The sequence below is a fragment of the Harpia harpyja genome, chromosome Z (genome assembly GCF_026419915.1).
Source record: "Harpia harpyja isolate bHarHar1 chromosome Z, bHarHar1 primary haplotype, whole genome shotgun sequence".
NCBI classification, from domain to species: domain Eukaryota; kingdom Metazoa; phylum Chordata; class Aves; order Accipitriformes; family Accipitridae; genus Harpia; species Harpia harpyja.
The window spans coordinates 6,936,985-7,058,880 of record NC_068969.1 but is presented as its reverse complement, the minus strand read 5'-3'; the positions used below and the strand labels follow the sequence as shown (position 1 = coordinate 7,058,880).

General features: G+C 41.8%; 1 protein-coding gene across 1 annotated transcript; it reads right to left on the bottom strand.

Moving 5' to 3' along the window:
• Nucleotides 1-652: 652 nt before the first annotated feature.
• On the bottom strand, nt 653-81,064 carry SFMBT1 (Scm like with four mbt domains 1). The gene is made up of 21 exons (XM_052777431.1): nt 80,972-81,064; nt 37,132-37,299; nt 29,544-29,638; nt 24,406-24,646; nt 23,873-23,961; nt 22,705-22,951; nt 21,090-21,187; nt 19,895-19,996; nt 17,393-17,543; nt 15,467-15,549; nt 13,411-13,537; nt 12,596-12,709; nt 11,139-11,181; nt 9,816-9,880; nt 8,207-8,346; nt 6,224-6,333; nt 4,293-4,468; nt 3,351-3,529; nt 2,925-3,170; nt 2,277-2,405; nt 653-1,380 (listed from the first exon to the last, which is right to left on the bottom strand). The coding sequence occupies exons 2-21, from the start codon at nt 37,157-37,159 to the stop codon at nt 1,240-1,242; spliced, it is 2,604 nt and encodes an 867-aa protein (XP_052633391.1). The 5' UTR covers nt 37,160-37,299; nt 80,972-81,064; the 3' UTR covers nt 653-1,239.
• Nucleotides 81,065-121,896: the final 40,832 nt, after the last annotated feature.

Genomic DNA, 121,896 nt, shown 5'->3' with positions numbered 1-121,896 from the left:
AAAAGCACACAACCCCCTTCCCAACCCCCCACATTTTCATCAAGTCTGATCCTGAGCAGCTGGAATAGTTAAAAATACAAAGTCATGCTCGTAAGATAGTTTCCAGTATGCAAACACTGGCAGAGCTAAGTTGCAGTCCTCTATTGATCGCAGTTTCCTTAGTGTATTCTCTATAAAAGATGTTCAGGTAGCAAAGCAAAAGTCTGCTGACAGGCTCTGTGTACATGGCCCAACTGTTTGCTATAAGAAAAAGGAAATAACGTCACACAATTAAAAAAAAAAGTTATCTGACAATGAAAATATAGAAAATGCAGAGGCACTTTCTCTTTCCTTCCTTTTTTCCTACAGCCCGTCTGTAAGAGAAGTGCAAAATAATTAAGTTTTCTGACATCTGGGAAAAAGGTAACATCCAGGTAAAGCCTACACAGGTTTCAGCTAAAGCTTTGGAAGAGAAGCTCTGTATGCTGATCTTGGTTTGTACTCCTGACATGCCTACAGAAGAGAGACTGCTGTGCAGCTACAGACAATTTGTCCAGAAGTAGTTCCCTCCCTTTTTAGTTCATCACTTCTACTGTTCAGGCTACAGAGGTAGTAAAAACAAAACAAAAACCCAACAATGAAACAAAACCCCAAAATAAACAACCCCCCCGCCCCCCAAAGGAACCACACTCTTGCTATACTGTACATTCAGAACCCTGTGGCCATGTTGTTGTCCTAACAATGAACAAATTCATTAAAAAACTCAACATTAACACATGAATGTGCAAAGAGCACATTCCAAAGCCAGTGCTGTGGTAAAGCAAGTGTTCGTCCACAGGGAGGGAAGGGGATTCTGTGAATCATCAGGAACAGAGAAAGGTTATTTCTGGCAGCCTACATGCTAACGTAAACAGGATCTGTTTCTCCTTTTAAAGTTCCGTGCCAACAGAACTATTGAAATGTCATTTCCCACCAGAGGAGACTTTTCTGTAGTCATTAAAAAATACATTAAAAAAAGGGAACCATAGAGCAAGAGACTATTGTGTTCCCGAGCTGGCAGCTGGTAGAGTAGCCCCTATGTTTGCATTGGCATTTTGTTCCAGATGTTGTCTTCCTTTTGTCAAAGTGAAAAACTGAGGCTGACAGATGCTCTTAGGTCACCAGGGCCTCAGTTTAACTTCATTTGGCTTTCCTTGCTAGAGAGAAAGGAGCATGTTTTTGTAGTTGTGCTTCAAAGGTCCGCTTCAACTTGGCTGCTCCTCAGTTAGCAAACTGCTGGTAGAAGGCAAGTTTGACCCTCTCAATGTGATGGCAAAGTTTAATAGCTGGCCCAAGCTTCAAGTCCATACACTCCTGAACAGTGGGCAGGGTCAGCAGCAGCAGCGCCTGGCCATCGATTTCCTGTCAGAAGACAAAAACTCCATAGTGACTTTGCATTTTTATTTTCCCTGCTCCTTCAGCTTTGGCTTGCTGTAATTGCAGATTCATGACCATTTGTGAACTAGATGTTTCTTTCATACTATTCCAGGCAGCTTAAAAATCTCTCTTTCTCACAACAAATTAACTCCTTTCTTAAAATGTCAGCTCAAATTCACTGGCTAAGGGACAGAATCTCATGAGAAGCTATTGTAAAAAATCAACCTAACAATAGAAACCAAGGAAATTTAATGCAGAAAGTCATTTTACCTAACCTCTGCATCTTTCTATAGAAACAGAGGTTCTACAGGGAAAAGTACATTTTCTGGAACATCTACCACAAACCATACTCATCATTAGTTCTAGTATTACAGTTTTGATAGACAATGTTTCTATGGGGGTTTTTTATGGAAAATTTTAACCAAGATGCATGTACGATGTTAACTTGACTCATGTTTGTACTTTAGTTGTCATACTTTAACACAAAAACATTCACTTGTTGTACAGCTGTACAACACTGTGATACCTGCAGTTAGTCTGCAAAATGGAAAATACTTATCATTTGGAAAATGCAACACAAGTTGCAAAAATCTGACTCCTAGAAAACAGGCTCCTGCCTTCATGGTGCTTGGTTGTAGGCATTCTCTATAGTTTAGGGATTTGGATGCCCCACAGACCAAAACGTCCTCCGCCGAGTACTAAGAAACTTGAAAAATTCTGGTCATTCCCTTAACTCTCCTCTCCCAAACTGCAGAAGGTTACATGTGCATTTGTTTTCTCACAACCCTATTATAAAATTTAAACTAGCTTCTTTTTGTGATTCATTAGAGGATAAGAAGAAAAGTGACAGATTCAACATTTTAACAGACAGAAAATGATACCTGATCAAGGAAAATTCTCGCCAGTGGTGCACAGTCAGTGGATTTGAGGAATCGTACAACGTCAGCCACACTCCATTCCAGAGGGTTACTGTCCAGCTGCAGCTTTTCAGCAACTTCCATCTTTATGTCCTAGACAAGCCACCCAGCACAAAAAGAATTCTCAAAATTTTACATATGCAATGGACCTACACCCCCCTCTACTCCCCCACACTCAAATATTCAGCTGCTAAATACAGCTCTAATGAGAGCTCAAATTGTAGAGGTTTCTTGGTTAGCAGAGATGTGCAGAACAGCATTGTGCTGAGGGTGGAGGCTATAACACCGTTAGAGCCAGTAAGTAGGGATCTAAAACCAGGATTTGGTCGACACCACATCACTGCTCCTGTTGAACCAAGAGGAGTGCTAACAGCTGGGAAATGGAAAGCTCACCATTCTACCTAGAGCTTTCTGTTTAGCCTTTATTACAGTCCTGTAATATGACTGTAAGAAAAATAATGATTTTTAATCATGATGTATTGTCTTCACAATGCTCTTTATGGGTTAATAGAGTATTTTATGAGAACACATTTATGATGATTAATGCTCCCAAGATATTCATGCTTGCCCAACACTGAGCAAGCTAGAACAGAAATCTACATTCGAAGTTACCTTTGGTGAAGGAGGTTTATTTTCATCATCAGAAAAGGAAAAGGTCCTAAGCTTCCTCTTCCGCTTGTCTCGGTCCTGAGCCAGGGAATGAGACAGTTCACTCTGTGTAGGAGAGGATGATAGTGATTTCTTCTCCGATACCTCTGATTCTTCAAGCAATTCGTCTTGGTGCTCTGAGGTACTATCCTCAGTCAGAGATTCTTCATCTACCTCATCCTGGTCATCCTCCTCTTCTCCTCCACTGCCCTGTAGAGGTGGGGGGGGAAGTGATGAAATAAGAAAATGGTAGTTTAGGACAAAAGCTACAATTGCCACCCATTTGTCAGCTGTAACCTGAGGTTACAAGGAACAAACACTTTGTTGTTTCAAATGAAGCTGGTCAAAGATCACATACCGCATCTATTAAAGTTGTTGCCAGTCTCATACCTGGGGAGATCCAGCTGGAGTGTTATCCACTGAAGCAGAAGAACGTTTTTTCTTATGAACAAAAAAATGTTTTCGTCTCTTCCGTCTTTTATTTGGTTTCTTCATGGCTACTTCCAGGTTACTGTGGCCACCCGGAGGCCTACCTATCCGCTTGTTTTTCCGCTTTCCATAATAGTGTGCTACCAGGACAGAAGAAAGGAGCATCATGTTGAAATGCACCTTCAATGTCACTAGTTATGTTTGTCCATCGTCAGGACTGGAAAAATCAGTAGAAGGACATTTCCCAATAGAAATCCCAATTCTGCAAAACTTCAAAATGAGTATGACTGTATCTTCCTCTTCAATTTGGTTCAAGGAAGAAGAGTTACTAATCAATTTTATTTGCCCTATAAAGATTTACTTCCTTTATCTTTGAGAAGCCCCAAATTATCAGATTTTATACAAAAATCATCAGCCACAGACTTGGTCCAATTTAATGGCGCTTTTTGTGATGTTTTGTAGTTTTTAAACATGGCCTCAATGCACTTTGTTCTCACAGTGTCAAATGGTTAAAGTTAGTTTAAAAAAAACCTAAAAAAACTAAAAGCTAAGAAAAGAGCTTGAAGGTGTTTTGTTCCACAATGAATGGGTAAAAGCAATTACAATGCCACTTAAATTACAATACTGGAGTCAGTTCTTGTCCCAAAAGTTGTCTTAAAAAGATAGAGCTTTAAGCACACAACAAAAAGTTAAGCCATGGTTCTACCACTTAATATAGAATTAATTTTTTCTCCCCTACACCCTGGCACATGGGTATTTTGTAGGCCTCTCTATGTAGTGCTTGAGCTGCTCCTTATGTAAGCAAAGCAATGTATTTTGGATTCCTTCTGAAGCCAAAGCCAGAAGAAACCAAAATATAACACCCCAAGTCCCACCTCAGTTTGATATCAGCGACCTACTCACTGTATTTAGTCTTTGTCAGGACAGAGCAGTTCTCTGAACACTTATCCAGCACCATCTGAGGGCCGAAGAGGTTTGGACAACATTCCAGCTTGATGCATGTTTTTCTACAGAAATCTGCCACCCGATCTGCCGTCCTCACAACTTCCACAGTTGCACGGTAGCTCTTCCCTTTGTACCTAGCATTGAAAATATGGTCGTAATTCAGGAATGCTCTAATTACCAGGATAAAAGTACTTCATCGAGAGGTGTACAAGAATACTGCTTTGAGATCAAACCGAGGGAAAATCTGAGCAATGAGGAACTTCATGGACTGACAAGTCCAGGAAACCGGTAGTCCCATCTCTTATGACGGTACCCCAAGCAAAGAAAAAAAGCCAGCACCAGAGAGATTCCTGCAGTACCAAACACAGCAACACTGCCCTGCCAGCAACTATAAAGTATCATCTAAGAGGAATATCCCAGAGTTTACATGTTTTGTTTTCTTTGTTCACAGATGGTTTGTTCTTTCTTTGTTTTTATGGGACTGCAGAAGTGTCCACTGTGATGTGGACAGCTGGTCCCTAAAACCAAGAGCTGGTTCCCAAAACCAAGACACAGTGCACTAGTTCAGCTAATAAAGGTAACAGCAGACAGCTTTTAGTGAGCCATTCCATGCATATACTATGGCAAACAAATGAACTACTGTCACATTTCCCATCAGCTTTCATCTAACTGCTGCACAATTCGTCAGGACAGTCACTTGCCATGACTCCACATATTGGTCCTGTTTGATGTAAATTAAGAAAAGATTTCTTTTTGTTTGTCAGCCTTGCCATAACACTGACAGAGCCGCACTATGAAGTATCTGCCAGAGTCATTCATCATTTCTGCTTTGTTCTTCCAGCACAGCTACTGGCACATGCTGATATCTATTAGGGATGTCTCAGGCCTGCAAGTATCTAGTCAATGCATTGGAAAAAAGAGCTATATCATCATAGTCCAGATATCCCTAGTGTCACTACTGTGACAAAAGAAAGCAAACAGCAACTTCAGTGAAACCAAAACAATTTTTTTTTCCTCTATTCTTCAGCTACATCTTCTATTTACATTAACCTTTCATATGATCTTCCTATTGTTCAAACCCAAAGCAATCCTCCAATACATGGAAAGATGTCTTTTTACACATGAAACTGATCCAACAAAAGAATTACTGACATGTTCAGAACTATGTAGGAAAGTGTGCTATGGCACAGTGGGAAAAATCTAATCTCTAGTATGCAAACACAGTGACCTAATTACAAGACCATCGCTAGACTATAAAGGAATATCTGGATTTATCAAATATATGCAAATATGATCACTGCTTTTTTTCCTAGCCACAGAATAATCTTGCAAAGAAGCTACAACCCAAAAAGCTCAGCAGGAAAACTAGGGAGTGCTTTAGGTTAGGCTGTTGTAGAAAGACTTCCATGCCAGGCCATTTCAGAGCACTGCTATAACTTAATTTCAGAGGAATCTTCTTCCACTGAGAAGTTTGTGTGGAAATGCCATGGAATTCTGACAAGCTTCCTAAGCAGTATGTGCTTCTGCTTTAAAATACTGACAATTATCTTCAGGTGAATTAAATTATCTTAAACTTCACCTGCAGGTGTGCCACTGTATATGCTATGTTGTGCCAGTATCACACCATTCTTACTTGACCACTAGCTGCTTACATGCCAGTAGCACCGGTAGCAGAGCACTCCTGGAATATTAAGGAGCATTAAAATCAGATGCACTTCACCAGAAATTCATAAAGAAATTTATAAAGGTGTGGAATTTTAATGGCTGTCAGCATCTTGATATGCTATAAGCAATTTTTCCTTCTCTGAAATGTGAGAAGTTAAAGCATAGAATGCAGAGAACATTGCTATTGGGATCAACTAAGAGGGGAGAACAGGACAAGAATTTACTTGGCTTTTAGGGTCTCTCCATGCCCATGCCATGCAGCCTCTTCATCCAACTGCAGTTCTCGCAGGACACGGCTAGGTTTGTATGCTGCATTGATCAATAAAGTGAGAACCTACAGTGAGGGACGGAAGAGGAGAGAACATGTGTAAGTTACTTGTACAATAGATCTGTTTTAAAGTGCCAGGGTAGAATAGGAAATTACTTCTATTAGTCCAAATTATCTAGCATCAAAGCATTCATTCACAGCAGGATTACAGATACCTCCTGATACTGCCAAAATGAAAACTGAGAGCAGTCGACACTTTGGGCCTTGCCAAACCTTCAGAATTTGTCTGTAGAGTCACGAGTGTATTTAGCAATTTCCAAGTCATTGCCCTTGAATTACACATCACTAAATCAAACCCTGGGGCTGAATACCACAAAACTTGTATAACCTTGGGTAAATCTAAGTGATTATCTTAGAGACTGTTTGACATGTGAAGATGTGCCAAAAAATACTGCAGGATTTTGCTGCCTGCCAACCCACTACTTGCTACAAAATCATACTGCAGAATCTTAAGCTCTCCTCTGTTTTGCTTTCATGATAAGGCCTGTAGTATAATAAAATGAGAATTTCTCTGGTGCTGTAAAATAACTCAATGTTGTGAATAACCTGAAATTAGTGGGGGATAGCACAAAATGTGCATTCAAATTGTATTTCTTATTTTCAGTATGTGCTTATTCCAAATCATTCCCAAATTGGGTGCATCAGAACCTTGACATAACCAAACTTGCAGCTTCATTCCTACTAATGCAGCAGTCCAGAAGTCCACAGTTCAAAAGAGGAGTATTAAACATAATGCAAGTACCAAACTCACTCTAGGATTCATACATTAAGCAAGAGTCATAATTGAAATGAATGCAACCAAGCATATTGGTTGAACTTTTAGCAACACTCAGCATCTGTACATCAGCAGGATTTGTGCAGACTTTCTGCTTTCAGGCAGTGAAGGAGGTTAAACGAAGCTGCCACAGAATCTCACACTTGCTCTTTTGGAGTGCTTACATCAGAGTACTGAAACTTGCAGAAAGGATGGAGTACTTTTCTGTATGCAAACCCAGAACTTTTTCAATAATCAGCTTGACTCTTGTCCACCGGACTCTTCTTTTACAGCATGTCTGCTGGAAAGTCTTTTTTAAGGTCTCTCCCAGTTATGTTATGTGATAGGGAAGGTAAAAATTCCAGAGATGTTGAGTCAATTCCTGCGTTTAAAGTGATTGTTTCATGAGAGCTCAAGTATGCACACATAGTTATGCCTTGGGAAACTTTCACCCTCTCAGGTCAGATGACAACCATCCCATGACCTTTTTGGAGATTTCAGAAAAATAATTATTGCATTAAAGTATCTGTAAATTTGCTGTGAAACACCTTCTGGAAAAGAGGCTCTTTGGCATTAAAGAATGGCCTTTTTCTCCTTCTTCCCCTCCCTCAGTTATGTTAGAAAGCAAAACCACAACTTCATCTGATCTTTGTGAATCATATCCAACTTATAAAACACAGAATTTTTTTAATTCTCCAATTACCGAAAATAGTTTGCCATTTCTACTAAGAAAATCTGTATTTCCTCTGTTTTAACATAAACAGTGCAAACTGTAAAGGAATTTTGGGATTATCTGAACCTAAATTCTGTTAATTAAAATTGAAGCATTTATTACAGCTATAAAAAGATACTAACTCCCTTGATTGTGGTAATTACAGGTTACTCTGTTTTAACCTAAAATAAAGTTTAGCAGTAGAAGGCTGATGGTAACTCAGATAAATGAGAGGCTTTTACTCTTTCCAGCCATTCATAAAACAGTCCATGATTTATACTTGATTTTATGCAAAACCCCCTCTTTACTCATTATCAGCTTAAATTTATTAATTACCCATCTATAACTAGAGAGACACTCTAGCATTTATGATACACTGCTATATGCAAGTCCACTATGTATGACCACCTCACCTCTTTCAGAACAAGAACACAGTTCCCAGGTCCCACAGACTGAGGAAGCTCTGCAATCCTGCCTTTGTTAAGGTAAGGCCCTGAGAAGCACCGGTGGTTGAAGTAGATCTTTGGGCAGCAGTACTTTCCATTAATTACCACTGAGAAAGGAGAAAGCAAAGATTTAAATCACATGCTACAACCTCCCCAGCAGAGTGACATCTTGCAATACGTAATATTTTGTTTGCTGTGAAAAAGGAGAGTAAAAACTCTTGAATGACATGAATTTGGGGTAGCTTCAGTGTCACATTTACAATGACACCATTAGCTATTTGATGTTGCCAAAATATTTTTCGTAGTTCATATACATGCTTGCAAATTGTCAAACTACAGGAAATAAAGTTGGTCATTTATCAGAAAAGAAACAATTCTTCCTGGCTAGTCTGATGCTTCATGGTATTACACCAGTGCAAACAGGCAAGATGATGACAACCACAACCTTTTGGTAGCAGAAGGACTTCCTACAGAGCAACTCCTGATAAATTTCACAGTCAAGTAATTATGTCTCCCCCAAACTTCTGCCACCAGAGAAGCTGGCAAAGTTATTCTCCACTGTTTATCCTAAACTGCAGTATCACACTGCTTTGCATTTTCAGACTCTTTTCCCTCTATCAGCAAACAAAAGATGCAGCAACTGATGAAGTGACCTTTGATGAGTGACATCAAGTTTTCTAAGCCTATTAAACAATTCAACGCTGCTCAAAATTAAAGTTATGTATAATATGTATTGCAAGATACTTACGTATAAATACAAAATTGTTTTACCCTAGCAGTGTTGTAGTTTTTCGTAATTGAGCAACACTAACACTTAAAGATCTTAAATTCAGTAGTTGGTAACTGGTAGATAAATAAATGAAGTCAAATTTACATTGACTCTATTAAAAGCCAATTAAAATGCTAAACAAGCATGAATCGTTTCTATGAAGCTTGCATTTGGTGCAGCTTCAGATGTGCATTTCACTGTACAGAAAACAGCGGAAGAGGCATTTTGTTGCCAAACAGATAGATCTGTATGACTGCTTCACCAGCAGATGTACTTATTCATCATATTCGTTCTTGCAACAGTTTAGACAATTATTAGATTTCGCCATCTGGCATACAAAGCAGTTTACTGTTTGAATTGCTTTTGTTTATCATGATGAAGTTATCATAAAAACCAGACAAACCTGCTTCCCAAAGCTAGAATCTAACAACTCAAAAGCACAGATGCAGTGCGCCTGTTACGCTTCTCCCAACATTATTAAACATAACAGGTGACAATAAAAAAATCATCTGCATAGGTCACGCTACACATTTCGCTCCACATATCCTCTGCTGGGGGTGGGGGGGGGCATTCTGGTGTGAAAATCTAATTTCCAGGTTTAATGCACATAACAATTGCAGGACACAAGTAATTGTATGGGTTTTTTTGTTTCATTCTTTTTTGAAGTTCAACAAATCATCAAGGGATGAAAATCTTCAAACACTTTCCTCCTCTTCCCTAAGAGAAGAGTGTTGAGCAGCTGAACAATGAGGCAGCTGAACTGTTACAGGATTTTGTCTTTGTTAGCCTGCCCTCTCTGATCAATACCTGAGTCAGACGAGTTCAGTTCCTGGTTCTTTAGTCCATCATGAACTGTCCTTGAAGACAAAATTCTGAAATGAAAAGAGTAAGATTGGGAAAAGGGACAGATGGTAAGCATAGTCACCTCTCAGTTACTAAAACCCAACCATTAAAATTCTTTTTTTTCTCCAGGTCCAGCCTTATTAATCTGCTTTTTATACCTCCCCTGTTTCACAACAATAACATACGAAGACTATCAAATTCAGTTTGGAAAGGACTACTGTACTCCTACAGCTAGCAGCAATCCTTCCTTGCTTGAAGTATATGGGCTACCATGGTGATAAACACACCACACAAAGCTACTGACAATAGTTGACATCTTCTGCCTCCTTTTAAATTCATTTCACATTTCATGGCACAAGGCAGTGCACAGTCTTATCTGAGGCATTTTGAAAAAGATGGATTTTAAATAAAATACAACCAAAATGATTCAAGTACTCTGGTAAGAATTCCAATTACAAAACAAGGAAGAACAGTCTGCTCAGTATTTTAGGAGCAATGAAAACATTGGCAGGACTACTGACAGATCTGGTGTTTGTAAAGCTGGAAGAGTCAAAACCAACTGTCAGGCATTCTACTGAGCATTTTTGAGCAGGCTCACACAAAGGAATTTCATGTGCATGACACAAAGTTTATAGACAAATTGTAGGTATTAGTAGAACTCTCTTTTTTGACTAGTCTGGGCCAAATTTAATCTGGGAAGGAACTGTTAGAAGTTCATCTACTAAATGACTCGCAGTAAAGCCAAATTTTCTGATCAGCTGTGCAAAATCACAGCTACATTTTAAGGCAGCCACATTTTCTAAGCATGTTTACAGTACAGAAACTGTATTATTTGAGAAGGGAATACAACCAAAAGGGAATCCAGTAATTTTCCCTATTCATCACCATTAAAAAAAAGGCTCAAGCACAAACTTACAAACACAGGCTTAAGATCAGGCTAGTTTTTCTTAAATGCACTCCAATACTCACAGATAATGCAATCTTTTAAAAATGAAAGATCAACAATTTCAACCCCAGAACGTCAATGACTTGACCTATTCAATAATTCAGCTGAGTTGCACTAGCACTGTTAAAAAACAAATTCCATGATTTCTATCTCCCACTAAAGCAGTGCAAGAAGTCTTTTTCAACATCAACAGGAACTACCAGCATTAAGACAAATGGATTGTGGAATCTCTCAGCCTTCAGTATAGCACTTCTGTAAAGTTAAATCTCCCCTAAGAAAACATGATTTACCAAATAGAAAAAAAATCAACAAAAAATAAAAGCAAAAAACCTGTTACTTACTGTTTCTCTGGTTGAACTACTGCAATTTTTTTCTGCTTGTTTACTGAAAGGAAGAAGAAAATATAAACAGCAAAGTATGGGAGGCATACAAATGAAGCTTCTAGTACAATATATATACTAGACTCATTTCTTCTAAGTTATACACCAAAAAGAATCTATGTTCAAAGTCAGCACAATGTTAGATAGCTGACCTGTCTGCACTAGAGACATGCTGGCCCATGTAATTTGATGGAACCCAAAAGGTTTACTTCAACTTTCACTAAAAATTCATTAAATCAGGCATGCATATCCCCAGTCTTCTAGGAAATCTCACCTTTTGTGCATCTTTCTTTGCATCATAGGCCCTAAACTGCCTGTAACACCAGCCAAAAAGGAATGATATGCTTTCCTTTTCAGCACCCAAAGGTGCTGAAACCTAACCAAAGGTTAGGTTCATAGGCCTAACTCTCCACTTTACTGGCCCAAGAAACTTCAACACTGTTTAACTTTGAAATGGAATGAAATTAGCTGGTTAGAAACATATACGACTCAAGCCAATTGCTGTGGAGGAAAACACTGTTGCAACTAAGAAAGTCAACTAGGTGATAGGTCCACCTGCTAATTCTGGCTTTCACAATCAGGTAATGATATTAAATAAGGCAATGCAACACGTGCCTCTTCAGCAATTTCAGGCTTTGTCCCCAATAAATTTCTGGATTTTTTTTTAAAGCGTCTTTTCTCTAATTAGGTTGCCCCCACTTCCTCCTCTGTCATTGGCAGTGCAGACATGTCTCAGGTAAGTTTCTCCTGCTTTGACTTCCAGTACATGACAGCTCATCCCAATCTTACTTAATAAACATTCAGAAAGTTCTTCAGTTTCTCCAACTCCCATTAAACTTTAATAAACAGAGCTCACTAACCAGTTGAGAGAAGACACTATCTTATGTTACTTACTAGTGTAGTTAAAACAGGTAGGATTTACTTTTCAACATTTTGTCATTAAGGGATCATAACCATCTGGCCCATTTAGAAAGCCAGTCCCCTTTATTTCAACTCCAAAATGTATACACACTCAACACTGTTTTGTTATGGCATTAATTTTACTTGCACAAGTGCAAGTGTAAAATCAGTATCAGGTTCAGATACATGGCAAGAACAACTCAGACAAAAGTATATGCATAGCACGGGTGTGTGTGCATACACACAGATATGATTTCTTTATTGTGACTAATGGATCGTTTCCACATGCTCGTACAGCATGCAAGGGTCTCAAGCCAACACTGCCTGTTTTGGAGTTGTATGGATTCCAACTGGACCTAACAGCCAGGGGAACAGTTGCACAAGGCATGGATTCTCTGTACATGGTGAACGTTTCCAAAATCAGTGATGCCAGCAATAATTCTGCAGTAGCCTACTCTTGAAGGTCTTGCCATCTCTGTCAACCCAGCTAACCACTGCAAATAGAACAGAACTGATACCTATTGCTTTGCGAGGAGGTCTGAGCTGATATCCATTCGTCTCACACCAACCCACTGGAAATATATTCATGGATTCCACGCTCACTATACAGTCAGGGACGGGCTTCTTGGAGCCTGTTCAGTTTAGAGAAGCAAAAATTGAAGCAACTCATAAAAATAAAAAAACCTCATTTGGTTAATGCTTCCTCTATGTTTGCCAGTGAAGCTGCTTTTACTTATGGTGTATCTGGAACACAATATCAATTGTTTATTCATCCCCTTTTATTGATCAGATTCTTTCCTGACCTCCTTTGCTTCCTCCTAAAGGCTGGAGATAGGAATTTGACATCCACAGTTTAGCAGAGACACACAGTGCATAGTAAGTGCATGCTGATGTTACTTCCAATCAAGAAATGGGATTATAATGGAGAACGGCTGACATAGGCCTATTCTATCTTAATGAATAACCTCTTTAAATGTTTTCTTCCTAGGTCCAAAGCTTGCTCAGAACGCAAGTCGCTCATTTGTAAAAATGGTACAAGGCCCTCGCTTTCTAAAAGACACTGATCAGCACTTCACACAGTGCACTAGCCTAGCATGGACACACTGCAAGGCACAAATGCCATTTTTGCCTAGCTTAAAAAAGCACTGCCATGCAAAGCTAATTGGGAAACAGACAATGCAAATGGTTTTTTGCTGTGTTTTCATTGAGGAAATGGTGATTTGCTGCCCATATTCAGCAAGCAGTGAGTTTGCTCCAGATGCTCTTCAGGTTTGATGATGGTACTACAGAAAATCAATGCAAGTGCTACTCTCCTCTTCCACATCAGGCTTACCCTCCAGCTGAAGCCAGAGGTAGGAATCTTTCAACTTGGTGACTGTAGCAATGCAAACTTCTTCAGGATCAACTGGGTTCACAGCCTCAAGTTTCATGTTCTCTTTAAATCCGTGGTCAGAAGTTAACTAGGAAAAAAGAGAGAATACTTCAGTAAAATACCACCTCTATATCCAGTAGATGATATGAATAGCCATGAACAGGAGCGACACACAAAAGTCTCAGTGTTTGAGTAACATAGAAAGATAGTCACGCATTCAGAGAAGATTTCAGATAATTAGCACATTGAATACAAGTAAGATATATTACGAACTGCACAGAATTTAAGTTAAAAAAGGCTCTATACACAGACCTAGAAAAGAACATGCTTGTACTCAAAAAGATGCTGAGACTTACTGAAAGGATTGAGTGCATTCTAAGCAACCAGGAATTCTCCGCTGCTTGCTACCTAAGTGATAAGTCTGACAAATAGTCTGACCAGGCTCTCTGTTCTATTATGTTAGCTTGGAAATCCACTTTATGTATGCAAATAACATTCCTGCCTCATCCAAATGAGTTCTGGCAGACAGCAAAGGAAGCTTTCTTTTAATTTTACATTTTTTGGATAAGTAGGATTTTACTTTATTCACCAATTTAGTCCACATTTATAAAAAAATTCCTAAAACGTAAGAATGGATATTTATCCAGCTCTGAAGCTCCTGAATTAAAGATAAGAAGTAACAGCCAGACAGAGGACTCTTCCTCCCAGAACCACTCTGCAACGTAAGTACAGGATCAATACATTATGAATTCTGGAACTAGCCTATAGTGATTAACTCTTCTCAGAAAAGGGATAATAAATTCAATGACCTGTTCTAAGATGCCACAGCTTACAAGACAGAACAAGGGCAACAAGAATTCATAGCCAGCAACACCCTCTTCAAAAAATGGTAATTATTCATTTTAATTTCTTCCCCTAAGCACTGCAATAGCCCAAGTATTGTAAATGGAATTGGAAGGCAGGTGTTAATAGTACCCTTTTCTGCTTGACAAGGTATTGTGCTTTGGGAGACAGCAATACTGTCACTGAACCAACAAAAGCCCAAAATCTAGCAAGTACTTCAGGCACTGATTAATGTAAAATGATTATTTGGTACTAATTTAAGATGACTTGGTATTGATTAATACAATGGAATGAATTTTTCAAGCTGAAAAGGAAGGAAGATTGAAAGAGTACACTAAGTAAATGAAAATAAGGTCTATTAAAAGGCCCTGTTTCCACAATTACAGGAGTGCCAAGGATTGATGCTGTTTTATGACTATTCCACAGACTCTCACACATCTCAATTTCACAAAACAATCATTTATTTTCCACCTGCTTTATCACAACTGAAGCATTTGGTCCACCACTTCCTTATCTAGGAAACTGGCATACGCCTACTTCAGTTCACATACATTTGTACTCTCTTAACTCTTTTGTTTCCTCAGTTATCACAGGTAAGGTGTTAAGGTACTCACACGCATCCAGAGGAGGGCAACAAAGCTGTTGAAGTGGCTGGAAGGAATGTGCTATGAGGAGCAGCTAAGGACTTTGGTTTTACCTAGTTTGGAGAAAAGGAGGCTGAGGGGCGACCTTATTGCTCTCTACAGCTTCCTGAGGAGGGGAAGTGGAGAGAGAGGTGCTGATCTCTTCTCCCTGGTGTCCAGTGATAGGAATGGTGGGAATGGTTCAAAGCTGTGCCAGGGGAGGTTTAGACTGGACATTAGGAAGCATTTCTTTACTGAGAGGGTGGTCAAACACTGGAACAGGCTTCCTAGAGAGCTGGTCGATGCCCCATCCCTGTCAGTGTTTAAGAGGCATTTGGACAAAGGCCTTAATAATATGCTTTAACTTTTGGTAAGCCCTGAAGAGGTCAGGCAGTTGGACTAGGTAATCGTTGTAGGTCCCTTCCAACTGAACTATTCTATTCTACTTGAAAAGGTAATTTAAGTAAAAAACATGCAAAAGGTTCTTCTCCCTGGAATCAAGAGTGTCATTCACATAACAGAAGAGAGATTTTTCTGCAAGAGAACCTTACCAACGGGAAGCAGCTCTGGGGAGCCGCCTCGGCACCACATTGTTTGAGGTAGTCTGCCCAATCGAAGTCCTGCCCAGGATAACCTAGGTGAAGAAAAAGCAAACGGGTTGGTTTAACAGCATGAGACTCATTTCAAACTGACATGACATACAGATCACTGAAATCTGTTTGGGTCACTCAAGTTTGTCGGCTGACTAGGGCTTCACTGAGCCATCTGAGGTCAGCCCGCAGCATGGTTCTCACATATTTGAGATACCCTCTTTATTTTCATTGCAGAAGGGCTTTGGGCACTGCCACACCTTGACTCCCATTTTTGACTTGAAATGGCGTCAAACTAAATGTGACTTCACGGAGAGCAACCTGAAGTGTGAATAAAGTACACCTGCTAAGCAGACAAGGGCAGCAATCGAGACATGGGGAAGCGTTTGCACCCTTTTCACAGGGCACAGATGTAATTCAGGAGAAGTTTCTGCAAGATTACTTCACTGATGTCATGTCAGCTCTGACAATTTTTTTTTTAAATGGAGCACTCAAAAAGTGCACAATACCAACATATTACTCTCACAAAAACACGTTAAATACTAAGTCATTAAAGAGAGCAGTTAGATGTCCTAAGAGGCTCATCAAGTTGCTAACAGCTGTAAATCTGCATACATGTTTGAAGGGAAGAGTCTTAACATGGAGTCCATCAGGAGACAGAGCAAATTTCCAAAGAAAAGACAAATTAAATTCTTCTTGGAGGAAATACTTCACTTCCCTGTGTTCTAATAAAAAGCAAGTAACTGGAGGGAACTGGGTGCAGAAGTGTGCTGCCATGATAGTTTGAGGCTGGTAGTATATTAGCAAGGAGACAACTGCAGCAGTTATTCCAGTACTAAGTTGGAAGCACTCCCCTGCAAGGGACGCCTGTGACAAGGGTTTAAGAAATCAAACACAATTTTAAACCTAGACTAAGAATGTAGTATTGACGTGACAATCAAAAAAACATTTAGTTCAACTACCACTCAGACGGGGCCTAACCACAGAAGGACCTATTTATTTTTCTCAGTTTTATCAGTGCCAGTAGGGCTCTTGGGACCTCACACAATTCAGAATGCCCACCATTTCCAGGGGGACTATGAGGAGAGAAGCTTAAAATCTTTGTCAGCTCCAGTCACATGCCTAGAAAGTGAGATTTTATCTTACACCTGCAAAATTCTAGGTAATGCTAGGTCAAGCAAAGCCACTTTTTGTACCTCACCCAAGGAAAGGCAAGAGACAAACATCCAATGGTTTTTGCTCCTCTGATGTCACGAGCAGCTAAAACAAAACATTCAGAATTCTGTGGTGGTGAATAAGAGTACTGTGTTCCTGGTTTTACAATACCGTTGACATTTCCATTTTGAGAAAATGAATAAATATTTCAGTAGCTGAGGATCACTCCCCTATTCCCTTATGTCCCGAAGCAACGTTTCAGCAATCTGCTACCTTGCCTGATAGGTCCTTGGAAAAAAAAAACTTCATTAACTTGTAAGTTATATAAGATATTCTAAAAATATTATAAAATGTTGGATAACAATGTTCCATTCTGACCAGAAGCAAAAATCCAATGCAAAGGCTATAGGCTTCTGATATCATGTTAATTAATGCTGAAATCACCATTGCCGTCAGCCCTGGAACACATACTCCATTCGTTCAAGTGTGCAGGATTTGATGCATGACCAGCATCCCCAGCCACTGTCATCTTCTCAAATCCAGGCACGTACCCAGGAAATTTCAGTTTCACTAACTCAAAGCTCCTGTTTCTCAGAATTTGATCTTTCTTGTTCTTTGCTTGTGTTACTACATGTAATTCTTTTGCAAAAGCGTTGTCCTAAACATAGCGCTCTGGGGATTGGCCATCTACTTCCTTCAAAGAGCGAGCATGACAAGCTTGCACAAACATACCTGGTGGGGGACTGAGATGCAAGCCGTTCTTCAGACTCCACTGCACAGGGAAAATACCAGCACTGTTGACGTGACAAATATAAGACTGGCTGGTTGTACTGTCTGGTCTCAAGTCATCAATTTGTATCATGAAATATTTTTCATTGTATACCTGTAGTTAGCCAAGAGAGAACCATGTGGTCTTGTAAGTAGCACATACTGATCTACTGCTCCCTCTCCCCCATTTTGATAACTCTATTAAACAGCAACACTGCATGATGAAAACCCTTTACCTTGAAATACTGTGAGGGTTAAAAAAAAAAAAAAATTAAAAGAGAATTTATGGATTCATAAACCAGCAGACTCCTCTGCATTATCTGGAAATTTAACAAAAATTAATAATAATAATAAAAGGTAATGTATGAACACTTCAAAAATAAGTTGATCAAGTGCTATATGAAATTTTCTTATGAAAAAAATGCAGAGAAATTAGAGTTTGTGGTCTTACTACCATTCTGTAATAACTGCTTATTTCAACAAGGCTGAACTGTGTCCGAGGATGGACTGTCACAAGCAAAACCTGAAGTAACTAGGAGCAGTACACGAAAATGTCAAGAAAAGTAAATGATTTTGCTTTGATTGGAACTGGTTGCACCTTTTAGTAATAAGCGAGCATCTTATTTGAAGAAACTCTATGTGTATTGGGTTTGTGTGGCAAGGTTTTAGTAGCATGGGGGCGTTACATGGGTGGCTTCTGTGAGAAGCTGCTGGAAGCTTCCCCAATGACCGACAGAGCCCATACCAGCCGGCTCTAAGACGGACCTGCCACCGGCCAAGGCCAAGCCCATCAGCAATAGTGGTAGCGCCTCTGGGATAACATATTTAAGAAGGAAAAAAAGTTGCAGGGCGCACAGAAACGGCAGCTGGAGAGAGGAGTGAGAACATGTGAGAGAAACAACCCTGCAGACCCCCAGGTCAGTGAAGAAGGAGGGGGAGGAGATGTTCCAGGCGCCGGAGCAGAGATTCCCCTGCAGCCCGTGGGGAAGACCACGGTGAGGCAGGCTGTCCCCCTGCAGCCCAGGGAGGTCCACAGTGGAGCAGATATCCACCTGCAGCCCGGGGAGGACCCCACGCCGGAGCAGGTGGGTGCCCGAAGGAGGCTGTGACCCCGTGGGAAGCCCGCACTGGAGCAGGCTCCTGGCAGGACCTGTGGATCTGTAGAGAGAGGAGCCCACGTTGGAGCAGGTTTTCTGGCAGGACTTGTGACACCGTGGGGGACCCACGCTGGAGCAGTGTGCTCCTGAAGGACTGCACACCGTGGAAGGGACCAATGCTGGAGCAGTTCGTGAGGAACTGCAGCCCGTGGGAAGGACCCACGTTGGAGAAGTTTGTGGAGGACTGCCTCCCGCAGGAGGGACCCCATGCTGGAGCAGGGGAAGAGTGTGAGGAGTCCTGCCCCTGAAGAGGATGAAGTGGCAAAGACAACGTGTGATGAACTGACTGTAACCCCCATTCCCCGTCCTCCTGTGCCACTGCGGGGATAGGTAGAGAATTTGGGAGCGAAGCTGTGCCCAGGAAGAAGGGAGGGGTGGGGGGAAGGTGTTTTGAGATTCGGTTTTATTTCTCATTACCCTACTCTGGTTGATTGGTAATAAATTAAGTTCATTTTCCCCAAGTTGAGTCTGTTTTGCCCGTGACGGTAATTGGTGAGTGATCTCTCCCTGTCCTTATCTTGACCCACAAGCACTTTGTTATATTTTCTCTCCCCTGTCCAGGTGAGGTGGGGGGAGTGATAGAAAGGCTTTGGTGGGCACCTGGCGTCCAGTCAGGGTTAATCCACCACAGTATGTTAAGAGTTTAAAAGAGAGACCACCAAAATGTAAGATACTATATTGAGAGCCTATCTGTCCTAAAGAAAAAGCAACAGTTCCTGGAAAATACACAAAAAAAGATTTTAAAGTACGTCCTGGTTTTATGTTGTACAGCAAGACTTTGGTTTACTACATCAAAGCAGGTCTCTTGAGAACCTTTCACCTGCTTACTAACTCCAGAAGACAGAAGTTGCTCAAAACCTGATTATGTTGGAGAGTTTTCATTTCAACTTTTAAACCCATGTGTGGGCCCTTGTTTGAAAAACAGGCCACCTAAACGTCAGAGCTTGTACATAATAATGACATAACCTTTGCAAAAAAAACCCCAAATCTATCTTCAGGTGGATACTCAGATTATAAGCTATTATATCTAATTTTAAAAATCTGGGTTTGACAATTTTAGCCATTTGACCTTTTGAGCTTCTATCTTCATGGAACTTTTCCCCTCCATTCAAATCTAATGGCTTCACCATAAGCAGTTAAGATTCTTTTTCACAGCAACCTGTCCCCTAAGAGAGACATACAAAATACTTAATGTGAAAACTAGTTCAAGGTTTTAAGATAATCTGTTAACAAGAATTTCCTGAGCATTTAAGAATAGAAGTAGCAATAGAATTGAATCTTAGCAGGACGAGTTAAAGAACGCTGGTACCTTGAGAACTGTAGCAGGAGAGATTACAAAAGGAGCCATTGGGTCCACAGCTTCTAACTTCATGCCTTCAGAGAACGAATGCACTCCAATCACAGGTTTATCCTGAAAAATATGTATCAGTGTGATTACCTGCCTTTCTCCATCAAAAAAAGATGTACCTTACATAATTCAACTGAAGAGGATAACTTGAGTTTTTATTGGTTCATTCTAAGAAATGAACATGTCAGAGTCCCAGCAACCTCTCTATAATGAAGAGAAAAGGCCAACTATGCTGTCTGAGACTGACAGTTTTCTATGAGTTTTAAGAAATTGAGTCCCCAAGACTTCCTCCTCTGATATTCTCCACATAGAAGCAAGATTTCACACTACAGGGTGGTCTGGTAAGTCAATAGAAATGTTTTTTTTTCCCCTAACCTTTAGCAGTCATCATGAGCTACAATAAAAGAGAACTACAGAAGTCTCCATTTTCAGCCTAACAAAAACCTGCAAAACAGGGCTCCTGCTCCAGAATTATATATATCCTGCTCTGTATATGACCCAACACATTCAAGAGCAACAGCACCTCCTCTTCTATTCTGCTTATGGGTCCAAACGAAGCTGAGAAAAATAAACTAAGAACTTGAAGGACTAAAGTTACTTCTCAAAACGTGTCAAGATTTTTTTTTATTTCAATTCATATATATTTAAATTCAGACGCATTAGTAACTTTTACTAACACTCAGGATATAACAGGACATCTTACATACCGTGTGTAACTATATCAGGTTACAGATTAGATGTTACACACATTAAGCTTTTCAATGTACTCACACAATTATAGAGACTGTAGTAACCCTGAACTCCTCTAGAAGGACAGTAATCCGCAAGACCAGCTGGTGAACAACCAGAGATGCCATTATAAAGCATCAGAACCAGGGATTTTTCCCAGTATGACAACTAATGGCTCACATACTTGTGATGGGTGCGTTGTCTAACTTAGAAGAATTGTATAATAGTATGATTGTTTTTTGTTATTCTTACTTTTTTAAACTAGAGGGAGAAGGAAAAAAATTTAAAAAAACCCCCAAAACCAAAGAAAACAAAACAGGGAAAGGATTTTGAGCAACAATGACTGACTTCCCTGAATCACTTCTTAGGAATATAGCATTTTCATGACATCATCCACAGCATTAAACTACACATATTGTGCCTTTACTTTAAAGAGATCTGTAGGAACTGATGACTCCTCTTCCTCCACTTTCACCTTCTTGAGGATCTCTTGCCAATCTGCTTCACTCTTCAAGGACCTAATGGCTTGAGTTAAAAAGAAAGGAAAACAGCGAATGAAGTCATCCTTCCTTCTTCTTTTCCTTCAGAACACATAGCAATAAAGCCAAATGTTTGATTTGTGCTCCTCCAACCGCTAAATTCATATCTGTTCAGAATCTGTGCAAATACTTTCCTTCTTAAAAACTGTTTTCTTCAACATTTGGATGTGTTACAAAAAGTGACTTCAGTCAAGCAACACTGTATCACCCATATGCTGCCTAGTCTAGTTTTTCCTGAGAAAACAGATCACATCAACACGGAGGAAAACTTCTGGAGAAACGTATGACCAGAAAACAAATCCCCAGCTGGATAATGCTAGCTTGTTTTATGCTTAAGCAAGCAGAAAGTTCAAGAAATGTTCCACAACTCTGTCCCAGCTGCTAAGTTACTCTTTTAGCATCTGTAATTGCAGATCACACACCTCTGATAGAAGAGGAACTACTTGTACTAGTGCCATCGCGCACAAAGGATCCCTGTGAGTATATCAAAGGTCTTATGTAGACATAAAAAGGAAAGAAATCCAGTAGCTGACTAATATTTTTAAAGATGTTATTCACCTAAATAGTGCTGTGGAATCTACCCATCTAGTTTCTGTAAGCAATTTGGTGTCTCCCTTTTCACAACTGTGATTTCAGCAGAGATTGGTCAAGCACTAGAAAAGGCAGTATGCTCAGTCATTTCAACAGAAATTGGTTTGGTTTCCTCGGCACAATTTCTTGTTGCCATAAGGGGAAAACATTAAAAAAAAAAACACAACAAAAACAACTGTTCTAAACAAACTGCACTTCTGCAACTAATAGCACAGACTGTGCCAGAACCTTAGATGTACACCTGCCTTTGTAGAAAGGCTTTAGCGTAAATGCTCAACATTTTCCAGTTTTATCCCAAGGCTTCCCCTCATCAGGAAACATGTTACATCACTGCTCAGCTCATAAGCAACCCATTTGTCTTTCAGCCATTTTATGGCCCACTTCTTTGATGACCCACCCTGACATACTCATGCCTGGAAAACATGGTCATCTGTCCCACCCCCCGCCTCCGCTTCCATGCACTTGTTCCCTGAGCACCCATTTTTAAGGACATTTTCATATCCACATAATACCTCTTCAGACAGTGCCTTAATTAGCCCAGTGGTCTTGGAGTCACAACGGCAAAAGCTCCTGTTGAGCAGTACTTCAAAACCAGATGACTTTATCCCCACCAGGAATACAAACCTACCAAAAATAACTATGAAGGCAATCCCTTCCTCAGTTCCTCCCTTTCCACAAACAGGTGGAAAGTTTTGACAGGCAAAACCATTTTAGCAACTTATTTGAATGAGTGAAAAGTCTTGTAGGACTATTTACTGGTGTTTTCACTTACATTTTATTAGGTACTATTTGTCAGATCACACACTGATTATGTGACCACCATATGCATCCAGAAGGCAGTTTTAGAACACTAAAGCAGCAGCAGTATTCTCTAGCCTCTGACCACCATATAAGATATATGTTTTGAAGTACCTAAAGGTGGTTGCAGGCTATATCCATGTTGAGCTGCCCACCCCACTTGATGAAGGAAAGGATCCAAGTAGAATAGCCATTGGTCAAATTTGTCAGAATCCTCCAGCCCTTCATATCGCAATTTAAGTCTCCCACCAACATTTTCTACCACGTTGACTATCCACGCTTCCAGGGAATCCCGGATGTTTTGCAGTTCTAATCGGGACCCTGGTGCAATGAGATCCAATGGATTTTTCCCTCTGTGAAGCTACAAAAAGAACACAAATTATTCTGTACAACAGAACAAAACAAATCCTGTAATTCCACTTCTTTATAAACATTCTTTTTGCATAAATAAAGTATGAATACAGAAGTAAAGAAATACAGGTCCCTTACTAACACAAAACAACAGAAATGACAATGTTTAGAATTGCTGGTGCTGCGCTGGTGAGCTTCTGCACTGCCTGTAGATACAGTCACAAATTTCACTTAAGTCCTCATCATCATTTTCAGAAGCATTATGACTTATATACTCAAGGTTTGAAGGAAACACGAATAATCTCTTTCTAAAACTGAGTCATCTAGCATACAAAGATGACTAGACGGAAAACATACAAAGATAAAAATGTTAGTTGTCAAGAAGATGTTGGCAGCATTTTCCAAAAAAATTATGTTCTGCACTTTACAACCAGACACTGATACAAGGTGTAAATACTGTCTTAAGTGCAGAGGAGGGGATACAAATTTGGTTCTTCACTAGCAAAGATGCAAGTGAAACAATAACCTGCCCATTAGTAAAAAAAAAGAAAAAGTGAAAGAAGGAGTCAACTCAGAAAGGAGACAACATGAAAGCTAGATAAATAAAGGATTATTCTCTTAGAGCTGTATGAAGGAGGAGCAGAATAGGAGGAAGACTGAAACCTAAGGGAGTTTGAAAAAGGTCTTTCTTTTGATAGAATTAATGAACAGCCCAAACCTGCAGTGACAGTTATGTTTCAGGACAACACTATCAAAATTAAATACTGTAAACAGGAAACACTAGAGAGGGGAACTTTAAGGTCAGCAGCATATTACAATGCTCCCTAAACTTAAAAGAGGGAATTGAACTGACAATCTGAATAGGGAATTCCTTAATGACAAAGGGTAAAATCAAGACAAAACCCAAGATGCAGCACATTGCAGCACTTACCCCCTCCAGCAGGTTAGCAGGAGCACTGCATGCTCCTTTCAGCACCCGCTGAAGGAATTCCTCCTGGTCAGGTATCTTGTCCTTGATACCTAAGTGAAAAGTGAAGAAAGACTGTGATTCTTCCTGCCAGTTAAATATTATTCAGATGACAAGACATTACTACGCTCTTGTGCTGCCTAATTGACAAGAATCTGCCACATACTCACCAGTAACACCTTAAAAGAAGAAAAAACCCAACAAAATCTTTAAAGGAAATGACAAACCAGTAGAATTTGGTGGGCGATGATTAAGATAACCACAAGTCTCTGTAAAAATAGTCTAGTTCTGAAATTAAGCTAACTCCTCTCTGGTGAAAAAGCAATCTCCTACTGTAAGTCATGGCATTTCAGAAAAACATGGCAGACAACCTCAACTTGTCATCACAGCAACACCACCTGCGCATAACAGCAATTATGAAGACTACCTGCCAGGCTTACAAAGGACAAAAGCATACTTCTGTATGTACTCCCCACTTCTGCATATAGAGCCAATACCTTCAGGCACTTTGAGAATCTTCTTGTTCTGCTCACACCAGCCAATTGGGTGTAAATCAGCTGTCATGATATCACACCAAAAGTCAGCCTTGCGGTCTTCCCCGTAACCATCGTAGCGCAACAGGAGCAGCTGCCCACAGGTAGTAATGATGGTGGCTACCCAGTAGGTGTTTTGGTCAGACTTGACAGCAACTTCTAGCTTCATACCAGGGGCAAAACCATTCTGCAAACTTGTATCCACCTGAAGAGGAAGAAGATCATCACATTTGAGCACCTCCCAGATACCTCGTGGAACCACAGAGGTAGCAATTTCAACATGTTCATTAGCAAAAAACCTCAAGCCAAATGCCATCCAGTCTCTTCAGCGAAACAACTTCATCACGTTATGTGAACCAGATCGGAGTGTACGTGGAATCATCACTAATGAAATCTCCTTTGCATTTCATAGTATCTTTTCAACCTTAAATCAATATCTTGCAATTCATCTTCCTGCCCTGCACAATACCTCACCCATCACTGAAAAGCTTTCCAACTCAAGCTGGGCTGCCAAGCTAGGCAAAATTAAAGGTCAAACTCAGCAACACAACTCAGACTTTTTGTGTTAAACTATGTCTTTCAACCTCTTTGGACAAAGAGCCTGTTTAAAGTACATACACATGCTTTAGGTAACAGTATCAGTGTCTCTTCCGCCATGCTCACTTAAGAAGTCACAAATCTGCACAAATTGCAGAATAAGGATTTTTAATGTCTCTACGCAAGAACCCAAATAATTCTGTATGTAGCATTGTTACATAAATTGCATAGAACATAAACACTATGTGTTCTTCAGTGAACTCAGGCTTTGACAACAATAAAGCACCAAATACTGTGTGTGTGTGCGCGCGCGTGCGCACACAGGTCAGGAATCTCACTGCACAGTATTCAGATACTGAAACATGAACTTAAAAAGAGAAGGCAAAACATTAAGTTTCTTGTATCCCAAACTTCCCCCAGCTCAAACATTCCTGAAAGAGCAGAAGGACCCTGTTCTGCTCTCACTACAGTATGTTTCTGAGCTACACTTAATTCCATGGCCTCAGTCTTAAAAATCTAACATGTCAATCCCCTGTTCTCAGCTGAATGTAACCAGTGTTTTCTTTCTTAAGTGGTCCCAAGTTCCATTTCCTCTTTGACTCAACTGCAAAAAAAGGCTTTCAGTATGATGCAGATGCAGTAGATATTTTCTGGGTTATTTATTACCAGTTCTGCGCTGACGGTTCAGTAACTGGCATAGCTATTATAGTCTCATCAGCCAGCACATACTGGTTTGCTAAAAATAAAACTAAGAGAACCACACTAGAAAGAAAAGCATATGCCTCTGTTAACTGTTCACATCCTTTAGGTTAATACCCTTCACTTAGAGAAACCCGTTCTTAAAAACAAAATCAGCAGGACCCAATACCTGCAGGAATTCTGAAGTGGTATTACAGAGGTCACCTCTTCAAAAAGATAGTTGTCTTGCTGAAGAGATATTAAGAAAGACTTCATATTCTGATTCCTGAAAGAAAAGCCATGAGCTCGACACAAAGTCTGAGGAACTGGGAAATCTGCGCAGCTGATTTCTGATACCTGAACTTTCAGCAAAGCCTCACGGCAGAGAGAGCTGCATTCAACAAAACCAACAGCAACAGATGGAGCTTACCCTGAAGTCAGGTGCATTTTTCTAACACTGTCATTTATGTTTGCCGGTGGGTACAGCAGAGACCAAGAAGTTAGCCCCCTCTCCTGGCAGCCGGGCAAGACGACACCACTAAGTGGTTTAAAGCACAAAACTTTTGTTTCTTTAGGCTGGCTCACTGAGCACACTGGCTAGCAGAAGATGCTGTGGAAGCTCCGGGAGTATTTTCTTTGGAGCAGTGGGTCTGAGAGCAGCAGCTTCCTGCTGCACATATGGCAAGCTGAGATGGCCACGAGAGGTTCGTGCCAGCACTGCTTAGGCAGCTCCCACTCCCAGGCCCTCCTTCCCATCGAGCACTATCCCCCCGCTTTGTGCCAGGTCACAGGTCAGACCCGGGGATCCGATTCAGCTCAGAAGGAGATAATGATAACGAACAGGCAAAAGGCATTAGGAGCATGCAAGAACACACAGCAAATACATGTGTTCAGATGATGCTGAACACTAACTTATTTTTAATATGTATTTACACACACATAAGTTGCAGAAAGGAATTAAAAAAGAGCATTCAACATTTCTAGGGAACATGTATTTAAACGTGGGGGGGGATGACAACATTGGCATCCAGTGCAACTCCAGGTTTTTGGTAAGCTCTTTTTCCTGCTAGATTGTAGGCAGAACAGTCACTTTGATCTCAATATTGTTTAATTTTTAAAATGCAAACAAATTAAACACTAGAACACGCTTAATTTGAAGAAGTAGCTTACATTTTCCAATGCATCTTGCTCATAGCAAGAGCAAAACTTTCAGAATTCCTAAAAGCATACAAATATGAAAAAGTCCTCTCTCCCACCAGCAAGTCTAGTTCTTTGCTAACACAGGCTGTGTAATCATGCATTACATTTTCTTAACCTGATCTTGTACTCTCCTACAACATGGGTTAGGTATTTCTCCCCCACCACTCATAATGGGAGCCTGGTCACAGTCTCACCACTCCAATATTTAAAAAGAACCAAACAAAAACATTAAGCTTCCATCTAAAATTTATTTATATTAATTTATTTATTTATACATGTCCATTTGCTCTTGTGCCAATATTATTCTTCAGCCTAGTTTTGTCCCCTCTGTTTTTCTGAGAGTACAAAGGTAGTTCCCTCTTAGCTCTCCTGATGGTAGACTATAAAAATAAGTCATTCTTCAAGTCAAGCAACTAGCACTGCACAGATTCCAGCTGGAGGGACCACCAGTCGCTAGCACAGAGACATCAGTGCCTGTAGGCTCTCTCACCTGATGTATCTTGGAATCGCACTAACATTTTTTTAGTGCTTCGTAACACAGACAGGCTGTCACAGAGACACTGAGGTTCTCCTCCTCTACCTTTTCCAAACCATTACCTTCTAACAGACAGCAGAAATCCTGAGCATGTGACCTTGCACTACTGAATTTCTATTAACAGCAAGATCTAGGTGATGTGACGCTGCTGTAATGTGCTCCTCTGCTTGCCTATTCAGCGTCAGCATTAACTTTCCAAAATTTTATGCCAAGCTTATTACAGAGAACATCAAAATCGGCCTCCAGACAGACTCTAAGGGAACTCTGCTAGCAAATGCCTGGCGGCTCCCCTTCTGAACACGCAGGCATCTATTTTCACGCTCATTCATGACCCCCTGTGCAGCGCTCCCGGCACCCTGAGCGCCCGGGCCGGGTGCGGAGCGTGGCCAGCCAAGCTCACCCAGCGCAGCTCCTCCACGGAGCTGCCCACAAGAGGGCACCCGATGCAGCAGAAAAGGACTGGGCGACACGGCCAGGCTTTGCCCACGCCTGCTCACTAAAGCACTCTCCACGACAATGTCACTTGCACCAGCAAAACCGCACCGTGTTCTACACACGCGGGGAATAATAACAATACAGACCATGGATTTTTGGTTTAAAACTAATTGCATTTTTACTGACCACGGCCACAGCGATCAGACCTCTTGTTTGACACAGCTGAGCTGGCCAAGAGTTCAGTGCAGGAGTAACAAAGTCATTCAAAGTGTGTCTCCTGCTGATTAACAAAATATAGCTGCAGTGTTAATTCACTTGGCCACCACTGTAAGGCTGGCATTACAAATAGTTTGTATAATGTCCAAGCTATGATAGCAAGTTTCTTTAACAGAGATCAAGTAAGGTAAACCACACCAGAGGACCAGACAGACCACTCCTCGCACTACTGCAAAATGCCACTGCTCCAATTCCATGCTTCTCCCTCAATGTGGGCTGCATAGAGGCCACTGCTCGGAGTAAGCTTGCTCTTGCTAAAGCCTTAGTACACTGAGCAAAACCAAAGCAAGCATAGGCCTCTCCCCTTCTGAAATGAGATACCTGAATGCTTATTTTGAATAAAAAGCTTACAATTACATCCCAGTGTATGGAAGAGCCTCTGCGAAGTCCACATTTACTGTGCATCTTTACTGCTAACACAACTGCCACATTTTAATAGATCTTCAATGTTTTGCACTTCTGCAGGTTAGCTTTGGACTCAAAATGCTTTCTGATCCTTCACGAACAGACCTCCGTTTGTTTTCCTTCTGATTTAAGTCTCCTGTACTGAAAGTGGTGATACCAGACCCAAAAACCTGAGCACCACGGAGTGCTTTCCAAGCAATGTGCCACACACAAGTCACTACCCTCACTGCCATGGTAAAAGTCCCACAGCCAGTCTTTGAAAGACTGTAAAACAGTAACTTTAATAGAGCTGGATAAGAATACAGGCTGGCAGTCCGGAAGGTGTTTCAATTGTTGGAAGAGATCCAAGAGGTTTGGAAACCAGCTCTATGCTGTTCACCTTCACTGACAACCCAGTACAAGAAGGCAGACTTCACATTCAGATCTCACCCAACAGGACAGTGCATGATTTTACCAACAAACATTTGATTAAAGATATCCAAGGGCAAAGACAAGGGCTTATCAAGACTTCATACTATCCATTAAGCCCGTGATCGAAAATTATCCTAATCAGTTTTCTAACTACACCAGTCAAGTGTTTGGCAGAGCTATTATTTTCTCCTTGGCCTCCTTGAAAGCCACCATTAAAACCTTCTTTGAGAGCACATCTGATTTCTGCTGTTCAAGAACTATGCCACCAACTTTCTAAAGCTAGCTCTTCCATAGCAGTTATCCAGTAGCAATCACCAAAAGAAGAAAGAGACTGGCCAGTTTGGCCTTCATGAGAAAAATTAAGCTTATCTTCTGGTGCAGAAAAGACTAGGAGCCCCTTAACTTTCAGCACTTGTGGATGGGATTACCCTGTGCTTCAGACAGTGAGGAAGACAAGAAACAGTAATAAAAAGGTGAAATTCCTCATTTCTCTTTAAGAAAGATGATTCTAGTTAAGTCTTCCAGATCTGAGAGCATCAACTCATTCAAAGAAACCCTAAACATTCAGTATATCAAAAAAAACTTATGTAGGAGATGGTAAGTAAACACACACTCCCTTACTCACATGTTTAAAAGATCCATGGGGGGCAGCAGTTGCTCCTGTGTCTTCTAGATACTCATCCCAATTGAATTCCACTTCTTCCACACTGGAACCAGCATCTGGAAGAGAAGCCAAACTCCTCCTATTTAGCAACCTGTTGGCTTAAGTTTCAGGCTACTAAGAACTACAGCAAAACCCACTTCAATTCCAAGTGACTGAGTACACAAGTGCGCAGTGAACTTCAGTTACACATTTCAATACACAGACTTTAAGTTGTATCTCGTCTGAAAAATAGTGAGATCCTGAGGATTTTGCTTAAGCAGAAATTGTTTACAATTGGTGAGAGGAGAATATAGGCAGAAGAGTTCTGTATTTGTATCAACAAATATAAGAGACTCAAAACTCTGGACATACTGGACCTTCGGTGTATTAAATTAAAAGTCATCCAGGAAACAGCAATACCAATAGTAAGAGGTTTGAAAAGAAAGACTAGGAAAAAAAAAAGAAATATGACTCTCCTCTTTTTAAAGTTAGATAGTATTTATTTAGATGTTATAAAACACCAAAAGCACAGAGGAGGAGTCAGGCTAGTCCTAAAGAAAACAGCTCAAGACACAACTGAAATCAAGAACACTCAAATTAGTCACTTAAAAAAACCCCAGCTCATAAGGTGTAACAGCTTCTTTAGACCAAGAAAATCTCATTTCTGGATGCTTTTAAAACAAAAAATGTGCTAAAACCACTAAAGCCACAGTTCAAAACTCACTTAGGCTGTTAGAGAAGCAAGCAGCTGTAGTGAGCCACACTACAAATTAGTCAGATTTTCTGTTATTGTCAAGCCTGTCCCACAGCTCCGGTCTCCCCTGCAGTTCTTGGCTCACTTCCCTACCCCTTTCCTATTCCCATTTTCTCCAACGTGTAACCCGCTCTGCTGAAAAGACACCACAACCAACACAGGTTGGATTTCAGGTCCCCTATTTAGTTCAGCGTGCAGCAACATTATGTTTTTCCTGCAGGCACAGTGCGGGATGACCAGGGAAGGTCCCACCTCAGGTAAGCGGCATTTTTAACCTCAACACACAAACTACAGCTTCAGGTTCACCAGCAAAATGGGATGGCAGTGACATGACATAAAAGTAAAGCTTTTCATTTTCACTTTTAGACCAATTCTACCAATCTGCATAATAGTTGTCTTTATGAATGAACACGAGAGATTTCCTTCTCTCGGTACAAGGAAACCTGATACCTTGTTTGTATTTGAAAATGGAGAAATCTCTGTGTATCACAACCACGGGGAGAGCGCACCAAAGATTATAGGACACCAACATTTCCTACACACTCCAACTTTCTTAGGACAGGTGGTAACTGTTCTTTCAAGGAGTAGTAGCTTGAGTAGGAAACATTACATGTCCAAAAAAAAAAAAAAGAATGAAGTACTACTACATGCCCATATCAGACCCATAGACATGCTGACAACCTGCTAAGTATGCTTCACAGCAGTTCTTAGTACTTGAATAGAGAGGGGCAAATATTTGCCCAAAAGTCTGAGCTACATTCAATTGTCTAAAAACCCTACAAGTCTTGAGTGTAAAGTAGGTTCATTTTATCTTCAAACTGATTGTTAAGCTTATCTTTGACTTTTCATTGTACTTCTAGGAATTATAATTTCCCAAAATTTAGAAACGTATATTCAATTAGCTTTTGTTTGCTGATGACAGTATCTGTTTTAAAGGCAGCTCTTATCTCTCCCAAACCCAATTTCACTTTGCTATTTTAAAACAACCATAGTTGGTTATATTGGCCTTTCATAAGCCTCAGAGCTCAAAAAATTCAGAGCTTGAATGTCACCATCACTTTTAGGGGATAATTTTTAACTTACTGAAGAAATAGACCTGGAGAAGGCAGAAGCAAGTAATTTTATTTTTAAAAAATTTTGAGGGAGTAAAGAGGTTAAGGAACACACCACAGCTGTTTGCAAATTAGGGTGGAGTTGATCAAAGCTTTGGCTGCAAGTCATTCTAAGAAAAACATAATTTCATTGCAAAATGTTGTTAAAACAGATTGAGATTTCTTAACTCATTAAAACAGCACTTTAATATAACCATAAAAATACTTAAGTCTACAGCTGCAGAACCAAAGTGGGAAGAAACATCAGCTTGAACACATCCATAATCAGTCGAAACCAAGAGCAAACTTCGTCTGATTTTTCTCCTGCCTAGAGAAAGCCAGCTCACCCTTTCCCAAAGAAAAGCACCCAGCTGCTAAACAGCAGCAACAACCCCACTTTCATCCAACTCCAAAAGCACTTTGTATGTAAAAAGCACTGCTTGCAATGTCTAATGCATTCCTGCTTGAAGGGAAACATAAAGCAACGTGACTGCTCTGTGCTTTTTAGCAAGTTTGAAAGCCAAGTAGCTCGACCTGGGAATACTACACGGATCTTGAGGCTTTCCAGCCGTGCTCTTTACCAAGCCGCTTGCAGCACCAAGTCTTCAATAACATGTTATCATCAGATAACTGTCTAAGGGGCAGTTAAGCTCCTTAAATGAGGCACAGGTCACTTAACACACTGAAAGGGTCAATTAGTAACTTATGTTGCCACTTAATTGCTGCAAGGAGCTCCTGAGAAAGCCAGTTTGCATGCTGCTCCAGCTACTCTTTCGCCTCTAACGACAGTTAAAACCAGTTCCCAACTGGATCAGAGTTACCACAGGTCCTTTGTCACTCCACTCATCCATGGTCTCTGCAGCCTGGATGTTTTCATATCCAAAAGAGCTGTTTCCTTCCAGGTCTGCACTGCGGTGAGAAGGGCTCAGATTGCTTTGTACTGTACAGTCCCCAAAACTCACCAGCACACCCAGACGCTCTCTTGCAACTCATTTTTCACAGAAAAAAAAATAATCACAAATTCCTGTCTAACACTCATTGCAAATTTAATACTCCTCCTGCTTTATTTTAGGGAGTTTTGTTGAGTCAGAGGGATTTTTTAAAAAACTTTTTAAAAAAGCACCCAGAACTTTTGCTGTTCCATTCATTCATAAGAGTTCAACTCAGCTTGCATTTACACTTTACTAAGGTTTTACAATTAAATGAGACTAGGTGATTAGCCTCCGAGCATGCAGAGCTGGGGAGTTCAGGTGCTTTCCTTCCTTTAGGAGGCTGGCACAGCTGAGGGCCATGCTTAGCTATAGGATTTAACAGATCTATCTGCTGCTTCTCATACACGGCCCTGCCACAGCATTCCAGGTTATTTAGCGCAGCGCTTACTTAACTGAATCAATGTGGAACATGAAAAGTTCGTTGAATAAAGCTCCAAGCAAAAATGCTGTATGAGGTTTCATAGTGAGAGCAGTAAATTAGTTTTTTTAATTGTGGCATGTGGTAGGACTACATAAACCATGAAAAATCTCAGAAATCAAGTATCTATTTTTCAACATCTGAATGCAGAAACACTCCAAGAGTATGGTGAAGGACCATCTCTCTGGTAAGGCTCATGCTAGCTGGAAATCTTTGAGAGTCGGAACGCAATCGCTTTTCTGGTTTTATTGTCAGGACAGTTGCAGCAGAGCAGGCCGTTTAAATCAAGCCTTTGATCTAGTCTGTTGGTATTTTTTGCAAGACCCTATTGCAAGACCCTCGCAGGTTAGCAGATCCCAGGATATACAGAGGACCAGTTTAATGAAGCTACATTCCTGAGGGGCCATATGTCTGTATTAAATGTCCTGATCAGTCTGAGTTCAAACTGCTCAATAAAACCTCAGATATTTACACCAGAAACTCTCACTACTGTGACCAAACTTGCAAATTTGTATGACAGATAACAAGAAGCAAAATCATATTTAATCCATTTAATCCTACAGCACAATTTATTAATCTAATAAAATGGGTGTACATATATGTATGTTTCTCTCTTTCTCCCCATATTCTTAATTGCTATAAGTCCTAAATTAATTCAGCTTTCTACTACACTGAGACATATTTTCCTATATATGGTGGGCTGACCCTGGCTGGACACCAGATGCCCACCAAAGGTACTCTATCACTTCCCCCCTCAGCTAGACAGGGGAGAGAAAATACAACAAAAGGCTCGTGGGTCGAGATAAGGACAGGGAGAGATCACTCAACCAATTACTGTCATGGGCAAAACAGACTTGACTCAGGGAAAATTAACTTAATTTATTGCCAATCAACCCAGAGTAGGGTAATGAGAAATAAAACCAAATCCTAAAATATCTTCGCCCCACCACTCCCTCCTTCCCGGGCACAACTTCACTCCCGGATTCTCTACCTATCCCCCCAGCAGCACAGGGGGACAGGGAATGGGGGTTACGGTCGGTTCATCACACGTTGTCTCTGCCGCTCCTTCCTCTTCAGGGGCAGGACTCCTCACACTCTTCCCTTGCTCCAGCGTGGGTCCCTTCCACAGGGTGCAGTCCTTCAGGCACAGACTGCTCCAGAGTGGGTCCCCCGTGGTGTCACAAGTCCTGCCAGAAAACTTGCTCCAACGTGGGCTCCTCTCTCCACGGGTCCGCAGGTCCTGCCAGGAGCCTGGTCCAGTGCGGGCTTCCCACAGGGTCACAGCCTCCTTCAGGAACCCACCTGCTCCGGTGTGGGGTCCTCCCCGGGCTGCAGGTGGATATCTGCTCCACCGTGGACCTCCCTGGGCTGCAGGGGGACAGCCTGCCTCACCGTGGTCTTCCCCACGGGCTGCAGGGGAATCTCTGCTCCGGCGCCTGGAGCATCTCCTCCCCCTCCTTCTGCACTGACCTGGGGGTCTGCAGGGTTGTTTCTCTTACATGTTCTCACTCCTCCCTCCGGCTGCAGTTTCTGTGCCCCAGCAACTTTTTTTCCCTTCTTAAATATGTTATCACAGAGGCACTGCCGCCGTTGCTGATGGGTTCGGCCTTGGCCAGCGGTGGGTCTGTCTTGGAGCCAGCTGGCATTGGCTCTATCGGACATAGGGGAAGCTTCTAGCAGCTTCTCACAGAAGCCACCCCTGTAGCCCCCATGCTACCAAAACCTTGCCATGCAGACCCAATACGCTATATTAGACAGGATGACTGAGCCACACGTTAGCTCAGTGGCAAAGAACAACTTTGGCAAAGGTGGGGAAAGAAACCAGATGTGAGTCTCATCTCTGTGGCCTCACCATACAACTAGCTTCTGTCAGTAAAGCTTTCAAATTAAGCTAACATTTTCTCAGGTAAAATCTGAGAAGTGTCTTACAGAGGTTCTGTGGATAACTCTTATCCACTCTGGAGGTGAGAAAATTGTCTGTAAGAATACTAGAAGCTTCCTAGGTAGGGATATCGCTTCCCAAGTAGGGATATCGCTTCCCATTTATCATTATTTCTACTAGCATCATTTTGAACACTACCTCTTCCTTTCTGAATTTTACCATGAATTATGTCCTGCTGCTCTGTGATGCATACAGGAAGAGAAAGAATACTGAATTGTACCATTTGGACGCAAGAAGGTAGTGAAATATTAAGGACATTAGCCCTCAAAAATACCTGCAATGGAAACAGCCTACACCAGACTGTTTCAATCTTTGGATTTGAGTTAAATTCTCGCTGCAAATAGTTTTCATGCATCTTTAATGTGATTTAGTTGAAGACTGTCATATTGGACATTTAAGTACATCACACTGAAGTCTGCAAGACCTTCAATTAAGTCTAACCTAAAGGTTTCTCACCCTGAAACTTAGATATATTTCAATCTGATTTTAATAACAGTTAATCTTTTCCATCTATACTGGCTGCAAGGCCTTGAATAAATAAAGAGAGGATGGAATTTCAGCAGCTGAGGAAGACTGTGACAAGAATGAAAGTCATCTTATCCCCTCGTAGTGCAGGAGAGCATCACAATCAACAACCTTGACCACTGTCTGGGTTCTTGTAGGCAGAGAGCCTGCATGTAACAACCAAAAAGAGAGAGTGGAATCTCCAAAACTGCTAAAAATCATCAGGTGGAAAAAATGACACCAGTCAAAGAATATGAAGGGAATGTTCCAGTAGTGGTTGGGACTGGTCTAACTCAAAGCACTTCAGGAAACAATATTAGAGGGCACAACAAAACCAATGTGCTTATGCTTACATCTGTAGCATTTGCTGGAAACTAGCTTTGAACTCAGCAAGTAAAGCTCTCTTCAGCTATTGTTTGCTTTTCACAGCCACCTGTACTCAAACCAGGCACAAATATGATGCTCAGGAAAATAGCTGTTGAGTAATTTCAATGCAGCATCAAGCCCTTCCTAGCTATTCCAAAAGCACAGAGAGGACTGTGTGACCTCTGATGCCTTTTGAGGAAGATGGAAAAATGTCAATAAAGGTTCTACTACGGCAGGATGTGCCTGTGAACATCCCATCGCTGACCACGTATACATGTCCTTAGTGTTCTTCTCAGCTGCTCAAAGCCTTTTCTCTTTCTTACACTACAAGACAGAAGTTAGCAGTTTCCGCTAGCAGAGGAAACAGTGTTTGCATATGCCTGGAGACATTCTGCATACTTGAGCATGCTGCTTTTTCTTGCTTATTTGAGGATATAATGTTGACAACAACTTGACTGATTGGCTATAATTAATAATCAAAAAGCATACTTCAGCATCATAAAGCAGATGATAGCATTCTGCTAAAAGCACTGTAGATTAAAATCATGTTTAACATTTCTTCAGTAACACTGACAGCAATTAGACTTTCATAAAGTAAAGGTACAAAACCTACCAATTGTCCTATGAGAAGAGCTGCTTGTTGGACAAATACCAAAGGAAAGTAATACTCAGATAAAATCCTAATGCAATTGTTTACACTGGTAACTACAAATTCAAATTTACTTTATATTAACTGTACCAACACTATAGGTAGGGACCTCCTCAAATAAAGGGAACAAACCATGGCAGCCAAGTTAGAAAAATGGATGGTCCCTACCCCCATAAGAGTGTACAATTCCAGAAGTGTTTCAGAAAGCTGTTAGTATCCCCAGCCACCCCAGACAATCACTTTTCCCAGCCTAGTGTTTCAAGGTGAACCAAAACCTGAGCTAATTTATCATAATATACCACTCTGCAGCAGGTTAGGAGTTGATATCCCAAGCCTATCAAAGCAGGCACACAAAAGCACATCAGAAAAACAGGACAGATTACAATGGCAGCAAACAACTTCAGTTATCTGACTTTTTAAACCAGCAGCACAACCTTGTCAAAATATTAAGAACAAGATGAACACAAGGACAGAACAAGATAACATTAACCACTTTGACAGACAAATGCCTTAAAATAGTAGCGTTAAAGCCACTGAGCTTTTCATAAGCCCATCTCATAGTGGTATCACAAAGAGGAAAGACACAGCTTCTTAAAACGCAATTACTAAGGTGGGTTAGATTTTGTCCTCCTTTAAGCCAATGATACACCCTGCTTTTGAAATAGAGCAATAACAAACATAAGCCCCATAGCCAGAATCTAACCCACAGTCATTGAAATTTGAGTTTCTCCCTGTATACAGTACACAGCATCAGACACATGCACTATGAAACATTCACTGCCCTCATCTTTGTTCCATCTCACTTGCCAAGTTTTTTGAGAATTTTTAGCCAGGGAGCTCAGCTGTACTATTACCTGCATCATACTGCTGTTCTCCATTCATCTCCACAGTAGCCCAGTGGTTATTTTGAGCAGCCAGAAGCAGGGGAATCCAAGGCTGTCACAGTTTGGTGGTCATGAGTTGCCTCCCGCCTTCAATTCTACTGGCAGCCAGGACATTCAAGAAGGGATCCTGAAAAAAACCTGAAAAGAACAACTGATAAGAAAATGTTTATTGGATTTTAACTACTTTTAAGATACATTAAGAACATTACTCCAGCAATAAGCCAAAAACTTTAAAGCAAACAAGGGCATCTCACTGCATTTATGTTGTTTAGCTATTCCACATCCCTCATCTGCAGACCAAACTGATTCTAGAAAAAACATATTTCCTAAATCAGTCAATTATAAAGCCGACTTTCAACATCTCTTTAGCCCCCCAACAAATCCACCCCTCTCAAAAGCTCCTTCAACCCTTCACAAGGCTAAAGAAGCAGGGAACTAACCAAGTCATGTCTTAGGAGCAGGACAAAACAAGAATCCAGCTCCTTTGTCACCTGGACCAACAAAAATGCCTAAAGGCAAGAAAGCCAAACTGATACTAGCAAAGAAAGAGTATAATAAGGCTTACAAAATGTCTGCTCAGGCTGTGTGTTTCTAATACTTTAGCCATTTGCTGTCCACAAGCCTTCAGGCAATTTGCAACTCTGGTCTTGAATGGCTGTAAGACAAGTTTAAATATATGTACACATTTTAAACTTAATAGATTCTTAACAGTTCAACCGAGGAGCCATCACTTCATCCCTTTAACAGGACTTGAAGACACCAGTGAAACTGTTATGCTTTGACACAGTAGCTCATTTATTATCAAAATGTTGTCTCTTATATAAGTGGAAAAAACAATTAATACTCTGTACACCAAGAGATGTACTTTCTTTTAATTTCATTTTCTTTTACCAGTCTTAACATTTTCTTTGGATTTTATGGCAGTTCATTTAACTGTATATTAGCTGGTAAAACATATTTTAAGATATTCAATACAGGTAACAGTCGCCTCTCATACTGTATACTTAAAAGATGTCTGTACTGACTTCTGCCATGCCAATGGTTCTTCAAGGAGAAGCAGCCCTGTACAACTGCAGAGGACTGCTCCTAACTACATTACATTAAAATTATGATCCTGTGGTATGAGAAAAAACAAACAAGTGATACAACTCCAGCCTACCCGTAACTCATAATCCTTCCACTCACCAAATTTCTTAAGCATCACCTTCATCGCCAAGGGACACAGCCCCTCTGCCACCAGACTCCCAAATTGTTTGTAGACAGCATGACAAGAAAATTTTGCAGTCTGTTTTGACAAACCCATGCTACAAATACAGAGGCTGTACAAATGTAGATGGCTGAACCATTTAACGTCTTATCCTGTTACCCCAAACCAGAAACTACTGCCCTGCAGAACATCTGAGGACGGTACATGTAAAAAAAAAATGCCCTGAAACTGGCTGTTTTTCACACCTTCGTTTTACTACACACATGCGTGTGCACGCACAGAGTGTTTTATAGTTGTGCAGGCTGAAGGTATTCCTGCCCCGATGTGTATCAGGGGAAAATAACCTAAATATATAATAAAATATATAAATATATATATAATAAAGGAGCAGAACTACACTCCTAAACATTTTGTGATAAATAGCCATAACTTTCAAACCTATTCCTATGAGCAGTGAAATCATTATTTCATTATTAGTGGTAGAAACCAAGGAAGGACACATCTAAAGCAAGCCCACTAGTTCACTGCACTGGCAATGCACTGCGAGTATTTTTCCCTTACAAAATTCTCCGCTAAAGCAAAGTTGTATAGTAAATAAAAGCCTAGGTTACGTGTTTCTTTATTAATATCACACTTTGACTGACAAGTTTCTATAAGTCAATGAGATGGGGCATGAGGCGGCCTCAAAACCAAGATTATTGGCTTAAAAATTCTTGTAAAAAAAAGATAATCTTCAAATATCCTTTGTATTCTTGTTGAAAGTCTGGGAAGCACGTGTTTTTTCTTTTTAAGCAAGATACCAAAAATATTATAGAGGACTAAAAATCAGGTTTTAAAAAACACAGGCTGCACTTCTCACCTAAACACATTTTGAATAACTACATTTTAAAAAGGGGAAGGCCTACACATTTGAAACGTCTTAAATTTTTTTGAGTTTTGCATACCTATAGTGTCTGTGCAGACTACCCAATAATCCTTACAGAGGTTTTGTGGGAGGGTTCTTTTTATTTTTTTTTTTTTTTAAGGTTAAAGAAACCAACTATTTTAAGTGGGCTTTTTTTTCTGCTACAGCATGGACTAATCTGTAAGTAATGCAAGCTGCCTAGCAGATGGAAACACAAAAATCTTACTTCAAAATGAGTATCACAACTAAGAGATTTTCCAATACGATACTGCTTCTAAAGGTGCAACCATGATTTGACTTCTGAAAGGTATAACTGGACTGGACACACAGTAACTACAAATGACTAAGACACTAACCAGCCCTTCTCTCTCTGAAACAGCATCTTCCATCCCACCATAAGTGCCAGCAGCTCTTAAGCAGCTTTATGCAGGCTGCAGTTGCATTTGTATTGTCATTCAAATAAGCAGCTTGTGAAGTACAGCTTTTTTGGTGTGAAAAATTCTAACTAAATGTTTTTTCCTTTGAAAATCTGTCTATCTGTTAAAAAAGGAAGTATTTTGAAGAAGTAGTTCTATTACAGGGAAGTTTAGGTGGGAGAGCGACCGTTTCTGCCGGCTTGCCTGCCCAGTTCCTCAGCAGCCTCTCCGAGCGAACGGAGAAGGCAGCTCCGTAATCGCAGGCACAAGGACTGGGCAGACGCCTGTGGCTGGGACGGGAAAGGGCAGTGTCACTGTCCCTGCTGATAGCAGTATCTTTAGGCTCCCATGGTCGCCACGCAAAGCAAGTTAACTGAGACATGCCTCCACCATTTAGACACAGAGAACTTAGGAAAAAATAAAAAAGGGGGGGGGGAGACCCCCCCCCCCCAAACCTTCCCAAAGTACCGTAATTCCATTTTGTGGAGGATTTCCATGGCTTAATTGTAAAATGCTGTGTAGCAGGCTGCAAATGTCCTGAGCATGTCTGTGGAGCATCCAGGCTTGCTAGCTGGCAATATCACACGAGTCAAACCAAACGCGAGTTACACTTCAACCGAAAGTGAGATGCCAAAATTGTACTGTAGACTGAGCTACAGTTTTTGGCACGAATTTTAGGGAACTGCAGTGCAAAGCATTGAAAAGCCTGGCTGAAATCTCCTGTATACAACACTGATAGCCTCCTTCACATGCAAACAAAACAACAAACTTGAATAGAATTAAAGAAGTATCCACCAATAGTGCTTAGTGGTGCAGGAAGTTCTCAAGTACAATCAAAATCCAGCCAACTTTAAAAATTCATTACATGTGAGAATAAAAATTTTTAAGAGTAGCAAGAGGTATCATTAAGAGCTCCTATTGAATGGTAGCTTAATGCCACAAAAATCTACTGTGCAGAAGATATTAATACGGTTTTATTCATTATAGCTTCAGGAATGCATCTGGAAGGGAACTCGGCTGCCAATTTCTGCTATACTGCTTCTAACCTACTCCTCTCCAGCTCAGAAAGACTGTGCTCAGCATATACCTACAAGGTCACAAGTTAACTCCCAATTCAGCTCTGTCTCTATGAGAAAGTTACTGAGAAATTAAGGTACCAATCTCTATCAGTCTCCTTTGGTTCCTTATGTACTTCTTCCATGCTCTCAGGACAAAGCAGTGCAGGGTAAGCTAACGCAACCGCATGTTCCCAGCCTACCCTTTCTGAAGACTTTCCTCCTGTAGACAGACTGACAGTCTAAGCTTCCATTAATTCTACCATTTATGAAATAATGCTGGAAGATGATGTCACTGGCAATCTGCACGATGCTTGGCACACAGTGAAGGACTAACCAACAAAATACTTTTTAATCATTAATCAAAATATTTCTTGGTAATGGCCTATCGTAAGTCTATCAGCTGTCACACTGCTAAGCCAAAACAAAGGCAACGCTGTGAAAAATGTCGAGCAAAGCATGTAGTCTAACAAATCTGGGGATATGCCACTGGTTTCTAATAGTGTAGTCCTGGCAAAGTACCCTCAGAATTTAATTGCAATTAAGATATTTTCAGTTTATGGGATCCAGCTCTCAATTAACTTCTACAACTAAACTAGGTGATGTAAAACTAACTTATCTTTTTTTGCAACATGGAAATATTTAAGACACACCACCCCATATCCCCCCCCACCAAAAAAACCCCACAAACAACAAACCTAAACCTAAACACCAAAGAGGCTGTTTATTTAAAAGATGCCAAATACTGGCAGCTCCTGTTGAAGTTGATTGATACTGTGCCCAAGTCAAGCTGGGTAGTTATTCAGGATTTCATAAGCAGCTCTGGTGTTTTACATACACAAAATTGAGAGTACTTGTAATTAGCACCCGCCATGGCTGATGCTTACAGTCTGGCACCCCAAAGATTATCTTTTGATAAATCTCGAGGGGAGCGGAGCACAAGTGCTGCTGGAACAGAGCTGATTTGGAAATACTTTGGACTCTTCAGTCTCACTTCTGCATTTCAAACCTCCTTTCAGCACATGAAATATTCAGATGTTAGCAACTGGAGGCAGCATTAAAAACAGTTACAGTTCATTAAAGCCAGATGGCTCACTTGAATATGAAAAGAAATCAAACATAAGCTGGATGTTGAATTAAAGTAAATCAGCTGGTGTCTAAGGCTTAATATTATTTTAAAACAAAGGCACATGAGACAATGGGGACAGAAGACACCCCTACGGACTGGGGAAGAAGCTACAGAAAGGATCAGGTTTCAGCAAATTCCTTCATGCAAAGGCATCCACTAAAATCTATTTCAAAACCCTGTGTCTACCATATAGAGCTTCACTCTGCACAGACAGGCAGAAAACCTGTTGCAGAGGTCTGTCAGAGCAGGGAAGGGGTTCTTCAGTGCCTGAAACCTACAACTCTGCCACTGAATATCAAGATAAATCTACTGCTCACAAGGAAAGGTAAAGGTCCTTTTTGTTATTCTCGGACCATACCCTGGAGGCGGGAGGAGAGGGGGTAAATGTCGTCCTGGTCCCTATGCCCATTCACACATACAACTGTGCTTTTTCACTTCAAGGCAATACTAATTATGTGCTCCCCATGACAGGAGATGGCACACACACTTCATCTAAAGAGTTTTTGTAACAAATTCTTTACTGTAGGACTTACAGCTGTGGCATAAACAGTGTCCTGTTCAGCACATCTTCTAATTAGGTCCAGCATTTGCAGTGGAGATTCTTGTTGGCGTTTCAGAAAGAAAAGCTATTCAGGACAAAAGCACCCCTCTGTTACAAACTTCTGTCTGAAAAACGTTCAGAAAGAACAATGCAAAGTACCAAACATGTACAGATGAGCACCCAGCCACAGCAGCAACCCTTTCCCAGTGTACAGTTATAAATAGGAAACAACCAGTCGTTCCTGTGCTTCCTCGTACATTTTAACTCGGTGACCCTTTCAGTGAATATTCCCAATTCATCTTACTAACGCACAAGTTCATCATAAAAGCTCTTCTGTAGTTAAGATCTAGAACTCTTTATGACAAAATTAGCTGGAAGGAGAGACTTTTCCTTCACAGGGAGAAGACTCTGCACCAACCCTACACACCAGCAGGCCCAATCCTGCCGCTGCAGTGGACGGAGCTCTGAAAAGCAGGGGCACAGACCCTCTCAAGCCTTATTCCTGATGCTGCTGCGCACAATTGCAGTTACAACCTGTGGCCAATTCCAGATGCTCACTCGCCCTCTGCTTTTATTATTACTGCAGAAATAAGCAATTTCCACAGCCTGCAAAAGACAACGTCAAGCTTTTTTTTAACCTTTTTTCCTAATCTAACAGCACTACAGTCAATGATGCATATAGGCCTCAGCTGCCCCTTTTGCTACAAGAAAATGAGACAGTGGCTCCAGGGGGGAAGGGGGGCACGTTCAAGATTTGTATGCGACTGGGTACTTGCAGGCCACACACCTTATCAACACACAAGCAGAGCTCAGCTAGCCAAAATGCAGTTGCGGGGTCCTCTACCCTAGGAGATAAGCCAGGCAGAGAACATCAGGCCTTTGGAAAACACATTTGCACCCTCTCCAAGGACAAAGAGCACCCTCTCCACCTGGCCTGACTGAGTCTCTGCCGACCCGTCACTGATAGAAGAAAGTCAAAAAATGGAAAGGACCATCTAGGATGACAACTTAAGTGGAAGTGTTTTAAATACCAGTAGAATTTATTTTTAAAAAATCCGAAATCTATAGCACAAACGGAACCCAGCATAATAAACTATTCAGGTAGGAGCCAAGTTTATTTTGGGTCCACTCACAATGTGTAGTACTTGATTCCTCATAAACATTTTAATGAAGTCCATTACAGGTATACTGGTGAGTTTTGTATCACAGTAGTTTGGAGTACCCTTACTTAGTATTTTCAGCACAAAAAAAGTAAGATACCTAGTAAGCAAATTTCTCAATCAGAACCAAAATCAACAGCTCTGGAGAAAATTAACTTTCAAGCTATTCAGTGCAAGTTTAATTCACTCTTTTGTAGCAATGCACTCGTAGTACAGAAACATCCCAACCCCCCATATTAGGGTCTGTACATTTCCTTAAAACAGACATATTCTTTTGGGGGAAAATGTCAGAGACTCTGGCTAGACACTGCTGTCAACTCAGTGGAAAGATACAGCTGATTACCTGCCATAGCAAATCAGCAACCACCTCCATCAGGGTACAACGGCAGATATTTGCCTCCTTTGAAAAAATCTCACCCTTGAAATCAGGACTGAGAGAGGCAAAAGCAAACAAATATTCAGAACAGCATTCAGTGTAAGAAATCTTTAATATATGTGATGGTAAGGAACTGTTTAAAATTCACAGATCAGCAACTGTCTGCATGATCATTCCTGCTACACTCGGATAAGCAACTCACCAAAACCCTACAAAGCTGCGCTGCCGCAGGAGCATGCAAGCTGCCAATGCTTTGCTCACTCTCCTCTCCCTGACTAGAGGATTTTTTTAACTCCATTCACACTGCAAGAGCAGGGCAGGCACAAAACCAGCCTCTGTGTAATCTGCCACATGCTTCTGTGTTTTGTGATTCAACAACCACATCAACGCTTCTCTAAGCGCCCATTAACTGTCCTTCTGTACCCACAGCACCAGAAGGACAGTACACAGCTGTCAGACCAGATATTCAAATTATTTTCTTGAGAAGCAAAGTATTATACACACCTACTTCTACACCCTTCCCTCTTGCCCCATGCCCCTGTCATTCTCCCTGCTGGAGCCCTCAGCAGAGGTCCTACTTCTCTAAGAAAGGGTCTCCAGAGTCCCATACTTCACACAAACTCCTAGTTCTCTAAGCCTTTTAGAGTCAAAACAGGGTTTAAGACCTTTCTTGTAATTTTGTCTTCTCTTATTTAGTCACTAACAGTTGGAAGCCTGGATAACACTCAAGATATTTTCTAACTTTCCGTTGTATAAACAAAGTAAGTATCTCACAAGCACATGCCTACCTAGTATCTGACCCTCCACAAACAAAAGACGAAGTGGAAGACTTCTCACCATCTCCAATTTATGCTGGAATTCCAATTTTTCAAGCCATTTTAACTTATGTTCTGTGATGAGCAAAGATCAATTTCAGTGGCTTTTGCAGGAAAGAAAACCACCTGCCACAAAGGCCTTGGCTCAGCACTGTTAGCACACTCCAAATCTTCCCAAGACAGCCCTGCAAGGCCCAGAAAGTAGACTACAGGTAGGCCAAACAAAGTTTGATGCTTCTAGAACAAAGTAATAAAAATACTACCAATTTCATTAGTCACAGCTGCCGAAGGAATTATCCTGTCCAACGCAGAGAAGAGAAACCTTTGGCTGACTTGCAGTTCTTTAAAGCGTTATTTTTACACACACGTAAGGAACAGTAGGTCTATAAACAGGAGCTTATTTGCTTGCTTATGTAAGGATTTATCAAAGATAAACAGATCATTGAATAGCCCTTTACTGCAGGTATGATCACCAACATTTTCTCTAGACCATCTTGATAGCATATTGGATGCTCCAAAGCAAAAGCAAAACCTTCCTATATTATTGCTATATTTAAAAAATAAATTACAGGGGCAGCTATGTTTCCACATTTTTTGCAGTTGCTAGACCAACTGTAACCAGATGTAGTCTGAGTTTACCACCATCCGCTATCACCCCTCTAACCTGTCTCTTACAGTCAAATCATACAATTTTACTTTTTTGTAACAGGCCACAGGTGCACCATCCTGGTGACCAATGCTTCTTCAGCAGCTCTGGCTGCAGACTTCACCTTACATAGTTATGTTCCGTCCAAGGACCACAGTAGTAACAAACCACCAACTCTCCTTCACAAGAAATTATTATTTCATCAAAAGCAGTCAAAATTTCTGAAATGTCACTCTAATCTCTCTCTACCAAGTCTCTACTCCTGTAACTTACTTGGGCTTTGTCCTTGCAAGGACAAAAATTGTGTTTGTCTTAACACTCGACTCCTGCTCCTTGCAAAGGAAGCTTTCCTAGAGGCATGGCACAGGATTCCTGCAATCCCTTTCATCTTTTTGCCTGCCAAGAGCATGCTCAAGTGTTCTTATCTGAACAGCTTCTGTATGGCCTTTGAGAACAAAACCCATTGAACTTGAAGATTATGTATGTATATAAATGCAAATAGGAACTACTATCACCAGAGTTAGATTAATTGTTAAAACATACTATATTTCTCTATCACACCTGCACTGCAACCTCTGCTCACGGACCAGTACTCGTAACAGTTCCACCCTTCCATTTTCCTGCTACTTCCATTAAATCTGTTTTAGCAGAAGAGAACTCCAAGTTGTTCATCCCTCCCATTGCAACAGCAACACTTGAGACTCCTCAAGAGACCTGCGTTTAAAGAACACACCTGTACTGGGTTTGCATGGCAAGGTTTTGGTAGCATGGGGGCTACAGGGGTGGCTTCTGTGAGAAGCTGCTAGAAGCTTCCCCTATGTCCGACAGAGCCAATGCCAGCCGGCTCCAAGACAGACCCACCACTGGCCAAGGCCAAGCCCATCAGTGACAGTGGTAGTACCTCTGGGATAACAGATTTAAGAAGGGAAAAAAAGTTGCTGGGGCACAGAAACTGCAGCCGGAGGGAGGAGTGAGAACATGTAAGAGAAACAACCCTGCAGACCCCCAGGTCAGTGAAGAAGGAGGGGGAGGAGATGCTCCAGGCACCGGAGCAGAGATTCCCCTGCAGCCCGTGGGGAAGACCACGGTGAGGCAGGCTGTCCCCCTGCAGCCCAGGGAGGTCCACAGTGGAGCAGATATCCACCTGCAGCCCGGGGAGGACCCCACGCCGGAGCAGGTGGGTGCCCGAAGGAGGCTGTGACCCCGTGGGAAGCCCGCGCTGGAGCAGGCTCCTGGCAGGACCTGTGGATCTGTAGAGAGAGGAGCCCATTCTGGAGCAAGTTTTCTGGCAGGACTTGTGACCCCGTGGGGGACCCACGCTGGAGCACTGTGCCTGAAGGACTGCACCCCATGGAAGGGACCCATGCTGGAGCAGTTCGTGAAGAACTGCAGCCCATGGGAAGGACCCACGTTGGAGAAGTTCGTGGAGGACTGTCTCCCGTGGGAGGGACCCCATGCTGGAGCAGGGGAAGAGTGTGAGGAGTCCTCCCTCTGTGGAGGAAGGAGCGGCAGAGACAACGCGTGATGAACTGACTGTAACCCCCATTCCCCGTGCCGCTGAGGGGAGGAGGTAGAGAAAATTGGGAGTGAAGTTGTGACCGGGAAGAAGGGAGGGATGGGGGGAAGGTGTTTTAAGATTTGGTTTTATTTCTCATTACCCTACTCTGGTTTGATTGGAAATAAATTAAGTTCATTTTCCCCAGGTTGAGTCTGTTTTGCCCATAACGGTAATTGGTTGAGTGATCTCTCCCTGTCCTTATTTCGACCCACGAGCTTTTCGTTATATTTTCTCTCCCCTGCCTAGTTGAGGAGGGGGAGTGATAGAGTGGCTGCGTGGTGCTTAGTTGCTGGCTGAGTTTAAACCACGCCAAAACCTTAATGTTCTTACATTACCAGAGAAATTCTCAGAAAATGTAAAAAGGGCAAAGGATCTGCTGTGGAGAATCAAGAACGTAACCATCAGTAGCAACCCAGGCTTACAGTAAGTTGCGTGGCTCCGGAGCATGCTCCACACCTTCCAAATGAAAGTAACTACAGGACTGCAAGCACCTCTGCAGAAGAGGTTAGCCAGCCTGCACCACTGCAGTCCACTGCAATAATAAACATACTTTTTTTATTCCAAGGGTTTATTTAAAAAAAAAGCCTCTGTTTATGACAGCTTCCCAGGGTTTACCCAGTGCCCAAAACCTAAGTGGGCAGAGCATTGCACACACTGCTCTCTTCGCACCAAACCAGCAAACCCCAAAGTTATTGACAGACTTTTAAATCATTGCTTTTTCATGCCCAGACACCTTCAGGACTCGGACAGGTATCCACATAATGCACTTACACAGCAGCACCCCAGATCACTCCCTGTCCCTTTAGCAGAGCCCTTACCCTGCCTGCAGCAAAGGAAACACATTTGCGGCACCCCAGCCTGCACTGTGGACAGAGGCGGTTGGGTCAACGCAGCCAGCTGCAGGACAGGCGCAGGGTCCCGTCACCGCCTGGCCCATGCACAGCCGATGCAGACACAGCTTGCTTCACTAGCGAACTTAGGTCAGAGCCCCTCACATCAGGTTAAATACAGCAAGTTGCTGCCATTACACAGACAAATAAACAAAAACCTCGCAGCAGATTAAAAGGTTACAGCCTGGCAATCCTTTCTGCCTTGAAAATGTAGAAATGTTGTCTGTGAATGTGCATTTTTATCAGCATAAAAATATTTACCAGAGAAAAGGAGAATCCATTTTGTCACAGAACGACCAATGCTTGTACCTTTAATGCAACCTTTTATTAGAGCTACTTGTTCATCATAGAAAAACCAAAAAACAATAATCTATTTAACACAGTTCTGCCGATACAATATGTGGTGTTTATCTTCTTTCATTTAGGTTATGCCAATTTATGCCAGTTTTGCAATTCCAACCCCTGCCTGAAGTCCAGCTGCTTCCAGGATTTGACTTACCACCTGGATATGCCTGACTATACACGTAACATGCCTAAAACTGGAAAGCCTGGTTAATAAATGTCGAAACACTCAGGCCCAGCTCAACAAATTACGAGATCTGTCTTTTACAACCTGTGCTGCACTACCCAGCTGGTAAAGCAATTTCCATGAGACTACATGTTAAGTCCAGGTGAGAATGTAAAAGTCCCAGCTCCGTTCCCAGCTAATTCAGATGCCACCGGACAGCCAGAGCACTCACTTGCCAGGGGAACAACATACAACAGGGTGTCTCAAAAAGTTCCTTTGTATTTATAACTGGTTGCAAATAGAAGCTATTAATAATTGCTTAGTTTGATTCGTCAACATTTAAAATAGTGGGGGGGGTTTGCCAAGCCATTTGGGTTTAGTTTTGCTTTTTAAATGCAAAATCTCCAGCGTTATTCTGCTTTCTCCATCTACTTTCTATGGCATACAGACTACAAGAATATTGGGGGTTATTGGCCAAATAAAGAAACCAGACAGAACAGACTGCTCTGTTTTCATTGTTGACTTTTTATTACATATCTTATAGCACGTATACAACTGCCTGAAGTTACAAGTTGGATAAGAAGATGAAGGAAGAATGTGAAGTTCCTGCTGCTCCCAAGTCCCAGACAACAGCTCGGCAACTTCTTATCCTCTGTATAAAGACATGCAGCATGAATGAGTAAATATTCTCCCAGTAACATGTAGTATAATTCAGGGTTAGATAAAATAGAGCGCTCAGATGGAAAGAAAATTACTCCTACCTCTACTTCTGAATCCCTAGCGCATTTAAGCATCAAATCCAACACGACATAATGATGTGATACAGATGGCTGCCCAACAGAAAGTGATAAGCAAGAGTTAAACTGCCAGCAGCAATGTAACAGCCATGAGATTAAGGGACTCTTTAAACTTAGTTTGAGCAGCCTTTAAGTGAAATGTACACCACCACAAACAGCACTATGAAATATCTGGTTTCTCAGCTTCCCCACAGTAACTACATAAACGGGTACAGTACCCTGGTTTAGACTTTTTAGGTGAAACGACTAAACTTTTTGTCAGAGTCACCACCAGTCTCATTCTTCTGGCTTGAAATAAAAATGCACAGAACTCGTTTGGATGCTGTTCAAGAGACAACTCTGAGCCAATGCCAAGATTTGAGATTTGCAGTACAGAGCCCTAGAGAGCAACCTGTGGAGAGCTATAGGTGACAAAGCGGACTGCATAAATACTTAACAACTATTAGCTCCAAAAGAAAAAAGAAAATCACACCCTTTCCATGGTCTCAAGGAAGAGCACTTCCATTGCTAAATGATAGAAGACAAAGCACCAATGGATGAACATAATTAAGGATATCAGCTATCCACTATGTGAGAGAAAAGTGTTTTAAACCAAAAAGTACATTCATTGCACATATATTTTAAGCAATTAACAAAGATACAAATTCATCTGTAAGTGCCTGAAACATAAAAATTACTGGAGAAATCTGCAAAAATTCACCTGTTAGAACACCAGATTGGGAAACTAATTTCAATGCATGAAGGATGTCAGTCCTGCAGATAACGTATGAAGGTCAATGCAGTCTTAACGAAGTTACAATAAATAGCTCCATAATACTGTACGAGGCTTGATTTATTCAAACAAGCCCTCTTTGCCCACTCATATTCTGTGCATACGTTATAGGAAAGTCTTTCAATAAAATCTGAGCAGGACACTCAACTTGGCTTAGCACTCAAGTCATGTAAAGGGAAAAAACCCTGCACTATCTTCCAAATCCTTTTTTGAAACTGAACTCCTATTCCAGAGAACCACCTAACAGATGTCACCACTGCAGACAATACAACAATTAAAGGAAAAGATATGGAGGGGGAAGGAAGGTACTTTGCAAATATGACATTTAAAAAAAAGTCAATCATATAAAATGCTTTTAATATGTAAAAGCATACTCCTACTTGTTTCCTTCCTTTGTCATGTCATTGAAATAGTACATGATACACAAAAAGGTATTATATTACAACCATTTCTCAGAAGAGCTCCTAAACTACAAGCTACACACAGAAAGGGCAACTCTCCCTCGAATGCCAACATAACCACAGGACAAACTCAGACCCCATCAGCCAGTGAGGGCTCACACCACCTCCAGACATTTGAGATGCACAATAAAGCCCAGCTTAATACCAAGGACATTTATTCCCGACAAGGACACTCTCTACCCCACAACACAGAAGTTTAAAGGTTGGGAGCTAAACACATTGACATCTAGTTATAGATCCCATCTTCTTAGAGCAAGCAGAAATCCAACACATCTCCAACACAACTGGTACTCTTTGGTGCACATCACTTGTGAAATTATAGCCAATCTCCTAGATCTTGGTTTAAAAATAGACTTGCTGGTTTAACCTTAGGTTCCTATTTTTAAAATATTGGCACTGATATTAGGGGACAACGAAGGGAGTGGCATCTCATTCATACTTCTTTACAGACATGGAGCGTCAGGCTTCCTTCCCTGAGCAAACAACTAACCCCTGTTAGTCAAATTGTCAATGGCAGGCCAGAGTAAAAGTATCTGGTTTCAAAGGTTGTAGTTTTGGTACCATATAATTTCAATTTAAATACTCCAAGTTTAAATAATTTCAATTAAAAAAATCTTAACGAAGACTCTGTATTTGTTTTTATGCATGCTAATGATACTTGAACATATAGTCTATACACGCAGATGCAACTGCGAATCGAACTGCTGTCTAACAGACAGAAAACTTATTTTAACAAGCTGCAGCACTAAAAAAACCCCATGAGTGCAAATAAAAGCTGCAGAAGCAAATAGGACACAGTTTTATCAAAAGCACTCATCACAACACATCGAATGGGATCAAAACAGACTCGGAACTCGTAATTTTCCTTATGAAGAAATTAACTTACTCCTGGGTAGCCAGTACAGGTCACAGAACAGGGAAATAAAACAGGGAAAGCCTGTGGCTGCAGAAGTTGCCTTTGTTAAGTGAAACTGAGTATCATCTTCCCTAGCAAGGACTCTGTGCTAACTACTATCAAGAAGTAAGCCTCAACCTACCAAGTGAATTCAAGTGCTGGAGCTAATACGTTTGGGAAGTGATAAACGGAAGCAGGATTTTAAAAAGTGACAACCACACCCAACGCTCATTTAACACACTCTACAAAGCCACCTCATCATCAAGACCATCAGCGCTCAGGCCTTGCTTTCAGAAATGCTAATAAGCAGTTTTTCATTTCAGACAAAACCTGAGAGTAAATGAGACTACAAACTTTCAAGAGTCAGGACTCCAGGCCTGTTGTGTCATTTTCTTCACAAAACTGTGTTTCAGACTACAGCATCGCTTCAGGACTTCTATGCCTCAGGTTCTTATTTTCATAGCTTAATCTCACTGTTTCATTACCGTGAAAGGCAATGTCTCATTACCACAGAAGTACTGGCACACTACCAAACAGCACTGCAGGCGGCAGGTGCCGGCACTATCCCAGCATCTGCAACAGCCCGGCTCTGCACTCCCCTCTCCCCAGCCGCTCCTCGGAGCCAGCGGCGTGCACATACCCCTCCTGCTCCGCAGCGCAGGACAGGCTCCAAGCAGGGGCTGCACCTCCACTCCTCCTTCCAGCCACTGCTGTTCCTCCCTGGGGCCCAGCAAAGCACCGCTGCCTCACGTGCAGCGTCAATGATTTCGTGATGGTACTACACAAGGAGAAAGAGGATCAACATCACAGGACGGAGCAGACATTTGTAGCAGTTGAACGTGAAGGTACCATCTTCCCCTGCTAACAGTTCACTGCAAGGAGAACTCTTAGTGCCCTGCACTAAGTCAGCCCGGGGCCAAGGAGCAACGAGGACATCCCCTCCCTCATCCTCGCAGCCCTACAACCTGTGACTGACCCACTCTTCACAAAGATCACTACTAGCACAGTACAGAAATACCAGCAGCACAGAAAATTAAATAGTAGCAGGTTTCACTTTTTCCATAAGGATATGTTCTCTTCTCCTTCCCCCTGGTAGACCAGCTCAAGCATCAATTCAATGCACACTACTTGTACACCATTCAAATGTCAGACCTTGACAGGACTACAGTGATTTCCTACTCACAGGCATTCCCTAATTTAAAAGCAAAAACATGACTGTGAATTCCCGTCTTAAAACAGAGGGGAAGCCAAAAACAAAACTATGATTCTGCCATGCATGGCAGCCAATGAGGAATGTATCTCAAAGGCTATGTCCCTTTGCTCAAGTCTCCAAATGTAAATATAAGAACTTCTAATTCCATTTTTATTAAATATACTCACTTTCCATCTGAACTACTCGAGTAAAAATTGCCACCCCAAGTCAGAAATCCTAGATGAGGCAAAATTCAACTTACTACAATGCATATTTAAAGATCCCTTAACAAAAACAGTGTTGAAGGCAGGTTATCCTACATCCTAACTTCCACCAACTCTTCAAAAAAAGCCCTCTACAGTTTGAGTTTGGCAGTCAGATCTTTACTTTGATCCCCAACTTGTTTCTTAGGTTTCCCGTGCACTCTTAAACAGCTACAGTGCTGTTATCATGAGATGCATTCTGACCTGAGCTGCTCCGTATCTTCCAAAGATAGCGTCGCTGATGAAATGTCACGGTCCCTGGAGAAGTAGGAAGTCTTGAGTATAATCACCTCAAACTAATCTAATCTAAGTTACTTTAAAACTGATTCAACAAGATTCACCAGCTCAGTGCAGGATCTATCACTCCCACATGACAAATGATAAAACTGCAGACGAGGTTATGTGATTTCCCTGCAGGTGCAGGAAAGCCCATGGTGGAACCAGGATCAGAAGCAGCTCAGCAGTCTGATGTGGGGCTGTATGAGCTGCTGAAGTGGTGTACCTCTCAGATACTACTGGGGCTTCAGATTTTAGCAGCAAAAATAAGTGTATTTTCCCCAATGGTGACAAATACAACTTTATTGACACTGCTCAAATGCTAACAGCAAAGCCAGTGATACTGAGTAACTAGACAGAAAAACCTGAATTATTTAGTAGACAGTGCAGAAGCACCAAACAAGCCAAAGCATAATGTGACCAAGAAAAGAACGAGGTGGGGGGGGGACAACAAAAAATCCAAGAGCTATTAGTTTTCCCCTGAAGAGAAGAAACAGCTGACTGCATGACTGCTGGATTAAGACAGCAGCCATGGCAGAGAGGAGGGTGCAACTACACGGCCAAGGATGGTGTCAAGCAGCAGTGCTGCTTTTTGAGAGCCAACCACTACACTGACTGAGCTGCAACATGAGACAACATCCAAAGACTTTTTTTTTCTTTTGGACAATCTTTCTGAAACACTACCCAAAAAACCAAAGTACTCCTTGGCCAGTACCAGAGAAGAAGGGGAATGGAAAATGCAAATTTCAACCACTCCTTTTAATAATCCTGTAGAGAAAATCCTGACCAACTGATCACAGCTAACATTTCTTCAAAGGGAACATTTCTTCCTCATTTAACTTACAAAACTCTGTCTCCTGCAAATGACATTTTATTTATAGCTGTGGTATTTGCTGTATAACTGATTGGGGAAGGCTGTAAATGAGCATCATTGCATATATATGGAAAACAATGATAAAGCAGTCATCAAAAAGCTACAGAAGATTTAAATATTCAAATACGGCAATCTGCATAACCCCCACCTGAATTTTAATTTTGCAGAACTTATTTCACAGCTTTGTGCTGTAGATGATCTGTGCAAGCCATTTCTTTTCCACAGAAAAATGGCATCTTGCACTTTAAGAAGTGTCCACCAATTCCCAATCATACTTACTTTAATTCTTGGCCTGAAGGTAAAGGAGGATTTGCCATAGGAGGACAGGTTATTTTTTCAAAGTCTAAGTGCTCAAGGCAAGAAGGCAAAGGTAAAGACACTAATGAGCCACAGTAAGGTTATGGTGGCACTGAACTGCATCGAGGCTCCTCACCTGCCAAGCAAAACAAGGTTGTAACTAGCAGCTCTCTAAAATGCAAGCTATCAAAACGGGAAGGAGAGGAAAACAGTGCTGCAGAGCTAAGGGAGATCAGACATCACAGCGAACCAGCCTTTATATTGGAGCAAGGATTTCCAAAGGATAAAGAAGACCAACTCGTGGAGGACCCCACAAAGAACAGGCTTGTACCAAGCAGGTCAAAAAGATGTATTCACAAACTGGAAGGCTAAATTAACATCTGTGAGCCTGCCCATATGGCAGCTTTGGACGTGGTATTACTAAGAAAGTACTTTAGCTAAAACACAAAACAAAACAAAAAAAAACCCCAAAATGAAAAACCAACTCTCTTGCAGCCTTGCAGAGCAATGCAGTGCTGAAGGCCAGAACATACAAAACCATACATTTGCACTTCATATGCTGCAAATACAACAGGTAAGGGAGATCAGGAGCTTTTCTTGTTCAAACCTTATTCTGAAATCTTGACCAAGGCAGATTCTGAGCAGTTTTTCTTTCCAGGCCACGGGATTTTAAATGTTATCTTCTGCGTGTGCTCATTTAGTGGTACTAGTTAGTTTGTCAACATTTTTGATCGTAGAGATTGACTGTTTCTTTGGAAATAGCACTGTTTCATCCTTAGTGCAGCTTGGATTCAAAAGTGGGAACACCAGACTATTCCTCAGACAACAAGAAAAAGATCATTTTTAGCACCACTCAATTCCCTGACCACAGAATCATTGTATCATATATATTTTAAAAAGTATCATGTCTGAAAAGTTTAAATTTGAGAAGAAAAGCCTCAAGAAGGAAAGGGTGTTAGGCTCTTTCCCATGGTACAAATAAAACTGGGGAGGGGGGGAGCCAGAGAAGGAAGAGGGAAAATGGGGGGTCAGTATAAGCAATCACTGCAATGTTGTCCTAAGGATCAGAGAAACAAAAGGCAAAAGAAAGAATAAGCACCTAGAAAACATTCAGTTGCTTCAGAAATAAGATTTTTCTCTTACAAACATTAACTAGTTGGTCCAGAGATTTCCATGAAGGAGTTGGGGTCTGAGCAAATCAAATGCTTTAGCAAAAGACTTGGTAATTTGTTTTACTGACCTACAATACACTGCTGTAGCAAATCTCTTTTCATTTAACATTCCTGCCCTACAAGGCCCACTTACTGGCACTTCAGGGTGAAAGTGAGCACTTCCTAGATCTAAAGAATGTAGGGAAAAAACAAAACAAAACAAAATAAAATAAAATCAGGTTGCCTACACAGGTCTCATTTTGTCAAACTCTTTGCAAAAACAAAGAGCAAACAAAAACTCTTGCTCTTGCCCACACAATGGCCACCCCAGGTCCACATACCCAGTTTCTTTCAGGACTAGAAGCTTTTCTTCGCTTCAGCCAAACAAATCCAGCACATCGTACCTCTGTGATGTGAGAAAAGGCTCCAAGAGCAACAGCCCAAAAAGCTTATTAATTTCCTGCATCCATGAACTCTACAGCATTCATTACTACAATAAGCACTGTAAATATTTCTCACAGCCTCCTAAATTGCCAGCTTTCAAAGATTTTTACTGTTTTATCTTCAACTTTCCACACTGTCTTCACTACATGATGGTACAAAACCCCAGACATGCTGCTACTAAGATTATTGCATTATTTAAATAACAACCGAGTTAAATTTTCATTGACGTTAATTATAAGTTGGTTTATTAGTATGTCAGTTACTGTGATAAAACTCAGTTACTGAGAGGAAAAAATCTACTGGCTGTTTCTGGCCCAAATTGGTTGTGTGCATCATGGCTTTATGCTGGCTTAGGGCAACCCACGAGGCTGGGGACATGCTCAGTGTGATTCATGCTTTCAGCTCTCAAGCACCAGCACTCGAAAAGGACGGCTTCCAAAAAGGAGAAAAGGGGAAAAGAGCAGGAGAGAGAGTTTGCCTCTTAGAAATCAGCATGAGGGAAAAAACTGGAATAAATGTAAATTTTTCAGAGCTGTCCTCTTCCCCTCCTAAATTTTATTTCAGTCCAGCACTTGCTTTCAGATGAAGATGAAATGGAGAGTTTAGATTTTCAGTGTGTGAAGGGAAGTGAAAACAGAGCTGTCTCACGCTTCCAATTCAAGCTACCCCGACATAAACAGGGAGATTCATGTAATTGCTTTGTTCACCTCCACACCTGGATTCAGTGAAGAAACAGTGGACATCATGCTGACCCTGGGTCTGCACCACAAAAAAATCTTCCACCTGCACCGTGCCTCCACAAACAAGTGAGCAACAATGAAGAGAGCAAAAATCAAGCACTAACAGTTAATGTCCAAACAAGTTCTTGCCTCAACATGTGCTATGAGAACCTTTGATGTTACAGAAAGAGGAGGAACCTAGAAGAAAAGGTCAGGCCTTCCTTGAGAATGACAGCTCCTCAGGGCTCAGCCTCAACATGGAACAAGGAAACGTATTTCAAAAAGATGTTTGCTTCTAGACTCTGCCCCTTACCTGGTTTTAAAAGACTTGTGAGTATTCTTTACAACTTGGCTATAGATCCACACATAACTACAATAAGGCTGCACTACTCCCCAAAAGGCAGCTCCACACCCACTCATTCATCCTTCTCCCACACTAAACGTTCCACTGGAGCAAACTCACACAGCAAAACCAAACAGGAGACTGCGTCCTGGCTAAAACTCCCCCTTACAAGATTTATAACAAAAAACTATCCCCTTCATCTTCCCAGTCAGATACAGCACTCAATTCTAACAGCAACGATGAATGAGATTTCATAACTTCAGTTATTTATAAACCTGTTAGTGTCACACCATCCTGGCTATCATACAATGTTCATTGATTCTGCGATCTGTTGGGGCAATAACACCCATTTTGCATGGTACAGTACGATGGAGCAAAGGCTCCATTCTGATGGAGTCATAAGAAATATTTAAGCACACACCAGAAACTACAGAGCTCGGAGTAACAAAATGTTTACTTTCTTCATTTACATGAACTCCCCAAACTTTTCAGGCAGGAATTTACTTGCAACACCAGCACCTGAAGCAGCATGGCACGTAGCTCAGTGACCCCATTTTGCTGAGAAGGGATGTGCAGCAGAGGCTTAAACACGAGCTTCCGCTGCAGTCACTGAGCAGAGTTTCGGGTGGTTGCCACTGAGCATTACAGCAGACTGGCAGAGTGTTCTGTAGCACCCACATTTTGTAAATCTCTCCCTGCATCATGGCAAGAGAAGCCACGGGAAGACAGCACACAGTTTGTCAGACTATGACTTCGCCAATCAATGCAGTCTGACTTACAAGCTACACAGCTGCTTTTAATAAGTTTCGACGTGCAAAACAGTAGCTTGAATCATACTTTCGGGTTAACTGCACTTTCAGCAATAACCGATTTCTTTAAGCCCCAGTCCCAAATAATGTTCAGGAAGCCTTGAAACCTTTTTTTCCCCTTCTAGTTGTTTGCTCTCAGCAGCAATGCTTCCCACCCGCCAGAGCGTGCGCTGAGCAACTTCTCACTGCCACCTAGCAGCCGTCTTCCCCCTCTTCCTTTCCACCCACTAGCTCTATTTATGCATATTATACGTTGTGGACTGAAGCAAACACCAGCGCTGTTACAGATAGCTTTAGGACATTTACACACCACAGTCTTCGAAATAAAAAAAACAATTCACAACCAGCACAAGGGAAGTCAGTCTTGTTAAGTACGTTTAATATTGCTATTTGACAAGCTCTACATATTCAATCATTGTACAGGCACACACGCAAAGTTGAGTTGTTTTAGTTAAATTATATTTTAGTTATTATAAGGATAAAATTCCACTGCGCACTTTTACTTTTTTAATCCAAGAACCTGTGGAACTGAGACACATCCATTTATGGAAGGAGTCTCCTTAAAGCTGGTTCTGATGAGAAAACCATTATGCCCAGATTATGTGAAATAGGCACAGCCATGCAGGGGTTTGTATTTATCAGCTAAGTTCAGTCATTATGCTGTTTAACTTATGTATTAGTTAAGTTGTCCTTGATAAGCTAAAAAATAAAAATAAAGAAAACTTACATCAATTAGGAATAGATCCATGTGAAATAAAAGCGTTCATACAGCAACAACAACAAAATAATTAGAAGTTCTATATAGATGATGGTTACCTCTGCTTCCCTGATGACAGCAGTACCGACAAGCACTTGGAGGGGTTATGTCTATCAGCATTCACTAGTACTTGATTAATTGCTCCTGACCAGTTTCCCATTCAGTGTTGAACACAAGATGACCTCATCTATGCTGGTATTTAAAGTACATGGAACTGTACCCAACATTCAGGCATATTATATAAACTACGTTAACCAGCATAAATAATGTGGCTTGCACATCATTACATGTACTCTTTCCATGTTACAATCTGAGGAAGGAACCCCTCTGTTCATTCCTTTGGGTGACCAAAATATGTAGGTTTTCTCAATTAAGCTACAGCAGTACTCTCCATGTGCATCCTTTATCAATGAATGGAAGGCCAGGCATATGGTGTACTTCATCGTTTTAGTTTGCCAAGAAAGCCGACAGGCAGACTAACAGTTAATAAAATAAGCATCTATTATTACACTAACACTGAACTTGTATACTTTAGAGAAGACTGAAGCTATTTTACTCCATAGCAGCTGTGTTTACACTATAGCACAGTCTGGTACCTCCGAAACTCAAGTGAACTTGTATCCGACAGTAACTATGCTGGTTCCAAGGGAAAAAAAAACCAACAAAACTGTTAAGAGGAGAAACACACTTCAGCTTCTTGTGTTAAATGAAAATTTTTACTTCAGCTGCTTTTAAAGGTACTACAACTTCATTTACCATGGACCAGGAATACAAACTGTAACTAAAATATATTGAAAACAATTGTTTCATTCATACAGTAGTATCATATGAAAATTCATCTGTGCTTACCAGATCAAACTTTTCCCTTCTCCCTCAGCAAGGTACACAAATACATTTTAATCAGTATGAGAGCCAGTTTACAGTTTAGACTCTGAGCCACATCCATCAGTCACTGTCAAGAACAGAGCACCTGTCCTCTAAAGTTTTCTTCAGATGAAACGAAAATGTCCATTGTCAAGATAATTCAGTGTTACTTTTTATTGATTTAGGCTCGGTGGGTATCTTCCGTTCTCCTCTTAGCACTCACTGAACAGAATGGGAAATAACACTTTACCTAGAACTATCAAAAGCTTTAGACATCTATTCTGCATGATACAGTCAGCTGGACCAGATCTCTGGAGCTGATTACTCAGAAAAGGAAAGATCTACTTGCTTTTACCTGAAAAACCATGGTATACATTACGTTGAAGATGCCAGATCCATCACAACAGGACCACGACAGCAGTAAGCCCCCAGCTGGGGAATGCCATTAGCCTTTAAGCATCATCTGTGAGCCTTCTGCTCCGGCTAAACAGAAAAACCATTTGGTAAACCACAGCACTGGCACGGACGCAGTGATCAGTGCTCTGAATTTGTGAAGTCACACAGCAGCCGCAGCCAGCCCACCTCCCAGCTCCTGGCACAAATAGCACCAGTTGTTCAACCTGAGAAAGCCAACCCTTCTTCAGAGCCTAGCCATTTCACTCATTGCTCAGGATACAAGATAAAGTTGTTCTGTGGGTTTTACTTAATATTTCTTCTTGCGCAATCGCTCTTCTATTTTAATTGAGGCTTACTCCATTTGCCTTTGGTTCATGGTGCTAGATCTGGTTTGGACTGGCGAACACAGACAGTTTCTCCTGAGCTTGGAGTAACACAGGTAGAACAAATCTAAAAAGCAGTAAATTATGAGTTCAAAGGTCTCCTATTGCCCAGCATATCCAGATAGACTGCTGCCTCTCAAGAGCAGCAAGACAATGGCTGCCTGCTAGCTGCAGCCAAGCTCTAGAGATGGGAGTGCGATAGTCCATTTTTCCTGCAGTGTGCTGCTTTCCTAGCACTATTCTCCTCTAAGAGCAAGGAAATGAAACCGCACAGTGTATCAGCCAGTTTGTTTGCTTTGTCTTGGCTTCCTTCTTGCCCAGGAGAAAAGACAAAAATAATACAAATTAGAAAGGTCTGAGGGAAAGTGCTGCATCTAAATATAGAGAGAGGGATGCACTCCTCCCTCCCAAGTGGGGGACAACACGGTGAGAAGAATGAGGAAATTTGGAATTTACCGCTGGCTTTTTTCTCAGGCTGGCTGTTTCCAGGTAGTTCCACTGCCTGCAGATATGTAGGTGAGGCTGATCAGAAAAGCCTTCCCAGAAGGCCACTGCCTTCCTAGTAGGCAGCTGGGGATTAAAGAAGTTAGAGCCAAATGCTGCTCAGGACTTTACGTTAAAATTCAGAGCCGTTCTTATATTGCCTGACCTCCCTGCTCCAGAGTCACGTTCATAATTGTTACTGCAAACACAAATAAAACCAAGCAAGTAGTGGCAATGACACACGTCTAACACCATCGATGCCTGAGCAGCGTGTGCATGACCGGCTTTCATTTAACTGATCCACAAGCCAGACTACGGTGAAGAGCAGTCAGGTGGTTACACCCAGCACTGCCACAGAACTGCTCAGCAGACTTATCTTCTCATTCTTTTAATCCAAATTACTAAAAGTGTAATTAGTTCTGGTTTTAGTTGTCACTGAACACAGACAACTTAGATTAGCTTAGCAATACTGCACAATATTGGGCATGCTCTCAATTTGAGTAAACCACACACTGGCTGACTGCCTCTGCTCTCAGTACATTTTCTTATAATGCAAAACCCCAAGTTAATTTTTTCATAGCTGGTGCATTTACAGTCAGTTAAGACAGAGAGATCACATCATAAACATCTCTTACCAAGAATTTGTAACTACCCAAAAGGCACATAAATGACAGTGTCTTTTAGAAATATCCTCTTGATCTTAAATAGATGCCTACCAAAAAAAAAAAAAATCCCAATTCTGTTATAGTGATTTTTAGTCATCACTATAAGCACAGCTTCTAGTACTGTGCTATCAAGAGATGGTGGGCAGAGGACACAAAATTAGTTTCCACAATTTACAGCAGCACTGATGTTAAAGACAATAAATGCAATAGGAATAAATAAAGTAGGAGTTAAGTTAAATGCCATGAGGGCTTATTAATTTATAATATAACTAAATTAATCCACTATCAGTATCTGAAGAAAAACTACTGAAATCAAATGCTCTTGGGGAGTTGTTAAGAGGAAATGAGAAATTAGGTTTACTCTTCACTGCCACCTCACTGTTTTAGCAATATGGGATTCCAGGCTCCCACTCCAGATCTTCTGTTTTAAACAGTAAAGCTGAAAATAACCTCCTACTTTAACAGTATGTACTTTTTCTTCTCTGATGCACTAAGCTAAAGACTTAATATGGGAGTGTTGTCTGCAGACAGCAAAACAACATCTGGCAGCTTTCCGAGCATCCCATCTGAAGTGGCTCTACACCATGTACTAGCAAACTGCAAAAGAAGTCAAATCATCTGGTGGCAGAGCTGGGTAATGCCCCAGGTACAACTGGAATCCTCACATCAAATTTCTACTTACTAGAGACTCAGACTATTATTGTAAATTGCTGAACAACTGTATCAGATGTCCCAAGAGAGGACAGGTGCCTGCCGCTGGTTTGTATTGTACTTCATAACAGCTTTCTCCTTCTAACACAAATAGGAAACAGAATTCAGCTCAGGCGTGCAAGGTCATGTGGGACTTCTGTGATAACACCTGAACTGATGCTGCTGTGTGACACTATTGTAATTTGCAGTACTGACCTTTTACTAAAAAAGGGCATTCTTGCAAAGAGACAATAGTAAGGGTCATTTTTTAAAAGGGAAAGCTAAAAGAGATTACATTCATTTTAAAAGCATCTCCATCTACAGTGCAGACTTCCATGACCAAAGCTAATCCATATAGGCCACTTCTGTCACAGAGTGAATAAGACCTTGCAAGAGAAGCCCAGCAGCATGACACCATGATGATGTAATGTCACACAGGAGATCAAAATTTAATCAAAAATTGGAGGAATTGCAGATCTCGGGTTGGTCAAAACAATCAGATTTCAACGCAGCTTAAAGCATGTGGAACACGTCAGCACTTCTTAGAAATCCCACTATAGTAATTCATACCACACCTACCTTATTCAAAATTTCTACCCAATTTTTCTACATGACCTCCAGGGAGCACTTACTCCAACAGCAAGTTCTGATTGCCATCTCAGTTACTAAAATGTATTAAGTGATAAATGTTAAAATGTTTATTAAATTATTAAAACATATTTATCAACAGCATTGCCTTAGATATCAGATTAAACAAGACCTAATATCTAGCTTTTCACCTCCTCAGTGAAATATCTTTCAGCTTTATATATATATATATCTATAATGACAACATCAGAGAAATAAATTACATAAATTTAGGAGGAGAACCAGACACCATCAGAAGAACAGGAAACCTCATGGTTAAGGAGAAACTGTAATCAAGTAAAGGGAAGATAGAAATTTTGCACATCATACAAGTTTCCACACACTAATAATCAGTCACGGTCAAGTAGCTGAAAAGGCCACCTGACACGTTTATGTTGAGAAAGCTGGATGGCTCAAGGGATTTGCAAGACATTAAAGCTCACCTAGGAACTGGTCCACAGTTTGATCAGCGTAAGTATCTTGCATGTACACTTAATGCAGGTTAAGAATACCCCCTGCTGTTGCAGCTGAACTGCACTGTAAGCAAGGGTGAGCACAGATAAGGAGTAAGAGGAAACCTCTTACTAAACCAGTTTTGATAGAGAGAGAAATCATTGCATGTGAAGAAGCTCCAGGTTGCCAGTGTGACAGCAGCTCAAGCTGGAAGGTCAAAAACCATTGATGTGATGTCTGTAAAACAGCCTAATATAAAGTAAGGCAGGTACCATGAGGCAGTAACAACAGCCTGCATGTGCTCCTTGCATTCTTCATATTGGCCAGAAACCAGGCTTAACTGGCATGAATAAAAATTAGATATGCTTCCTTTCTGCTTTAACTAGAAGAGGCAAATATGTTTGCTGCAATTACATACACATAACAATGACTGAAAAGCTGCAACAGCCGAAAACAAGAATTTTTCTTAACGTTTTTCTTTTTTTTTGTCCTCACAGGGAAAAGATTCTTATGGAAGGTCTTCAAGCAACAAAGAGCTTGCAGATAATGAAAATGAATCATCACATTTTGTGCATTATGTGCACATTAAACCACAGCCGCTCCATTCCAGGTCTTTTTACTCTGGCATACTGTTATTTCTGGGACATAAGACTCCCCAACACAACCCTGACAAGTGGAGATACAGCCGGCGGTCCTTCCATGCACTAGTACCTCCCCTTCCTCCGATCAAGATTCAAAATCTTTCTTCCAGCCATTGTATTCACTGTAACACTCTTCATCTTTTGTCCAAAAGCATCCTGATAGCATGAACAAGCAAACATGAACCCTCTAATTTTCCTCATGTCACTCCGTATAATTTTTAAGGGGTTTTTCTATTTGGATAGATACGATCTTGTTTCTATTCTAACACAATATTCCATTTCGGTTTTTAAAACCTGACAGGCAACCCGCAAAAACCCAGAAGGCACATTACACCTCTTATCTGCTGCAACTCTGAACTAATGTTACTGCAAACTTTGTGTTATTTTCATGACAGGACAAATGGTTTCAGCCTTTTTTTAATTATATAAAGTCTGCAAAGGCTTTGTCATTTTGCAGGGGAGAGGGTGGCAAGAGGATAAAGAGGTAAACCAGCAAAGGGGTGGTTTTCCAGTGTTAAATTTTATCTATCTAGCAAGATTATAGCATCTACATCAATGGGAAGACTTTTAGCCTAAACTCACTCTGCTTTTTAAATAAAAGTTAACAAATACATAACGAAAAATTACCAGATAATGTTAGTTGTCACTGCAGCTTCCTATAGAGGACTATCAAAACTATCTTTTTAGGCTTAAAACAATTTATAAAACTGGATTATTTTGATAAAATCAGGTTAAGGAACAGCCACACATGAAGCCTTACTGACTGATGTAAGGGAATAACAATACAGAGAAGTTTAAATAAAGTTCAAAGTTAAAATAATCTTGCTAAAAGTTATTGGTTTACAGTTGATTGGTTATTGAAGGGAACAGGATAACAAGTCATAGGGATCAACACTGTATTTGTGTATTTGCAGCAGAGTTAAGGCAATGCCTTTGCAGTTTATAATTTTTTTAAAAAATTTTCCAAATCACAGGCCACCCTTCCTTAAGTTTTTCAGGTGGATGAACTAAAACTAGGCTCACATTCCGTTAAATAACTTCCACTTGCTTCTCTGAAGCAAACTTCAGACAACAGATGAAGAGAATTATCACGCACATCTGGGCACCCTGTGTAACTTCATAGTAGTAGTGTATGAAATAATTCAGCCTGTTGGCAGAGATGATATTTTATGACCAAGTCAATTAAGGGAGTCATCTCAAATGTACATCTACAGCCTGCAAGCACATACATGCATGCCTCATTACAGAACAACCCTAATGATTAAGAAAACAAAACAAAACAAAAGCTGAAAGCAAGTGTTGACAGAAGTATATCCCCAGAATTGCAGTGGCAATAATAATTAGGCTTCAGAGTTAACAACCCACTGACAAAAGTGGGAAGATACAAACGTGCATGAAAGGCAAGACAGAGTGTTGGTGCCTTAGGTTTTTTTAATAAAAATACCTAACTCTTATAAAAGTGACAATAGTAAAAATGGCAAATTTCTGTTGTGGGGGAACTGAGAGTCACCTGTGAGCATGTATGACTGCCTTGTACTTCATCTGTTCTGTAGGTCATTATTTACACTTCTTCAGCACCTACAGCACGCGAAAACTGTTGAGCCCTGTAACTTTTGTATGAGGAAGCAACAGAAACATCTAGAATACATTTGTACAATACAATAGTACACTATAACAACATCCCAAGCTATTACGATGATTCACAAAGATTTTCAACATTCAGCATTACACACGAGACTTGCTAAAAACTCAGGGAAAGTTTGTTCTGTATTTTATTTTTAGAAGTCTTTACCTTCCCCTTGCTGCGGTTCTCTGCCAATACTCAAACTTCTCCCTAAGATATTTAATGAAATACCTGAAAGTCACTCTTACAGTCTTCAAGACCCAAGTATTTGCACTGCAGTTCCACCCTTAATTCAGTCCATCCCAGAAGTAGGTTTAGCCACCATAAAGACCTTCCCCCCCAACCCCAGCTCCATTCCCCAGCAATACCATCACACTGCCAACAGGTAATTATCAAACCCATCATAGATGAAGTTCCTCAAAGGACTACATTCACTTAAAGTCATTTAAAAGCTACTGGGAAACTTCTAGTGCAAGACATATGTTTGGGAAATGCCAATTTCAAACTGAAGCCTGGGACTTCTCTGTCCAATGCAAGCCACCAGGATACATGTCCTCAGGGAAGGATCTGAGTTACACACATGCATTTCAATTAATGAAAAATACTATTAACAAGTTAACATTAACGTGTATTTCCTACCAGATCAAGAGAAAACAAGTACGCTCATCTCTTACAGAAGCAGGTTTTTATAGATTCAAAATGCAAATGCACTGACTCCAGGAACATTTTCATCTGAGCAGTGTGATTACACACTTGCTTTCTCCAGCTGAAAAGCATAGCTGCTTTTAGTTTCTAATTGCGTATTTTTTAATTATTAGTTTTATCAAAGGAACTAAACTGACATCACAAGCTCTTTTTACAAAAGCAGACAAACGGACATCAGGTATACCAGGTAAAAGATTAAATGAGGGAAGATGTTTTTTGACTAATAAAACCCGTTACAAAACTTGCATTGCCTTTTTTTTTTTTTTTAGACTAAGTTCACTCAATATAAGCAGCAATTTTTCTATAAACTTACACACAATATTTGAGCAGAGAACAAGATATGCACATCAACTACTACAAGAAACTGGCACTCTTTCTTTACAATAATTCAAAAGATTTCCTTCACAGAGAAATTTTTTGCACAAAATAACTCATGAAATAATGGTACTAATATTTTATCAAGCTATCAGTCTAAAGTATTAAGTAACCCAAGCAAATTGTAATACTTAACTCCAGAGTACTGGGAAAGAGATGGGGTTTTGGATGGTATTAAGAGCATAAGAGAAGAAGATTCAAAAGACATTCTGAAACCTCTTGACTGTGAAGTTCATGTTCAGTCCTGATCTCTATACTCATCTTTGTATTTCTTTCACCAGCTCCCTCCCACCTTTCCTTCCTCACAGCTTCTTCTTCAATCAGACATTGTCCATGTTTGTGATATCAAAACAGCTGCAGTTCCTGAAGGAATGAGGTCCAAAAGAGGTACAGCCTGTCAACTTCAAGTACTCGTGCATGCCTACAGGTACTCATTTCCGACACAGAGCTGCGGTGAGCAGGTCAGCGTGTGTACGTACAACTTCACCCCGCTAGATGGAATCAGAATACTTGTATCATAAAAGCCAGTTCTGATAATGAAATGCCTCTAGCTCCAGCCAGGGAATGCTTCACTACCAAGAAGATAGGTGCTCTAACCCAACTCCTGCCATTAGCATAAGACTAAGCAGCTGATTAGCAGTGAGAAGAGCAGATGTGTATTTACAAGACAGCATTAACATTTATCACAAAACTCTAAAGAGATTTTTCAAGTTCCCAGTTTAACATGGACCTCAGGCCATATATCCTATCAAAGGCTTTAGGCACCAATGTTAATTGCTTCAATGGGAGTTGGACTCCAAAGGCTTTGAGAATCAGGGTCCAAACTACTAAACTTTGGGAAGCAACCACTGGCATAGATGTAACAGGAGAGAACAAGCTGTCCCGGTGCTGCCTTTGGTTTCTCCTGCTGTCTGAAGCACTCATCCTGTGTCTGATAGGACAACTGCCATTAGCATGAGAAAAAAGCAGAAGCAGCACTTCATTTTCTGCCCCCCCCCGCCCCCCCTTTTTAAAAAGATTAGCAAGCTGTAAAGGAAAACTCTCCACTGAGCTCCCCATAAGTACAATGCTTGCGTGAAATCACGCTGCCAGTTACACCAACCGACGTCATCCTATTCGCATCCTCTGAAAAAGTGTTTCCCCTAGGAAACTAAATCAATAATCTTAAGCAATAGCAACAGCACACAGAAAGCAGACTGCTTTAAGTGTAACATGAAAAAGCACTGTTCATGTTGGTTTTAGGATTATATGTTTTAATTACACCCCTCCACCCTCCTTCTTGCTTTGTAATTGAATTTCCTTTTATCTTTAGAAGGCTAACTTTATTCATAAGAGGCTGTGGATGGCAGAGTTCAATCCTTTCACTGCAGAGTCCTGAGGTCTCCCACTGCTTTCCAAGATTTCATTCGCATTTTGTTTTAAAAGCATTCCAGCTCAGATTAGCAAATAGGTTTTTAATGGAAATAAATGCATATTTAAAGGAGGGATGTTATAATGATAACCAAAAAAATTTTCCTTTTGTATCTGAAGGGATCCCAGAAATACCAATGTCCCAAGCTCCATCCCAAGCTCCATCCCAAGGGCTTAGAAAAATTGTATTCAACCAGTAGATATTTACAGGACACACTTATTTACAGTCTATTTGAAATTACAGATTTGGGTACCACAACAGGTTTTTCATTCTACCTGTAAGATCCAACAAATCTCACAATGACAAGCTGACTTCAATACACTGCCACTGTGTCACTAATACACTCTCCTGACTGTCTGATGTCCTGACACTTAAGTTTTCATATGTGAAAAGAAAATCCCTTTCCTGTTATCATTACTTACCTTGCAGAACTTGGCCACTATTTCAGTTTCACTGCCAGCACATCTCTTAACATTACGTCCAAGCAGCAATAATAACAGGCTAAAAGCACAGAAATATGGTTACTTCTCACCTTACAGACAGGATTACTTAATATACTTCAGGTGCTAAAGCAGCACCTGAGCCCTTCCTGTGAAGTGCATAAGTTAAGTTTCATAACAGGCTGAGAAAACATTTCAGAGCAACAAGGCTTTAAATGTGGCATTTTAAGTCTAGAAAACAGAAAAACATACACACATTGGGCTGGCTATAAAGCCAGTATAGGTCTTAGTGGATTGATTAATTCTGAGAGACTTTAGGCATCAACATAAATAATCTTCAAAAGTCCCTGCATTTAGTCTTGGAACATCTTCAACCAACCATGATCTTCAAATCTTCTGACAGGGAGCCAAACGGCCACCTATTTTCACTGCAGCTCGTGAACCATTTCTGCATTATCCAGTGAAATGCTGTTCTAACTTGCTAAAGCTCCATTTGAGTCACTACTAAGACTCTACCACTCTTTGCACATACAAACTGTGATGGCAAAACACAGCTTTCCCCCATATCTTTTCCTCCTAAATGGAATTACAGTATTACGAGCTGTGCTAAATCACAGAATTCTCTTTCTCCAGGCAATGCCACAAAAATATGGCCTTGCCTTTTGTTAGTGCTCATTAACTGATGAGCTTCTTTGCCATTCCCCCCTTTAAAAAGTACTGAAAGCTTAAAAAAAAAAAAAAAAAGGCAACAGCTTTCAATGATACAAATTTCAAATCACAAGAACATTAACAGGCCTAAAGGCCTAAGAATAGTGACAGCACAGGGTTTTAGTGAAGAGCTCACAGTAAGTGATGATGTTCTTATTACCCCAGCATCAGGAGTGGTAAAGTTACATGAAAATTTGTTCTCATTTTAAGATTTTTTTTGCACTTCTGTTCATACAGAGAGAAAAACAAGCCCTGAGCCTAAGGGCTCAAAAGACAGAGTGCAACTGAAAAAGATTCCTCTATTTTTAGGAGTATGATTTCAAAGCTTGATCCTGACAACACTGGAACATTTACACTGTCATAAAAAGTGTTTTCAAATTCATACATTTTTTTTCATTGAATTATTATTGCAGCCCCGTCCCTGCAAAGTTCAGTGCTTATCTTTTCAGGCATCACTCTGTTGGCACATGCAACCTTATCTCTGTTGTTAAGACGTAAACACAAAAGAGAGAGAATACTCTTCAAGTTCCACTTCAACATTTGAATCCATAGTTATGATTATTAAATCAGAATATTATTTTTACAGCAGGATGTAATAAAAGTGCCTCAGAAAAACCAAAGGATACGCTCGTCCTGAACACACTACCTTAAAAAGTTCTTTTAGGAAGTCTCCTAGATTTTCTTCCCGTGTCAATATTCTGCATCTAACTGTAGGCCCATGGAAGTTCTTAAGAGCTAAAACCACTAGAAATACCTGTATGTATTATAATCATGTGCTTCCGCTATGAGTTTCAATTTTAAATATACTCTTGATTAAATGGAAAAGAAAACTGTTTGCCTGGTTGTGTTTAAGAAACATCTCTGCTGACAGCCCAAGTCTGTTTTGATTTGCTCTGTATAGATAGGGAGTTGCTAGCAAAACATTAAGCAGAAAGTGCAGCGTTGGATGTAAATTATACCATCTCACACTTAAGTGCTGCCCTCAGCTGCAACCAGAAATTGCACAGACAAGCATTGCCATGATCGCTTCTAGGAGTAACAAGAATGTGAAAAAATGAATTATCAGATCTCTGTGCAAAGTAATAACATAAATTGAGTGAAGAACTAGCCTAGACAAAAATACTCCCTAAAAGCCTTCCAAAGCTGAGGTCAACCCCTCTGCAGTATCTTAACTTGAATTCTTGTGAAGTACTTTGTTAGCCCTTATGGTTACAAAAATAGCCCTCTAAACACACAAGATTAAAAGCTTGTTCTTCTATACCAGGGCTGGGCACACCCAGAAGTGGTGAATGGCCACAAAATGAACAGAAAACTGCTGAGGTACAGAGAAATAATGAATGGATTTTTCAAAAGGGCCGACAGAAAAAAAACTCATTAACAGCAAAATGAAATCACTTTTCTGGCTTCTCAATTCAACAATCTCCAACGTACTTACTAACTTATACAGAAGTAATTCATGTGGAATATAAATCCTTTGGATTGTGGTATGTTCCCATATAATATGCATTAAATGCAAAATCCATGTTCTCCTGTGCACATCACACAGGTGTCAGACGCAGGGAACTCCCCAAGGCACCGTGCAAGGAGACTGATCTGATCTCTTTCGGCTAGACTAGGGATGTTTGTTTTGCCATTTTCCAGACTGAAGTAACTGGTGATCTATTTGCACCACAGCATGTAGGCTTGGCACCTGTGTGGAAGCCTGGAATACCTATCTGAATTAACGGCATTTTTAAAACTTCACAACCTGGGAAGTTCAGAATAAGATTTTTTTAAATGTTGAAAATACCAGTGAAAATTCCACACCACATGCTATACAGCAGATCCAGTCAAAGATAACTTCATTTAATGAAGTTTCATCATTTAATGGAGTTAATTCACCAAACAACTTATCAAGAAGTAAGATTTTTACTGAGGGTATGACACAACCTGGCCATTATGGCCAAAAATGAGTTTAATGATCGCTTCAGGTGAGAGGGTGGTCAAAAACTAACAGGAACACATAAGAAGTGGTATCAACACTTCTGGTTTATATATCCTCCACCATCAGAATGAAAACTTCCTTAAATTAAAAGAGAATTGCCCATTGTAAGTGCTAAGCAGTGCCAGTTTAAGAGTCTTTTGCATATAGAAATATATTTTCAGTATTAATGTTGCTATAAGGATGCAATTTAGTTTTATCCAATTTAGCTCCTTCTCCCCCTCCCCTGCAAAATACCTGCATGAATCTCCAAAGGCCAACAATGACATAAGCTGTGGCCACATAAACCTAAAGGCACCTCATGCACATCTGCCCTGAGCTCCTGGCATACTGCTTCCCATGCCCTCTGCCTGTGAGCTGAGTACAGAAATACCTACTTGAAACAGAAAAAAGAAAATTCATCAGACCGGTGCACACTGTTCAGGCTTCAACTGTAGGAAGCTCTGAGCACCATTAATTCCCATTCAGTGTCTTCAACACAAGTTAAGGAAAGCAAACATCTTGCAAGCTTGGTGTCCACAGACACAGTACCATCTTGCCAGGACCTACTCATGTCCACTTGGACTTGAATCATTTTGGAGCATTTTCTGGAAGATCATCTCATACTTTAAAGGCTGATTATAAAGACAGGAAGTAGTGATAGAAATAAAAAGTAATTTTTCACAATACAAGGAGGACTAGTGAGTTGGTACCAAGTCCTGCTTTTCAAGAAAAGCACACAAACATGAAGTAAGTGCAAAGTTTCAGGACAACACAAAACTATTTAAGAGAGACAAAAAAAAAAATGTTGTTTGCTAAGAACTGCAGAAGGATAATAGAAGATGAAATTAAAGGCAGGATAATAAGACGTAAAGAAATAACCTCACCTATACAATGAGATCTAAATTAGCTACTGCAACTCAGGATTTTGAAATTGCTATGACTAATTCTCTTGGAGCATCAATTCCATACTCATTAAGAGCCCCAAGGAATGGAGAAGAAAACAGAAAACACTGTGCTACAATTCTAGAAATCCAGAGCACCTTGAGACAGTATGTAGTGCTGGCGTCAAACAGCCATGGCGAGACTAGAAGGTGCACAAAAAAAAGGTATCAAAGAAGATCAGAGGCTTGAAATACTTCTATACCAACAGAGATGGACATGTAATTCAGTTTTACAGGAAAGTTAAGAAATACCCACAGCCAGAAAGAGCAGTCCTGCCCAGCCCAGCAATGTACACACACACACAAGCCGTGGATAGGCTTCAGCATCTTTTGTACAATAAAACTGGTTCCTTCTTCGAGCTGAACAGTGCAAGGATGGGAAGAGTACAATGGAAATGTGTAAAATCAAAACTACTATGCAAAAGAAGAATAAGGAAAAGTTATTCATTATTTCTCCTACCACAAGAACCAGAAAACACAAACTGAAGCACCTTTTCACGTTGCACACAACTAAACTGCAGACTCATAACCACAGGAAGTGGTGGATCCAGAAAGGATTAGACAAAACTGACAGAGAACAGGTCAAATCACTGGTTCCTACGCAGCCTACGCAGCCGCGTCGCCAACTGTGAGAAGGATCGTGCTCTACTTCACTGTTTCTTACCCTCATTTCAAAAGGTTTTTGAGGTGAGATACCTCAAGGGACTAGGTGTCCTACCGATCTGACACATTACAGCAATTTTTATGCTCATCACAACTTAAGCTAGACTTGAAGCCTCTTCTTCCAGCAATGCAGAGAAACTTCTCAGCCACCTCCAACAGCTATCGCGCTGGTATTTTTCTTTCAAATCCCACTGCTAAGGTAGAATCTCAGAAGGGTTAATTTTATACATTGAAGTATATTTTGCCATGCTGTTTGTCAGAAATCAAGTTTTTGCATTGCAGTAAGACAGATTTCTCCCCTTTGGGCAGACAATAAAGAAATCATACACTATTAGTCTTTGAAATCCAAAATACAGTGCTTGTTTCAGAGACTCTTCCAGCCTGACTGTTGTAACCACCATAACCCAGCTTTCTGAAAAGATACCTCTTTAGAAACGTCAATGCTGCTATTTTTCTATAAAGGTGCCTCCGCTAGTTGATAGGCAGAAAACAGATTACTGTTTTGTAATATTATCTATCACTCACATTTGTATGCAAGAACGATCAAGACTGACAAAGCACATTTTGATGTCATTATCTACGTAACAGCACAAAAGAAAAGCATTTATATAAATTGCTTTAAACAAAAGCATATTAAACTACGTAATACTGCAATTTCTCAACAACCTAAAAATAGTTCCCAGTAAGATTCAACCATTGTTTGGAAACAAAGTATAAATGCAAAAGATTAAACCTGAATAATTAAATGAAAAACTTAGCCTTACTATAAAAAGATGATTTCTGTATTTCTTACTGGATAATCATAAGAATTAAAATTTATGTCAAGTTGCTTTTAGATGCAAATTGGACTCCAATTAGAAATAAAAACTGCACTTTCATTTTATTTAGCTAAGTAATATTCTTACCTTAAAAGCATATACAGAGAAAGCAGATACAAAGAAAACAATATTTGGGTTTTCAATTTAATAAGTACATAGAGTGAAACCAAGAAACATTAACTGCAATTAAGAAATACTTTTTTTTCTTGTCACCTTGTCCTTCCAGCTGTTATGCTCCTGTCTTATTTTTGTACAAAGATTGGAAGAAGAAGAGGCAATCTTCCCTGATTTTTCAGTTTCCAGTCATTACCTCTTACTTACATAAGCTGAACTGGCTGAAAAATCAAAACCAAATGAACCAACTGTTGGACAACACACTCGCTCTACACTTGCAGCAAAGCTAGAATTATCTAGAACTGGCTTATTATCACAATAAACTCTGGATTCACGTACTTAGCCAAGTCACTTCCCTGAACACACTGGTTTTCATTAGGAGGAGTGACAAAGTACATGCTTAAATTTGCTAGAGAGCAAGTCCAAAAAGCAAGCTTCAGCCACAACATCAATGGGAATTCAAAATTCAGTTCCTCCCCCCTCTCCCAAATCTATTTAAAAAGTTAAACAAATAACTTAAGACATAAAATAATCACCTTAAAAAGCAGACTTTTGCTCTTGGCCACCGGACTAAAAAGCCTCACTGCTAACTTGATTAAGTCATGTTTTGCAAATAAAGGAGAAAAAACTTCCCTGAAAGAGGGGAAGATTTTCATATGCCTGTGCCCATTGTCACATTTGTTTAAAAGGAGTTGATTAGTTCGGTTCAATTGGCCAATTAGTGTTATATATGTAACACTTCTGACTGATCCTGCACTTTCGTTATTTCTTAGGGCCATTAGTTAAACCCTCATGGTAACACTTTAAAGAGCAATGAGCAGAGTTAATCCTGGAAGGAACCGCTGCCTTCTTCGGTAATTTCTCTTTTAGGATGCACATTATCTGAGTTCTGCTGGCCCAACTGCAAGAAAGCATCCTGTATTTTCACCCTGCCTGTCTGCTAGGCATTTCCTAACTGGACATTTCTTTTAAGAGTTTTGTTGTACAGATCTTGTCATTTATATTAAAACACCACTCAAAGTTTAGTACTTAACACATGAATGGGGGCATATTTGGAACTCGACATTAGGAAAAAACAAATACTAACATATATATGAGAGAGAAAGTCTGTGTATACAATACATACACCTGTCAGGCTTCAAAAGCATTTTCTCAGTACTGCTTAGAAACACCACAGCTTTTTCAGCACCACGTCCTCATTCTTGGAGCAAAGTTGATGAGCACTGAGGCCAACGGCGGCCTCCTTTCCAGAGAAGGTGCTTTGACAAGAGAGAAAGATACTTATAAAAAACCCACCTTAGTTTCAGACAAGGCTTTACAGTATAATGGAGTTTCACAGTCCTTAGATTTAAAATACTTCTTATGTTTTGATGATTTCAAGACAAATAACTTTCTTTTTTTTAAACCAGAGGCCATGGCTCCCCATGGACAGAGCAAAGAGCATGCTCGAGCTGCAAATGTGCAAATTACTACAATTCCTGAGGAGCTAGGTATTCCTAAATGTATTTACTTCAGTCAAGCTGCAAAAAGAAAAAAAAAAAAAATCCCAGATAAAAGATAAAATCTTACATTTATATGTATTTTCACGGGTCAAGAGACCAAGAAAGAGGTAAGAAATGCCAAGGCATCACTCCAGTATGGAGAGGCGAGACACCCACAGAACTTAGCCATTTGTAATAAATGTGCACCCACCATCAGAGGGGAAGTGCCTTCACTTCCTGACTTGATCGGTTTCTTCTGGAAACAATGACAAATCTGAAGATGCTGTTTATGGCTTTCTCTCACCAATTCCCAGAAGAAATAGGGACTACAGCCTCTAAATATGTCAAAACAGAGTTCATCTTCTCCAGTCCACTTGATATCTACCTTAATATCACTGCTCCAGTCCCTTACATCCTTGAAAAAGATTAAGTGACAAACAGCAAAACCTTGCAGGGCTCCCCACCACCACCATTACTTTCAACCAATGACCCAATTCTGCAAGACAGAGCACCTCTTGAGATATGCTGAGAGCCCTCGAGTCCAATCAGCCAAAATGGGAGAGGAGGTCACTCATCCCTGCATAGTTTACTCTTAGAGAAAAAAAAATACTCCAAGATGCATCTCTTCTCTCTCTCATCAGTACTCTCAGAGAATCTCAAAGCTGGTTTAATAGCCGCATCATTTTTAGATAACATCAAATTCCACTAGTCTCCTTCCCAACTCATCTGTTTGAAGAAAGAGATCATTTCTGTAGTGAACAAGAGTGTCCTCAAGTGTAACAGCAAATAAACCGGTGTAAATGAAGTGCCACAGCAATATAAACAACAACCTTGAAAACCAGCAAGCTGCTGCTCAGGGTGACTCTAGGGACAATAATCACATTTTAAATGTCCATATAATCTGAACAAATTGTTAAGATTACCTCTGTAACTAGCAACTCACCTGAACTGTAGGCAAGCATCTGCAATCAGTCCACCTGCCAAAACCCAATGGGTGAAAAAAGCCAAAACAAAACATGCATGGCTCCCACCTACTTTAAGTGAAGGAAAACCTCCTATTTAAGCATTGTTTACAAGAAGTCATCTGTGCAGCAAAAAGTTAGAGTCATTTAAGGCTATTAAAAAAAAAGACAGCTTGAAAGAGGAGAAATCCTAGTATTAGAGTCAGGCATCTACAGAAGAGATGGCTATTCTACTACAAACCTTGATGAAGTCCTCTTACTTCTGGTTTTAACATTATTGCTTACCTGGTTTTCTTAGGAAACAAGGCTCATTTGATTAATTTGAAATGTCTGCACATACACAGTTTTCTGCCTATCCTCTAATGACTCTTCATCAAACCCAGTCAACAAAATGTGACAGAGGAAGAGGGGTCTCAGTGATATTAAGAACCTACAAGTGTTGTACTAGGATGCTTATTTTCACAAGGAAAAGAAATCTAAACATCACTATCTCCATTGAAAGAAAGACTAATGCAGATACTGCAGAGTCCAGAAGAGGTAAGAAAGTAAAAAGAGGAGGGGGAGAGAGAGGAAGAAAAAGACCTTGGCACCAGAGCTTCCTTAGTCCTGTGGCTCCCAGGCCTTGTTTATTTGCACAGTTCCTAGCAAAACGTTCCTCAGTGGTGTCTGTGGGTGATAATCCAATACTACTAAAACAAACAAAGCACAAAGCTACCCCTAAGACTTACCACTTCCCGTCTTCAAAGTGTTTTTAAAGCATTCATCTAGGACTCTGCCTATGCAGCTCTGCATTAGTTAAAATACACTAATTTCCCAGAGATGTGGAGAGTTACCTGGAGAGTCCCAACTAATATGCAGAATATCTTGTTCCAGCCTAAGCACACACCCTCCTTTCTCATAGGGGAACATTTAAAATAGTCGAACAAGTGATTCCCCTAAGAGATACCCTATTAAGAACAGAGAGTAGAATTTATGTTGTAAAACTTCAATTCTACAGACTAGCCTTTGCTAAGAACACTTAAAAAATACAGTCTCACCCATAACACAGGAGGATAATAATAATAATAATGATAATAATAATAATAATTCTCCCGTGATCACCACCACCAATCCACAAAGGTTGTCAGCAAAGTCCAGGAAAAGGGAGGAAAAATCAACATGGATACAGAGTGAACACAAAGCATGTATGTGTCTTTACACGCACCAAGTCTTAATTTTTCTTAAAAATGTATTCTGTACCTTTAGAACCAAAACCATTTTAAAATCAAATGAGCACTAAGTAACATCTCAATGCTTCTTTCATAGGCTTTATCAGTATAAAGAAAACTGAACAGTGGAAAGAACTATGGATTAAAGTTGGGAAAAAATATATAATTACATAAAAAATGCCATTATACTGATGACATGGCTTTTAAAATAGTAAGATATTAATATATAATTAACATTAAAATTTACTCTCATTTTCAACTTTTGCTAAACTTGGAGAATGGAGCTGCTAAATCTGCCTTTCAGGATCTTGCACAGTAACAAAACATTTGCCTTTAGGACAATTTCAGCAAGCACTTGAATCAAAACAAAACAAAAAAAATCAACTCCCGCCCCCTTACTTTATCCCCTGACTTTTCAAGTAAGAAAGTAATCTTGAGAAGAGGGGGGGGGGAACCAACTTAAAAGCCTTAAACAACACTCACCTCAAGTTTAAACCTATGACCTAAAAACTGATAGCCATTTCCCAAAAGCAGAAGGAAATGGGCACAAAGTCAAGTCCACAAGCAGCAGCAACACTGATGCTCAAAGCTACCAAAACAAAAGACGACACATAAAATCTGCGAATCATCAAGCAAGATGAGTCAGATGGACAGCACAAAAGAAAGATGCTATAGTTCCAGAAAACATTTGTAACTTACACAGGCTACACGGTTTTAAGTCAATGATCAATCTGCAAGATACAGAAATGCACACTTAAAAGGTCAAGAAACCAAATCCGAAGACTACTCTGTAACACTAAGACTGCCATGTTAATATAGGAACCATGGATGTAACACAAGCCCTGTGTTTTTAGGTATCGAAAGCTCCCTCCCCAAAATGCCCCTTACTAAACACCTCCCAGGTTTCAATTTCTCCTGCACTTAAAGGACACTTTAGTGAATTCAACATGAGTCATTTCACTGTCAACATGTTCACGTAATTAAGTTGCCATGCGTCTAAAGTGCACCACTTGTAGGACAATTACTCAAGTCAAGCCAGCGCAAAGTGACTGTATTGATGTCTGCATCACCACACGATGATCATGCCACGGCCAAACTTCACAAGTGGAAGCACAGTAATGATGTTAAAAGTGATTTCCAACAACAGATAGAGTGGATTCAAAAAGTAAGCATGACAGAAAGGCTAAGGTCTAGAGCTCTCACTGGTCTGCCATGAAACGACAACAAAAAAAACTGTAACATGTTACCAAAACATACTATGGGAAACATATTTTTGCAATATTCTTTCACATCTTCCCCAGGAGACAGTTAAAGTGTTCCCAGAATATAAAGATTACACCATGCAAACTACATCAGTCATTAACATGTCACCTTACACTTAACCCGCCTTTCTCTTCCACACAGCGATTGCTTAGGAGATTTGTCAGGTTTAAAAATCAGATAAGATAATCCAATGCCAGCAAATTAATAGTAGAGGGGGGAAAAAACTGGCAAAGGCAAAACCATAGAGATCAATAATTGCTAAGATCTGCCCATTTCTCAGCTATCTATCTTGCACTGCCGTCTCCTGTGGCGAACGCGCATGCCAGCTTTAACATAACAGGATACTGAAGTCTTCTAACGTAACTGCCCAGCAGAGACATACACCAAACATGAGCAAAGCCATTCTCCCAACACTTCCACGCTAAGTCTTAGGGATGAGTCATAAAAAAAGGTAGAATGAGATCTATTAGATTTATTTTGTTCTCTGTCTTGTCCAGAAGTACCTTCCCGTTTTTCCACTAACATAGATTCTGGGAAGAACTAGATTTCTTTCTCATCCTTCAATCACAGCAACAATCCACAAACCAAAAGTAAAAGAGGAAATGGCTGAATTGAAGGCAGGAAGCCCACCAAGTCTTCTTCCTAGAGATGATATTTTAGATAGATGGATGCTTTTTTACTCTTTTTTAATTGTAAAATCCACATCAGTAGTACCTACCACACGGGAAGCCTATGTTTTCAGCTAGTTGATATATTTTCATCTTGACATTGATTTACTTTGCCCAAAAAGCTGGCTGTTTTGGAACAGCAATCACAGGCCTTAGCCAGATCAGGAATCCATCCTGCCGGGTGCTGTAGACGGTCCAAGTTACAGCCCCCTGCTCCAGTAAGAACAAGACTATTTCCCGTTAGTAACTTTTTCTCTTACAAATCAGATGTTTCTGACCAGTATGCAATACATCGCAAACCTGAAGTAAGTTGCAAAACCATGGTATCTCTGAAGTTACGAGACGGGTTATCATCTTCTCCAGCATGACTTTTGCACGGTGCACCTTATATTCTGCCTCACGGAAATGTTCGCTATGGTAACCTTCTGGGCTACTGGCAGCAGCCAGCTCCCACGAAGGAAGGAACAGCAAAGAAAGAGCAAGGTAGGCCTTTTCTTTTGCTGTAAAACCTCTCCCACCAGAATTCTGCTGTCAGAGCGGGTGAAACCCTCAGACATAGAGGTTACCATGTAAAACGTTTTTATAATGGCAACAAGTTTCTCCAAAGTAGATATAATTGTTCCGCTAAAGCACACATGTGACTGTGAAACGGGCATCGCTGGCCTATTTCTGAATAAATAAGGGCCTTGTGGAGCTGCAATAGCAAACGTAGTTAAAAATTCACGATTAACTGCCCGCGCTGTTTTTCTTCTCCTTTCATTATTTCCACCGTGGAGGGGGGCGGGAGGGAGCCCTGGTAACAAGTTTGCAAAAGCCACGGACGGAAAACTTGCACAGTCCTTCTTCCCATGCGGGCATTCCGCCCTCCCGTTTCCAGCCGGCGCTGCCCGGGCGGGAGCCCTCCCGCCGCCGCTGCCCCAGCGCCGATTCCTCCCCGGCCCGAAGTTGGCGTCCCGGGGCATCCCCGGCACCTCGGCGGCCGCCCCGGCAGTGTCACCAGCGGCGGATTTACGACTTCAGGTGCAGAAGCGGCGGGCAGCGCAGACCGACTCCCCGAGAGACAAAGGCTCTCGCTCGCCGGAGCGCCGCCGGGCGCGGAGACGCCGGAGGTGCGGAGCGGCGGCGGCGGGCGCGGCGCGCACACAATGCCCGGCCCCGCGGCAGCGCAGGCCCCGCAGCGCGGGCGGCGGCGCTGCGGGAGAGCCGGCGGCGCGGCCGCGGAGGCGGCGCCCGCCCCTCGCCCCCCTCTCTCTCTCTCTCTCTCTCTCCCCCCACCCACCCCGAACGGGAGGCGAAGAGCCGCCCGCTGACGGGCCACTTGACGGGGAGCGACGCCAGCCGCCTGCCCCGGGCGGGACGCGCGCCGCGCCGAGCGGAGCCCGGCCGCGCCCGGCGGGGGGTTGCGGAGCGGAGCGGGGTTTAAAGGTCCCCTTCCACCGCCATTTTGAGGGGGAAGGGGGCGAGCGAGAGGCGCTCGGTGGGCTCGGCCCCCCGCGGGCGTGGGCAAGGACCGGCGGCGCCGGGGCCGAGGCGCGGCGCGCACAAAGTTCCCGCGGGGGCCGGGCGGGCGGCGCGGGCCGGGCGCGTCCCCCGGCGGGCGCCCCCCCCCGGCGGGCGCGGGGCCGGCCAGGAGGGCAACTTCGGCCCGAGCGCGCCGCGGGACGCCGCGGGCCGGGGCGCCGCGGGCCCCTAGCCCCTAGCGGGGGCGCGCAGAGTTGCGCGCCGGCAGTTGCGCGGCGGCGGCCGGCCAGCCCCGCGCATCGCTCCTCGGCACGGGCGAAGGCGCGCTCCCCCCCGCGCTGCCGCCGCCGCCGCCGCCGCCTCCCCGCCGCGCTCCGCCTGCCTCTTCCCTCCTCCTCCTCCTCCTCCCTCGCCGCCTTTTTCCCGCATCCAAACTTCGGGAGCCCGGAAAAACCCTCCGGGCCCCGCGCCCCGCCGGCAAAACGCCCCCAACAGCTGCGCCCGAGGCCGCTCCGCCCGCGCGCGCGCGCCGCCACCGCCCGCCTCACCTGCGGGGAGTTTTTCCAGCCCTGCGCCGCTGCCGGGGCTCGGGCTCTCCCCGGCGCTCCGCTCACTGCCTCATTCCAATATGGCACGGCCCGCCAGAGCGCATGCGCCCGCCGCCCGCCTGCCTGCCTCCCCCCCCCCCCTCCCGCCCCTCCGCCCTCCCCTCACGGCTTTTCGGGCGCTCCGGCTCCCTCCTGGCGCGGGCGCGCCGAGTCCGCCGCCGCGCCGCCGGCCGCGCCCCCGGGCCGCCCGCCCGCCCGGCCCCCGCGGGGCCCCGCCGCCGGCCCCGCCCCCCCCCCGCCGCGCTGCCCCGGGCTCCTGCCCCCGGACACCTGCTCCCGCCGCGCCGGGGGCGGCGCGGGCTCGGCCGCCGGTAACGGGACGCGCCGCCGCCGCCACTCCGCCGGGCCGAGACGGAGCGGGGCGGGGCGGCCGTCCCCGCCCTGCCCGGCCGCCTTCGCTCCGCCGCCGCGGGCAGGGGCACGGCCCGGCAGGCGGCCGGTGCCTCCCGCGGGATGCGCGGTCCCGCCCGCGTCCCCCCGTGCCCCGGCGAGGATTCCGCCCCCTTCCCCTTCGGAGATAAGCCGGCCCCGTCGGCCGGGGCGCGGGGCCTGGCGGGGCCCCCCGCGAGCGACGGCGACCCTCCCGGCGGGGCCGCGCGGCCAGCGGGCCGCGACGGCGCCGCAGTTTGAGGGGAGCGGGCGGCACCGGTGTCTCTCCACCCCCCCCCCGCCCCCCAAGGGTGGAGGCCGGCGCCCCGCGCTCTCGCCCCCGCTGCCCGCGGCGCAGCGAAGCGAAAGAAAAAGGAAGCGGATTGTGCAACACCGCGCTCCTCCTGCCCGTGCGACGGAGACGGAGGGGTGGAAAGGGAGCGTTCCCCCGCCCCGATCCGCGCAGGCGGTCCAGACCGAGGCGGTGGCCGGCAAGGAGCCCGCCGCTCGGCCGTGGCGAACGCCGGCGGGGGACAGCGGGAGCTGAGCGCGGAAAGCCCTTGCGCTCCCCGCGAGCGCATCCGCCCGCTGCGGCGGCGGCGGCGGCGGCGGGCCGAGACGGCGGCGGGAGCGCTGCGGCCGCGCTCCGCTCCGGGCCGCTCGCCGCCGGGAAGGGACGCGCGCCCGGGCCGCGGGGTGCTCGGCCGGCTGCCGGCTCGCCCGGCCCGCTCGCAGCGGGGCGGGCAACCGCCTTGCCGTTCTCTGAACACCTACGGCGGGGACTGTTGGTGCGTACGTGCCCCTCGCGTCGTGGTGGACACTAGTTGCTAGCAACTAGAAATAAGTGTTCAGAGGGGAAGAGCGGGCGGACTCGAGTGAGCTGTAATCATTTGTCTCTGAAGGAGAAAAGTGCCAAGAAATAAATAGACCTAACAGTGCCGGAACAGCAGGCAGGAAGAACGAATGTAACCGTGAACTTGCTAATTACGCATCCAGCGGGCAAATTACATACACTGGTCTGTGGCGCGGTGGCACCGGGGAGACACGCCGAGCCCAGATGACTCCCGAGCGATGCAGTGCGATACCAAGCAGGATGTACACAGCCACGCACCCTCACGGGAGAGAGATTTTTGCTCCCCGCGCAGGCGAGAAACGTCCTTTTCCCGCTGGCTTAAAGTAAAAAAGCGGAGACGTTTCCCCTCGCACTCGGGAGGGAGCGGAGCGGAGCGGAGCACAGCGCGCCCGGCCGCCCGGGACAGCGGGGCCGGCGCCCGGGCAGGGAGCCGCCCTGGGGCGCGGCAGCCGCCGCGCCGCTGCCCGAGGAAGGGCCCCCTCGGGGCTGGAGGGCTTCTTCCCCGCGATTCCGTTTCCCGGTAAAAGCGAGCCAGGCCCGGCGGCGGCCCGCCCGCTCCCCTTCCCGCCGAGGGGCGCGGCGAGGCCCGGGCCATCCGCTAGAGGGGGGTCTCGCCATGCCGATCCGGAGAGCCCCGCCGGCCCCGCCGAGCGCCGCAGCTCCCGGCCCCGCCGAGCGTCGGGCTGAACCCCGGCGTCGGGCTGGCAAGGTGGAATCAACCATTCAAATTAAACTGCTTCTGCGCCGCCTAATTGAGTCCCAGCAGACACCAGCTGGATAATCGAGTGCGGCTCCTGGCAGCCCCGGGCCACCCCGGCCAGACATCCAGTCTCCATGGGTCCCGAGGAACACCTCCGCATCCACCGCGAGTCACAGAAGCCACCCCCTTCCCAAAGCGCAACCTCTAAGAAGCTGAGGGCTTTCTCTGCAACAGCCCCAAACTGCAGCGTGCAACAGGAAGAAAACGGCGAAAGTCAGACTGGCAAGAGCGAGAAACACGCCCTTTCAAAATGCGTAGATGATCCTGGAAATTAGCCTTTGGTACATACAACAGGGGAAGACAAATAGCGTAGAAAAAGAAACACTATCCGCACCAGTCTGATCCGTGAAACACCTAGAAGGTCTGTTTTGCCTCTGCACGCTGACTTCTACGTCCTATTAATTGTCAGTCACAGAAGGAAGGGTAGCTATTTACAAAATCTTCGACTGGCCAGCTTCATGATACATTAGCTTTGTGTCATCTGCGGTGATTTGGGGGAGATTAAAAAACCACCAAAAGGAAGCTTAATCTTCCTTTCTGGACTTTCTAGTGTGTTAGCAAACCTGAAACACTGGGCTAACACACCACAAATGCATATTTCATCGTACGGGGATTAAATCTCTTTATATCCCTTCTGCGGGAATGGCAATACACAAGACACCCAACGCCATTTTGTTATCCAGTTTGGAGGATGAAGTGGATAACTACGCTGCTGGACCGGCACCCAGCCTTCAGACAGCCTGGGTGCCTTGCTTCTATCTTCAAGGCTTTTCTAGCATCCACTCTTTGGAAACTAGAAACTTTCTAATTTCCAGTCTAAATGTACTTACTACCAATTTATAGCCATTTGTTCTTTACCATTATTACCCTTCACATTAAATAATTTTGCCTCTCTGATATTTACCTAAACTGTCCCTATAAATAGCAATTAGATCATCATCTCTCAATCCTTCTGCTGTATTTTTAGTCTTCTCTTTATATAGGTTTTCCATTCTTCCAGCATCCTCTATACCTTCTACCCTATGTGCACTGTTCTAAACAAGGTCTTAACAACTGCCTTGTACAATGATATTAATACCTTGCTGTCTACTGAAAATACCTCACTCGATGCATACCAGAATACATTAGCATTTTTAAGACCACATTACAGTGGCATCGTAGTTATCCTACAACCAATAACCTACCTGGCTTCCTTTCCTCGTAATCTCACATTTGATGAACCTCTGAGCTTACTCACCATTATTCTAATTAATCTTTAAGTGCATGACTTCTTGCTATTATCTCCCATCCCATTTCTGGTACTCCAAGCAATAGATCATCTTCACCAATTGTGCTAGTGCAGTTTAAGAAGACACTATGCCTTAAAAAATACATCTTGTCCTACTTTAAGATTATTTACCCTCCAGCCTGCACAGACGTTTCCCCTCTTCCACGGCAGCTCACTCTCTGTGCAACCTGTCCACACCTTTGGTCATGTCAGAAAGGTGGCAAACACACTGTTCCTGTAAAGCAGTCTGCTCCTGAGCCTCTGTGAAACTTCGCTGCTCGAGGCTACCCACAAATTTCTCAGTGTGCTCCGTTTCTTCAACCAAAGCTATCGTTGGCAACACGCTAATCTCCGAGAACCACGATGGTTTACCTGTTTCCCTACAACCTCTTACTATATTTTGGCACTTGTTTTTGTTTTGATGCAGACTGTGGTAGGCCATTTCTTCTACCAAATTAAACTTAATGCTTCATGCAAAATAAGCCACAAGTCTTAGGATCATCAGCCTCCTAATAATTAAAAACTTATTTTTCTTGTTTACATTAAGTGATTGAAGAGGGATTCTAAATTTTCTCTAAAATCTCAGTACTTGAATCAGTATAGTCACATGTATTGTTAGCATCACACTGCCTTTTCCTTCTGTCATTCCCTCATATTAAGGAAAACCTTTTTTAAAGCGAAGTTTTCAAGCTGTGTGAACAGCATTAGATAATCAGTACCCAGGCATAAGTGTCAGCCAGTTGTTCCCTAAGCAGGATTTTCTGCTCCTTTCAGTGAAACATTCAGCTTGGCTTTGTTTTGCTACATTAATTAGGACCACACTCCTATAGACTGCAAGTGCCAAGAAGTCTCTCTGACTGCACTGAACTTTTGAGTACACGGACAGCAGGCTCAAGCCGTACATCCCTGTGGTGAGAACAGGACTGGTGCAGGTTTGCAATCCTGTGCTTGCACTCAAATGTAACTCACGGAGCAGAGCATTGCCCTTCAGTGAAGCAGGCATAATTCAGTTACAGGAACATCGCAAGTGTCTGCGGGAGCAAAACGCAGAGGTGATTGCTTTAAGTTATGGGTATATTAATTCAAATTAGATACAAGTTGGTTAAAACTTTTTGTCCCTACTTCTAGAGCAAAAGATTTGCTTGAGTAAAGATTGTGAGATTGGACCTAATGTAGACATAATGAGTATCATATACTGGTCTTACTGGAATGACTACTTGTATCTTATATGGGGAATCCAAGAGAGCTTCTGAAATCCTGGGACCCCTCACAACCCTCATCTGCAACCCAACCCCTTAATGGGGCAAAAATTGCTGTTTGTGAAGGAAACAGGGGCATTACAAGGGTTGCAGGGCAAACCAACACGGCCCAGGATGCCCAAAGGGGAGCTGAGACCAAACCAAGTTAGTCTCTCTACTCCACAGTGAGCTTGACACAGTGGTTTGAACTCATTAAGTTTTCCTGAACTGTAGGGACTTTCTCAGCAAATGCAGTTGATGTTTAGCTGTTAGCTTAGAACTGCATGTCTTATTCCAAAATATACAGTATTTTACTACAGCGCTAAAGAACAAAAATTGCCAAATACTTTTTAACATTCAATGCTCTCCACTGTTCCCATGGGCATCAATGTACAACTCATACTTTGGGGATAATAACCAGAGAATATATGTTTTTGCAGTTGCCATTTCTGTGGTCAATGAATCAGACTAATGCTAACCCAGAAGATAACCTCCTGTGGGTGACTAAGGGCCATCCCTGGACTTCTGCTTTGCTCTTCCTGTTCTCAGACTTTGTTTAGCCTGAAAATCAGTTTTAAAGTTGGTGAAAGGCTCAGCTGACAGTCCTGTGAAAGACAATCTGTTCATGCCCAAAGGAATCATAATACAGACATAAGAGAAGAGCCACTCAGACTCCTCCCTTTGCTGTTGCAGACGCATGCTGATGGCACACAAGGTAAGTGCAATTCAGACCATCCATCTCCTTCAGTGGCCTCGTTAAAGATGCTCCTGCCATTAGCAGCAGGTGCCAGATGTGCCGGCAGCTTATGGTGTGGACATTGGGGATGTTAATAGTTATTGAGGCAACACTTCCCCTTGTTCCAAATATTCAAGACAGCTCTCTTTAAAAGGTGTTTCACTGGCATGCAGATATGCTTGATCAGGTTCAGCTGTAGGATGGAAGGAAGAAACTGAGATTGAAGTGGTTTGCTCCGTACCTTCCCTTCCCCACCTGCCTGCTTTCTGGTTTCGAGACTCCAGACTTAGCACAAGAAGGCTTCAGGGCCCATGTAGCTCCCTTATCAGTCATTTTAAGTAAGTGACAAAAAAAGGCTACAGGGCCTTTAGTTAGACGCTCAGCTGGCCTCAGCAGAAGAAAGCATCTGTAAGCTGGTCCCCGCAGCATGGGACACCTACCTTCCACCTTCTCTCCAGTTCAGCTTCTAGGCATGCTCTTTTACACTTGACTGCTTTTTCTGTCTGCATTTTTGCTTGTTTCTCGTTTCACCTGGCTGCTGTACACCCAATTTTTATTATTTCCTATTAATATCTATTGTACCTCACTTGGGTTGTTTGGTTTATTTTACACTACAGATTAATTCCCAACACTGTAAGGAAAACAAGTTCATGAAAGAAGCCTGGCTTTTACCAGACATCATGCTGTTCACTTTACATATGTGTAATTTTCCCCTACCCTTTGTTTAGCCTATTTAGACTTGGCTTTTCAGAGAGGTTTTGCTTTAATCTGTACTTGTGCAACAGCTCCCCATATATGAGGTCCAGCGTTAGCTGGGTTCCCCAGGTTCATACAGTAATAATTAATGGAGATAACTGACACAAAGTAGACTCCTTCACAACTTTTCTTGAATAATGGCAGGAAGTTGAACCCTTCACCCATAAAGGAAACAAGTCACTGATGAAGTGATACAAGGGTCAAGCTGAGCCTTACAAGGGTCCAGTATTTCAGATCTGGAATCCTGCTCCTTATTCTAAGTCCCCCTGCACACAGGTGGAGATAAAAGCATGCAATCTTTCACATAGCTTAAATGCTATTCTGCAAAGGGTCATGTATAAATATTTTCTCCCTCCAGGCTACCAGCAGAAGAGGGCACTTTGAAGCTATCTTTGGAAGTTTTATTATAATGTTGCCCCTATTAAGAGATACTGGCCACAGAAAGCAGTGCCATGCCATCCTACACCTCCCCCAGGGCATGGTCTCTCCTCATCCTTCCTATGACTGGATGTTAGGATACTTGCCTGCTTTTCATATTTTTTTTCATAGTTAAACAGTTGAAGACTTTGCACATGTAAGGTGCATTATACAGGTCACAACAGAGAGGGAAAAACTTCTCAGGCTAAAGCCTGGGAGAGCTGGGGGAAGAAACTGTAAGCAACCTTGCAGTTTTCCCAAGTTACTTATAGGCAGATGTGGTTGATATCCTTTCCCCAGTTCACTATGTGTACCAAATAGGAAATTACTGCTAACTCTGCAGATCTGTGATAGCTGACAAAATACAAGAAGATACAACAAGCCCTGTTCCTCCACTCCAGTTCCTTCCAGTCCTTTCTTTCTTTTTCTTTTTCTTTTTTTTTTTTTTTTTTGGTAACTAATCTCCAGAATGTCACCGGGTGTCCTTCCATCTCCTGCTGCCTCTGGAAGCTCTCTGAGATGGCGCAAGTGAAACACTTCATCACATAAGAAACAGCGAAGCAGTCCCAAAGAGAGCCTAACAATGACCTAATGAAAAGCCATCGCCCAGCTCTGAAGGTCAAGCTGGATTGGGAGCACTTCCTTTAGTGCTTAAGTACTCTGCTAGCACAAGTTGTTCTAAACCCCATGCCCATGTAATGTTTTCAGCACATTACAGCACAAATGGAAGTTGTTTGCTTCGTACGTTGACTGCATGCTGACACGCAGTAGGATTTGTTTCTGGTCAAAGGCAAAATATTCTTCAGCAATTTGAGCTGATGCTTTTGAAGTTATGCAGTTAAGAAGATGATCACGTCACCCAAGTACTGCGCAAGTATCGACGGTGTTTAACAGCTATGAGAGTGCTGCTAGTTATCTAATGAATGTGTGAACTGCTACAAAATGCTTACTGACTGCAGTAAGAGATACAAAGATGCTATTGGTCATCACAGCACAAACTCCATGTGCGGAGATGGGTTGGTGGCTGTGCTGTAGAGTAAGCTAATCCGAAGCATTAAAAGCTGCCCAAGAATAGCCATTGGTATCAAGAAGATTTATTCAAACCCTCTGGCAGCCATTCACAAGGTATGGTTAAGGCTGTGGTGCTCTCACATTAGAAGAAACCTACTCACATGAAACTGAAGTTCATTAGTTAATGAAGAAAATATTAAATTGGTTTTTGCTGTAAGAATAGTATGTTATAAAAAAGAGTTGTTTCATTTCACCATAAGGTCAGGCTTCCTGGAGTGGCTGGATAGATTTGGATACTAATATTACAATCAGATTGCACTTCTCATTAATTCCTTGAGTTTGCTTTTTTGATTTATTTTTAATTATAGACTGATTAAATGGGGTCAGATTTCACTGAGTGATGTTCAGTTTGGACTTCTGCAAGGTTTGTAATTCCTCCAGTTTCTGTGAGATGTTCAGTCAACAAGTGATGTTACCACAGCAGGCAAATGAAAGGGGAGCATCATATCCTAGTATATGTGTCGGTGTTTACATTTCTTTTGCCATGGCATCAAGAGGAGGAGAACATTCCAGAGGATAAGGAGGAATTTCCTAACTATCACCTTCTCCCAGTACAATTTTTGTAGTAGGCATCTGTATGAATATCATAGATGACTGAAATACTATTTGTGCTCGTGGCAGGCAGCATGCATGAACATTCAGACACCACTCACTTCTTCATGTCCCCCGTGGCTCTCACATTTCTGCAGTGTGGGCCATCTCTGTATGCATGCTATTGTAACAGAACTAATACTGACTTCAAAGCAAATAAGATCCGGGCCCAATAAACTCAGAATAAAAAATGAAATAGAGGGAAAGCAAGTATGGTCACAAAACAGTGAAAAGTTGAGTATATAAATACTTTATATAGAAGACACTATAAGAACTAGAATATTCATCTCTATAGAAAAGCAAAGCCCCTCTATTTATCTGCTATTAACTTTGCTCTTTTATGGTTCTCCTCTTAACATTTCTATCCACTTTTCAGCTTCTCATACCATTCAACTTAACATCTGTACAAGATAGTTACCATCAACACGCAATACTGAAGTACCCTCAACTTCAGTAAGGGCATACCCCTGCTAAGATTAACTTTAAAATTCTGCTCATATTGTCAGTATTTTGCTGTATTTGACTATGCTCTTGCCAACACTGATTAGCAAGTATTGGCAGGAAGAGATACAGGGAATGTGTTGTGTTTTTTTAAGAGATACAGATGGAAAAGAGAGGCAGGCAACATGCTTTTTAATTATAAAGTTTAGATACCGCAATGAGATTGTGCAAAGACAATGTTGTAATTTACCTAAGAACAAATACCCAATTTATTTGTTTCAATTTATGGGCAAAGTGATTTTTCGCCCCAGATTAGAAAAGTTTATGTAGTTTTGGAAAATCCTGGTCAGCCCAAGCACAGAAAACCAGATTAGGAAAACAGATTACAAACAGCAGTAAAGCAGCCCATCTCGTTTCATTATGCAAGCCAAATGAAACACAAGAATTAAACTAAGAGTGGGAAAACAACTAAGACTTAAAACTGTGTTGGGAATACTCCAAAGACTCATTAACAGATGAAAAAGTATGATTATCTTATTAGGAATACTACCACCCATACAGAAGCTCTGATCAAAACAATAATTAAACCACCAATAACAATCTCCCTGCATCATTAAATACTTTTGTACAAATAAATTAACTCTGCCAGCCAGAAACATCAAATGGAGATAATTTACCTCAACCAACTAATAGGTCCAAATACTCAGAAAGCCTCTCACATTCTTACCTGGGAATGTGCTATCATCCTTCTTCCAAAAAAAGCTTTTAAATAAATGATCTTGACAGCATCCCTGTAAATTTCTGTATTTACACCACCACGGATAAATCAATGAACCATGTGGCTTGAGATAACAACCTGTCCCTTTGCCAGTGGTGATAACTGATTCTCTTCCAACTAACACATGCAGCTGGGCAGGAATATTTATTTCTGAGCAAAGTAAATGGACACTCAAGTGCAATTGTTGATATGCAGAATCTGGCAACAAATCAATATTGACTTTAAATAACCAATTTATGCCATTACTTTTTAATACCTATGAATCTTGTTAAAATCCCATAGCATGCCATCCTGAAGCAGCAAAGCCTGCTTAATTTCTTTTGGTTTGTGGGTTTATTGAATTTGAGGCTTTAAGAATCCTGTTATTGGTGAGTGTCAGTTTCTAGCTTTTCTCTTTTTTATTGGCTTCCTTTGAAATATCTCCTGAGCTCTTATATCTTCACTTCAATTTGATTTTTTTTTCCTGTGTCTGAGAAGGGTGCAGGTCTGAAGTTGGCATGTGTGTATTACTGCCTTGACTCTACAGAGGCAATCAGTACCAATATTTTGGGGGGTTTCAGGGGCATAGATTAAAGCAGATATACTGAGCCTTTATTTATATTCCTTTAAGCAATCTAAAGAAGCATAAGTATATTAGACAATTTGCCAGATCATGCCAAACTGCATTCTTGAGCTACATAAATAGCAGTGCTCATGTATCTATCATCTTGCAGCCTAATTATCAAAAATCTAAGATCAGGATTAAGAAAAATGCCCAGATTCCTGAGGTCAGAATCAAAACTTAGACACAGAAATACGATGCAGAAACCAGGAGTTGAAATTCCTATAAACCAAAAACTAACCTTACCAGATTCACCTCCAAGAATGCGTCAGGGCTGAGATACATTAGCAAAGCAGTGCTTATACGGAACTTCATCCATTGCAGCCCGTGCTGTACCTGTTTAGGGGAAAGCAAAGTAATACTGTCTCAGAGGTATGTTACTCCGGAAGCTTGTACTAGCAGAAAGCTCAAAAGAGTGTAAAATTACTGGTTTGAAGTAGATTAGAACTGAGGAGCCTTATGTTAGCATGACAGCTTAATATGCATCTTTAGGAGCACCTCACAAGACAAGTTCAGCCTGTTCATGGAAGTGAGGAGACAGGAAAACCCATTGGAAGAACCGTGGAGAAAGAGAACTTTGTTTTCTAATGTGCTAGACTCTACACCTTCTTTGACTAGCTACTGTTTTAGCCTTGATTTGTGAATATATTAAGCAATTGAACAGGTTTACATGTTTATTCATTTTCTCCCTTAATTTAACAGGAAGTTGTACAACAAATCTAACTGTACTGCCGTAGGGAAAAATACAGGCTGCCCACAATAGATGCAGTGATCAGCACAGCCATGAGCATCTGCATTATATCTGGGTTCTTTAAGAAATGCCACCTAATTTTTGGAGCTCTCATAACGTGCATAATACAGAATCAGACCTTATGTTTACTGATGTAACACAATTACTGCTACAGTGTCAGAAAAGCAGGCCAGTCCCTTGAAGTGTCACTGAACAGTTAACTATTTTGGGGCTTATTTTGTCTTCTTGTGTGTCATCCATTAGGAACTATCTCAGGAGAGAGGATAGTAAACCAGGAGGACCAGTCTAATCCATTCTAACAAACACAATATTCCTAAATCATGGTCTTTAGTTTCCCAAATTAACTTACCTCATGGTTTCCCCTTTGTGCCTAGAAAGATTTATTGTCTTTATTCAACCTGAAAATCTGCTGGCATTAGATATATTAGGATACCCACAGGTGGTTCTTTTGTCATCCTATCACTGCAGTGGGAAGATAGCAAAATAAATCAATAAAAACAATGTCTTGGTTGATGCTTGGGGAAACCAATCTGTGGTTGAATATATAGTTCAGCAATGGACTGCCCCATGCGCAGACAGCACTAGGTACCATGGCTTCCACTCACTGGAGATCTCAAATAAGGATTCTGGTTTTTATTTAGCTTTTTGCCACCACTCAGGTTTCTATCTAATTCTGTGTCCTTTTTAAAATAACAGTTTCTTTTTTTTTTTCATAGATATATGCTAGAGTGAGGGTTATTTTTCCACAAGGTCATGTTTTCTTTCTTTGACTTGAACACAACATTTGTAGCAAGAGCCTGGTTTTCAGTTGCCACTATCTGATGTTTGTTTTCAAAGACTATATGCAAATCATGCCAGTGCTGCCTTCTGCACTTCCTCCATTTTATTTTCTATTGAGACTGAATGTGAAGAGCTGCAGTCTATTTAGAAGATCATGGTCGTTGCAGCAGAAAACCAAAGCTATTTCCAAAAGAGAAATTTCTTAGAATCGGTGTATTTTCTTCTGCTTATAATAGAAACAAGTATGAGCATTCTGAGTCTTCAGTTATCCTCCCAGGTCTGAGATGTTAGGAGAAGCAGAGTGGGTATGGAAAGAAAAGCAGTTGATTAGTAAATCCATATATTTACCTTCTGTTATGGAAGCAGAATGGAGACTGCTGGAGTGAAGTGAAACATAAGAGAAACAAGTGACAATCTACCTTGTAGCTGCATTCTCCAAATTATTTTTCCCTAGGAACACGGTGGACATTAGCAGGCACAGGCACAGTCATCCAGCTCCTGCAGAGAACAGCCTCTAGTTGAACTTGGTACCCTGAGAACCACGTAGCTCCAGGGCACACAGGGCAAGTTGTTGCTGTCCCCGGCTTGTATGGGGGGAGGCATTCCCCACCACGTACGAAAACCATGCAACTTGCCTTATGCAGACATATGTATATATTGCCTTGGATTATGTGTATTTTCTGGACTCTAGACTAACTGCCAGAGGAACATTACTCAGAACTTGAGCTAACCCGAGAAGGAATGAAGCAATGTCTGTTAGGATCTAGCTGTCTCTGTGCCCTCAGAGGAAGAGTGCTTTGTCCTACTCTTGTTAAGCCAACATTGCTTTCATAATTGAAGCCATTGATAAATCAAAACTGATAAAAGACATAACTGAAACCATTTAATAATTAAAGCCATTGAAGGACCTCTACTGGGAAGCACAGGCTTGGTTTCCTGCTATCCTATCAAGGGAAGACTGGCACTGTGTGTGTTGCAGATCTGGTTGATAAATTTCTGTTTTTTTCTTGAATACAGTGTGCAAGTGCATATCCAAAAAGCAAAATACATAAGGAACAAACAAAGGCTGTTTCCTACAGACTGCTATGCCTACTCTACGGAATATTTTTCACCTTGTCAATTAAATATAGAAGGTATTCAATGGAGGTAGTTACGTAATAGAAAAGGGCATCCTGTTTTCCAGAGTTCTCAGGTTTAAATTCCCCTTACTACAGAGCCAGGTGCCCCTTTGTGTTCCTGTTACAGAAGTGAAGCTCTGCGCCTCACTGTCAAGGAGAGCATTTGTTAATTGTTTAAAAAAAAAAAAAACTAGAGTGAATAAACATTTAGCTAAATAGCTAAAACACGCATAAGGTGCCCTACACAATTTTCAGCACTATCAGCTGCAGCACAAGATGCTCATGTAGTGAGAACAGTCATGCCAGATGTTAGGTATGAACTCGCTTCTTTCCGTTGCATTTCCACTGTGGTAGGGTTGTTTAAACTCTGTGACAATTATGCAGAGACCTTGCTGAGGCAGTATAAGCCTCCCTATGCCCTAGCAAATCTGAGACCCCTCCAGGACCAGAGCCTTTGTGCTTCGTTTGCATTCAAAATGAATGGTCAGGAAGCCTTATGGTGGGACTAGGAGCCAAGACTTGGTCACCTTATTTGTGAGAAACAGAGTCAATGCCATTATGCAATTACTATTGTGAAGCGAGAAAAATACTTTTTTTTTTTTAAACATTCATGGTTTGCTGCAGCAAGAAAGAGTGTGGGGGGCGTGATTACCAAAATTGCTGATTTAAGTGTTTCTTTTATGTCCCCTGTACAGCCCGATTTCTATTTTTTTCGGTACAAAAACTGGACAGCAGAGGGTGCCAAACCCCCAAGAGGGAGAGCACCCAGGCCCACTGAGCTCTCATGCATCACCTTAATTCCCCCGCGTTGATAGCTCTACTCCAGCACGACTGGTCAGGCCACATCGAGACACTTCAGAGCCGCATGTTCCATCTGCGCTGATAGCTGTACTGGAGTGTATTATCTCATTTGGTTGTGTCAGCACTTCCATTACAGTTTATAACCTCTTACTTTGTGGATCAATCTAGGCTATTGCAAGCCAAGTTATTTTCTCTCTGATGTGCAATTGGCACTCAATGTTATCTCAGGAATCTGAAGCCATGTTTTGTTATCAGGATGTCACAGAGACAACTCACTAAATTAAAAGCAAGCACTTGATCATACAGAGCCGAGCGTAAACCCCCCCACACCCCCTTTAACATGTGGTACAAATATGACACAGCCATTGGTGAACTAAATCTGTTTAATTTAACATCGTTTGTACGCAGCTTTTTACTTTGGACAAAGAAACATGAGATTAAAACATCAACAGCTCTGAAATCCCATTCTCATCCTACACTGAATTATGAAATGAAGCAGTATTAGCAGGCATTTCTTCCTGTTGTAAAAAAAAGATACACCTTCTACATTTTCTGCAAACACTGTTCATGAGAATGAGATGGAAATTGGTCCTCAAGTAGTAACTAGTTACAATAGCTTGTAAAAGAGCCTACAAATTATTCTGATTGTATTTAGGAGCCAAATCCTGAAGCCTCTATTGTTTTCAGATTCTTGTTCTTTGCTGGAGTAAAAAATTGCTGCACTTGGTCCAAAGAGCATTTGTTTCTCTTCTATTTCTTGCCAGTTCCTGTCCTGAGGATGAGCATTGTCAGGCGGCCAATGTTACCGTTCACGTACCTGATACATGTAATCACTGGCCCATTATTTCTACACGGGAATGGGATCCATCATTCCTAATTGAAAATTTTGCAGATAGCAATTGATAATTTGTAAACAGTTATTCACTTTGAATGAGTTATGTAGGCTCTGTTTACTTAATCTAGCTATTTGTCAGGTTTATCAGTCACTTATCAACAGAAGCAGAAAGCAGGCCACATATTACCCATTCATCATCCCTTCCTGTCTCTGGAACATGGGCAATATATATTGTACATGCCACAGCACTGGTGAAATAGCTCATAACATAACATTGCCAGCAGAACTAAGTATCACAGTTCCTTTCTCAATGCCAAAAACTTGTAGGGCACTTCATAGCAGTGATAACGTTTTCATTCAGTCCCAACACTTAGGCCTAACAAATTAAGTTCTTGCAAATACGTTGCTGTTGCTGGCAGTGAGGACAGGAGGTGGTGCAATGGGTTTCGGGCTAGGCCGAGAGCACCCGACACCCCTGTGCAGTAATGGGGGAAGAAGTTTTCTCAATGGGGAAAAGTGCAGGGAAGAAGACGCAGCTAGAGAGGCCCTGCAGTCCCTCAGGGTACAGGGAGGTACAATTTTTAATATCTTTGTGTAGCAGCACACAATACTGAACTCAATTTGTGTAGAAAGTAATCATTCCGAAGGCATGTTGTCACAAAAATGACCTGTAATTGCTTGCTGTACAGGTAGTGTGATGCCCTCGGCCTGCAGCCAGCAGTACTCAGGGCTGTACTCCCCTCAGGGGAGCAAAACTCGGTAACTTTTACATCTCAATTAAATTAAGAAAACTGAAACACCAGCACGATCTCACCTTTCCAGGGCTCACCAACCCTGTCGGTGCCCCAAGCTGAAGGGAAGCGCTTTGACCCAAACGTGAAGTTCGCCCCAACTATGTGGCCTCAGCGGCAGCTTCTGGGTGTCTGGCAGCCTCTCACGGGGCTCAGTGACCCCCGCGGCTCTGCCGAGCAGAGGAGGCCGCCTGAGGCGGGCAGGCGGTGTGGAGGAGCCGCAGCCCACCCCGTCCCGCCGGAGGCCGCGCTGAGAAGAAGGTTCTGGAAAGGGCTGGGCTCCGCTTCCAGCAGCTGCCAACGGTCGCGCCTCAGGCCTCCACGGCCAAGATGGCTGCCTCCTGTCTCCTCACCCACCAGCCGTGCCCATGCCCCCTCCACCTGTTTTTCCTCACACTGTTTTTACCACGTAGACAGGCGTCCCTCGCCCCCTCTTCTCTGCCTCATACTTAACCCTACGCATTTCTCTTTACCTCCCAAACGTCCCCCCTTCCCCTCCCCTTGTCCCCAGTGCTGGCGGGGACTGGCCGGGGCTTTCTCCAGCCCAGAAACTCAGCGTGGGTGCTTCTGTCATGGTTTGAATCAAAACAGAATTATTGTGTGCCTTAACAAAAAAGACTTCCTGGAAAACCAAGGTTAGAAAATCACCAAACCTGCCCTTATTCAGCAGTAAATAGTTCACTGCTAAAAAAAAAAAAAAGACACACGCTGCCAGCCTTACACAAAACAAGGGCTTTGGGCTCAGTACACAAACTTGAGTAAAAGACCAGAAAAGATATATTGTCACTCCGTAACCTTTTAAGTAAAGTCTGGCAGGAAGATGAAGACTTAGAAGAGCTTTAAAAAAATAAGCCCTTTCTACTAGCTCTTTACAGGGAAGGTGGAAAGCTGTTGTAAGGATTTCAGATGTAGTATGGCATGAAAACATTTTTACTTGAAAAAAAACAGGGAAACACATTTTAAAAAGTTATTATTTTGTAGTTCTCACAAATTCGCCATCACCTATTAGTTAAATATTTGCTGGTGCTTATTTTCTTCCCAGGATGTTCCTTTGTTTCTTCCTTTGACTTGGGGAGGATAGTTGTGCAGATTACTACTGTGATTAGCAATTTTCTTTCCAAGGGAAAACTTGTGCTATTTTTTAATCCAAGAATCCACATGCCCCTCATGAGCTGGAAAAAGAAAAGCTTACAAATAATTCAGTAGTGTCTTCAAATTTAGATAAGTCACTCAAAAATGAGCTAACGGTAACATAGAAGCTGACAAGCTGAATAGGCTCTGCTGGTCTTTCACTAGTAGCCCCACAGTGAATTAGGAAAGAGGGGATCTTGCAAATCTGCCTTGGGTATGTGGCTCCCAGGAACCCTGCTTTGGGTAGCCAGAACCTCCTAAAACTGATGCTCTTCAGGACACCGCCAAAGGGAATGTGGAAGAACATTAAAAAAATCACAGTTAATATGGCCATGCAGTCACTGATCCTTAGCTCAGTTCAGACACTAGTAAATTCTGCAGTGTAGATTAGCCCTTTGGAGAGCTTAATATGTTAAGAGAATCCATTACTTTTTGCTGATTTATATTATAATGGCTCATTTACATGCACTAAGAAACGGTATTTTTATACTAGTAGAAAGGCAAAGATTGCTTCTCTGCAGTCTTACAGGTTTTCAATTTTAGACAAGATCTTTAAAAAATTGACAGTATTATGAAGTTCCAAGAAGCTTTTCAAAGTCACTTAGGTTTCTATTATGGTTATTTTTTCCTTCGTATTCCAAAGGTTGTATTGTTGGACTCATGGTACTAACGAATCCTGTTGTATACGTTGAGCAATATGAAAAATAGGGCACTAATGTTTTAAAGTCTCTAAAACATTTCTCAAATTGACTGTAAAATGTGGCATTTCTACAATACACGATTGTTTGGCAGGATATAAAAGCTTACTGGTTCTCATTTGGGTGATTTGCATAACTTGTTCATGGCATCATTTGTAAATATTATGCCCATCCCAAGCTGCTGCTGATAAAAGAATAAGATTGCTTTTGCCAAAGCACATCATACTATAGAGGAGAAGAAACCTTCCTGTCTAAAAAGAGTGAAGCTATACAAAGCGAGTTAAAATTTTATACTGCACTACTCTCAGGAAATCACTTTTGATGTCTGTTAGAGAACATAAAAGTGAAAAAAAAATTTATTTCCTTCACTTTGCAAAGTAGTTCTATGAGGATTGGACAAGCCAAGGAGCAGTGGCTATTCCCGAGGAGCTGTTTGCTGTGAGCGTGCTTTATACCAGCACCCAGAAAGTCCCTTTGCCTGTGTAGCAGAGAAGATGGGCTGAGAAGGGTTTTTCTGACTCCCCAGGCTCACTGCTGATTAAGACATAGCCAGCAGTTCTGTTTCACGCAGACAGATGACAATTCAGTTTGCTCACTGACCTGTGTTGACTCTTGGGTACTAACAAAACCAAAACACTACTACAAATCTATTTCACCCAAAGAGACTGAATACAGAGGAAAAGCTCATTTACTTAGCAAGGCGGGGCAACTGCCATATAATCATTTTAGAGTGTGATTTAATATTCATGACTATCCTAGAAGGTGGCAATTTTGACTCATGCTACAGAATTGACTGGTCTGCGCTTGCTTAGGAAAGGTCCTTCAAGGGATGCTCTATTTCTTGTGGTGAACGTGATGCTGTCCATCTTTGGAGGCTCTGTCACAGTCACCAAATAGATGGACCTCTGGAAAGCACGTGCGTTTGTTCCCCTTCACAGTCAAGAATATGTCATTGTGGCTGCTTTCATGACCTCCCTGATTAAAAAGATTTTTGTCTCTATAGTTAGAGTATTTAGTGGGAAGGAAGAAGAGTAACTAGGATGCAGAGTGTAACTATGTCTGACTTTTTTAGAGTTTCAAACTCACTATATTTGCAGCTGTGCCAATATCCTTTTGCTAATTTTTATGTGAGTAGTTGAACTGGCTGTTGTAAACTTTTAGGAAATATGCCAGGCGCTGAGAGATGCTAATAACTCTAGATGTGAAGGTAACACTTTAACAAGGTACCATTTATGCATGATCTTTGGCAGAGCTCTGAAGACTAGCGTGCCGCTGGACAGAGAAGGTAATATACTGCTCAGCTCCACTAAACCTGACAGCTGGCTTAACTAAAGCGTTTGTCTCCTCTGCAAGGACTATAACAGAGCAAAGATGTCAAAAAGATGCTGTGACTTCTTAAATCAGCGAAATTTAATGGCTTGATTTGGATAGTGCTTTTCCTCCTCACCTTGCATTTTTCTGCTTCTTAGATTTAGCAAACTACAAATGAATGGCTTTTTTCAATCAGACCTTAAACTAGGGGAAAAAAAAAAAATTGTAAGTCAGCAGCCAAAGCAAAGGAATCCCCAGAGAAAGTGCTTGGGATTACTTCCTGTGGTGAATCTTTGCCTGCCAGGTTGAATTTGGAAAAAGTCAGAAAAGAAAGTTAGAATTTGCTTTCATCGTGAAAGATGGAAAAAAAAAAGGTAGGTGACTGATTACATCTATCAGGTATACATATTCTATTCCTTTAGTATATAATGCCAGTAATAACCTCAGGTATAGGAATATTTTTAAATTACAGTGTTGGCACTTCAGTAGATATAGCAAAAGAAAAGTATTATAGATTGTGTTCTTCCCTTCTCAGTTGCAACAAGATTAAAACAAGATTTCAAGTCACTAAAAACACAGCGTTCTGCCAAAGTAAGACTGGAAGTACTTCTAGGAATATGATACTGGATATACCTTTCGTGTTTGCTACAAACCAAGATTAACTCAGGTAATGAATTTATACTGATGAGTGGAGTTCAAAGCCACTGATTTTTGAAAGTAGATCTGACTATCCTGGGCAATAAAGCTTGGAAGCATGGAGGAAAAAAAAAAAAAAATCTTCTTTTTAAAGAAGTGTTCCCAATCAATAATGCTACATTTGCGCATAGAACGTGCAATAAACTTTTCAACCTGGTTCTTGGAGCTCTGTATGGGTGATTTTTAGGCCATATTACAAGATTTAGTTGTTCCTACTGCAGTAACAAGCAAAGCTTTTCTTTAAAAGCTGTGGAAAAGATGAGGTTTGCGTTGTGAAAGTATGAAATAAGGGAAGATAAGGATTTGTGTTTTAGAGTTCGTAAATACCATTGCAATATCTGTAAATTTATCCACTGTAAAGTATGCACTACAGCGGGGCAGGAAAATGCTTCCCTCTGCACAAATATTTGGGATTTGAGAACATTTTTGCCCCTATATGCGTTGGGAATAGCACAAATTCTTCCAAAATAGTCTATGCAAAATAAGATCATAAAAGGCTGGTGTCTCCCCAGCAGCCACAGCATGATTAGAACAAATTTTGTGTGCAAAGAATCTGGATTCAAGTTCCTGGTCCACTGATCGTGAAAAGAAAATTGAACCCAAGACTTTTACCTTAAATACCAGCAGCTGGTTACTCAGGAGGTTGATCCAATTCTCTAGGTTTAATCAGAATTGGATCCAAGAAATTATTCCTAAAAATCTGCACCTTCCCACAAACACTTTTCTTTGATGAGTCCACATTCTTAATGAAAAAGCAGGATATAAAAATGCTTCTTAGTAACTTTTCTCTGGATTAGACAAATAAATTTACTTCATAATCCCTACTTAATTACTGCTATATATGCATATCAGCATTGGGTCCAGAAAACTCACCAAACAGAATTAAAAAAAAAAGCGAATACTTAGTGTTTGGCATGTCCAGAATCTAAACTAGCTGAGGGAATAAGCCAGCCAAAGAATCATTTCTGTCAAGCAATCTTGAGTAAAACCAAGCGACAGAAAAGCATAGAACCAACAGTGCTACAGCATCATCTGTACTGTGCATTTCTGAACTGTGAAATAGCTCAACAAGACACAAAAGGTTACTGCTAGTGCACAGCAACAGCCATACAGAACAGCAGTGATCCCCAGCATGATTATTTTCCAAAGGACATTTTCTGTGTGCTGGAGCTAGCTCAGCAGATAGCTTCTCCTTCACAGTTTGAACATCAGTGTTGAAAGCAGTCCTTCACCAAGCCTGGGAAGGCAACACAGCTGCAGAAAGGAATACCAAGCTGAGTCTTCTCCAGCTGGGATGGCTTCAGCTTTCAGGAGAGCACTGAAACTTGTCATAGAGCCTCTGGAAAGAAAGTCCTAAAACAATTAGTCACTGACAGCAAAGCCCCTGCATATAGCTGCAAAGCCTGAGCTTACCATGCTTTGACCACAACAAAATGCCATGGTTATTCACAGGGCTTGGCTGGAAATACGGCAAAATAAAAGAGTAAAACCAGCTGAAGCTGTTGGTGACCTGGACTGGCTGACAGCACGTAGCATCTACCTAGTAAACAATCTGATGCAACAGAAATGAAGGGTCAACCATCCAATAAAAAGCACAAAAAACCTGGAGCTGGAGCACACAGTGATTAGCAAGTATTGCAGTGGCATACAGACACATCCTGAAAAACAAATACGTTCCTCTCCCCCCAGGTCCTTCCCAGCAAAGTTTAGTCTAAGCAGGGAGCTCAGAACAGATCCAGAGACAAAGTGCCCAGTTTGCTTAGGGCTGCCATCCATATTAAGTGACCATGACATGGAAAACAAGGCTGACCAGGTGGAATGAATGATAAGTGTGGCTCCAGCACAGAGTGACAGTCCTGTTTCTGAAAAAGATTTAAAGAACCTTGAGCTGTTCATAACGAACAGGTGTGGACCTTTTATTTGACTAAATCTCCTTCTGCAGCAAGGCTTAGGTAAAAAGGCAGCAGCTGGAAATCAATAGATGGGACTAGCAGCAGGAGGAAGATAAACATAAATTGCACCTTCTGAAAGACAGTGTTGTGCATGTGTTAATCCCCTTCCAGTATATAAATCCAGGAGCTGTTGCGATTATCTTGCTGAGCGAGGAAAACCAAAAATTGTGATGGCAGAAGAGGCCCAAGAATCTATTAGATGCTCCAATGAGATTATTTTAAGGAGACCCTCATTTTAATCTCATTCTTTCTGAACACAGGATGGGATCTGGTTATTTAAACACCACTGACCAGAACAGAGCCCTAAATTAAGGGAGGAGAAGAAAGCACTGCATCACAGCTGATGCTCTCCCATCTTAAATCAGCTGCAAACACTGCATTTCTGTAATGCTCATTGGTGCTCACTAACCTTTGGGTTGACAGAGGGACCAAATAAATTGGTGAGCTGTGCTGTGGATGAGAGGGATTAATCCTATAAGCATGCCTAGAATCCCCTGCAGGCCTGTTGTGACAGAGCAGCTCAAAGCCCTGGCCATAACACTCTGTTGAAGAACAGTACTACCTGAAATTTTTTTGAAATTTCCTTCTTATCCTCAAAATAGTTTGAAACAACAAAAGAAACTATAAGCATGTGAAAACCAGGCTGGAAGGTCTGATTTCAGTAGAACAATATTTGCTACCCTGACAGTTAACAACACTACAGGTTATATTTTTATTATATTTGATTTTTCTGTTTTCAAAGGACTGACCACAAAATAAACCTTGACACAGCCAAAATTGGATGGTACTAATGAAGCACCCAAGAGGACAACATGCTGTTCCTCTGTGTGAGCAGCAAATGGTTGGTAATTAAATAGCTGTCAGTGGGGGGGGGGGGGGGTGCCTGATGTATTTTTATTAACTTTTTGTGTATATTGCATACATGCTCCAGAGTGACCAGCTAAGGTAGGTTACATGGCATTTGAAACTGAATTTCCTGAGGTGAAAACCTAATAACCTGACAGAGCACAATATTATAAGTGCTTCAACCTGCTCACTTTCTCATGGTGGGTGCACAATTAATTTTTGATCTGGAGAGGGCTGACTGACATTTACAGGCATTTCAGACACCTGCTTTAGAGCAGGGATTTCTTTCTGTTTCTATAAAGTGCAATACACAATTCAGCTAATATCAGATAAATAAGGTCTATATAAAAGGTTGCAGCTGCTTAGTGGTCTGAAGCTATGGGTTTTTTCCCTTGATAGCAGAAAACGAGCATACCTAGTACAAAAAGTTTTTAGTTTGGGGATTTTCTTAAGTGAGAGTCTTGTGTAGTATAAATGAGTTTTACAGACAAATGCCATAATATTTGACACTGAAATCCAGAGATTAGCCGAGCCCAACCTGAAGGATGCACAGTTAAGGAGTGAACATTAAAAAAAAATAAATCCTGTATTTCAGTTTTGATTTATTACTGCTTAGTAGAAAGCATAAAATGGTCCAAGAGAACAAAATGGGTACATGCTGTTTTAAAGACTTTAAGCTGTGAAGCAACCTGATTTCAAGGGAAGATTGCAGAAGACAGACTGCCTTTCAAAGGAAAATAGCAAATATTAACACAATAGCAAGTAAGCAGAGATTTTGATGATTCACCAAATATCCTCAACATGAAACAGCAAATCATGTTGCATTTAAAATAACATTTGGTGAGTAAGGACTTGTAACCCCTGCAGGAACGTGACCAGATATATAGGTGAGGGTGACATGTGTAAGGAATCCCTTGAACACTGTGACAAGGCCCATGGGCTTTACTAGAAATGCCAAAGGGAATATTCAGCATAAGGTCCTTGAGACAAATTCGCTACTGATACCCTGCTCTTTCAACAAAGAGCAAAAAACCCACAGAGCACGTTAAATTCAGGTTTTGTCAGTGCTTCTTGAAGGACTGCCAAACTTGGTTTGTCATTTGTCCTGAAATAGGGGACAGTTTCCACTGGTGTGATTGTTCTAGTGGATTGAAGGGGTGGCTTTCTTCAGGTCCTCCTGCTGCTGTGGCATCACTGGAAGGTGGCTGCTGCCTGCTGCTGTGAAAGGATTGCTCTCAAGGAGCACGAGGGAGTGGACAGCTCTTCAGGAAGTACTTTGTATGTTGTAGACAATACATCACTGTGCAATTTAATAATCTAATATTCAACTACCAAGCTGCCACATTTTCAACAAATCCTTGGAGAAATGTAGGAATCCTATCAAAACTGCAGCCTTATCACTCCTTGGAAATTTTCTGACGTTCAGCAGAGCAGAGGGCATGTCTTATATTGAAAATAAGATCAGACATTTCCTTTGTCTGACAGCCAACTGTGGTTAATGGGATTCTAATTTAATCAGAGTACAGAGTGGGGCAGATGTAACACTGATAAATTATAACAGGGATCAACATGCAAGAGTAGTGCAGGTAGGAGTTGCCGTGGAGAGTGACAACTGCTGGAGAAAATACAAGTGTCCAAAAAGGATTTTGCATACAGCAGTGGGTCAGTCCTACAGCATAACAAATTGAAGCACACCTGGATTTTAAAACTGCTCTGAATTTTCTTATGTATTGTACTCTGTCCAGCCCTACCTGAACATTCACATCATTTTTCAAAGGAGGCTGAGTTGTTTCAAACAGCACCACAAGTGTGCTTATTTTTAAAGCAGACTAAGCTGCAAACACACGGAAGAGAGAAAATGTAGTGAGGAGACTGGAGCTCATCCAAAACCTTGGTTTTTGCTTCCCAGCTACAGCTTGCTCACTGAACATGAGTTACTCCTGCTTTCAAGGCTTGCCGTGTGGCTTGCTGTGCTCCTTTATGTGCCTCCAAAAGCAGCCCAAAGAGTTCAGTAAGAGTTGCTCTACACATTCCACTGTGTAATCCCTCTCCTAGAACTAATGCTTCAGGCAGACAACCAGGATAAACTGGAATAAGATCCTTGCCACATCATTGGACCTCCTTGCCACAGGAGGTTGTAAGTGCAAGTGTTTATAGAGGTTCAAAACCTACTGGACAGATTAATGGAAGAAAATTCAGTTAAGGCTCTTCAAAACAGGCACCATCGCTCGTTTAGGAAATATTTATGCTGCATATGACTGAAGACTGGGAGAGTATTTTGAGTAGTATCACCATATGCTTGCCCTGTCTTTATGCTGTTCACCCAACATTTGCTACAGGCCAGAGACAGATTATTATAGTAGATGGGTCTTTTGCTTGATTCGATGCTTTATTATTTTCTGCAGTGATGGTAAATGTCCCTGTCCAAAGAACTTGGTGCTTTACAGTAAACATCTGGATCTGTTTTCTTCACAGTGATTATTAGCTGATTCAGCTGCATAAATTAACCTAGCCAAACAGCAAAGGCATGCTGAGTGCTGTGTGGGTACCTGAGAGGTTCAGTGCTGCCAGGATGTTCAGGGATGTCTAGTTGTTAGACTTTAGCAAGGCATATTTAATATATGTAAATAGGCTTTTTACAATGAGTAATGTTGCCAAATTTTCCAGATTGCTAGCACTGTCCTCCATTAAACTTGGAGGACAAATTCACAAAATACATTATTAGGGGAGGGAGCAGTAATGCTAGTGAGTAAATCTGGTGATGCTCTTAATCTTGGGAAACAGAGTACGGATATCCTTGCTTCTTAGCAAGGTCAATGTTATATATTGTCAAACTGCTAGAAATAGTCCGTGGTATTGTTCTGTTTCAACAGATTTAGTCAGAATACACAAAATTAAGTAAAGACCCAAAGAACAGTATCATAAGGGCCAAAAGAAAACATTCTAGACAACTACAATTGAAATTATGTTACTTACAGGATAATGCAAATGATCCAAGTCAGAATTAAAATTTCTCTTAAAAGAAATGTTTAAGTATTAAATATTGCAAAGACACTTACACTTAGATCTACCATGAAAAGAAGAAAACATTAAAACTCCCACATCCATAATGTAATTTATTCTAATCTGGCAACAAAATCTTCAACCATCTTAAATACATGCTGTGTGACTTCACAGGGCAGAGTTAAATTTCTTTAGATGCTAGAATTATGTATCTTAGAAGCCATCCTATATGGTCACTCCCCTTCAATTTCACCTTGGTAAAAGATGAAAATGTAGAAGAAACTTCTCCACGGCAGTGTAGACATTTGAATGGATGAAGCAGTTTCAGTTAGTAGCGTGTGAAGAAGGCAGTTCTAGAGAATTAATGCTATGAGCATTAGCCAAAACAGATTTTTGGATCTTCTCTCAACACTCCATTCATCTTGCTTAATCTATTTCATGTTTTATTCATGATTTTTTGAGTTCAGTTACAATGCTTAACTAAATTGGTACGTTGCTAACAGACCTTTTAAAAATCCTCATGAATTCTTTTTCATGGTGGTATGATGCAAAATGTTATTGAAAAATAGCTATTTTATAAACCTTGGGAAAGCTATTTAATAACTGCAATAACACACTCAAATGTAATAACACACTCTATTGATTTGATTATCACTAGATAAACACACTTCTTGGTTGGCTGAATGTGCCAGGCATAATGCACACACTGCAAGTAACTTGGTGATTTCAGGGTATGTTGTCTGAGTGTGCTTTGTGACCACATTATGTCAGAGGCTTTAACGGGACAAGTCTACTTCTGTAATTACCACCCTGTGCAATTTTTTATGACTAGCTACACCAGGACAATTTTAGAGCGCCAGAACTGCCTACTTCAGTGTATCTTTCACTTCAAATGGTCAACAGATTGCCTAAAATTCAAGCTGGGCTAAATCAGGGTAGAGGATGGCATTTCTGGTTTGAGGATCTCCCATCCTCACTTTTGGATTAGAATTCTGTGTAGAAGACATGCAGTAGTCAAGTAGGCAAAGTATCATGGGATGGCAGAGCTGGAGGACCACCAAAGTAGTCCACAGTGCAGAAGTGCCCACTTGAAATGTACCTTGACAGGCAGTTACTGCTACAGAATAGGAGCCCAGAGTCCTGCCCTCTCCTCAGACAGTTGGTGAAAGACAAGGCCTTCAAGAAAGTTCATGTTGATACAAGTCACTTCATGGAAAGGAACCTCAAACTGAGCGTGAATCAAAACTTCTGCCTCACTAGTCCTAAGGCTGGTCTAGTCTCCGAAAGCAGCCGTATTCTTAACCCCATTGAACAAGGCATGCCAGGGGATGGGCTGGTCCCAAGGAAGGAGCTTGGCAGAGTCCTCAAAACATAGACAGCTGTGTCAGCACACAGAACGATGGGCTTTGCCTTTGTAACTACCAGTGAAGAAAGAAATCTTGGTATTCTGACAGATAGTGCCAGCTCAGTGCTCAGGAACCATCCAGATATTAGGATTTACTAGGAAAGGAACAGGGACATCCACAATGCGTCTGCATCTTGACAACCATGAGCTGTTCTGGTCACCATCCCTCTCAGAAAGGATTTACTAGAAGTGGAAAGGACACGAAGATGGGCAATAATCACAGTTATGGAATGGCTTCTGATTGTTGAATTACTAAATGAACTAGCACTGCTAACACTGAGAAAGGTATGACTGAAGGAGATTTCTTCATGCAGTGCATAGTTAAGCTGTGAAGCCTATTGCCGGGCTGTTGCAGAGGCTAAATTGGATATGATTTCAAACACAACTAGGCAAATTAATAGAAAAAAATTCACTAAGCAAATAAACACACAGATACCATCTTTGACTCGGGAAAGCAGAGCTGCAGCTACTTGGGTGCAGGGAGAGTATTTCCGATGCTTCTGCATTCCTGTAATCTTCCCTACGGACCTTGCTGTCAGTGTCTAGTCACAACACGTACTGGCCTGGATGGGCTTTGTTTTACCTATTTTGGCTGGTTTTAAGTTCTACCTGCAGCCTTTCTGCATAAAGCTCCATGATCACATGCTAAAATATGCCTTTACTCAGTTGCTTTACACCTGGGGAGTGGCAGAATAACCAACCACTAGGGAGGAAAGATCCCCCAGGCACTTCGGCTGTACATCAAAATGCGGATCATCTCCCCTGCTCAAAAACTTGACAACGGAGAGTAGTGCAAGGGGGCAATCTGGTGCGTGCACCGAGTTTCCCCAGAAGCAGCCCGGCGGTGGCAAAGACATGCTGTACCCAATGGAGACCAACACTGGAGCCTCTGACAAAGAGAAGCACGTTTGAGCCCAGGAGAGGAGAATGAGGTTCAGCAGGCTGTAGCATATGGGCTGGTGTTCTGAATCTCTCCTACCAATTTGTATAGCAAACCTGCAATTTCTGTGGTAGCCATGGAAACTAAGGTACTGGAGTACAATGAAACACATGTATGAATGCCGTTGCCACCACTGAGTGTACATCACTCAGCATTTCTCAACAGCAAGGGCAAAAAGAAGGATATCTGTGTAATCACAGTTTGGTTGTGGCCACTGAAGTCTAGATCAGGCTGAACAGGTATCAGACCACAGCAGCTCTTCTGCTCTGACCGGGAAGTGGGATGGCTGCTGGGGCGCAAGGCCGGTGTCAAGGACGACAACCTTGTCCACTCCAGAAGAAAAAACAAGGAATGGATGGGGAGAAATGTTCCCTGGTGAGCTGTACAAAAAAGATAGAAATCAGCCTCATTTTGTCTCCCTTCACATTGCTAGTAATCTCAATGACCATAAAAGCTTGCCTTCTGATGGTTTTTCAGTCAGTGAACTATGGAAGTCAATGGAGTCATCTCACCTGGAGTGACAGGCAAAAAATACACTCCTGCCAGTCATTTTCTTGTGAAAGAAATGTCTAGAAGCTGGTGAAGGACTCTCATTCAGTATACAGCATAAAGCTGTAAAGAACTGCAAACTAGGAGGCTCATCCTGTAAAATATTAAAACCCTGTTTGAGCAGGGAGGTGAGCAGGCACCAACAGCGAGCCAGCTCGAGGGTCAGACCAGCCAAAAGCAGACAGCTGTGCTCAGCACTCCCAGCCCCACAGTCCACAGCCTTGTGGCACCTTCTCTGAAATGGAACAATTAAGATTTCTAGTATTAAGAGGTTCTTAACATTCATCACATTGAAGTAAGAGCTGAATGCTGTGGCAGGGATGCCAGGTCCTTGGCAGGGGACCCCATGCATCATAACTGTGTCTCCTAATTAAGGGCTCCTGAGTTCACATGTTTAATGGGCACAAGCATTGTTATCTACTTAAATCCTAAAGATCAAAACTTAGCACTAAGGTAGATCTGTAGAAAGAAACTGCTATGTGCTCAGTTTTCGTTTTTATCTTTTAAAAGGAAAGATCTCTGCCACTGATGCCCTCCTGTAAAATCTAAATCCTGGAGTCTGGATGTGACATTTTTTCAAGGAGTATCTGTATCTGTTCTCTAGCCAATATGTATTTATATATTAACTGTACCTATACCTGGGCATGAGGTGAAGACCTATCAGAATTGGTTCCATTTCACGCTTTTTTGTACTTTGGGCTCACTAGCTAGTTCACAGATGCCTTATAAGATATCAGTCTCACCAGTTGCCTGATATCTGCAGCTTAAGAGTAAAGATATTGTCTAATTTAGGATGCCAAATCTGCAAACATGACAGCTCTATGACTGGATGGCCTCTCCAACCCAGCTACCTTAGGAAACCTCGCCAGAGGTAGCCTGGCATGTTAGCTAGCGGAGGGACCCTAACTGGAGATTAATTTAACAGGCTTACAGAATTGGTAAATCTGGGCACCAAGAGAGAAAAACAGATTACATGCATGACACCGAAGTATTTCATGTGGGATCTCTAAGTCATGACAGACTCCTCCAAATGACTTCATTTCCGCCAACAGTAATATTCATAAACAATGTGCCATTTTAGAATGAAGCCAAGGTTTAAGTTTATAAACAGAACTGAAATGTCACTTATCTTGTAAATTCTGTTCACTTTTGCCTTTCTTCCTCTCGACACTCGTTCAGCTGAGCTTTTACATCCTCAAGTACAATACTCGCAATATTTGGGGGGTTGAAGATCGTCCCGTTTCCCCAGGAGCACTTGCCCCACCAGATCCTGATTCTTGCCTGGCATTTCCAGAGATGCGTAATATTAAACAACCGCATAGAGGAGCAAGACTTTGTCATAGCTTACAAAAAAATGACACTGAAATTGGATGAGCCAAATTCTCAGCTCTGCCAAAGGGACAAGGTTCTACAGGAAAAACTACAGTAAACGTTCACTGGCAGTTGAGGAGGAAAAATGGGCATTTAGTTCACTGGTCTATGCAGAGAAGCAGAGGCAAGAATCACAGGTTAATTCTGCTCTGAACTTGAAAGTCACAGAAGCAAAAGGGATCATGGATCCCTCGTTAATCTTCTCCTTTACAGCTAAAACGCTGTGTGGCTGTAGCAGGAGGCATGTGCTTATTGATATCCAGGTTAGACATTTTAAGAACTACTTGGAAGAGCAATGGTGGGAGGGAATTACATGAAAACAAGTTCCTAATTGCTGTTCCTTTTCTGGTTGAGGATCATGCAGTGTTCATGAGCAAATTAAAGTTAAGATTTTAGCAAATGCACAGCCTCGTTGCTAGTGTCCCATAATTTCTAAAGTGGAATAAATAATTTCCAGTGAATAACTCAGTTGCATTCTGACTATGAAGCACATACAGATCACTCTGTCCTCAAATTATTCCTGGTCAATTAAGCTTCACAAGTTCGACTTTACAAGCTGTGAATATTTGAAATTTGAGCTACTGCTCAGGGGTGATATTGATTCTCTTCTCTCCCTGGTTGAGTGCACAAGCTTGTCTATGAACACTTGTATTTTAACAACTGAAAATTCATCTTCTACAAATACACAGGTGTAACTGAAATTTGTTTCCTTCATAAATTTTGGCTACTAAAATTCAATTACTGAAGTTAGGGCTTAATTTTATTCTATTTTTGTATTACACAAGCACCTAGAGTCAAGTCCAGCCAAGGTTAAGGTACTCTAGGTACTACTGAAGCAGTCTGTATCTTCCAAATAAATGTCCTAGAGCTGCATAAACAATTCAGAAATGGAAATACGTTTATACCCAAAAGAAGTTGCAGAATTTTGAGGTAGTTGCATTTCTTCACATATTTTTATGGCCACTGAATAGTCACAGAAAGATTTTGCATACCTTGGCAGACCAATAAATTACAACGTATGACACAAACTCTCTTCACAAAAGTCTGTTATGCAGTGTTCAGTAGTAATTCAGGCCTCTGCTTAAGCAGTCTCAGCCCTCAGAAATGAGAACAATATTTTGTTATTTCAGGTAACCAATTAGGCATTTTAAATAGAAAATATGAGCTCAAATGAACTGCAGCTGACAAAACTGGATGTTTGTGATATTCAGTGAGTACTTTTATAGTGAGGCTACAAAAGTGAGAAGCAGATTAACTAATTAAAATAGGAAAACAGCACATGTGGTATTAGTGGTACCTGGTTGCAGCATTAGGAGATCTCACACGCTTGTAGCCAGCGGGTTGGACGTGCAGCATCTAGGGAAAGCTCGGAGCTGGACAAGTTCAGGTGAGCAGCTCAGCAGTGATTTATTGCTGCAGAGACTAAGACACAGCTCTTGTTACATCTCTTGGACATGCCATCTCAGCTGAAGACAGGAGTCTTGCAGCGTCCCTCCTGGATTTTCTGGAAGGAGGGTCCCCCTCTGGGGACCAGGCACACTATTTCAGGTACGGATGCAGATGCAGCCAGGAGCTATGAGCACCACATGTGCCATGATGTCACTTCTGTTTTACCAGGACTATAGTGTTTCTCAGGCTGGATATTTCTGCATCTGCAGCCAAATTCTGCAAATGGTATTATGTACGACGGGAACGTAAGGTCTAGACCCTTAGCACGTTTTCTTTGTTATACCCTATACTGCCACTGCCCAGAGAGAAACCATGTTTAGACTATTGCCATTCCCTGTGCCAGTAGACTCCACTCCAAACTGATCCACTTCTGCTGGGTAACATGGTAAAGGCAGTGCTTAATTTCAGCTTTAGTAAGTTTTGGTGAACCTTTTCTTCAACCTAAGCCTCCTAATTTTGAAACCTTTTCTCTAAACAAAAAACTTCAGTCTTTGTAAACCTCACCTCATTTATTCAGAATTAAGAGTTTTCGAGTTACTGAATGCAGCTGTTTCTGTCCTTCTTGGCTTTCTAGTGGTCTCAGAAATTTGCCACATGGAAAGGCTACTTAATGCAGACTGTTTATAAGCTTAAAAATGGGATTTTGAGCTGGAGAAACATAGAGTTTTGGACAAAGGAATGACGTTGGGAGAGTGTGAAGTGCTTATATTTTAATTCTTTATTTAGATTCCTTCACTAGATGGTAAATGGAAGATACAAACAGGTCTAGAGGTACATTAGGAGAAAAGAGATCTCTTTCAGCAATAGGGGTTTTTGCTTGTCCAAGTGGCAGTTCAGTCATCATGCACTTGGTTTTGACAACAGTGAAATTTAAGAGCAATGAGACATGACTTAGCAGGAAGACAAAGCAAGAAGGAATCCCAGGGATGCACACAAGATACATGATATGGCTGTACTAACTGAACTCCACTGTTAGCTGACAATCTATGATTATCAACACAGCTAACAAACTAGTAGACTCTTCCTATCCCACAGTCTGAAACACAGAGGCCAGTGTAAAATGTTGTGAAAGAAATAAATAAACAGAAACCCAATAAAACCCACGACACTATTTCTCTAATCCACCCGAGCTGGAAACTACTAGGGTCTGCATCTGACATAACCAGGGCACAGACATTCTATGAGGCACAAACATCACAGCAACTTTATTTGCACCTCTCTGAGACCACATGAATCCCTGGCACGAAAGTTCTTTCTACTTTATGTAGAAATGCATTTGGTTTGGCTTTCCTTCCCTTCTCCAGAAATTTCTTCTTTGTTTAAGTTATGTAAACGCAACAGACTTGAAAGTACAATTAAAAGATACAGTCACTTGTTATACATATCATGCGGGAGCCAATCCAGACATGCTGTAACATAGCCTCGTGTTTCCTTCCACAATCCCTGACTTTAAAGCTTCCACCAATATTGTCACACAATCTTCGCAGCATTCAGCGTTTGCACCCACTGAGGTCACCAGTCCTTTAAAGCACTGCAATGAGCAGACTTCTTGGCATTTCCTTTGTATTTCGAGTTATAAACAGGATTGGGCAGGACTTTCTTAGGTAGGACGGTCTCAGTAATCTCAGTAATAGCCCCTGCCACGAGGATACGACGAAGCAGGTGGGAAGCACTCCCTGGGGAGCAAACCCGGAGCTCCTCTGTTTCCAGTTGAACCTTTACTGCTTTTTTTAAACTCAGGAGAATCTCAGGCTCTAACAGACTGTGAGCTCTCCCTTTAAAACACTTTCAAGGAGGTAACATACAGCATAAGTGTTATGGTCGTCTTGCATTCTCTCAGAAGAAAACCTGTCTCTGCAGAGAAGTAACAGGAAAAAAAAAGCCACTTACTCTATTTCTTATTTCTTACTTTCTTATTTCTTACTTTCAACTTATACTTTATTTCTTCCCAATGTCCATGTTCTTTAGCCTGCCAAAAAGTCTTTTGGCAGCTTCTTTCACTCAGGTGTATATCACAGCTTCTGTGTCACGTTTTTTTGGCCTCATTTAGGTAGCGCACATGTCTGAGGCCAAGACAGTCCCTGCAGAAGAGGAAATCCTGATTCAGTTCTGATGTGCTGCTCCCCTCCTGCTTCCCAGTGCGCAGCTTTCATCAGCCTGTCCTCACATGAGCCCCGCAATTTCACTCACATCTGTTTTGATTAAATTCACCAGATAGCCAAAACTCTTCTGCCCTTTGAAAGTTATTGCCTTCCAATAACCTAATAAAAGAAACATCTGGAAACCTTTAGAAGTTTAGATATGTCCTATTTGATTTACTGTATGAAGGGAAGAGGAACAGGACTGAAACAATATGGGAGATTGGAAAAAAATACATGGTACGAACTTGAGAACTGCAAAACCCTGCTATTAACACTGTGCCTGAGCAGTATTAATGCTGAGGTGGCTCTGTGATAAATAAGATTAATATAAATTTTGTGTCCATTAGCACCTCCTATCTCTTTTTCTCCAAACTACATAGGACATCACTGCTCACCACACCCTCACCTATATGCAAAAACTAAGCAGCTTCTTTACTGTACAAAATCTTCCATGTACATTTAATGCTACATCCAAATTTCTGAATCCTGGCCTCTGTAACGATTAAGCAAAACAAGTTCATGGGATTGGCTGCTCCGTTATGAATGAGACACCAGCTCAAAAGTGCTTACTACACTTGATCTGGAGGGTAGGGACTCCTGACAGCAAACAGAGCTGCAAAGGGGATTCCTGCAGAAAAACACATTCTGGCACTGTTTGAGAACTAGATTAGGAAACACTAGACCGTACAATCTTGTGCATGCTCACACACGTGTGCTGTAAATACAGGTTGAGTTTAAATAAAAGAATCTATAGTTAGTAAAATCTGTCCTTACCTCTGCCCTTACCTCCTGATTTATTGTAATTATTTTTTAATAGTTCTCATTGAGGGCAGCTTTAGCAACAATTTGGGCCTTTAGTCTTTTATCAGTTTTCCCTAATTCCACTTGTTTTTCAGAATCACTCAGCCCTGCAGTTACTATGTACTCTGAAAGTCCATAAAATCTTGCACAGGTTCCCACAAATGTGGTCTTTGGGATGTTTTTCTCTCGTCCATCCTGATACTAAAGATGGTCAACTTTTAAACATTTTCCCTGTTTGGTCTGGGAATTGTCAGGTTAACTTTCTGGCTGCTTCATTCTTACTCACTTATCTTTTAGTTTCCCACTTGAAAGAGAAGATTTTGCACATACTAATGCAAGGAATAAAGATAGGAAAAGTAGTTAAACTTGAATTTAAAAAAATACGGTAGTACATTGTCTGCAGCGGAACTACTATTCAAACATAGCCAGGTTTGCAAAGCTGTGCAGCAATACACCAGCAGCGTGCTCCAGCTTCACACGTGAGTAGGAGAATGCTTCACTTGGAGATCCCCAGTTAACTTCGCAGCTTGAAAGACTTTTCCCTCTTTAATTCAAGTACAGCTGCAACCTTCTAATCTGCACTGTAGCAGGTTGTGGTATTTGTAGTCATCAGGAATAAAATATTTCTGAGCTTTTTCCCTAATTCATAAGCAGGTTTTTTTGCTAATGTGCTGAACAAATAAGGTGATAATATATATTCTCTGAACACCGGCAACAGAGCTTTGGAAAAAATCTGTACAGCAATGAGGTTGACAAGAGCAGTGGCTTTGCTGTATTAATAGCTGAACTGTTCTGAAGTGTGGTGGAGATTCAGTTAAAATAAAGCATGATGTGGTATAAGCTAAGTAAACTAATGTATCTCAGAAATTGAAACCATATCATATTTTTATACAAAAAGTAATTAACTTCTGGTATGTTCATTTTCAAATCCTGAGTCTGAAAACCCAATGGGTTTAATTTTGAAGTGCAGAGCAACTGCCCATAGCAAAATCACTTTAATATGTCATAGGTTGGGAACTTAAGTCAACAGATATTTTGGAGAAGCTAATCAATAAAGCTATACCAACCTTTAGACTAAGAAGAAATTATTCCAGCTGAGAGATCAACTTATATCTTTCTTCCCATGAAGAGTTAGCAATTTTATCTAAGTGCAACGTGAAGAGACAGATACCCTGCAACTGAAGGAAAGGGGGTTAGATTTTGTTACACTGGGATAAGTCTAAGAAGAACTCCTATCAAATTCAGCAAATAAACTTTAGCCAGGGATTAATAATGAAAGAGGAGATGTGGCAGATGGTGGTGCTCATGGAGTAATGTGGTCCTATTTACATTTTCTCCTACTGAAAGGAAGCATTCAACAATAAAAAGAAGAAGGTTCCTGGCGATGAATTTGGAAACTTCTTAGAATAATCTATTTAATACAGGAGATACAGAAGAATTATTTCCAAACTGGGATTTGACATTTACAGTAGCAAGAATAATATCTCTAGTAATACTAGGCAGTTTGAAGATACAAGAGCTGTTAATATTTCCATTTCAGTACACAAACTTGTCATCAACTGGGGGTAAAGAAATCTGTTCCTCCATGGCATCGCATCACACTTAATTAAACAAATTAGGGGAAGGATATAAGGGGAAAGAGAAAGGGGGAGGGGGACAGGGAATGAATTAGTCTTTTTTTCCCCGAGTCCATCCATCACTGGTTACAGTTAGCAACAAAAAATCAAATTAGTTGCACCAGTGGTCTGTTCAAACCTGACAATTTCTGTATTTCTAGTTTAAATTAGAGTAGAATCAGTGGAAGTTTTACAAAGATAAGTTAAAAGCAGAGCTTACAACGCACGGCATTCAATCTGCCTGCCAAGGCGAGGTTTAGCCTTACAGGAGTCATTAAGGTTAATGCAATCTATACTGATGTGACAGTAAGATGCTCTATTTTCATTACACCAGAAAGAAGCTCTGATTCACTGTGGTTAGGGCTAATTGACAGTTTCCAAATCACACGGTAGTAATTGTTTACAGTTGTAGAAAGGGAGTATATTGTTTTCACTGCTGGTTTACTTGATACATTTATCCACTTAATCCCGCTCACTTAATTCTCTTTGATAGGTGGAAATAAGAAATAATTGAATTCTAGTATCTTTTGACACTTACTTTTCAGCTAAGAAACTGTTTTGCTTTTCGACCAGGAATTCAGGTTAGGGGAAGAACTTGAACATGACTGCTCCTTCCTTTGGAGAACAACCACCTAGCCCAGCTTGCCCAAGCTCCTTGATTTAGTTTGGACAAATCAAAAGCATGTTCACTGGCTCCAGAAAGTTAGAAGATGCATTCAGAGTGCCACAAGTTTTGTTACTTACAAAAGCAAAGTGCATACTCAGCCTGCTGCACATCTGACGTCTCCTCTACCTCCTCGTCCTGTTCTTCAGATACTTGCTTGTAGCAGCCTCTATTTTGTGTGCTCTCATCATCCATTGTTCTTCTTAGAGGAAGTCTGGTACTCTCTTGCCATTGCTGAGCGTTAGAAGGCCCTCTACATGCAGAAGAGCTACTTCAGGGCAGCTCTTTGTGTGAGGGCAAACTGATGCAGGACTTCGAAGAGGCGGTGGGGGGGTTGGGGAAAGAACCATAGCGGAGGCAGGCCTGAGATCCTGCATGGCTGAGGTATGGCATGAGAAACCCCCGTGAACAAGCCCAGCTTCCACGCAGGGTAGGGATCTGGGGTGATCAGCAGCCTCGGGGGCTTCGTCCAGTCATTCCTTGCATTTGCAGTGTGGTAGCTCCAGGAGCGTACTGAGGCAATGCAGCTTGAGTAGGTCTCTAAGCAAACTTCAAAAAACAGCGGTTTAGAAACCATTCTCCTCAAAAGCCCCTTCTGCCAAGCTCAGACGGGACATTTTATAACATAGTCCTAGTTAGAGCAGCTTTCCATGCAGAGCGGAGAAATGCTTTCAAAGGACTGTGCCATTCGGAAAGTTTTCAGAGACAGGCACATCCTAAGGTACCAACAGAGCTGGTTATTTAAATGCCCTACTCCATAGAGGTTTTCTAATCTGATCTGGAGATCCTGCTGACAGCACTTTCTTGATGAGAAACTGCCTCATAAGGGTCGTCTGTTCCAGGGGCTTCAATAGGCATACACAGTGCTTGCTTAATGAAGTTCATTTTCTGCAAGGGAAGTGCAGGGGCATGCCTTCACCTCTAGGACAAATGATCAGATGTTAACAAAAATAAAAGAAAGTATCCATTTATACATTAATAGCCAATGACACCTACGTGACAGGGAAATAAGACTGTGATAGTTTGGCAAGGCTGTGGTGGATATGTGAACATCGTTAATACAGAAAGGAACTCTTAAAAAAAGATATAGGAGTTATCATCTATAGAGTCAAATATATTTATTTAACTAGTATAAAATCAAACTCTCATATGAAATATAATGAATTCTGCATGAACTAAATGAAAAGCAAACATGTTCTAAGCTCCCTGAGTGAATCTGAATGCTTCATGGTTTGTAAAACCGACCATATTCATATCTGGTGTAATGGTAATCACAAATTCTGACTCGCATTTTGATACCAAGCAGTGCTGTGATGCTTTAGGATGGATAAGCCTGTGGTTGGTCACGTGTCCTAATTTGCTTAGTGCCTTTTATAAACTTTGAAATGAATTCAGGAAACATCAGCTATTGAGGAAAGCACCATGTGATGCTACCTACACCTGCTGAATCAGGTATTTCATGCTGTAATAAATCCCATCTAGAGTCAGCTGTTTCTAAATTGAAAAACAAAGGGGTAAAATCAAGTGCATACAGTCGGGTCTATTAGGTACTACCCTATATGTCTAGGGTGCACTATTAAGAAAACAATAAATTGTCAGATACTGGAAGTTAAAAGATGAACACAGTCACAGGGACCAGCCACTAAATCCAGTGGGAGCTGCTGAATGAGATGATTAGTTTGGGGGAAGGTACTAGATATCATAGGCTCAATTCTACAAAAAAGTCATCCCAGAGGGTGTTTCAGTAGCAGTTGTGATGGCAGTGAAGTAGTTAAGTGAACCAGTGCTGAAGGACAAAGTTAATTCTGCTTCTAAGTCTATGAGTTAAGGTGTTGTCTGTTTGCACAAGAGGTCTCTGTACACACTTCCTCCAGCTACTGCTTTATGAATACTGCAATTTTCTCTCCACGTGAGGCTGCAAAGCTCTGTAATTCACTGTCTTTCCCTACACGTGCAAGTTCAGCAACTTCTCCTCTCTTACAGCCAGGGGTGGCTGTGAGAAATTCAGCTCTCTTAAAGCACAGAATTGCTTCTTCCAAAGACAGGCATTTTCAGAGAATCTGTTTTAAAGCAGTAATGGACACAGTAGTGGGTCCAAATCATTTCAGGACCCCCACAAAATCAACATCTTGCAGCCACATTCCCACAGCTGCAGGATCTCAGACTGTACCTGTCCCTCACCAAAGTTGTCCTTTAACATTGGGTCATTTGTCTGTTGTTTTAGGACCCCTGAATCAATGAATCTTTCGAAAGGCTGTAATGTATGAAACTTTAAAAAGTGTAAACCCACTCAGTTTCAGTACGCAGGACTGACAATAACTTCCTTCCTCTGACTATGGTTCTTACATAGTGTCTTATTTGACTCACTTAGCAAAGAACATGGTGACTAATGCATCCTTTGAGTCTTCCACCACATCACATCTCTGAGCCTAATGACTCCTAAAAGCTTAAGGCAGCAGCCACTGAAAAATGTGAGAAAAACAGTTCTTTATCAGCCAAGAGACCAAGCATCTAAGGACTCCTGCCTATTGCTGCCTGCAGTTCCAGAACTTGTTCTGGTCTAAGATGAAAAGTTTTCCATGGACAAGCTGTCAGTTCTCTTCTCGCACACATTGGGCTTGAGCTGAGGGCACTGCTGTTGTCTTTGTTCAACAGGGTTTGACTTTACATACCAAGCTGGTTGCAGCCTACACAAACATGACAGAATGGACTATCCCTGGAAGTGCTACCCCAGGTATGTATTTGCTGGTTTTTTATTTTACTGTTAGCAAATTGAAAGAAGCAGAAAAATTCCTTCTCTTAGCATTTCACCTTTACTTGCCTGAAGGAGAAGAGGGATTCCCATGGTGTCCTACACAATTCACCCCATGCGACAGAGGACAGCAGAGCAGACAGGGTGCAACGGTTTCTCTGTACATCCTCCCTTGGCCATACGGCACCCTCCACCATTCTTTCTTTTGACATCTTCAGCTTGGGAGTGTCTTAAGTGTGTGCAGTTAGTTACTAACATGAAAGGGCTGCTAGAGCCATTATAGGATTGTTAGTACTACTGAAAACAAAATCATTCATATCAATGATTAATGAAGAAGGCACTAAACAGATATACCTGAATTATTATTTCCAGACCCCATGCCATAGCCTGGACTGAAAATTATGTCAGACTTTCAGTTTAACTGAAATGCTGTGGGAGGTTTGCATATTTGTGCAACAGCATTCTCCTGGGATTACTCAGTCTTGCATTATTATGCTGTCCTGAGCAGACAATACTGAAAGATATTTGATACCGTCAGGTTGCTTTTTTTCTATAAAGTTTTATTGTTATGTAAAGGAAGCATTTGTTTTCCCTTCCCTAACACATTTTCCTTCCTGCTCCAATTTGGTTAATTGAATGTTACCAATTTTATTTGTAGCTGGTTTTAGAATGTCAACAAAATATCTGCTATCTGTCAGCAAAACTCTGACTGTTCTCACAAATCACTGTTTCTGTGAGATATCATCAGTGATATGTTCTCTGCCTTGCTAAGGTGCCAGGTAAAAGCTACACATTTACGGAAGCTTTTGGGGTCTTTGATATTGTCCCACGCTAAAATACAGCCATCTGGTGGTAATTACACCTGTCAATAATTCCTGGAGCTGAGTGAACTGGGAAGATGTAAACAGAGGCTTGTAAACGCCTCCTCTATCTGTCACAGCAAGGTAACATGTAGATATATCAGCTTCACAGAGGCACGTAAGTGGCAGTGCTCTCCTGTCAAGAATTAGCTGTTTAACTCAGTTCAATGCCTCGCTGACCCGCAGGGTTTGCTCCCAGAGCTGTCCTGTGCAGTGTCCACAGTGCCCAAGACCCCCAGCCTTCTAACTATAATCATGGTCATACTATAACCATTTAAGAAACCAAGCCTGTAGGGATGCTCTGGCACACTGAGGAGATGCTGCTGTAGCTTCACAGCTTTGGAGGACTCCCCAACATAATGGATGCTCAAGGGAGCAGTTACACCAACTGTAACACAGCTGTTTGCTAATATCAGAGCCATATAACTGCCTGCACACAGGTGGGAATCAGGAGCATGGGAGCCTCTGTACAGCTGCAGGCACAGGGCGGCCGAGCATGACAAACTGCACTGGTGTGTGTGTATGACACCAGCTGGCCACAGCGTCATTGTCCCAAACCTGCTGAGAGGCTGGAGGAGATGATGATGGGTAAAGAGATTGCGTATGGCTGCACTGCTTTCAGGGGCTGAGGTGCTCCGCTGTTCATCTAAAGCTTAGATGAACAGGACAAAGCCTGACAGCTCTGGATTTTGAGGGCACGTCTCGACTCAGAGCCAAACAATGGAAAATGGAACACTGGATTTCAGACTCTTCTCATGTGTCCTCCCACCATGGAGATGGAAGTTCCCAGCAGGGTCAACCTGAATGTCCTAGTTTCAGATGGAGGGGTAAAAACACAGGTCCAAATTGTGATTTACTGAGGTCTGAAACACAGCTTTGAGCTGAATACTCAAAATTTGATTAAAGTTTAAAAACTGAAGCCCTGGCCAGACTCTGCACCTTTTAACAGAGTGATTCTGTTAGTGGTTAAACAAACCTGCTGGCAAAGCAAATAGCTGCAGATTTTCATACCGTCTTGCCAGCTACTCAGTGGTTTACTGGAGCAGTCCAATGCTCAGATACAAACAAGAGAGAAACAGTTTAGGCTTTGCAGGGTTCATCATATTCTCCCCCAATGACTTTTATCTCTCAGGCCTGAGATCTGTTAATCTTGTGTTCCTCAACACATATGTGAGATCCGCAGCGGCTGCTATAGCTAAGCTGAGCATTTCAGCAGTTCATCCTCCTTCCAAACCATGTAAAACTTTCCAAGCTTGAGCAATTTTCAAAATTCATCTCAGGTCTAGCTAAACACAATGTGTCACATTCTCATTTTGACACCGCCAGATGCCTGGCCCCGATAAACTACAAGATGAAACTGCTTTTCTGACTAGAGTTTCACTCTGAACTTTTGCAGGTGGAGACCCAAGTATATTTCTACACAGTGGAAACTAAATAAGTTAGAGCCTTAAGGGTGACTCTGCTGGGTTTTACATAGCTCCAGTGTGCCTTGATGTTTAATGCTTTCACTGTCATTATTCAAAGGAACTTGTGCTGCAAATTCCAGCTAATCCAGTGCAAATGCAGAATATATGCACGGACCATCTCTCACCTTTATGAGCAAAATATAGACTGCAGGGACTTTTATAACCTTTGGCAAAAAAGGTGTGTGAAATGCTGCAGCGAATAGCACCCACCGTTGAAGAGGCCTCACTGGCAACGTCCACGATCTGATCTGCCTCATATA

Coding starts and splice junctions, on each gene's coding strand:
- SFMBT1 (XM_052777431.1), bottom strand. CDS start 37,159: ATGAATGGAGAACAGCAGTATGATGCAG. Junction 22,952..23,872: donor CTGCTAACCTGCTGGAGGGG/GTAAGTGCTGCA, acceptor TTCTTTTTGTAG/CTTCACAGAGGGAAAAATCC. Junction 3,530..4,292: donor CCTGACAAAGACTAAATACA/GTGAGTAGGTCG, acceptor CTGTCCTGGTAG/CACACTATTATGGAAAGCGG.